Source organism: Mya arenaria, chromosome 15, assembly GCF_026914265.1.
Source record: "Mya arenaria isolate MELC-2E11 chromosome 15, ASM2691426v1".
Classification (NCBI taxonomy): Eukaryota; Metazoa; Mollusca; class Bivalvia; order Myida; family Myidae; genus Mya; species Mya arenaria.
The window spans coordinates 22,833,889-22,974,759 of NC_069136.1; the positions used below are offsets into that span (position 1 = coordinate 22,833,889).

General features: G+C 40.3%; 3 protein-coding genes across 4 annotated transcripts; 2 read left to right on the forward strand and 1 right to left on the reverse strand.

The window, feature by feature from the left end:
• Nucleotides 1-1,198: 1,198 nt before the first annotated feature.
• On the reverse strand, nucleotides 1,199-32,699 carry LOC128219203 (von Willebrand factor D and EGF domain-containing protein-like). The gene is made up of 25 exons (XM_052927015.1): nucleotides 32,606-32,699; nucleotides 27,357-27,523; nucleotides 26,822-26,894; nucleotides 24,711-24,773; nucleotides 24,143-24,381; nucleotides 21,514-21,615; nucleotides 20,965-21,106; nucleotides 20,174-20,262; nucleotides 16,659-16,778; nucleotides 16,229-16,320; nucleotides 15,237-15,300; nucleotides 14,009-14,200; nucleotides 12,052-12,269; nucleotides 11,406-11,553; nucleotides 10,721-10,856; nucleotides 8,734-8,906; nucleotides 7,837-8,096; nucleotides 5,725-5,848; nucleotides 5,339-5,447; nucleotides 4,870-5,000; nucleotides 4,535-4,640; nucleotides 3,624-3,723; nucleotides 2,200-2,336; nucleotides 1,659-1,763; nucleotides 1,199-1,327 (listed from the first exon to the last, which is right to left on the reverse strand). The coding sequence occupies exons 1-25, from the start codon at nucleotides 32,697-32,699 to the stop codon at nucleotides 1,218-1,220; spliced, it is 3,294 nt and encodes a 1,097-aa protein (XP_052782975.1). The 3' UTR covers nucleotides 1,199-1,217.
• Nucleotides 32,700-34,922: 2,223 nt separating this feature from the next.
• On the forward strand, nucleotides 34,923-112,262 carry LOC128219204 (von Willebrand factor D and EGF domain-containing protein-like). Its single transcript, XM_052927016.1, has 26 exons — nucleotides 34,923-34,959; nucleotides 37,306-37,446; nucleotides 38,837-39,003; nucleotides 39,515-39,587; nucleotides 42,024-42,086; nucleotides 44,671-44,909; nucleotides 45,338-45,439; nucleotides 45,745-45,886; nucleotides 47,065-47,153; nucleotides 48,662-48,781; nucleotides 49,938-50,029; nucleotides 51,916-51,979; nucleotides 55,513-55,713; nucleotides 56,369-56,589; nucleotides 58,781-58,928; nucleotides 59,543-59,681; nucleotides 60,233-60,405; nucleotides 60,732-60,991; nucleotides 62,439-62,562; nucleotides 63,216-63,324; nucleotides 64,439-64,569; nucleotides 65,083-65,188; nucleotides 67,143-67,242; nucleotides 68,078-68,214; nucleotides 68,394-68,498; nucleotides 112,153-112,262. Exons 1-26 carry the CDS (start codon nucleotides 34,923-34,925, stop codon nucleotides 112,260-112,262), a joined length of 3,393 nt encoding a protein of 1,130 aa, XP_052782976.1.
• Nucleotides 112,263-133,094: 20,832 nt separating this feature from the next.
• On the forward strand, nucleotides 133,095-137,379 carry LOC128218950 (uncharacterized). Of its 2 annotated transcripts, XM_052926725.1 has the most exons (7): nucleotides 133,096-133,272; nucleotides 134,246-134,355; nucleotides 134,532-134,579; nucleotides 134,715-135,288; nucleotides 135,909-135,954; nucleotides 136,097-136,213; nucleotides 136,698-137,379. In XM_052926725.1, the coding sequence occupies exons 4-7, from the start codon at nucleotides 135,145-135,147 to the stop codon at nucleotides 137,093-137,095; spliced, it is 705 nt and encodes a 234-aa protein (XP_052782685.1). In that variant the 5' UTR covers nucleotides 133,096-133,272; nucleotides 134,246-134,355; nucleotides 134,532-134,579; nucleotides 134,715-135,144; the 3' UTR covers nucleotides 137,096-137,379. The 2 variants fall into 2 exon arrangements, 1 of the variants encoding a protein (XP_052782685.1); XR_008258518.1 differs by lacking the exon at nucleotides 136,097-136,213 and having other exon boundaries at nucleotides 133,095-133,272.
• The last annotated feature ends 3,492 nt before the right edge of the window (nucleotides 137,380-140,871 follow it).

Consider the following 140,871-nt stretch of genomic DNA (forward strand, 5'->3'; position numbering starts at 1 on the left):
AAAACCGGGTTGGCGGATGTCGTTAACAACTCGGCGTTTAATATTTCATGTCCAAGATTAATAGCTTTTATCCAAATGTTATGAAACTTGGTCAGAATACTTGTTGAATAAAATGCTGTATTATAGTTTTTAGGTCTACAGACTTCAGTATCGCTAATCGGAATTGGGTATCGTCAGATCTACTTTTTTTTACATGACATTTTAAAAGAATTGTTTTCTTTGTGTATTTTGCAATTAAATAATGAATCCTTTTGTCAATCACCACCAAATTTGTAGGTATGTGTATTTGCAGAATATCTCGGTCAGGTCGCCTTAGTCACTACAGAGTTATGATCATGGCACAACAATAATAATAGTTTACGAGACGTTTCTGAAACGCCTTTATGATTATCGTTAAGTTGGTCGTTATAATGATCGTAAATTTACGATAATGGCAGATTGCAAAATATATCTGAAACGCACCCCTGTTGGTATTTATAGAACTTCTTAGGAATACAATGGAAGCATGCATTGAGAAGAAGCTTGGGGGAAAATGTTATAATGGAAACTTTCAACATGGCCATGGGCACGGGAGGCCGAAACTGGCGACATAAACATTCAAAGTATGTATTAGTGTCAGTGAAATAAATTCGTCTGCAGAAATAATGATTTTAGAGCAAAAATGTCATGTTAAATATGTATATCCATCGGTAACTGTCTGTCAGTTTTTGTCAAATTTGTCCAACTATTTCCTTGAACGTATTGAATCGTTGTATCTTTGATGACGTCAGTTTGTTAAGATATAAAACAAATATGACAGTTCGACTCAAGCGATGCATTCTGCAGCCGAGCCAGATTCACGGCACTAACCTGTTATTCTCTTCTTATACACGTAATCAATACCAGGATGTGAGGATATTTTGCACAATTTTATTCAGATAATTTAATAACGAAAATATCTTGTTGGCGGTGTACCGAAAGTCAGTCAATGAAACGCTTTTATGTCAAGGGCTTGCGAAGATAAGATAAAAATCGAAAGAAAAATAGTTTATTGATATGTCGATTATTCATAAAACAAGATCAATTAAAACTAACGCAAACAGAATGGAAATACAATAAATACTTTGTTGAAATTTTAATTGTTCATTGTTAACGCTGATCAACAGTTACATTGACAACACCTCATGTAGTGTGGCCCCGCCTCAAATGAGACGGGGTTTCAAATATCCAAGTTGGCCCTAGGCCATCGGCGGTCCGAATATCCATGGCTTGTTGCCGCACTGGTACATAAAGTCACAGGCGGCACATTGGTTCCGCTGGGTCCGTCCACATGGACACGCACCAATGCCTGCAACGGACGGAAATTCATTTTGATAATTTTAACTAAATATTATTTAATTTACTTTCGATTAAGAAAACTGTTGAAGACAAAAAATAATCACAATGAAGTGCGTTTTATGGGAATGTCTTATCCCTAGTCTGACTCTATTAATGGACGCGCACGTGTACAGCGCGTCTACCGACATATGAATCGTATTGAAAGTTTGCCTGAATATACCTATTATCCCTTGTCTTGTCTTGTCTGCACATTCCCCGACATATAATTATCTAATTTGAATTATCTCAAAATGTGTAACTTCACTAAGACCCTGAAATAAAACTCCTGTGGTAAACCTTACCTATCCTGCAGCATGCACAGTTTGACTGGCTAGGGTCAAATCTGCATTTGCAGCCGCTTATGGCGATCGTATAGCCGTCCACACCGTTGCTGGGGGCAGCCAGAGCTAGGGAAAGGCGAAATGGCGGTATTGGTGTCGCATATGTAGAACATGTATCAAGCGTTCAGGAAAAACCAAGACTTGAATTATTGAGACATCAATCAGAAACAGACATCTAATAAGTAAATGCGGACAAGTCAGTGCTTCTATTGATGATTGATTACTTAATTTCATGGTAATCACTTTTATTAGTCAAGTTTATTGAAAAAAAATGTTTTCATGAAAATAATGTTCGTATAGCCTAAATAATCATACATACATTATGATTATGTTGGTATCAACGTAATGTATATTAATTTCCTGAAACAAATCATACGTCTGAGCAAATATACCTGTCAAATATGTTAAACTACGAACAAAATATCACAGCTTTTAGATTAAAAGTTATCATGAATCCATCTATAAACTCTAAACTTGAAGCTATCCATTTGTTTTCACTCACGATGTCCGCATATATGTGTATCCTCACACTTCACACACTGGTTGGAATGTGGCGCTTGACACTGACATCCGCCTACGTCACAGCACGCGCACGTGTACAGCGCGTGATTATGAGCACACTGACATCCGCTCTGTGAGCTTAGAGGGCATTGAAATAAATATAACAATTTAATTTGCTATTCACGAAAGGAGGTATGCATGCAGAATTATTTGCAGTAATTGTAGTTAGATTTTTTCCGGTACAAGACAGTTTATATCAACGATACGCTCAAATGACCTTGAAATGCAACTATGTAAAGAACTAACAGTGTGTGGAAATAATTTTGTCGCTTAGAACTCAAATAGTATCGTACACACAGGAAGTAGGGCAAAAGAGCACAAATCAGGTAATTTTTTTCCCGCATTATTCGACCTTATTAATTCTCTCCTATTGACTAAGTTAATTCAACTAATATGAAGTTTGGTCTGACGAAGTTACTATAAAACTGACCCATACTTTTTCTTTCCAGGAGCTCGATTTCTTTGATTTCAACTTGCTTATGAATTTTGTGTAAAAATGAAGTTTCACATGATGCTCATTTTCGCAAGTGTTTCAGATTTTAAAAGGTTGTCAAAAATTATTTAAAAGGTTGTCAAAATTTATTAAAACCACATACTATGCAAAAAGGCTACTTAATTGTCTTTTACTTTGTTTGTTAGTTTTCATGAATGCATGTCCGCGCCCATTGGCTGCATTATGGTTTGAATTTTTAAAGATAATAAATAGTTTCTGGTTTCAAAACCTGTGTTTGGTTCTAACATTGAAATGCCTAAGACCAATAAACCAGACTTTATACCTTTTTATTTTTTTCTATCTACTTTCACTTTCAATACAGGTAATATAATTAAATGTTAATAGTTTGTAACAATCTATTACAATACACGATTTATTGAAAAGCTTTAGGTGGCAATATCGGCCAATGATGGTGATTTTGTTTTTAACTATATACATGAAAAGGTCGGATTAGATTATGAACACATTATAATTTAATATAATAAATCACCATTCCTTGCCAGTATTCGTAAAGCATCTTAAGTCATTTCCTTAAGTATCTGACTGATCATATGATATAATTATTAAAACATATTATCCGGAATACTTTATCGACATTGATTTTATTGAATAAAGATATTTAAAAAACCCCACTTATTCTTTCCTTTTAATTTGACTAAAGATGATTTATGAATACCGGCACAGGCAGATGCTTCCCCCCCCCCCTGTGGAAATGGGCCGTGTTTTAACCTTCCAGGTGCCCTCGCAGTGCCGGATGAATGCGGTGGTTTTGTCTTCGTGCCAAAACAGGTCACAATAATGAATTGACTGGTGCATAAATACTAACAGTATTGTCGCAGTTGTATTCCTATTCAAATAAGTCTATTACTTACAACGTCCAGATATCAAATCTCTTCAAATAGGTTCCACCTTGTGGAGCGGTGGGTGGGGTGGTGACGGTGTGGCTCTCCGCGGGGGTTACGGGCTGGGTATCTGAAGAGGTAAAAGGTCAATGTCAGAGTATGGTATGTTCATCGAGACTGACCAGCCGCCTGACCCCCCCCCCCCTTACTCTTTGCTCTCAAGTTAGTGGAACGTTTGCATATGCAAACATGTATCTCTGATATGAGAGTGACTGATACATTTAAAAAATAAACTTGGCAATATAAACATTTTGATCGTCTTCAAGATATTTTCTTGCAAACTTTTGTGTGTTTCCGGTCATGTGGCCAGTACTGGAAATCCCGTCTTATTAACCCTATGCAAGATGAGTCACGCGCAACAACGGATTTTTCTATCCAGATACTTATAATCTGCGGTTGAATCAACTCATTTTTGATTGTATGGTTTGTGAAAAGTACATATTGCAATTTTAATACAGCGCAATCGGATGTTTAAGTTTGCAATACTTTTTATTTGAAATGAAAGAAAATAATCGTCAAGAACGCGATTTTTAGAGGAACTATTTGACGTCAATAGTGATCTTATATTACTTATATTACTACGCTTCATGACGTCAGTAAAAACATCGCACGCACTTTTTGGTAAAATGTACAAAAATGCGGTTTCTACGTCAATTGTTCCACAAATCAATAATTTCATGTAAACAAGAAAAAATATAAAGCATTAATTTTCGGGCCGGATCGAAAAATTCGACTTCCGGACACGCTGCGAGGCCGGTAACTCGGCAAGCCTTCCGCATGCTCTCGGGTCGGATTTTTCTATTCGGACTGAAAAAACATGATTGATACTTATAATCTGCGGTTGAATTAACTCCCTATATAACAACGTGTACAAAACTTACTGGCCCATGCTGTCTGACTGTGTGTAGGGTCACATTGCTGGTTCTTGTTTTTAGCATTTACCTCCCCCGCCGTCCTACAGTTACCCTCAATCAGACAGGTGCCAGGCTGAAACACGTTCGGGCGTTAGCTTTTAATTATTTTAATCATGCTTGGATAGTTTTATTATGTACACATGGAAACCGTTTAAATCTACAAGTGTTCTCAGCTCCAATACTAAAGCGGCAAGCCAACTTTTCACTAAGTTTTTTTCTTATGTTTAGTAAATACAATACTGTTTATGTTTTTTAAGTTAATACGTGCTAAATAAGAAAAATGTTGATGGTGGATAGATTACCTTCACAGTACACGACGTCCCTGATTTTAGACAGTTGGCACATTGGCTGTCTGTCCGTACGGCAGTTATCTCATTACTGTATGTGTGGCCGTCGTTTGTCACGGAAATGTTGAAGCCAACAACAGTCTGACCTGTGCAAATAGGTTTGTTTTATGTTCCGTTATTTAAATGTTATAATTGGTAAACAATATTATTACCACCATTATCATCACAACGTAACGAAAAAGAATACGGGTACTGTCAGTTACATTTTTTTACACTAATGACCATAACTATGTTTCCAACTGCTCGTCAAAATTACATCCATGGATATCATGTATTCTGTGACTAAAGAAAATTGTCACATATCCCCAATTTGACCAATGCTGCCACAACACAATAGAAAACAATGTTGAACATATCCCCCACGTTTATTTTGCACTCGAAAAATTGATTTGCACCCGCCCCCCCCCCCTCCCCCTCAACTAACCCCCAATGGAAGCCTTAGTCGGTAAGCGACATCCGACGTCATACATGCTCCTGTAGACCACGCCAGTAGTGAATGTGTGGCCCTTGTAAACGAATCCATGGCCGTCAAACTGAAAACAAACAAGACAGTGTACGACTTTCGCGCTTTTTATCCGCCGTATATGACCATTAAGAAACTTACTAATCGCCAAGCATCAATTAATGTGTAGTATATTCCACGATGCATTTTATCTGAGACCTACCTACCAGGCATTAGCCCCAAAATGAATCAGATCATGCATCTGTGTCAAATGTTATGATTACGAAAGAAATATAATCCTACCATTGGCAACTAAATAATTGTGATAATTGATACCTGGGAAGTGGCCATTTAGCAGCGAAACTCACCTGCATGACGCGGACTCTACATGAGAGACGAGAGTTGTCGTAAATATTGTCCCCATGTACGTATGACGTCACGCATTCGCGGTCTGTGACGTCACACAGTACCGACTTCCCGATATATGACGTGCTGATGAAACATAAGATGTATATGTTAAAGAACTAAGATATCTGGTCAATGCATTGATATTATACAGACTCAATAAGAGTTATTTGCAAACCTACAATTGTATTCAATTGTCATGGCTTGCATTGTAGCTTTTTAAAAGTACAGCAGGGGCGTAGCTAGCCCTCTATTTATGTGGATTCATAATTGTGCTTGGGGGGTTCGGGAGCATGCCCCCTCAGAAAATTTAAAAACCATGGTGTAATCTGGTGCATTCTGGGCGTTCGGAGGTGCTTTATTTAGTTCTGGAAAATGTGCAGTTTTAGGATCATGTAGTCAAGTACGCATACTGCAACTTTGGCTGATTATTTTGTTTAATATTTTTTTTTGTCAGAATCATGTAGATTCCAGCCGCGTATTCGCGTATAGGCAGCTACGCGCCCGTACGGTTTACGGCTTAATGACTTTTCAAATCATACCCAATTAAAATGGGATTTTTTTTGGCGACCGTACTCACATAAGATTGTTTTATACGATACAGTATACCTCTTTTAATACGCTTATACAATGAAACATGAACATCACCCCAATTTCAGTGCTTTATGAAATTACTTAAAATTCTTATTGATAGGAATATTAGTGTTCTTTTACTGTCTCATGCTCTACATATTTCGTCTGTATTTGAACGTGAATGTAATGTATTTTAAAAGCAACTATGGAATGTATTTTTGTCATTTCATTATGGTACTCTTCTGTGCATTGATAATTTTAATATTCACCGTTGATCAGCTTTTAGTATTAATTTTTGGAAGAATTTAAATGAAAACGAGTTTCGGATATTCTTTCAAGTTTTTCACGCAGAAAACATTTCTGATTTGAAATCGAACCCAGAAGACTTATCAATGAAGTGGAATTTAATACAATGGGTAAACACCAACATTCAAATAAAAAAAAACCCATACTACTTTATACATACAAAATATTAATACTAACTTGTAGTTCAGTACGAATAAGTTTGAATGGCAATTGATGCGATTTGTGGAGTTCAACGTATTTTTTTTAAAAACTTTTATGAACACTATAAAATTATTGAAGTTAAAAGGATTTTTATTTTAATGTCAAATTATTATTGTTCTGTGACATTCTTTAATTGTTCCGAGCCTGGAACTAATTAAGCCCCAAAATTACGGACTGTTTAGACATTAATTACTACGAGCATGAGTGCAAGGTAACAAAAGAATTCATGAACCAGCAAAAACGTTAAATGCTTCGTTTGTCAGGATAAGCAACTACCATGAGCCTTCGTGGAAGATGGATGTTTCTCTCACCTCAGATAAGTAGATCCAAACATTTAACCATTCTAGAAATTCTTATCTTGCCCACGGGCAAAGATAAAACGCCCGTATGGAACTCCTTTTTAATGGTCATCACATTGTAATAACCTCCCTTGTTAAAGACTGTCGTCTGTAGCATCATAGAAACCTTGTTTTGTTGCAATATTTAGATTGCTAATTAATTATTTCTCGCTTCAAATATCTCCATAAAAAGGTTTTCACGCACCTTTCAAGAAATAATGATTCACTCTCCTCAGAACTATTTAAAGGCCGATTTGACTATTAACATAAACTGAATCAATGCGCGCATATCCATGACAACCACGTATTATCACATATCCATACGCATTTATTTTCACTACGCACAAAATAGTTACAGCAAAAAAATACATTTTTACTTAATTTTGTTGAACTGAGGTGGGAGAAAAGGCATCTACCATAGTCACTCGTGTAAGATAGATTCATCCCGACCCTCGCGCAGGGTGTTTTGCGGAAACTCGGTAAACCTCGTTTCCGCAAAACACCCTACGCTCGGGTCGGAATGAACCTATCTTACACTCTCGGCCATGGAAGATACTTATAATCACAACCGTCGTTTCGGATAGTTTACGGAAAAGAGGTTTACCGAAATGTGTCGGTTCGGAATACATATGTAATCACATTGATAGAAGCACATACCTTATAACTCCATAAAGCATTGGTGCCTTCTGTGAGTTTATCTCACACGAATCACCTACGAAACCATGGTTACAGATACAAGTTCCGTTCACACATGCGCCATTATCATTACAATCGTAATCCGGACAGAGCTCGCTGGTGGCATATGCAGGTGGATTACCGCTGGTGTCATGGAGCGAGACGTTACGTAGCACGTGGTCGGTGCATTTGTATATGGCTGTATGCAGGGCGCTTCGGACTAGCTCTCCGTTGTCAAAATACTGGGGAAAAACCCCATTGAAAATGAATGAAATGTCTTATAGATAAAACAAGTACAGAACGAATGATGGCCATGACATTGATAATATTAAAAAAACGCCTTAGACATCAAGAGCGTTTCATTTCACATACGTTTTACTATGACACTATAAAGAAACGGCCGATTGGTCAATTCTACAATTGTTAAAGCTGCGCTCTCACAGATTGAACGTTTTGACAACTTCTTATTTTTTGTCTTGGAACGAGCCAATTTTTACGAAAATCCATGAAAACCAGTTTTATAAGACTGCTGACAAAAAATCAGATCGCAGATTTGTATATGTAACGTCAAAAATTGATGTTTTATGTATTTTTCTTAAACCGTTAGTAAGCCATAAAACATTAATTTTCGAACGGAAATATGAAAATCTACGATCTGATTTTTTTGTCAGCAATGTTATATCATTAGTTTGCAGATATTTACGCAAAAATATGCTCTTTCCAAGACAAAAAAGAAAAAAAAGTTGTTTAAATGGTTAATCTGTGAGAGTGCAGCTTTAAGTGGTATTTATGCTTATTTGACGGTCGTATCACTAAACCTTTCATTTAAGCCATTCCCTAGTTTTTAATCCATCCTTTGTCATATTATCAGTTTATTACCTTAAAGTCTTCTATACAAATATCCTTTTCGTTGGAGAAATCTAGCCCCGCCTTGGCAATGCACTGTTGTAAAGTCGGGTTATTATCGATCGCAGAGTTACAGGCTTTTTCCGCTTCCGCTCGGGATTTTCCGTTAACACTCGGAAAGTTCGCTAGCAGTTGAGGCTGAAACGCTGCAAAATATATTCATATATTTATTTATTTGGAAGTAATACAAGTAAAGATGTTTTTTCCAAAGGTAGGTAATGTTTGCAATGTTAGGAACAACGACATGCAATTGTTGGTCTTGTAGGGACTTTTTATAATGTTAATGCTGCACTCTCACAGATAAACCGTTTTTACAACTTTTTTTATCTTTTGTCTTCGAATGAGCAAATTTTTGCGTAAATATCGGCAAACCAGTGATAAAAGACTGCTGAGAAAATATTAGATCGCAGATTTTAATATTTCCGTTCGAAAACTAATGTTTTATGGTTTAAAGCTTTACTAACGGTTTAAGAAAAAACCCATAAAACATCAATTTTTAAACTTAAATAGAAAAATATGTGACTATTCTTTGTTAGCAGTCTTATATGAATATTTAACATGCATTTTGAATAAATTGGCTCGTTCCAAGACAAAAAAAATGTCAAAACGTTCAATATGTGATAGTGCATCTTTTAAGCTTTTATTGTAAAGCACAATGTCGTTTTTACATGTTGCGATTCGATTTTATTCTATTGTTATTTTTAAAATTTGATGATCGTATTATTAAGAGACTCGCGAATGGTTTGTCAAATGCACATTTTTTATCACGAAATAAAGCAAATGTTGATAATTGCTCAAATATCGTCTTTAAAGACCACAATTTTCAATTGCATTACTAACGGCTTTGAGCGATACTTTGTTGTGTGATTGGTTGATTGACGTTATCACGTGATGTTATCAATGTATTGTTCTAAGGTCCAAACAACCATCTCTGTTGTATACGTCCTTGTGGCTTACTGGTAAACAGTAAACGAAGCCACATCTGAACTGTGTATATATAGTATATATAGGCTATGAAAACATAGAACATACTTTGCTCTGTCCCTTGTGAACAAAGTGGCAAAATTGTATTTATTTCCTCAAACTTAGCACTCTTTAAATACATGCATATGTCGACATCAAGAATACGAGGTATTTGTTTATTTTTGAAACAGAATGTTGTTCTACTTGTGCACCAGTCAATTGTTATCACCCCCCCCCCTCCCCCAGGTCCGGGGTAAACCGGAAATAGCGGGGAAATGGGCCGTGTTTTTACCTTTCAGGTGGCCCTGCAGTGCCGAGTAAATGCGGTGGTTTTGTTTTCGCTCTGAAAATAGCGGGAATGGACCTCACCTAGGTATCCCGGGGTGCGGGGGCATTTGGCGGGGATTTTACTGCAGTTTATCCCCACAGGACGGGGATTTTACCCGGGATTGGCTGCTCCGTGAGTCAAGCTATTCCCGACATTGAGGGGGGGGGGGGGGTTGCGTGGTTAAAATTGACGCCTTCATTGCTACGAGTTCTTTTTTGTTTGTGAAATTAAATAACGAAATTCGAGACACTAAAACACGAAAAGTAGGAGTGGTTGTGATTATTACAGAACAAATTCGGGTAGACTTGTTGTGGACTTTTTAAGCTCACTGTTATAGCGTTATTCTCCCAATACAGTAAGTATTTTTTAGGTACTTAGTAAATCGCAGATTTTATCCAGCATGTAAGTATACTTTGAATCTAAAGAATTCCAAGGTAACGTTATATTGAATACAAATCAGCGTAACGCGTGTGTACGTCAACAAAAGCGAAGTCCTTAAACCATGTGACTGTCGTATCGAATGCATTGATGAATAATAATGTATCTTGTCAACAGGCAAACGTGTTTTGTCCATTAGCACACAAGGTGTACGTGCGTGTTTATGCGTGTTCGAGCAGGTGTGTATCAACATTATAATGTTTTATCCTTGATTTTTCCCGTGTTACTTACATAGACCGTAGTTGAAGTAGTAGTCTGAGGGGTAATCATCTGGGAGTATGGTACTGGCGGCACGCCGACGACGACCATTTCCGGTGTTCAGTTGTCCGTTATTAACAACGTTAACTGTGCATGTAGGGCAGCGGGTCTGATATCGAACATAAGCTAGCAATTGACTTATCAATTTGTTAAAAATATATTACATAACTATTTATAAACAAAAATAATATATAATATAATATTAAAGTGTATACGAGAGTAGGGTTTCTAGACAGATTTAAAATCCTGACTTTTTAACTAAGAAATTATATAATATCGTCAACATGGCTATTGATCACATTAATTCCAGTTTTGTACATATGATAATGTAATGCACCAGTCAATTGTAGCCACAGCCCCAATAGCAGGGACTTTGACTTTCGGTCCAGCAAAGCCCGGGTAAAATCCCCGCCCTGCGGGGACGAACTGCTGGTAACATCCTCGACAAATGCCCACGCACCCTAGAGACCCAAGGTAAGGCCCTTTCCCGCTATTTTTGGCGCGAAGACAAAAACCAACGCATTCACCCCGCACTGCAGGGCCACCTGGAAGGTAAAACACGGCCCATTTCCCCGGCTATGCCCGGTATACCCCCGGACCTATGGGGTCGTGGTTACAATTGACTGGTGCATTACCATATAGTTCTATATACGCTTACATGGACGGCGGGAACTGCCGTGTTGCCATCGATACTGCACGTTACTTGACCCTTTATCTTCTGGTCACACTTACAGTAATACATGTCTCTATTTAGTTTTGGGTCAATGGCCGGGGTCTTATCGAAAAACGAGTCGCCAACTGGAATCCTGTTAATATCGGGGCCATCATATCAATGCGCGTACGGCAAGTGTACGATAACATAAATACTTTTTTGTTAATTATTAAGTCAACATCATCATGATAATATGCTAAAGGGGATGATGGAGAGGACTGAAGTAGGTGCGTGAGAGGTGGAATACTGCCGTACACCTGTCGTATATATGTTGCACAACGTACGTGAAAGGGGCTTAATTAAAACTTTGTCTAAACCGACATTCCGAATACTAATTAAGAAAGCGACCGCACGATACGTGTTTTGGTGGCATGGTACTTTCGATGGTTTATATTATAAATATTAATTAACAGTAACGAATACCTTTAAATGATACCAACATTTAACATGAGGGCTAATGGATCAGAAAACTAACTTATTTTTAGGGTCGGATTCCTTAAACATACCTTTCCGATGGTCGAAAGTCTAACATAATTAGATTAAATCAGAACTAAATATGTTTACTACTTATTTTTAAGTTCAACTAATTAACCTCCAGCTATTGACGAAGTTGTTATTCTGTGAACGAGCGGTCGGGAAGATGTCAGTCTTTCCTGTCGAATATTTCATATCGTTGGCCCTGTTTCCGTCAAAAAAGCCGCACAGACCCTCCGTGCCGGTGAAGTCGTCTTCAGGGGCAGTAATGAACACGTCCAATGATGCGCTACCGTATTTTGTTACTTTAACCAGTGTGCCTGAGGGAAAACTCACCTGTTTTCAACAAAAATATTGCGATATTATTGTGCGAACCAAACAAACATCAACAGATCCTTTCAGAGAAAAGCATGCTCGACCCTGAAGGGGTGCACTGGTCTTTATATACACTTACTTCTCTATTCTCACAGATACCGGGTTTTGCTAATTTGCATATTATCAACCAAGTTTACATACGTATTACGAACGTACTTCCGTTTTATACGGAATATTATTATGAACGCACATCCGCCGCCTACAGCGGACCGTTACACTATGAACGCACATCCGCCGCTTACAGCCGACCGTTACACTATGAACGCACATCCGCCGCTTACAGCGGACCGTTACACTATCAACGTACATCCGCCGCTTACAGCCGACCGTTACAGTATGAACGCACATCCGCCGCTTACAGCGGACCGTTACACTATGAACGCACATCCGACGCTTACAGCCGACCGTTACACTATGAACGCACATCCGCCGCTTACAGCCGACCGTTACACTATGAACGCACATCCGCCGCTTACAGCGGACCGTTACACTATGAACGCACATCCGCCGCTTACAGCGGACCGTTACACTATGAACGCACATCCGCCGCTTACAGCGGACCGTTACACTATGAACGCACATCCGCCGCTTACAGCGGACCGTTACACTATGAACGCACATCCGCCGCTTACAGCCGACCGTTACAGTATGAACGCACATCCGCCGCTTACAGCCGACCGTTACAGTATGAACGCACATCCGCCGCTTACAGCCGACCGTTACAGTATGAACGCACATCCGCCGCTTACAGCGGACCGTTACAGTATGAACGCACATCCGCCGCTTACAGCGGACCGTTACACTATGAACGCACATCCGCCGCTTACAGCCGACCGTTACACTATGAACGCACATCCGCCGCTTACAGCCGACCGTTACACTATGAACGCACATCCGCCGCTTACAGCCGACCGTTACACTATGAACGCACATCCGCCGCTTACAGCCGACCGTTACACTATGAACGCACATCCGCCGCTTACAGCCGACCGTTACACTATGAACGCACATCCGCCGCTTACAGCCGACCGTTACATTATTAACGTTTAATACATATGTTACTAAATATAGTAACACATTTGTGCAGGGATTCCGCGATTATTTGCATAACTCGGCGATTATCAGTCTTGCGAGCGGGGCTGATTAACGAAAGCCCCGTTAAATGTTCGCACGTGAATTCAATTTTCGTCTTAAAATGAAATTAGGCGACTGCAAAATAATGTCTTAACTAAATAATCACAATTTATTGATCTGCCTGGACAGATTAATTATGAAAATCGTAAAGGTAGGCAAACGCGAAAGCAGTTTATGAAAATATGCTAGTATTCGATAACTGATTATCGCTGAGTCATGCAAATGATCCTGCTCAAATTTGCTACTATATAATAGTAACATATGTTGTAACTATAAATACACTCTTTCGGACCGCTCAGTCATGTTCTCGAATGTTAATACGTTTTCGATTCTTCGGGACCGATCGTGTCAGTGACTCTTGTTGGCGTTAAGCATAGACATGATGCGGTTCCTTTACTGAATACAATTATCAATTATTTCGTTACATTTAAAGGCAATTATGCATTTGTGTTGGTCGTAAATTGATTTTACTTAAACAATTAACAATGGGTCCATATACAATGTTGGCATGAAATAAAATTAGTACTGCTAAAATTGGGACATTTCAATAAGAGATAGCTGCCTACAATCCAACTGTTGCCCGGACCGTTTCTGTTGACCACCATTCCATGAGAGATCGCGCCCTTGTTCGGAATCGTTATACGTGGAGATGACGCCCCGTGGCACATGTCGAGAATTATGACGTCATTTCCCTCTTTCATTGCGACTGCGCAGTTACATGACACGCTGCCACCACATGTCCATGTCCTTACTTGTACCTGAAAATGCATGGAAGGTGCGGATTTATTAAAGTGGGACTCTTATTCAATATCAGTACATACACATGTATACCAAACATAACTTTTGAGTGATACAATATCAATTACTTACTAAAAAATAAAATATTAATTACTGATATCAAGATTGTAACCGTGTATTTAATAGCTGAAAGCGCACACATATTAAATGATTGATGGGTGCTAAAATATTTACTGTGATCTACTATAGTCTCATAAGATAGAAATACTATGTTTCCTGCACCTTTCTTTCAAATTAAACTCGGTATCCTTCATAAGAACCATTGTTTTCGGCATTTATTTATTCTTTTTAGTATATCAAAACAATTGTATTAACTGTGGTGACTGTTATTAGTAAGAGTGCATCTTTAATTAACATCCAAGCTTGTATTTGCATTTGATCCACTATGTTATGAAGAGCATTTTAAAGCAAAACAGTTGAAAACATGTGCAGTTTAATACCTTTATCCGTTTAAAAAGGCTGACCACTAACATTTAACGATATATTTGTTCTAAGGCCAATGACGTTATTACCAATACCTTTTTTATTAATTATGTAATAAAAACGTTAGAGCTAAGTATAATTCGGATAAAATTATATCCGATATTTGATAATAGATGACAGCGCTACTCACCCATGCAGCAGACAATCTGCTATGAGGAAATAACAGATTTTGAACGAACACGAATAAAAGCGTTGACAGTTTTTAAAGCTGAAAGTCTAACTTTGGCCTCAAGATGGACGTTATCCAAAATACGCGTACCCACTTACCTGGAAGTCTCTGGTGGTGCTTTTATACATGGTAAACCCCAACATACGCGTACCCACTCACCTGTAAGTCTGTGGTTGTGCTCTATTATACATGGTAAACTCCAAAATACGCCTACCCACTCACCTGGAAGTCTCTTGTGGTGCTTTTATACATGGTAAACTCCAAAATACGCATACCCACCTACCTGTAAGTCTCTGGTGGTGCTTTTATACGTGGTAAACTCCAAAATACGCCTACCCACTCACCTGAAAGTCTCTTGTGGTGCTTTTATACATGGTAAACTCCCCGACCAAGAAGTTGTCAAAATAGCTAAAATACACAACGTCAGAATATCTTTATTATCCCTAACTGGATGTGGAACAATACATTTCATTTAAAGCCTAATTGAATATAAACATACTGATGATTTATTTTGACTTTGGAACACTGAACTTCCATTGGCACAATTTGTAAAGTAATGAAAGAAGCATGTTTAAGGTTATGCAGCAGTCAATCGTACACCCCACCCCGGTGTTATGGCTCCATTCCCTGACGTGTTTTGTTTCGTAAACATGTTGGAATAATGAAGTGGGCTCTGGATTAGCTATCTATAGAATAAAACCCTGCGAGAGACGATCGAGGCATGATGACAAATTGGTATTGTGCAGTTTAAATTCAGTTCACATACAAATAAATGATCCTTTGAGTGTGTGCATGCTTTTTTTACTTTGAGGACCTCAAGACAATTAGTCACCTGTGCAACTCAGGCCAGATGTCAAATATATAAAATATTTCACTTCTGATTTCAGATAAGGCATTTGTAAAGCCTTCTACTATATGACTCCATATATAAAATCTGTCGCTTTGGAACAAGTTGGGCAGAAGGCCTTTGGCTTGGACTTCATTTCCGAGGCATGCAATTTTGAACAAGATTCTTAAGAAGGTGCTTTATTGTTTAGCTCCGGGTTAATTGTTAATTGGTCATTGTACCCAAATCATTTGAAAAGGAATAACATTGAGGCAAGATTATGCAAAAAATGTCTAGGTGATTCATAGAAAACAGCACGCGATGGATGAGTCAGACAGATTATGGGATGTCAGAAACGTTCACTATCACGTTCAGGTGCTAAGATAAACAAAACAAGATACATAATTATTTACCAAAATAGAATGATACACAATTATTTACCAAAACAGAATGTATATATAGGAGCGAGTCAAAATGGATTAAACGGTATGCCATACTGTAAATACTTACGAGCCCTTCTTCGTAAGGGCTGTATCCAGGGTAGTACAGTGAGGGTCGGCCGTACACCAACAGGTAGACGTGTATTTATCTTTAGCTAAAATCTAAAATGAGAAATACATCCGTACATCTAACAAGATATAGGTGATTGTAAATTTAATTTATATTTTGCTTTATGAATAAAGGTCGTCTAAACAGTAACCGATGACAGTGTTTCTTTAATTATTTGATATATACTTAAAAATGATAACCTATTTCTGTATGAAGTTCCTGAGAGTAGACACAAACACTCAATCAATCCTAAGAATAACGATTAACGGTATTCATGTTGATACCATTCATTTCAGACATCGCTATGGTGTAATGTATTTCAAACATGAAAACAATGCATATTACCATTTCAGAAATTCTGATTAGGTTAAATCTCACTTGCGCGTCTTACCTGCATAAACGGAACTTGGTAGAAGTTGAAGATTGGCGGGGCATCAGCGGTAAAAATGGGATTAAAATGAAGGAAAATATCCTTATCCTTGTCCGTTACACCGTCCCTGGTGGCTGACACCTGCATGGTCAAGAATACATAAACATTCACTCAATATTAAAATTTCGACCCGCCCCCATATAGATTATGCCTGAGTTGGCACTCAATGATAGAATTTGCCTTAGATTGACACCCAATGTTAGTGTTTATACCAGATTTTCAACCAATGTTAAGGCATTCATCGATTTTCAATGAACGTTTATATTTGCCGTAGAGTTTTATTTAATGAACTAGTGTTTTCCATAAATCTCCGAACAGTGTTAATGTCTGCCCTATATTTTCAGTAAATGCTAGTTTTGTCCGTGATTTAAGTTTGCTCTCGACTTTCACCCAGTGTTTGTGCCCTGAAATTTCAAATAGCGTTAGTGTGTGTCCTAGATTCCGACCGAATGTTAGTGTTAATCCTAGATTTTTAACCATTGTTGGTATTTGTCCTAGATTTCCAACCAATGTAAGCGTTTCCCCAGTTTTGAAACCAATGTTAGCGTTTGCCCTAGATTTCGAACCAATCTTAGTTGTTTGCCCTAGATTTTCACCAAAAGTCAGTGTCTATGCTAGATAAGTAAATAATATTAGTGTTTGGCAGTGTTATTGTTAGCTAGGTAACCAATTAAGGTGTATCTCGTACATTTCAACCAGTGTTAGTTTTTGCCCTAGATTTTCTCCAAATTTAAGTGTTTGCCCTAGATTTTCAACCAATGTTTGTGCCGGACATAGATATGAAATCAATGTAAGCGGTTGTCGTAGATTTGCCCAAAATGTAAATGTAAATTTGCAATCCATGTGAGTTTTTGCCATAGATTTTCAGCTTAAGTTAGTGATCACCCTAAATTTGCTATCAATGTTATTTTTAACCTTCATTCTCATTTAGCGTTCGTGTTCTCCTAGATTTTCAACCTATGACAGATAAATACACTTTTTGAAAACCATTTGACATTGTAGTTTCTACCAGATATGTCTAATTATATATTATAAGAAAACCTTTGATAGTATTTAAAGAAATGGGTTATGGCTCATATTGTTCACTTTAGGTATTCGTAGATTTTTTTTGCACATAAGTATGTACAAGAAGGTCAAAGTTCGTGTTAGATGCTGCAGTACTTACTCAGACTTTTTTTGAATGTTTTGGTTATATTAGTTTGAAACAAGGCGAAGTTATGTCGCCTTTACTTGTCCCCATGTATTTGTAAGATTTCGAATTTGCTTTGATATATAGTATTAATCGCGGTATATAAATAACAATAGATGATATATCCTCTATATCAATGTTCTTCGCTGATTACATGGTTATTTTTTAAAAATGCCAACAACTTGCAAAACAGTCTTGATCTTTTGTATGAATATTGCCAAAAAATGGATATTAGAAGTTTACCCTGATAAGAGTAAAGTGATTGTTTTTAGAAAAAGAGGTCTTGTCAAACATAATGGTTTTATGGTTATAAAACCCTAAAAGTTGTTGATGATTATAATAACTTAGGAACTGTATTTCATTACACTGGAAATTTTGCACTTGATCAAAGCACTCTAGCTAAACGCATTGCTAGTAAATGTAAAATCTTTTTGTTTTTAAGCCAAGTACGTTGTTTCAGTTGTTTGATGCCCTTATTGTTTCAATATTAGATTGCGGATGTGAGATATGGGATTTAGTAAAAATACGGAAATAAAACGTATACATATACAATTCTGTCAAGCATTGTTGCATGTCAAAACGTCAAAATCTACACCAGCTATGTATGGTGAGCTTGGAAGATACCCATTGTGTATTAAAGTGATACTCTTATTCAAAAATTCGAAACATACACCTTTATAACGAACATACATTGTGAATGATTAACCTTTAACTACATACTAAATGATGCATTTATGGAAAATATCAACTACTGATAACAAGGTTGTAGCCATGTATGTTATAGTTGAAACGCAAAAATATTAAATGATTAGTGAGTGCTTAAATATTTTTTGCGATCTTCTATCTTCTCATAAGGCAGAAAAACTGTGTTTTCTGCACCTTTCTGTCAAAATTTGACTCAGGATCCTTCATAAGAACCATTGTTGTTGTTTTTTACATTTATTCATCCGTTTTGGTATATATCAAAATTATTGTATTAATTGTGGAAAATCTTTTTGGGAGTAAGAGTGCATCTTTAATGAATATGTTAGGATTATTAAATTTTGGTGTAAAGTTATAAAATCTAATCATATTTCTGTAAAAAAAAACTTTATAAAAATATTTAAGTTTATATTGCCCGATGAAAAAATAATAGGGCATCTAATGTTAAGAATTTATTAGACAATGCAGGTTTCTCACATATCTGGTATAACCCAATTAATATAAACTTGAAACATGTTCTATTCAAGCAAAGGTTGTTAGTTCAGTTCAAGCAAGAATGGTTTAACTCATAACATATTAGCCCTGTTTTGTATTTGTACAAACAGAGTAAAATGGATTTGTGATTTCATTATATTTGGATAAAGTTCCGAAAACTAACCGCATTACATTTACAAAACTAAGGCTATCCTCTCACTCCTTACACGTCGAAACTGGTAGATATTGCAATGATATATTATATCATAATTAATGATACTGTCTAATTTGTGATTTTGGAGATCTAGAAGATGAGTATCAATTTGTATGTATTTGTAATAGCTACGAAATGATTAGGATAAAATATCTAGTGAAAACCTACTATCTTAGACCAATTGTTATCAAATTCATAGAACTATTGCAAACAACGAACACTCATGTACTTGTAAGGTTATGTAAATATAAACATGAAGCTTTTATTATACGTTCGAATACTGTTACTAATTTCAACCTCACATGACTTGCGCTAACACTTTACTAACATAAAATAATTGTGCATCTTTTTGTATGATAAAACTACTATTAAACCTTGCTTTCATTATCACTTATATACTTAATCTAGATACTATCTGTACGGTTAAATACGCCGTGTTCATTACGAAAAAGAACATAAACGTAACAGTGCAGCGATCATTTAATATTTCTAGAGTACTTGCATCGTTTGCAACAATGGTCGGTGGCGTGGAGTTGAAATGTGTTTTTATCACGTGGTCAAGACTTTGTGTCGTGGCCACGTCTAAATATCTCGTTACCATGACTTAGGATGTCGTGGCTACACTTACTTTTACATTCCCACGACGTAGTAATATCGCAAAGACTAAGTTACGTCTTGGCCACGTCTTAGAGATAAGAAATTAGTGGGAACGAGAATGTTAGTCGGGGCCACGACATACTAAGACGTGTGAATGAGTAAATAGATGTGACAACAAGATCAAAAACAACTAACGCATGCGAAACTCATAAGCCATAACAAGTTTTCAATTTATACTTAAATTTACTCTTTTAAATGATATAAACCAACATTAAAGCAATGTTTAATATTCGAAATTACCTGGAAAGTAGTGGTTGCTCTATTTGTTTTCGGATCCCACATTGCCGGGGTGAAGTGCACACTGCAGTCTTTCACAAGGTTCAGCTGACCTGTATAGGGAAACATGTTTAGGTATATTATTTCCTAGTTGTAAGGATATTTGATACAGACATTTCTGATATTAAACCCTACGTCTTAAACACAAAAAGGCGTCTTAAGGAATCCGGCCGACAAATAAACTTGTTATAAGATTGTAGGATGTCACGATGAATCAATACAATTTTGGTATGATTTGAGGTATGGGTATATACATTACTAATATGTAGATAAACGATTTAAGATGATAAATAAAGCTTTTTCAGTTTGTACATAGTCTTTTTTCAAATAAAATCGGCTTAAATAACATAATTTGCAATCTTTCCATTCATCCATCCTTAACCCCCCCTCCCTCCCTCTCTCTCTCTCTCTCTCTCTCTCTCCATCCGTCCATCCATCCATCCATCCTTCTATCCATCCATCCACCCAAAACACACACCCATCCACTCACTTCCATCCATTTAATGTAATCTGTTATTCAATATGGTTGGCCCATTTTTGAATTATATTAGATACAAAAGTTGTTTAAGTTAAACACGTACTAATATGTGTTATTTTCATTTCAATAATTCGTATGGAAATACACTTTTCATTATTTTCGATTCGATGATCGATTAGGATTGTCTATTTTGATTCAATGATCGATTATGATTCCCGATATATCCACCACTAAAAATGCTACTGCTGTTTGCCAATATGGTTAACGAAACAGATACCGTTATTGTTTATGGGGTCGAGTTCAATCTCAAGGTTGCATGTTTTGTCGTGTGGGGGAGGACAGCGGATTGGGACTGTGGAGTAGATGGATACAGTCTTTGGCTTCTCATTTTCTCCGACTACAAGGCGGTCTGTGTCTATCTAAAGAGTGCAATCAGTAAAAGGTACTAACATGCAAACCACAATCTTGGTGCTGTCCTCGCTAATGTTGATGACATCGATGTATAAGGCTTTTTATTTGTCTAAAGGTTTACTATCTAAATTTTGTTTATTGAACTATGTAAAATGTATCGTTATCTACTGTCATATTTGGACTTTTAATACTTGTCATACGAACATAAAGAATTCGTTCTGTGCTAGAAATACATGTCCCATATAAAACAAATTTTACTTAATTGCTTGAGAATTCATGGAAAAATAATGCTGAAATATGGAATCCAATTTGGGCCATCGCGTATTTTTTCTTGGACATTTTCAAAGGCGGGATCGCGATGTCCCTAATAGGATTCCGTAGAAATCACTTAAAGGCGAATTACAAAATGGCCGACCTTAATGCCGACCCAGTAGCTGTTACTCGGAATATAGGGCCCGTTGAAATGTGTGCCGGGCTTTGGAGGAGTCAGAAAGAATGTCCGCACGGCGCAGCTCACCTAAAATATTCAGACTACGTCAATTTATATGTGTAATGTATTGTTAAATATGTATACCAATACAGTTTAGCTATACAATTGAGAGAGATGAATAAGTGTTGTGAATTACACTTGAGTTACCAAAACATATATATAAAGCGTTATATGACCAATTGGAAAACACCACGATTTCCTATGTTTTAAGTATTTAGAAGATGATGTCGTAAAACTGAAACATTTTTTAACAATTTCAACGCCATCCTGCTTTGTGAAACCGTGACGTCATTTATAGTCAAAACCAGCAAATAAATAGAGGATATTTGTTTATTTCAGTGTAAGATCGTATCTTATTTCACGGGTGTCATAGAAAAACATATTTTCAAGAGTGGCGAATTTATTTTCTAAATAACCCCCTTTTTGAAAAGGGTGTTATTTACGCCGCAAGCCATGAGGCGCCCCTCATGCAAAAATTATAGCTGTCAATTTTCTATTTCCGGTTTGTTGAGAAAGAGTTCCATGATATTCATTTTTATAGTTTATAGTTCGCTTGTTTTTAGTGCAAAGATTTTTATGCACGGTTTTCAAAGAAGTTTTATAAGAGCATCCATGTTCCAAAAAATAACTGAAACTCTTTTATTTTAAGCGTGGTATGAATACATAACCAATTTACTACGCCGCCATTTATTGAATGAAAATTTGAAAGGTCGAATGGGATGTCAAAACATTTGCGGATAATCATTGGATATAAAATATTTTTCTTACTTAAAGAGTGTGTTTCATGATACATGGATATTCAGTCATCTAACTGTCAGAGACCAGTATGTTTCGCTTGAAAACAGGTTGTTTTTTTCAGGTAATGATGAGGACCACGCTAGTTTGTTGACAAATTTGACGCGTGGGTTGGGCAAACAAATCAGTTAATCTGTAAATTGCTGTGTGAATTTTCCGGGAAATTCGTATTACAAAGACAAACAGTTGAAAAAACATTTGAACGATGATTTAACATTCTATTTATGTTCGAACAGTTGTTTTCATCTGTATTTGTTTGGTATGACAGCAAATGTTCAAACATTCAGCTTTAATATAATGACTAGTTTGAAAAAAAAAACGGGATAACCATTTTCTAATAAACGGTAAGTTGTAAATTTCCAAACATATTTGTTTAAACCTACGTAAAATTTCTGTAGATTTTAAAAGTTTTTTGCCAATATTTTATGGTTGAGTGTTCTGTTTTGATCAAGGGTAACTGCAATTGATTTTAAAAGTAGTTTTGAAAGTTGATATTATTTAACTCCTTATTTTGCAGTGAAAATATCAATTTCATTGTTGTTATTTCACTGATAAAAGTCCATATTTCATCGAAAAGCATGAAAGAAATAAGGAATATAATGATAGGACGTTTTTCTGCTGACATGTATGACGTCGAGTTCGGTGTGTAAACACGTATCCATCGAGACCGCAGGTCCTACTTCCTTTCGTACTATTCCATTTATTGAATACCTGACGATTTAATTATTCCTTTTTATTTTTCGATTTCAATTTGAATTTAATTTACCGCTATATATGTCAAATGTCCAAATATGGATTGGCTTGCGCGTATGAATATGTTACGTACGTTTGTGTATTGAAGACAAGGGAGGCTACTACCGCGAAACGAATTCAGAAGTTAGAGAATTCACTTTATTGAGCAAAATAAGAAGAAAAGCAAAATAAACAAATTGCTAATACGAAAGCAATTGTTAAATGTCACAGCACAAAAATAACAAACATAAACGGTACTTAATTTACGAGTATACACTAATCATCATTTCCTGAAGAACTAATGCGGCCATTCTAACAAAGTGAATGTTCAAGGTATTTTTTGGCGATCAGTTTTTTTCAGAATTGAGGGAAGTTTGTGAGTCAATCGCTATTACTATCAATGACGCGAATTTGCATTCTTCTTTGTATTGGCGAGCTGATCATGTATATGATAACGTTCAATTCATGAACTTCGAATTAAAAAAAAACCCAACTAGTTAACTAGATACATGTATGTGTTCTATGCTTCGTCATTATCGTCACGTTTCTTTGAAGAACCATGTTCCTAAATATTAACATGCTTGTAGTGGCGTGAGTAAAATTTGGTAATTTTAAGTATATATAATATGACAGGTTTTAGCAGTTATTTTTGTCACGCTATTTTTAGCGGTGCGAAAATTATTCCCGATCTACACACGGTACTAGCATGATACTGAATCAGAAAACAACAGTTTTTCAATCCGGCGTGCTGTATTTTCACTGTTGGATATGGGAAAGAAAATTGATAGGCATATAATAATATAAAATATCAACGAACACACTGTTTGGCAACATCTTTACATTCACTTTTTCATTTGCATTTAAAAAGCGGAAGATGCAGTAAATGTGAGAAGTAGTGAGCGGTGAATGATCCCAATTCAAATATAAATAGCTCCCATACCTGCAGTACTTTCAGCGCTTTGATAAATATATTAAAAATTGTTCATAATACAAGTTATATTTATAACAGTTGATTGAGGTGACTCACGTTTTGCCCCATATGACCCTTCAGAAGATTTTGATCTAGGTCAGCGTGCCTAGTGACGCCGTCAGTAATATTCACAGACGGGACGTTACTGTCGGGCTTGCCGTCAAAAAGGAACTTTACGTCAAAACCGACGTCACGTCGTGCGTTGTCAAAATTAATATCGCACTGAAATTTGAAAGACCCGGGCGTCAAAATTGGGTCCGATAAGTGTGGTGAAGTCAGCATCTGTGGAAACTTGTCTGAAACAGAAACAAAAAAGTTCAATAGCTCGAATTTTTATGGAAGTTTACTTCAATGAATTCTGATAATACACAGTTGAAATGTATTTAAAAAAGACTAGTAAAATGTCAACGTAGGTTATATATATAGTAATTCATTCATCGTTTCAGCGATCAATTTACAAAGACGTACAATAAAAGATATAAACATTTCCTTTACCGGATAGTTCAAAGAAATCACGTAATTGTATCTCCCTAATCTCACCTGGTAATATTATAGGTTTTACGTATATTAATAGTGCAAAATTGAACGTGTATTACGTATGTTAGTGACGTGAACGTGAACGTACCGTACCATCCCGGAGTGAGGCCGGTAGCTGACGTCTGGTTTTGAAGACATGGGGTACCACTTCCTGTAAAATACTGATCCATGTTAAAGTTAAGATGACGCTATTTCAAAAAGTAAAATTATGAATTTTCATTGCATTCAAGTACTCAATAGTATCTTTAAGTATTTGCTTGTGCTCATTCCAACATATTTAAGCGAAGTAATGACATTGCCAACAATTAAAAAATACTCATTAAGGTCCACTACAAACAAAAAACAGCTCACTTTGGTAAAATACCAACTATGGTAAGAAATCGTTTTCTTACTTATACAAAAATGTATGGAACACTATTCCGTTTATTATTCGACAAGCCTCTACATGAAATACCTTTTAAAATACTTTTTGTGTATGTGTAATGATTAATAATTGTTTTGATATAGTTGTTAAATCTTGTATTTGTATGACCTCTGTTTAGTCATATTTGAAGATCACTCGCTAAGTGAAAGAAGATTCTTGTCATATTTCGAAACATTTGAACCTTGGGAATTTTTATATCATATCATCCTCATGTCTTAATTCAGACCCAGACTTAGAAAAGCATGCTTTTTTATGACAAAAATAGCTTATATGTTATATTCGTTTAACACAACTTGTGTAAATATTTGTACATTATTCATAAGAATCTCGGCTTGAATGACCCTAGCCATTTCGCTGGAATAATTAACATTTCTCAGCGAATAAGGTAAACAAAACGTTTCAACAAAAAAATTCCTTGTCTCACTGCTTTATGACCTTCACCGAATGTAAACATCCGGTACGGTTTCGGGTAGTACTCGTTACTAAAACACGGAAGGTGTCATTTTTGGTAAAACTAATTTCACTATTATTGCACCGATAGTTCCATTTTAATCCCTTTAAAGCTTTTAATGTTGTATTCTTTGCCTACCAAGTGTACGACGGCCAGTTTTATTTTCGTGAAAATGACGTCAGTGTGCACGTTTTTGTCTTCATCAGGCAATTATGCCATAATCGCCCTGACGTGCCGTGATAATCTCACGGTCGGAGACGATAATCATTATTGCGCGAACGAATTTCTATAGTAAAATGTTACTATTTATAGTAACATGTGTATTATTTATACTCAACGGAGATTATGTGCGCAACACTGGTATATGCACCGCATATACTAATTTTCTCCCTTACCTGCAGAACGCAGAACAGTTTACTAAAGTAAATAATAAGCGTGGTATGGTATGTTTAAATAATTATATCCCTTACCTGCTCATTATAGGCGCACAATAGTTAACGGAGGGAAGTTATCATTGTGGTTCGGTTTATAGTAATAGTTATATCCCTTACCTGCACAGTATGGGCGCAGAATAGTTAACTAAGGGAAGTAATCAGTAAGGTACGGTTTATATTAATAGTTATGTCTCTAACCTGCATACTATGGGCGTAGAGCAGTTTACTTAGGGAAGTAATCAGTGTGGTTTGGTTTATATTAATATTTATATCCCTTACCTGCACATTATGGGAGCAGAACAGTTAACTAAGGGAAGTAATCAGTAAGGTACGGTTTATATTAATAGTTATATCTCTTACCTGTACACTATGGGCGCAGAATTGTTAACTAAGGGAAGTAATCAGTAAGGTACGGTTTATATTAATAGTTATATCTCTTACCTGTACACTATGGGCGCAGAATAGTTAGCTAAGGGAAGTAATCAGTGTGGTATGGTATATATTGAACAGGTTTGACCCTTACCCACACATTACGAGTATGTTGTGTGCAACCTTGAACAATTTACTAAGGCCGAAACAAAATAATGTGTATTTTCTTAGGCACCGGGGCATTCGTTTTAAGAGCATGCTTTATTCTTTTAAGTATTATAATATTCTATTTTTGATAGTAAACTCCCTTTAATACACACACACACACACGCACACACGCACACACGCACACAGTATCTGCCACTAAAGAGTGCTCTAAGGGAAACAATTAATATGATGTGGTTTATTTGAATAGTAATCTCTCGTGCCCCCACAATAGGTCAGGTAACACTTAGGCGGAGAACAGTGCACTATTAAAACATTAAGTATGGAATTGTTTATATAAATGTTTTCTCCCTTACCTGCACAGTAGGCCATGTCGCAACCGGGCGCGGGTTTCAGTTCGTAGGCGAAAAATGTACCGCAGTTCGTTACCTGAAGATTGAAATGGAAATAGTTGTAAGATGTATCCGTATCAAATGGTTTGCATAATGCATTGGTCGAGAGGTATTTGCGTGACCAAAATATACACACTAGTCAAAGTTATAATTTGAAATGTCATCCATTAGTCAATTGCTCTTTCGGTAAAAAATCTGGCTAAATTAAACAAAAAACAAACAATGGTGACTTTGGTTATATTTTACTCAAATTATTGATAATATATGTATTCTATAAATTAATTCATGATGATGTGTCGACATATGTGTTGAAATGGGTATGAGAAACAAATAAAAATCAACGCATATGATATGCACACCGAGGGACAGTTTTGGGTTATCAGTCTGGATAAAGAGACGCCAACTAAACGACTTAACTTGACACGATTGCAATCTGGGGTAAAGCGTCCAAAGACTTACATGGTCCTCCTTGCATACAATATACACAAAGTGGTCTTACCCTGATGGTGCTTTGTAGGGAGCAGCAATCCAGGCCCGTCATATCGATGGCGCAAACGTTGTTGGTGACGATGGCCCCCAGAGCTGCAGGATGCGTGCCGTTCATCCACAATGGGAGATGGGTGTTACAGTGGTACTCCGCCTGACACGTGGTCGCCAGCTTTAATCCTTAATGTAGTGATATGGAATAGAATGTAGGTTGATCTTACTTATGGTTTGCATTGTTCAAAGCATATTCAGTTGCACGGTGATGCTTGTCGAAGAAAAATGTGTGTAAAGCTTATGAAATCTTAAGTTATTACATTTGACGACGGGGATGATGGATGGCTTTGTAGGAAATAACAAGACAGTTCTGCTATGGGAACGAGGATAGGAATGAGTACGTTTAAAGGTTGGAATATTATTTAATTGCATATGAAACAACTGATGCGGAACAGAAAAATGCGATTATATTAATTTGATTTTGCCAATCAAATCAGGCGACTAATTTGCTGAATTAAAATAACATGTGCTAAAACGTCATCATCATAAACCATCAGAAATATTCAGACAATTAAACATAACTGTCGTGCTCGAAAACATGTATCAAACTATGTGACGGAATTACTTAACTTGTTAGGAATTGCGAATTTGAAGAGACACTAGAAATGATGCTTCGCGATCGACTCGTAAGTGGCCTTAGTGAGGACAGGATGCAATGAAGATTACTTTGTTGACCAAAGTTGGACTTTTAAAAAGCCTTGGAGAAAGTGACAAGGTTGGAACTTGCGTCAAACAGTGCTGCCACAACTGTGCCATTTGAGTTGGACACGGGAGCTTCAGCAACGATAGTTAATTCAAAGATCTGTCAAAGATTAAAATTATCTTCATCTGGTGAAAAATCTTCATCTCTTGAGCTTATTTAACAATCCTTGGGATCTACAACGTGGAATACAAGAACGTCGTATTGTCAATCATTGTGATGAATAATAATGGGACAAATCTCCTACCAAGAAAGTGGCTTAAAAATCAAGATTAACTTGGGGAAAATATGTTCTGTGAAAGTCACTGGGGCAACAGATGCGATTTGGAACAAATACGGTAGCTTGATTAGGGAAAATAACTGGCGTGAAGGCAAAAATCTACAGTGTCGTGATGCCAAACCAAAGTACAACCAGTTTCGTATGATTTGTAAGAATGCATTGGGAAATACCTTGAACGTTTACAAAACGAAGTGAGAATAACTCCTGTAGAGTATTGGAATGGGTAGCGCCAATTGTACCGATTGTCAAAGGTGATTTATCAATCAGGATATGTGGTGATTATAAAGTGACAAAAAACAGTTTTTAAGTCGGATAACAATCTAATTCCATAAAGTTACACATTTGTATGCAATTTAAATGGCCGGAAAAAGCTTTCAGACTAGGACATGTTACAAGTGTACTTGTAATGGGAACTTGAAGACTAATCAAAGGCATATGTCACCATTAATACACAGAAAGGTTTATTTGTGTACAATCAAATGCCTTATGGTGTAAATTCTTGTCCAGAAATGTATCATGGAAAATATGCTATATGTTACTGTCGACGACATTTTATCACAGAATTGTTGTGTTTCAATGTAGGTATGTAATAAAGACACTTAAGTTTTTATACATTTATTCTACAAGTGTATTACATGTGAGTACATCAATAGTCTGAATCATACTGCCTCTCTGATACTTCTAGGGGTTCCACCTTGGTGCCTTAGCAGGGCAAATACCGATTTGCATATAGAGGGCGGAGCTTGTACGCTCACAACATTACAAGAAAAAAAAAAACGTTTGCAAAATCTGGAGAATGTGTTAGAACGGTAAGCATAGTGTTAGGCTGAACCGAAACAAGTGTTTCTTCCTATATTGGACACATGTTGCACCACGTACAGAACGGGTAATGAATATACAAGAAATACAAGCACCCATCAACATTAAACAGCTATAAAGTTATCTGTTAATGATGACTTTTATCATATATTATTTAAGGACATATTTAGCGATTTCTGACGCCGTTACATGCGTTACTTGTATAAGGGGCATCGTGACATTGGATCAAGAACGAAAACAAGGCATTTCTGTAACCAAAGTACCACTTGGCCTCTTCAGATTTGTTAGTTCTTTTTGACCCTGAAAAACAGCTACTGTTGGCCTGTGACGCATCGCCGTTTGGAGATGCAGCGGTTTTGTCCAAAATTGAGGACGGTTCCGAGAGACCGATAGCAGATGCTTCTGGAACTGTATTAAGTGCAGTGAAAAACTTGTTCTAGAAAAGTAGAAAATGGTATTTGGAGTGAAAGAAATCACCAATATTTGCATTGAAATACATTTGCGTTGCTTTCGAAACATAAACCTTCTTTAAGGTTTACTGATGGGAAACCAAACCAACTCTGACAACCGGCAGCCGCTAGAATACAGCGGGCATTGACTTTGGCAGGTTATGAGTACGTGTGCAGTACAAGGTGACAAGGCATTTGCAATGTCTAACTCTACGACCATTGCCGAACAATACAGAGGTTTCCAAATCGCATATTAGAACTGACATATTTTTTGTGTTAGCCATTGAACATTGGATAAAACGCCACAACAGGTCTGGCAAAAGATACCAGACAAACAGGGAAATAACCACTAAAGCTAAATTGCATCCGTGGGAATGGCCAAAACGACCTTGTCTGTGACTGCATGTCGACTATGCAGGTTCATTCTAGGGAAAATGTTTTTGGTTATTATCGATGTTCATTCGAAGTAGATTTAAGCATTCAATACAAACAAAGCGACTTCAGCAGTGACAATTGAACTATTACAAAGGACATTTGCTAGGTATGGACTATACCAGTTACTAGTCACAGACAATGGCAGTGCATTCACTAGTTAAGAACTTGGCGAGTTCATGAAAAAATGCCCTAAAGTACATTCGAGTTGAGAGTAATCACAAAGCGAGCGATGGCCAAGGAGAGCGAGCTGTAAGTCTAATCAAAAGTGGTTTCAAGAAGCAACGTCACAGGACTAGTTTCGGTGTTACTAATATATTGCCATACATGGCGTTAGGCCGAGTGAATTACTTTATGGAAGAAAGTTAAGGTCAAAGTTAGATTAAGTGATGCCAAATTTCACTGAAATTATTCAAGATATATAAAGCATATATAAAAACCTGTCACGATGCACATGCAAGAAACAGCAGCTTTCAAACTTGAAAAACAGTTTATATGTAGGAAAGGATTAAAAAGTCATGGGCACAGTCATTTAAAAAACAGCAATTTTCAAAATTGATAAACTGTTTCTGTGTGGAAAAGGGTTAAACAGTCATGGACACGTCAGAGCACAGTCATCAGTTAAACAGGCCCTTTTATATGAAAATGAAGCAAATGTTGGTCGATTGTCAAGAAACAACAACGTGTGGATCATTTGCGTGCCTGACACATTGTTGTTACAACAGACGAGTCTGAATTGCAGGAAATTATACCCCTAATTTCAAATCCTGTTACGCTTTTCAGCACCACCAGGCTACACCGAGATCTCTGTCAGAAATGCAGCATCCTTCAACCGCCGCCAATACATCAACGACGGAGGAAAACCCACAGCAACCAACAAATAAACATCTACAACATCAGCAGTATCAACAAGCACAACGGGAGCGCAAACATCCGAATCGTTACAAGGATTATATGTGTGTTAAAATAGTATTACAGAATCATCATTTCTTTGTATAACTACTGTGAATAACATTGGAATGTTGGAACACTATCTTTTACAAAAAGCGAATCTAGGACAGTGTTTGCATGTACAAAAGAGTGTTTGACACTTAATCATTCAACAGCCGACACATACGTTATCACGTTTTGTTATATGAGTTCACTTGCCAAAACTTAGGTTTCAAGTTACAAATCTTATCATATGTTATCAAATATGTCATGGGAGTTCATTGGATTCAAATATAAACTGTGGAGGGGTGGGGGTGGGGGTGTAGTAATGTGAAATAGACTATAAGCGGATCCTACTTATGGTGCATTGTTCTAAATACATGCCATGACGCTTGTTTAGAATAAATGTTTGAAAAACTTTTAAAATCTTAACTTGTGTGTTAAGATTAAGATACATCGGTGATCGTAAATCCATCCATCCTTTGCATCCCAGCGTATCATAACCCATATGATACCCTGGGCAAATCAGCTGTAAAAATCTCGTACTCATGAATAATTAATAAGGTGAAATACAGCCGCTTGATTGGTCGCATGAGACACACCTCATGCGGTGCGGAAATGGCCGAGAAGTTATGGATGTAATCTCGGTTCGAAATAATCCAATGAGATAACGGCTTACAAATCGTTTTAGGAAGGATATTGTTAAATATGCCGATAGTCCTTCACAAAGGAGATTCTTTCCTTTTTTGTTATCGGCTATTTCATTGGCCGGAAAATGCTTATGCATATTCAAGATTTACGAAGTTTCCATAGCCAATTTGTCCAGGGTATCATATTGGTTATGATATGCTGGGGTGCCGAGGATGAAATCCATCCTCAAGCTAGTATTACACATACCACCTCTTTTTATCTCTCTTTCTCCTTATGCTCTTTTCATTTTTCAGCTGTATCTTCGTTTATTCATTGATATTTATATATATTCACTGCGTAGCGGACTGGGGGCCCCAAGAAGAGCAATGATGTGAAATATGTATATACAACCGCCTACGCATTGATCTCCCTAGACGAAAAATAGCTCGAAATTCAGGTGTATGAGTTTGAAGTGATTAAAAACAGCTTTTTAATCAATTAAAAGATTATTTTGACTTTTGAATGCCGTCACGTGAATTAGATCATTTCTACGTGATTTGATTTAACCAGTATTTATTGCAAATAAAATTAGCAATAAACCCATTAGCAATAATAAGCCAAAGCGCATAAAATTGGATGAAAACAATGCATATGGATAATATGAATTTCACAGAATTGAAATTAATCTCCCTTCTGTCACGTGATTTGCTGTTGGTACTTCAAGGGAAGTAACCGCTGTCCTTAGTCAGCTCGGGCCCTCTCTTCATGTCCTATACTCGTATAAGAGATATTAAATGCAAATTTCTCGAAAAGAAGGATTTAACATTTTTAGCACTTTTTATTTGAAGCATGTTTCGTGGATCGTTACACAACACACTTAAACAATAGAGGTTTTATGTCTGCATGTTCATATATAATTAAATTGATACTATTTAAAATGAGCTAAAACTAAAACCAACACTATTTACCTCCTTTGAACTTGTACCATCCAAAGGGCAGTTCCCTGTCACAAAAGAGCTGATCGACGCTCGGGTTCTGCGCGGTATACCCAGTACTGCGCATCGGCTGGTCAATCAATTGAGCGCTCGTGCATGGGTTTTGGCCATGTGCTGCACGAAAAGGCGGGAAAATAGGAATTAGCGGATAGTGCACTTCGATAAAGCAAGCAGAATCGTTTTGATAGTGGGTCGCACTATCCAAAACACAAGGCAGTATAAGCAAGATGGTGGAAATTTACTATTAAATTAAAGTAGCAGTAGCAAGCATTATATTTCGGATTGAAATATGTTTTTGTAATGTTAAAGCCGTAGATCAGCAACTTAAAGATATACGACGCCTCATTGGCCTAGTGGTAAATACCTCGTCGTATTATTAAATGTCACTTTTGTGTAAAACAGCGCTGCTGAGTTGACAAATACGTCAAAATACATTTGAATATTGTATTTCAATTCAATGTTCAATTCAAAAAATAAGACCGAGAAAGGAACACATTTTTTTATAAAAATAAACTTAAAATTTGATACCAGTTAAATATGCATTACTTCATTAAAATATTCTCACCAATGTGAATTAATCCAAAAAACGCCATGAAATATATTCCGGCCATATTTCAAGCGAGCTAGATATGCCCAAAATAAATTGGGACAAACTGACTTGAAAAGTAGAGTAATCTATATGAAAATAGATATACGCTCTACAATCATTCCGGTACTGTCAGAATTGCAAAATGATAACGAATGTGCAACAATGCAGTGCAGCAAGAACATGTTTTAGTGCATGTTTACCGAAAGGAGAAAGTGGCTTCCTGTTCTTCAGCTTAACAGATAACAATTTCATAAAATAATCCACATGATACTTACCCAATCCACATATGACCCCCCCCCCCCCGCCCCCAAGATCATGCCAGCTTGTGGACATCACAGTTTTGTCCGCAAAATGACCAAGCATTTGGCTGATCGTAGATGAAGTAATTGTGATCTACGTCATCGCGACGACTGACACCAACTTCAAACACAAAGTTTATTTTGTCCTACGGGCGCGTGATATTAAATTTCATGATGCGCACTTCGAAATTAAACTTCCCTGGTCTCAGACCAGAATTGAAATCATAGTAAGTGAAACTGTGGATCTTTTTTTTTGGCTACGCGTGACGTCACACACTGTCAATTGACGTCGGTCAGAGTCCAACAAGAATCCAAACTTTCTGTCAATCAGTGCCTGCTGTGTTCAAGGAGAGTGGCATGTGCGCCGGGTTCTAACCATGGTGACGACACCACGCGCATACCTGCCTGTGGTCATCACAGTGTTATCCTCAAAATTACCAAGCATTTGGCTGATCGTATATGTAGTATGATCAACGTCACCGCAACGACGGACACCAACTTCAAACACAAAGTTTATGATGTACAACGGGCGCGCGATATTTTACATGCTGCACACTTCAAGCAGCCCTATGTCTGCTGTGTGCCTCGGCAAATGATCTGTTAGGTCCAACTTTTGCTGGCCTCTCACTCGGACAAAACCCCTTAAAAAAGAACATACAATGTAATTATAGACAGGTGAAGTATTGTAATTCGTTTAACATTATTGTGGTATATTTTTCGATCGTTTATTAGCAATAGAAAACAAATGATAGTACATTTACACGAACATCGCGATCACCCCTCGTATGTTTGATGTACAGTGTACAACACATCCAGGTAAGATTTTTATGAACTTACGTATAATCTAATAACGCATCGTAAGAAACAAAATTGATTGGTTATGTTTCAATAATGATAATAATGTGGGATTAATGAATAGGATATCAGTTACTAACAGGTTTAAAGTAATAACTAAGAGTAATAACTGCGACCTAGGACATTACTTAGATGAATACGCAGCACTTTGTAAATGGGCAATAGCGTGCCTGTCTCATCTCCTGCCGACATCATAGAATTTGTTTAATTTCCAAACAGCCCCAGATTTGCACGAGGGGAAGTCTGCTGGGCTGCTGACTTCACGCTGCTAGGCTATCAGTCGCTAGGCTGCTGACTTCACGCTGCTAGGCTGCCAGTCTGTCAGGCTGCTGACTTCACGCTGCCAGGCTGCCAGGCTGCCAGGCTGCCAGTATGCCAACTTCACGAACATAAACATTACTTGGTGATTTTCCTCAGAAATGTCAAGCGTTTCGAGTGCCTTACTTTTTTTATCAAAGCTATTGTTATTTGTTGAAAAGATAATTCACTACCCATTCCCAAATTATGAATAAATGGGAAACATTGACGCAGGAATCGACATATTAGAATGACGGCTAGGAGAAATGGCAAGGGTTCTGTAGGCTGTAATTACGAGCGTCTATAGATGCAGTTTATTAGTAACATTATTTGAAAATTGAGTACTATATTAACGGTTGCACTGAAAACGAAACTGCTCACAAAGCACCCATCTTCGTTTTTGGTTTTGCCCATTTGTTTTCTAGGTAAAGCGTTAGGGAATTCACTTCCTCTATTTGCAAGCCTTTATGCATTAAAATTTTGTTACACGACACCGACACATATAGATTTAACTGTATTGCTATTTTTGAATTTTACGAAGGTATATATACGATATCTTATTGCAATTCAAACAAATCATAATGCCACCATCTTAAAGCGGTTTCCTACAAAGGCATGGCGAACTATGAGCTTATATAGATTTCGTAATGGTATTCAGGTGTTCAGGCGTCCGTCCGTCCGACATAGATTCCGCTCAAATAAGTTCATTATATAAAGAACTGTGGTCAATGAAAAATGCAAAATGTCTCCTGCGGCATGCATACAAACACATCAAATACCCTTTCTAAGGAAATGCCTTGAGTTATGATAAATTAAATATTATATCATGGGAATCAAAACAAAATTGTACTTTCACCACTTATTGAAATATCAATATATATCTAACGGTCACTGGACAAAATTATAAGTTTCGCGGTCAGAAGTTGACCCGATATGGACAATTACAAATAAAAATACAGCTTTTTGGGTAGAGAATTTGCACTGCAAAGTTTAAGACAAGGTGATTACAACATTTTGTCTTCAAATTGTCTACCATAATATCTCTGATAATGTGCAGTTCAAGTTATGGTTAAAAAATAAGGCAATCGTAAAATAATAAACGGTGTGTAAGTACATACTAACAGCCTTTAACCTTATAGTGGTCTACATTTTATTGTGTAAACTACCCACAAAGTGTGTAAGTATGGCTGAAGAAATAAATGTATTGGCAAATTTCAAGTATACTGCCTTCTCCTTGGAGAACAAAAATGTTGATCACTTATTTATTTTAGAGTGTAAAATAACGAACAATTAAATAGTTTCAACTTTAAAACCTATATGTTTCATGCATACATACTATTTTTAGAAGGAAACCATTTTTCGCTCATTATGCTATTGTTTTAAAAAGCTGTTAATATGTAACAATCTGACCGACTATTTGAGTAATAAAACATATTTATATGGTCATGAAACTCATTTTTAAAATTATAAAAAAATGAGCACGTTCTATGATTGTGTATGATTTATTTTTACTCATTTTAACTGTAGAGAATAATAAAAATATACCATGTGTCTTGCATATTAGTGTATGTATGACGAGGGTTCAAAAGTATAATACATTTTCTCTAACGTGAAATTCGTAAATATCGTGTGAAAACATCATTTAATAAAATTGTTATCTCCTGAAATTTAGAACACGAAGTCACTTCCTCCTCTGGGTAAACATGTACTTAAAACATGTTCTTACTGAACTGTATTTAAGACCACCCGTTATCAACTTTCACCCCTAACAGTGCTGGAATGCTAACAGTGAGTATATCTTTTTTTATATAGGTCACATTTACTTTTCAAGTCAGTTTGTCCCAATTTGGGGAACAACTAGCTCGCTTGAAATATGGCCGGAATATATTTCATGGCGTTTTGGGGATTTATTCACTTTGGTGAGAATATTTTTAAAGCAGTAATGCATAATAAAATGATTCTTTTCGACATTAGATTTGAAAGTCGCATTTTATTGCATAGTCATTTTTTTTATTGTATGGTGCTTTCTCTTTTCCTTATTTCATATGTTTTACATTAAAATGGTATGCAAAATTCGAATGTGTTCTGAAGTATTCGTCAAATGTAGCAGCGCTTTGTTATAAAACAGCATCTTAGTAATAATTTTCAACTTTGTGAAACGTCGCCTTTTTCTAATTTGATATTTAAGAAAACGTACAATGTTTGTACACAAAAAATATGAAAATAAGCAAAAAATGGTCTTAACAATATATATGCATATGATTAAATATGTTGAAAAGTAGAGGGTATTTAAGACAATCGTTGTCAAAAATTACGAATTTTCAATATGTTGAAAGTATTCACTAAGATGCTAATTGAATACCGCCCCTCAATAATATCATTATTTATAACATGTATCTTAGTGAATACTAGACGAGGTCTTCACCGCTGCACCACTGAGGCGTCGTATATCTTTTAAGTTTCTGTTCTTCGGCTATTGCATTGACTACTATTATAATCCAAAATATAATGTCTACTATTACATTTATAATTCAATAGCCCTAGTAGCTTTCTGAAACAAAAAATATTTGACCGTTCTGGTATTGAGTTGCACTATACGCTAATTCCTGTTGTTTTTTCGCCTTGGCGTGCAGCACGTGGCGCCGACCCATGCACGAGCGCTCAGCTGATTGACGAGCCGATGCGCAGTACGGGGTACACCGCACAGAACCCGAAAGTCGATCAACTGTTTTGTGACAGGGAACTGCCCTTTGGGTGGTACAAGTTCAATGGAGGTAAATTAAGTTGTCTGGTCATGAGTAGTATCAATTTAATAATACATGTCACTAGCGGCTCCGGGAGGGGGGGGGCGCATCCGGCGCGCGCCCCATTAAAATCGTGCATGTTTGCTTTTTATTTCAATGAAGGAGAAAAAAGGTAATCAAGTACGTCCAAAATGCACCATATCAGGGATTACCCCCAAACCCCCTGTCAACTATTGTGTTCCAAAAAAAATCGGTTCTTACGGAGGGGCACATGACAAAAGATTACGCCCGTTAGTAACGACACCTCTAAATTCAAATCCGGGATACGCCCCTGCATGTATACATTTTGTAATCAACAAAACTTGTTTAGCTAGGCATGTTGAATTCTTCTGTTTGTTATGTTTTTTTAAAATATTTTTTTCACACACCAAACCACGCAAGATCCTTAATCATTAATCTTTAAAATCATTCAGTCAAGGGCTAGTGTCAGATTGAAGGGAAAAGAAAGAAGGAGTGAAAGTGAGTGCAAAAAGCGGGGTAGATGATAATCAGATAGGTTCAATCATGACGTCAGAGCATAGTTAGGTAACAGGAAAAGGAAGAGTGAATGTGTTGAAGGAAATTAATGAAGTGAGTAAGTAAAGAAGCAAAATCGGACAGGGCTCGTGCAGACTCCACACGGCGGTTACTTCCCTTTAAGTACAATCAGATGATCACATGGCAGAGGGGAGATTTATCATCATTTCATAAACATTGTTTTTTATCCTTGTTGTAAACATTTCACGTTCTTGGGCTTATTCAATGCTCATGTTTGTTCTCATTAGCATCACACACCGGTTCATCATATCACGTGACGGCATTCAAATAGTAAAACAAATATCATATTAACTTTAATTTAAATACGCATAAATACGTGTCAAGTCAAAGAGCTATTTTAACAAAACCACAACAAACTTATTAAGCTAAAATCTATCTTTTTTTGTTAATGGTAGGTTTTCAAGGGAGATCACTGCGTAGCGGATTGGTGCCCGAAATGTAATGGTATGAAGTGTGTGTGTTGGGCGGGGTAGGGGGGGGGGAGGGTAGGGGAGGGGGTGTAGGTAGCGGATTGGTGCCCGAGAAGTGTTATGGTATGAAGTGTGTGTGTGTTGGGCGGGGGATGGTGGTAGCAGAGGGGGGGGGGGAATTAGGTAGATGACACCAGGTCAAAGTTGGTCATGGAGATGCTCAATGTTGGTCATTGACATGGGAGAGTATGAGCGTTTGAAATGGAGGTAATTGCCAAGAAAGATGGTGAAAGAGTATTTCATGAAAGGGGGACTGAGCGGGGAAAAGAAGGGAAATGGATGGGATTAACAGAAATTTAACTTCAGCCGTTGGCAGTAGGAATGATAGATGCATCTTAATTTTAACACTTCAGGATTAAAACTGGCGACAGCGTGTCAGACGGAGTACCACTGTAACACCCATCTACCGATGTGGATGGACGGCACGCATCCTGCTGCTCCAGGGGCCGTCGTCACCAACAAGGTTTGCGCGATCGATATGACGGGCCAGGATTGCTGCTCCTACCAAAGCACAGTCAGGGTAAGACCACTTTGTGTATATCTTATGCAAGGAGGACCATGCAAGTCTTTGGAAGATTTACCACAGAATTATGTCGTTTCAAGTCAAGACGTTTAGTTGGCGTAGCTTTATCTGGTAGGATAACCCAATACTTTCCAATGAGGTGCATGCCATTTGCAATGATTAATATTTGTTTCTTATACACATTCCGACACATCATTACGATTTTTTTTTAGAATACAACAAACATTATTAAAGATTAAGCGAAATATTATCGAAGTTATTATTGTTTTTGTCTAATTTAACCAGATTTATGCCAAAGAGCAATTGATAATTAGCGTATATTTGTATCCCATTTTATGTGCCTTAAGAAGGAAGTGCTACTCATATGGAAGACGTTTCAAAAATATTACCTTGACCAGTGTATATTTTTTAAGAGTGCTTTGTCACGTGACTACCTTTCGACCAATGGAGCATGCACACCATTTGATAATGGTATATTTTATTTTACTATTTCCATTTCAATCCTCAGGTGATGAACTGCGGTACTTTTTTCGCCTATGAACTCAAACCCGCGCCCGGGTGCCACATGGCCTACTGTGCTGGTAAGGGAGATGACTATTAACATAAACTGTTCCACACTTAATGTTTTCCATAGTGCAATGTTCTGTGTCTGGTTGGTACATGACTTACTGTGTGGGCAAGAGAGATGATTGTTCAAAAACTGCTGTACTACACCCCACTGATTCTTTTTCTTAGAGCGCTGTTCTTTTACTGATACTGTGCGTGTAAGAAAAGACAACTTTTCAAATATAGCAAGCCACTCTGATAGTTTCTCTTATTTAAATGTTCTGTTGCTGGGTATCACATGCCATATTGTCCGAGTAAGGGAAACAACTATTTAAATCTACCATACAACAATGCCTTTTTCCCTGAGTGAATTGTTCTGTGGTTGGGTTACAAATGTCATCTTGTGCGGGTAAGGGAGATTACTCTTCAAGTATACCTTATCACACTGATTGTTTCCCTTAGTGAACTGTTCTTGCTGGGTAACAGGCAATATTGCCTGGGTAAGGGAAGTAACATTTTACAAATATACCATACGACACTTATGATTTCCCTTAGTGAACTGTTCTGAGGTTTGGGTAAACATGTCCTACTGTGCGGGTAAGGGAGATAACTTTTCAAATATACCATACGACACTGATTGTGTCCCTTAATGAACTGTTATTAGGCTGTGTAACACATGCCATGCTATGTGGTTTCAAATACCACTGTTACGCGCATCAAAACGGTTTGGGATTTGTGTCCGTGTTTGCAGTTTTATTTGAATACTATAGTTACGGTATACATAAACTTCTCCATGATAAGATAAGGCGTTTTAGGGTTTTATATTTTGGATACAGAGCCATTTGTACATTAATTTTGGTATATTTTTGACGTTACTTGACTCGTACAGCAGGCTTTTTCATATCCCAATTACATGAAGAATACACACACACAAAAGCAACATAAATATTTTCGACTTCGTTCTATTAGGTTAAATGGTTTCTGTTTTCAAGGTGATCATACAGTAACAAAATGTTTAATTGAATAACAATACTGAATTAATATAACCAAATCGAAACATTTCGCATTCCAAAATCATACCGTCACGTATAAGAAATGTACACCATGGCCCATATATTTCGAATTATCTTATATATCTAAGTATCCTATTTCATTTCGCTTATTTCCTGGTTTTAAAGCTGAACTCTCACAGATTGAACGTTTTGACATTTTTTTATTTTTTTTTTGTCTTGTAACGAGCCAATTTTTGCGAAAATCAATGGAAACCAGTTATATAAGACTGCTGACAAAAACTTAGATCGCAGATTTTTATATATAAGTTAAAAACAATATGATGTTTTATGCATTTTTCTTAAACCGTTATTAACGGTTTAAACCATAAAACCTCAATTTTCGAACGGAAATATGAAAATCTACGATCTGATTTTTTGTCAGCAATCTTATATCTTGTTTTGCAGATATTTACGCAAAAAATGCTCTTTCCAAGACAAAAAAAAAGTTGTAACAATGGTATATTACACCAAAGTTTATCATGATTATCTTTAAAAAATTGGCGATTTAAAATTTCAAAACTCTGTAAATGAGAATATTACACATATTAACTCAAAGAGCGCGTTTAGCTGGACCCTGTTATAAGGGACTTCTACGACTGTTCGACAAATAAGGGTCTGGTGGAATGTTCTTAGAGGTTGGAACGTTTGCCTGATCTTCTGTCAACTGAGTTGGATGGGCATACTTCTATAATCAATTTGTAAACAATATACCATTCATGGAGTAATGCATGTGGTTGTGGATAATTAATTGTCATTGCACTCGCTACCCGAGTAATTGGAATTATACACGAGCATAGTTGTTTAGTTTCAACACGTGGGTAACCCGTGCAAAAACTGTTTCGTACACTGTTGCCAAGGACAACGTTCAATAACGATCGTGCGTTTGAATAACAATCGCTGTTATGTATCCATACTCTAGTTATTGCACGAACAACTTACATGTTACCGTTTTGAGATAGGAAATAAGTGTTGAGGAAAACAAAGAAAAAAATACTTAATACTACAGCAGAACCAGTTACAGTCGAACCCCGTTGGCTCGAAATCGCTTGGCTCGAATTCCTCGTTGCCTCGAACTGGATGTAAAAAAGACCGATTTCTATATACTGAAGGTAAGCATTCTCGCTTGGCTCGAATTTTCGTGACTCGAGGTATTTTCGCTGGTCCCTAGGAGTTCAAGCCAACTAGATTCGACTGGTAACTTCAGTGTCTGTGGTTACTGTCCTGTCAATGTTCAGGTCTAAATTGAACATAGACGGCGCCGCAAATCATTAAAAAGGCATGCCCTTCCCATTCCGGAGAGTGGCGGGGCGGTGCTGCAAATTGTTTAACGCCATTTGATTCTTGAAGTCAATGAACATCCATAATTTTACTTTCTGAAATAGCGTCATCTAGACTAAAACATGGATCGATATTTTACAGGAAGTGGAACCCCCTGTCTTCCACATCAGACGTCAGCAACCGGCTTCACACCGGGATGTTACGGTACGTTCACGTTAACGTCACTATCATAGGTAGCCAACATTCAATTTAGCACTATAATTACGCGTAAAACTCGATGAGATGGGGAGGGGGCGGAATGGATATAGCATTGCATCTTATTTTCGAACGATCCGATAAAGGAAAAGTTGACGTATATTATTGTACGTCTTTATAATATCGATATATAAAATCAAAAATTTATGTTAAACACTTTACTTATGTTTATAAAGTAACAATACTTGAATGGCATGGAGAATCCTCCATTTAAGTCAGATTGTGTTATATCCGAACACATTCAAGTACACTGCCTTAAATAGTCGAAGCTATTAAAGTGACACTGTTATTCGTAATCATTAGGCCACTCCTTTTTTATTTTTTGGTTTACAAGAATTTTTGGGAAAAATGTCCACCGGGCGGTCGAAAAAAAAAAAAAAAGGAAAAAAGTCACAAAACATACTCTTAAAGGGTAAAAATCAGAGAACAACATAAAAACATTGAAAATTTATATCATTTACATGACATTTTAAATTTTTAAACTGCTATTAATGCATGTTTTAATACACTCAAAGTTTCAAAGTTCTAATTAAACACACAGTTTAAATCTTACATACTGTGCATATAAAACATCAATGAAATTGACTATAAAACATGTTTACATGTATAAACTACACTTTTTATCAAAGATACATTGAATATCACTCAGCAAGACATTTGTTAAGCTTCAAGGGTATGATAAAGCAAAAGTGAATGCAGAACACTAAACTGAACAATATTAAATTGAAAAAAGAGAAGGCAATTTTACGCATTAAAATACAAAAAATGCACTGTATTAAAACAATACATACTATTTTCTAAACATGGTTTCAGTTATTTCAATATTGGAAAATGCCAATAAAGTGAAATAATTACCAATTTTGTAAATAAGGAAGTAACATTTTATGAAGACATTTGAGCTTTAACTTTGTGAAAGCAATTCCTGAAAAACTAAAAACCAAACTAGACCTAGATTTGAGTTTTAATAACCTTTACCATGGTGGGTCCTAGTTGTGTGTAGCTCGATCCATGCTAAGTTCGGATATTTTCGGACCGGGATATTTACCATGGGATGTTCACCAAATCCATTTCAAATTCAAATCTTGAAGCAAATTACCACATCAGTACATAAAAATCACATAACAAAATAATAAATCTAGCATGTGACTTAACTTTATGTACCAATGATAGTAACAGAGAAATCCATAATTATGTATCGGATATTTTCATCTTCTTCCAACTCCGCCATTTTGTGTATACACGAGTTCACAGGGCATCTATACTTCATGCTTGTTTATTTTTCATTTTAAAGAGTATTCTTTGGTTACAACAACAAATCTCATTTATAGTGAAATATCAAGTTCATTACAAATTGAAATGGACTTATTCAAAATAGTTTTCCGTGTTATTTTATCTAAATGTTTTGCACACAACTCATGGCATTAGTATTAAAATGTCATTGCTCAAGACATGTGTTCAACTCTTTCATTGTTTTTACTCTACTATTAACCCAAACATGAATAAACATGTAATCTAGAATAAACACTTTACATTGACTCAATAACAAGTATTTCCAAACCATTTTGTGATTTCAAATCCATAAACACCATCGACCGAACTTGTGAAACTAGGTCACCGGTGTCAACTTAGAAATTTTACTTTCGATTTCACCACTCACACTTAGTGCACTGTTATTTGATATTTAACCATAAAATGTTATAAAATGTTTTTCTCACACATAATTTTCAGATATTTGTGACTACTAATTCGGTGGCAGCCGCTGACAATTTTATTTTTTATCTATAAACAACAATATTTTCATGACCTAAATTGGCGGGGAATAACAACAATCACGTGAAAGTTATTGTTTTTGTCGGCTGTCAAATTTGCCAATGTTTATTGCTATTGTTATTTTAACAACTCCTGCATATTTTAATTAATTATTTTATACAAAGAATGACTGCTATCGTCAATTCCGCCATTGCCATCGGCGCTGCCATAACAGTTGACTGGCTCACATGCTATCACTATAAATTGGCAAATACGGCCACGGAACAACAAAACAGTCGAGATCTACTGCATTCGTACTCCTATCTGTGCGTTTTTCTTTCGTTTCGCACCAAAATCAATACGGTCAGGAAAATAATTTTGAAAAAATAGTGAAATTCATTTTTTTTATTTTTTTTGTACTTTTCGGAAAATTAGACCCGCCGGTTTTGTAAACCAATTTATATAAAAGTAGTGGCCTTATATACACATGTATAAAAAACATATATTTTGAGTGATAAACCTTTAACTACTTACTAAATAATGCATTTATGGAACATAATAATTACTGATTACAAGTTTGCTACCGTGAATTTAATAGCTGAAATCGAAAACATACAAAATGATTGGTGAGTGCTAAAAGATTTACTGTGATCAACTATTGTCTCATGAATTAAAAATACCGTGTTTTCTGCACATTTTGGTATATAAACACAATTGCATCAATTGTGGTAAATCTTATTTGGGAGTAAGAGTCCATCTTTAAACTTTTTTGTTTCTGTTTCAGACAAGTTTCCCCTGATGCTGACTTCACCACACTTATCGGACCCAATTTTGACGCCCGGGTCTTTCAAATTCCAGTGCGATATTAATTTTGACCACGCACGACGTGATGTCGGTTTTGACGTAAAGTTTCTTTTTGACGGCAAGCCCGACCGTAACGTCCCGCCCGTGCACATTACTGACGGCGTCACCAGGCACGCTGACCTAGATCAAAATCTTCTGAAGGGTCATATGGGGCAAAATGTGAGTCACCTCAAATGACTGTTATGAATATGACTTGCATCATATACAGATTTTAAAAAGCATCAAAGCGCTGAAAGTACTGCAAGTAAGGGAGCTACTTTAGAAAAGAGATGGTTTCGTTTGACCATAAATGACGTCGGGGTTTTACTTACTCTTGTATAGGATAACGTAGAAATCGTTAAATATTTTTTAAGACGCCATCTGCTTAAGATTTCCAATATAGAACATTGTGTTGTTTTAATATTTATATTTTATATATATATATATATAGTTTAAATATATGGTTTTTCTTAACCCACTGCAGAAAACGTACTCAAATGTTACTCACAACATTTATTCATCTCTCTTAATAGCATAGCTGAACTGTACCAGTATACATATTTAAATATACCTAACACATATACAATGATGCAATCTAAATATTTTAGGTGAGCTGCGCCGTACGGACATTCTTTCTAACTCCCCCGAAGCCCGGCACCCATTTCAACAGCCCCTATATTCCTAGTAACGGCTACTGGGTCGGCATTAAGGTTAATCATTCTGTAATCTGCCTTTCGGTGATTTCAGCATTATTTATACAATTTAGTAAAACTTGTAAAATATGTGACACGTATTTTCTATCTCAGAACAAATTGTCGATTTTCGTATGACCAATTTTAAAAGTTCAAATATGACAAAAGCTTATAATAAATTTTACATATTTCAATAAACAATACTTAGAATTTATCCTTTAGATTGATTAAAACAGCCTTGGCAATTCTTGTCATTATTAGCAATTAGAGTCCCAATTTTATTATTTTGCATGTTAGTACCTATTACTGATTACACCTTTTAGATAGACACAAACCGCCTTATAGTCGGAGAAAATGAGAAGCCGAAGACTGTTTCCATCTACTCCACAGTCCCTATCCGCTGTCCTCCCCCACACGACAAAACATGCAACCTTGAGATTGAACTTGATCCCGTAAACAATAACGGTATCTGTTTTGTTAACCATATTAGCAAACAGCAGTAACATTTTTTAGTGTTTGATATATCAAGAAAAAATAATGATCGATCACTGAATCGCAATAGATTATCATAATCGATAATCGAATCAATTGGATTGATTTCTTATGATTGGAATGGAAATAGCATCTCTTTATACTAAATGGACAACTATTGTACCTTATGTTTTTCAAAAAAAGAAAGCCCATAGTGAACCTGACATATATACTTAGATCCAGTAGCATTTTAACAGTACGTTTACAATATCGGGCTGATAAGAATTAAGCGGAAAAACAATCATAGTATATTTGCAACATCAATTTGAGTAAATACTGGAGGTTATCATTAAAGGCCTAGTTTAAGGAATGTTTGGCATGATAATCCCATGCTGTACATCTCCTGCTAATTGCACTTGTGTCACGGAAGGGGCCAATTTCCTGTGTATTCGTTTATTGGCCCAGGGCCATTAAGGGTCAATTTCTATAATAAAAATATCCAAAACTGCACAGCAGGTACTCAGATCGGAGACCTGATAAGACAATTAGGCACATGATTAAGATCAAATAACAGAGGTTGTGTACAAATACACGTTTTTGTTGTTTTTTTTTTGTTTTTTTTTTTTTGGGGGGGGGGTCACTTAAAGAAGGCTCAAACTAGGCCTTTGACAATAACTGAAGGTATGTTGACATTTGTGGCGCGGAATATGCCACTATTGTTAGGTACCAGACCCACTAATATGTGATATTTAGATGCCTGGTGATCATTGTTCTATCACTTGAAGGGGTTTTGTGTGCAGAAATAGAAAATGTATATTTTTAACCGTGAATATTGTAACAAATAATGACCTTATATTCCGAAATATGTAGCTTATGTCCGATTGTAGTTGAAATGAAGATAAAATGTACGAACTTTTATAACTGTATGTATGACATACATTTTATTTCAATTATTCTACATATTTGAAATAAGTAAGCAAATATCTATCAGAATATATCAAAGCTGTATTGGATCACATTGACTTCCTAAAATTTTAAACTAACTAATTTGTGGGTTGGATTCCTTAAACGCCATTTTTCATGTATAAGACTGAGGCTTCATTTTGTGAAATATCTGTTACAAATAATTTTACTACCAGGGAGTAATATTCTTAATTGTGTATCCTAAACAGGACAGTTGACCCTTGTGAAAGATTGTAACGTACACTTCACACCAGCAATGTGGGACCCGAAGACAAATAGGGCAACCACCACTTTCCAGGTAATTTCGATGTTTTTATCGTTTTTGTTTTTGCATTGTTTAAATAAATATTTTAACGAATACCAAACAAAGTTTTTGTCACTAAATAAGTGAATGCTTGAGGCATTTCTATAAATATACGAATGGATCACTCTTCATGTAATACATTTGACATTTAAAACTTTGTATGGTTAATGGTTTTTGCCAAAAAGTAAAATGACCAAGAAAGCATTTCTGCGATGGCACCGAGGAGATATGTGATTTTTTTATCTAGTGGCCATAGCTTACTAACCCATTCGCACGACTTATTTTATGTAAGTCGAGACCAAGACATTACTACCGTCCTGGCAACGAAATGTATTCGTGCGCACGAGATATTAAGTCGTGCCAATGGCATACTAAGTCATAGCCAACAACATCGAGGGCAAACACTAACATTGGTTAAACATTTAGGGCTAAAACTAATATTTGTTCAAATCTAGGGCAAAAACTAACATTGGTTGAAATTGAAGGACATATACTAACATCAAAATTTGGAGGAAATTTTGGGCAAACACAAACATTTATTTTAAATCTATCATTTGGCGATTATCTAGGGTAAACACAAACATTGGTTGAACTTCTAAGGCAAACATTAACAATGAGTGAAATTACTAACACTAACATTGGTTGGAAATCTAGGGCAAACACTAACAATGGTTAAAATTATAGGGCAAACACTGACATTGGTTGGAAATCTAGGGCAAACACTAATAATGGTTGAAATTATAGGGCAAACACTGACATTGGTTGGAAATCTAGGGCAAACACTAACAATGGTTGAAATTCTAGGGCAAACACTAACATTCGTTGGAAATCTAGGGCAAACACTAACAATGATTTTAATCTAGGGCAAGCACTAATATTGGATGGAAATCTAGGACAGACAATAATAATGGGTGGAAAATTAGGGCAAACACTATCAATGGTTTGAAATGAAGGGCAAACACTAACGTTGGTTGGATATCTATGGCAAACACTATCATTAGTTGGATATCTAGGGCAAACACTAACGTTGGTTGGAAATCAAGGGCAAACACTACCAATGGTTGAAATCTAGGACAAACATAAACAATGGTTTGAAATCTAGGGCAAACACTAACATTGGTTGGAAATCTAGTTCAAACACTAACAATGGTTTAAAATATAGGGCAAACACTAACATCAGTTGAAAATCTAAGGCAAACACTAAGTAAAACTATATGGTTCATTTAACCAATTTCCCTAATGTTGGTTGAAAATCAGGTTTAAACACTAACATTGGGTGTACATCTTAGGCAAATTCTAACGTAAGATGTAAATTTATGGCAATTTTTAACATTTGATGTAAATCGTAGGCAAATTCTATGAGTTGTTGAAAATCTAAGGACAAAATTCAACATGTAAATTTAAGGTAAATTATATCATTGGCTAAAAACTTTTGGCAATTTTTAATTATGAGTGAAAGTCTAGGGTTTTGTTTAACATTGATTGTGCTTTTGACCATACAGGTGTCTGCCACCAGGGACGGTAAGGCGGACAAGGATAAGGACATCTTCCTACATTTTAATCCCATTTTTACCGCTGATGCCTCGCCCATCTTCAACAACTACCAAGTTCCGTTCATGCAGGTAAGACGACGCGCAAGTTCAATTGAGTTTTTGCCATTTCAGATTTTCTTTTATTGAACGTTTTTGCATTTTTTTAAATAATCAAAACATTATCAAAAAACATTACACCAAAAGCGATGTTCAAAACACAGTTTATGTAATGAATGCTATTATGAATTATTGTTATTTATATTTTTAGCTTCACTCAGTGTACTTGAAATTTGATCGTTTTAGGCACCGATTATATTCTTTTAAGGGACTCGTTCATGGTTGGTAATATTCATTTTTCATTACGAAACAAAGTGTGTCAAACACTAACAAGGACACGCGCAGTGTTAAACCTAAGCTACAGACAGCTGGAACCCTTCAGCAAATGTTCAAATATGCTCAAATATAATAAATAATATAATGTCCACATTTTTTAATCGAGTTACTCAATAAAAAGCTGTAGCGTGATTGGTTAATTCACATGATCACGTGGTGCTACCAAGGTTTAAATATCCATCAGCTTAGTATGAGTCCACAATTAGGTAACAGTTTTCTTTTTCTTGGATGTACTGGCGTTGATAAACTTTCTTCTACAACCAGGTTCGCAATGCAAGTATGCATAAGAAAACTAATAAGTGTTTTTAGATGAATTGAGCTTTAGTCCCTTTCAAGCTGCACTCTCACAGATATACCGTTTTTACAACTTTTTTATTTTTTGTCTTGGAAAGAGCAAATGTTTGCGTAAATATTTGCAAAACAATGACATAAAATTGCTGATAAAAATCAGATCGTAGATTTTCATATTTCCGTTCGAAAATTACTGTTTTATGGCTTAAACAATGGTTTACGAAAAAATGCATAAAACATCAATTTTTGGACTTAAATATAAAATTCTGCATTCTGTTTTTTGTCAGCAGTCTTATATAACTTTCCATGCATTTTCGCAAAAATCGGCTCATTCCAAGACAAAAAATAAAAAAAAGTTGTCAAAACGGTATATCTGTGAGAGTGCAGCTTGGAGAATACACCCGAGAACAATTAAACAAAACCAACAACACAGTCCTGGGTTTCTTTGTAGACGACCCACAATATCAATGCAGATCTCAACTTTTACGAATAAAGTAAAAACATTTTTTTACCATCAACTGTTCTATATTTCATGACGTATTGTAATCTTTTCTCATTTAAGATTTTAGCAAAAGATAAAAACACGTCTTCCTGTTGGTGTACTGGCGACCCTCACTGTAATACCCTGGACACAACCCTCACGAAGAAGGGCTCGTAAGTATTTACATTTTGGCGTTTGACCCATTTTGATTCGAATCTAATCTACTTTGTTGTTAATTGTTTGTTTTTTCAAATAGCACCTGAACGTGATGTACTCATGGTGAACATTTATAAACAACTAAAATCTACCCGACTCGTCGGTTGTGTGTCGCCTTTCTCAATACTTCTTTCTTTGAACCATCTGGACCTTTCGGGCATTATTCTGTTCCAATGTAATATTCTGAATTCAAGTGGTTTAGGTATTATGATCAATTAATACTTAATCCGGACCTAAAAAACATAAAACATCACCTTAAGAGCCTTGTTCAACACTGTTTGCCTTAGAATTGAGTTCATATAGTTGGCATCTAGCAAAGGAACGATGTCCCACACGGCCAAATGTTTTGAAAACCCCTATTAAGTGTATTGAAATAATACCCCTCGTGTGCGCCACCCACACTTATATGTTTATATGTTACCTGAATTTAAACTGCAGAGTTGGAGGGTGGGTGGGGCATTGTTAAGTCCATTATTTCACAGATAACCCATCATTATCCAAACATGATTACGAAACATAACAAAAGTTGTGTTTTGTCTTAAAAACAATTTTATGGTATGTGAGTGGTTCAAGAAGTAAGTATTGTTAAATATTATGAAATAACTTAAATGGTTTATTTAAGATTTGCTTGTATTTTAATGATGCAATCGTTGGCCATAGTTTTAGGGTTGCATCGTTCTTCAAAATTCCGTCAAGTTGAAACTTTGGCCAAGGATTGCATCATTATAATGCAACCAAATCTAAAATAGTTCACACGTGTAGAAGCAGAAAATACCATAGTCTTTTAAAAGCTAAAAAAATTTCATAGCTTTTCTGTCAAAAAAAGTTATTTAGAATTTTACGTCCTTTACTGGTTTGTTTACATCAGTTGTTGACCCGTGTGAGAGCCCGTTTTAGTCAAGTGATTCTTAACCTGCATGGAGACGACAATCATTATACATCGTAATTGCTGTATACCGTGTACACCTAAAAGGAAAGTTAAACACAAAGAGAGTTAACGGATGAAGTCGAGTCAATTTTTTTATGTATGTAAAGCCGATACCTTTTATAAAAAGTAATGAAAAACAACTCAAGCAAGGATTTTTAATCGTTATTATTGCTATGATGAATCTAAGGTCCATGAAAGAAATGTGAGCTGAACGTACAACATTTCTCAACCTACTGCAAGACTTTAGGTCGGCTACATCATTGCTTCGTTGAATTTTGTGTCCATTGCCATCCTGAAAAAATCCCATTTCTAAGCGCAGCCTTCACTGTCTGTCTCCTTTACATACACGAGCCCTTTCTATGGTGTTAAAAATGTTCTCTATAATATTAAGTATAACATATACATTTTATTGCTTTCCACTTCAGTGACACATGTAGTTACATTTATAAAGAATAAATTTAATGACTTTCTGGCTGTCATTCGGGTGAGGCGGGGATACGTTTTATTTTATCTTTGACATGTTTATGACAACATGGCGCTCTCTTGACGTAATATGTTTTACTGGAGTATATCAATTCATATCATCTCTGATTATTTCCATCACTTAGTAGAAACGTTTAAACTATCTTTACCTTTACTCGAATTATGATAATGAATATATGTTTACGCTTGAACCTACTCAACTGCGTCTTTGATGTCTTGCATCAAAATTAGTCTTGTCTTCATTTACCTCAGGCTATTGAAAACCTCATTTTTCTATACCGATGGAAGGTCAGTGTTCCAAAATAAAGTCATGAGTATGTTTAAATTCAATAAGGTTGGTAATGGAATGAATTGTTCTTCATCCAGTTAAATATAATACAAACAATATTGATAAAAATATGAAACTGCGTTTTCTTTCTTTGTACATTTCAGCTATTTTGACTACTACTTGATCGGAGAATTTACCATGTATAAAAGCACCACCAGAGACTTCCAGGTAAGTGGGTAGGCGTATGTTGGAGTTTGCCATGTATAAAAGCACAACCAGAGACTTCCAGGTAAGTGGGTAGGCGTATTTTGGAGTTTACCATGTATAAAAGCACCACCAGAGACTTCCATGTGAATGGTCCGCCCGGTTAGCTCAGTCGGTAGAACGTTGGACTGTTAATCGGACAACCCGGGTTCGATTCCCGGGCGGACCAGGTCACTTCTGTTGTGATTGGCTATGAAATCCTTTCTACGACCATTCGCACTGTACCACTGCCCCTGGCATGTACAGAAGTTGTCAGTTCCTTGTAGAAGTGAAGGCACCTAGTACTGGTTCACCGCCCAGGAAACGTGTGCGGTGGTTGAACTGTCACTCTGGGACCCTTCAATGTGCTCGCGCCGGGACCCGGAGTATTAACTACTTACACCACCACTCCATGTGAATGGGTACGCGTATTTTGGAAAAAGCGTAGCTCAGTGTTTACTGCGGCCAAACAAAATCGGCCTTGAAAACTGTCTATGTTTTTTAACCAGGTTTTCAACGAAAACCGGGTTATTAGAATGAGGTTGTCGTTGGGCGGGCGGACGGACGGGCGGACGGGCGGACGGGCGTCAAACATTGGTTTCTGTTCAATAACTTTAGTTAGCATTGATAGATATTGATGAAACTTGGTGTGTAGGTAACTTATGGGAAGAGCTAGCTTGGGATTGCTTTTGAGGGGGGATGGGGCTAAGGTCAAGGTCACTGTTACTAAAAATAGAAAAATGGTTTCTGCCCAGTAACATTTGTTAGCATTAATAGATATTGACGAGACTTGGTGTGTAATTTGCTTATGTGAAGAGCTACCTTGGGATTGCTTTTGAGTAGGGAGGGGCTAAGGTCAAGGTCACTAATTACTTAAAATAGAAAAATGGTCATGGTCACTGTTACTTAAAATAGAAAAATGGTTTCTGCCAAATAACTTTAGTTAGCATTGACAGATATTGATGAAACTTGTTGTGTAGGTAGCTTATGTAAAGAGCTAGCTTGGGATTGCTTTTGAGGGGGGTGGGGCTAAGGTCAAGGTCGCCTATTACTAAAAATAGAAAAATGGTTTCTGCCCAATAACTCTAGTTAGGATTGATAGATATTGACAAAAGTTGGTGTGTAGGTAGCTTATGTGAAGAGCTAGCTTGGGATTGCTATAGAGGTGGGGAGGGGCTAAGGTCAAGGTCACTGTTACTTAAAATAGAAAAATGGTTTCTGCCCAATAACTTTAGTTAGCATTGACCGATATTGATGAAACTTAGTGTGTAAGTTGCTTATGTGAAGAGCTAGCTTGGGATTGCTTTTGAATGGGAAGGGGCTAAGGTCAAGGTCACTATTACTTAAAATAGAAAAATGGTTAAGGTCACTGTTACTTAAAATAGAAAAATGGTTTCTGCCCAATAACTTTAGTTAGCATTTATCGGTCAATGCTAACTAATGTACAGAGCTAGCTTGGGATTGCCTTTGAGGGGGGTGGGGCTAAGGTCGCCTGTTACTAAAAATAGAAAAATGGTTTCCGCCCAATAACATAAGTTAGCATTGATAGATATTGATGAAACTTAGTGTGTAGGTAGCTTATGTGAAGAGCTAGCTTGGAAATGCTTTTAATTAGGGAGGGGCTAAGGTCAAGGTCACTATTACTTAAAATAGAAAAATGGTTTCCGCCCAATAAATTTAGTTAGGATTGACAGACATTGATGAAACTTGGTTTGTAGGTAGCATGTGGAGAGCTAGCTTGGGATTGCTTTTGAGTGGGGAGGGGCTACGGTCAATGTCACTGTTACTTGAAATAGAAAAATGTTTTTTGCCAAATAACTTTTGATAGCATTGATAGATATCGATTAAACTTGGTGTGTGGGTAGCTTATGTAAAGAGCTAGCTTGGGATTGCTTTTGAGGGGATGGGGCTAAGGTCAATGTCACTGTTACTAAAAATTTAAAAATGTTGTTCGCCCAATAAATTTAGCTAGCATTGATAGATATTGAAAAAACTTGGTGTGTAGGTAGCTTATGTACAGAGCTAGCTTGGGATTGCTTTTGAGGGGGGTGGAGCTAACGTCAAGGTCACTGTTACTAAAAATAACAAAAAAAGGTTTCTGCCCAATAACTTTAGTTAGCATTGATAGATATTGACGAAATTTTTTGTGTCGGTACTAGTAGCTTATGTGAAGAGCAAGCTTGGAATTTCTTTTGAGGGGGTGGGGTCAAGGTCACTGGTACTAAAATAGAAAACTGGTTTCTGCCCAATAACTTTAGTTAGCATTGATATATATTGATGAAACTTAGAGCGAAGGTAGCTTATGTGAAGAGCTAGCTTGGGAGGTGGGGTCAAGGTCACTGTTCCTTAAAAATAGAAAAATGTTTTTCTGCCCAACAACTTAGTTAGAATTGATGGATAGTGATGAATCTTAGTGTGAATATAGCTTATATGAAGCTGCAGATTGAACTTGCTCATACAACAAATTGATTGGCTATAATTTCTGATTGCCCATAACAAAAACCTGGTTTCGTCGCATTGCGGCTCTTCTAGTTCGTTTTTGTAATCGTTTGTTTAAAGTTTCTGAAATTCATAAGTATAAAAGATAGTGCCTTTTTGCAGATGCTGATAAGTATCGCTGTCATATTTTGGCTTACATCGGATATAAAATTACCCGAATTATATTCATTTTTTTGCGTTTGAATAACAATTAATATTAACGAATGGTCTTTCGACAATTGCGAATATTTTCCGATGAACGCAACATCTTCGGATATGTTCGGTTTGCGATTCATCGCGTTTTAAAATAAATTGAAAATTGTTTATCTTGTTTTTGTTTGTATTTTGTCGGCAGGCAACAAAAAGCATTAGTCAACATGCTGAAAAGTGTTATTGTATGGTTTGTTAAATGTATTGTTGTCCTTAGCGTTTCTTTTTTACCTAAAAAATCATTTAACGTATCAACTCTGAAGTGATTTTCTCGCGTTATAACGGCGATATATGATAATCTGTTTCCGTTTACGGTAGGGTCGGCCAATTAACAGAATGGATGAGAATGCATGACTGTAAGCTTTTCTTAAATACAATCTAGTATTTTCTAAACAGTTTTGTGAAGAAATAACGCACTGTTAGTTTATATATAAGTAATGAATTGCGTGATTGATGACATTATCGGGGATATGAACGCAGCTGGGCTGGTTAGAGTACGCGTGGATTCCTTCGGACTCAACAACCTTTAACCAGCCCAACTGCGTTTACACCTCGATAATGACACCGATCACACAATACACTCCTTCATTAATTTTTTAAAGACAACACTAGAATAAAATTGCAACAGTTGTTCTTTTAAACAAATCTTTGGTAAGTTGTCAGAGGTCATGGAAATTCATCCTCGGCACCCCAGCGTATCATAACCTATATCATATAGGTTATGATACGCTGGGGTGCCGAGGATGTGGAAACTGCACATCGTAACATTGTGGGTCAAATGCAAATACCAGCTTGAATGTAATGAATCTGAGCCTTCTGTGCTTTTTCAGGTACAAGTTAGGACGTGGACATGTAATGGGAAAGTGTCATGTAACTGCGCAGTCGCAATGAAAGAGGGAAATGACGTCGTAATTCTCGACATGTGCCACACACAGTATGGGACTTCTTTTCCGCGTATAACTTTTCCCAACAAGGGCGCAATCTCTCATGGAATGGTGGTTAACAGGGATGCAGCAGGGAACAGTTGGACTGTAGGCAGTTATGACTTCCTAATGCACCAGTCAGGTGTAACCACGCCCCCCCCCCCCTGGTCCGGGAAATAGCGGGGACTTGACTTTCCGTCCAGACAATCCCGGGTAAAATCCCCGTCCTGCCGGGACAAACTGCTGGTAAAATCCCAGCAAAATGCCCCCGCACCCCGGGGACATCTTAGGTAAGGCCCATTCCCCGCTTTTTTGGCGCGAAAACAAAACCCTTCACCGGATATACCCGGCACTGCGGGGCCACTTCGAAGGTAAAAACACGGCTCATTTTCACCCGCTATCCCAGGTATACTCCCGGACCTTCGGGTCGTGGTTACAATTGACTAGGGCATACAATCTTCTTTATGGTAATGCCAACATCTCATGTCGACTCATTGTTCATTTTAAGATTATATTCATTATACGACCAACACAAATGCATAATTTCCTTTAAATGTCACGACATAATTCAGTAATCGAACAACAACATGTCTATTATTAACTCCAAAAAAAACCCCAACAAGAATTGTTCCGAACGAATCAAAAACGTATTTATCAACTTTCCGAACAGAATGTAACGAGCAGTCCGAACGAATAAACACGTAAATGATCAGGCAATATGTTTTAATGAAAATAAATCGTTCTGATTTTGTAATTAAAACAGGTGAGTTTTCCATCAGGCGCCCAGATTAAAGTTACAAACAACCGTGGCATAGCATTGGATGTGTACATAACTGCCCCTGAAGACGACTTCTCCGGTACGCAGGGTCTGTGCGGTTTTTTTGACGGGAACAGGGACAACGATATGAAGTATCCGACAGGAAAGACTGACAATTTCCCGACCACCCGTCGTACACAGAATAACAACTTCGTCAATAGCTGGAGGTTAATAAGTTGAACTTTTAAAGTAGCACTCTTATTCAAAATCAATATATACACATGTATAACAAACATACATTTTGACTGATATATCTTTAACTGCTTGCTAAATAATGCATTTATAGAAAATATTAATTACTGATAACAAGATTGTAACCGTGTATTTAATAGCAGAAAGCGCAAAAATATTAAATGATTGGTGCATGCTAAAAGATTACTGTGATTTACTACAGTTTCTTAAGGAAGAAATACCGTGTTTTATGCTCATTTCGTTCAAATTAATCTCTGTATCCTTCATAAGAACCATTGTTTTCGAATTTATTCATCTTTTTTGGAATATTAAAACAATATTATTAATTGTGTTAAATCTTATTTGGGAGTAAGAGTGCATCTTTAAGCAACTTTTAAATATATAATAATTTCTAATTTAATCTTATGTAGCATTAACTTAAAGGCCTAGTTTAAGGAATGTTTGGCATGATAATCCCCTGCTGTGCATCTCCTGTTTATTGCACTCGTGTCACAGTACCTGTACATGTATTTGTTTATTGGAAATAAATTATAAACAAATACCATTGATAAGTTTTTAAAATATATATCTAAATCCATTTTAAATATATGGTAACAATTGTTATATTCAAATTGTGAAGCATCCTGGTTAAATAATATTAATAGGCCATTATTTAAAACATAACTCTTATTCTTATTCAAAGGCATTGTAATAATAATATTATTATCATTTAAAAACAACAACAGAAACGAAAAGACAAGATGAATCGTCCATTTCTATAATAAAACCTATAAGACTGCACAGCAGGATACTCAGATCGGAGATCTGATAAGCAGCACGAGGCAATTAAGATAAAGATCCATAAACAGAAGTTGTGTAGTGTACACGGATTTTTTTTGGATTTTTTTTGGAGGGGGGAGGGGGGGGGGGGTCACGTATAGAAGGCTCAAACTAGGCCTTTAAGAGTTGTTAAGACCATCGGAAATGCTATATTAAGGAACCCGACCTAAAATGAGTTAGTTCTCTGATAGTTCCATTAACCCGTATGTTAATTGTTGGTATCATTTAAAATGTATTAGTTAACTGATAACTAATATTTAAAATAAATGACGGAAAGTACATTATACATAAAGATATAACAGTTTGAATATTTGCTCTTTACTGAAATCGAACTAAAATGACATACATGTACATGCATTTTGCAATCTTTGAAGGAGCAATAACAGCGTGACGTCGTATTTTACTCTTCCCTATTCTGCACAATGCTAATACCACTCCTCACTCCAATTGACATTACTCCTGCAAATATTTATACTTACGGCCGAAAATGGTACCAAAATAATCATGAATAATTGATCTATCCACTGTAGTACGAGTTTTATTTAATTCTGTGAAAAAAACGAGCAAAATGTTTCACAAGCATTTTTGTAATCTGTCGTTTTTCTGCCGGTCTTGGGACGATTTGACTGACATTTTAAACTTCCGTTTTCAAAATGAATGCTAAAAAACTTACATTTTTTTCTGTACAAATTGTACCTTTTTCTGCACACAAAACCCTTTCAAATGAGATCAGAATGGTACGGGGTCACCAGGCATTTAACATTTCAATATTGTGGGTCGGATACCTTAAATGTCTAGTTTAAGCCTTCTATATGCCCCCACCCCCTCAACCACACACACACACAAAACAACAACAAAAAAACCCGTTTATTTGTACACAACCTCTGTTAATTGATCTTAATCTTATTGCCTAATTGTCTTATCAGATCTCCAATCTGAGTATCCTGCTGTGCAGTTTTGGATGTTTTATTATAAAAATGGACCCTTAATTGCCCTGAGCCAGTAAACGAATACACAGGAAATTGGCCCCTACTGTGATACCAGTAGCAGGAGATGCACAGCAGGAGATTATCATGCCAAACATTCCTTAAACTAGGCCTTTTTAATTGAATCGCAATATATTTCACCTCGTAAACACAAGCAATAAATATTTCACGCGGTGCTACGCCATTCGTGAACTAAAGCGAGGATATCGTATGACATCGCAAAAAGCCACTCGTAAAATATAGCATTAATGGCTCACTGGGTGAAATATATAACGATGTTCACCGACTCAAACAATTCTACTCTGTATCTTGTCGGCATATCGCCGTAGGCTTATTGATTGGAGGACTCCGATATTCGCAGGATTCCAACTGGCGACTCGTTTTTCGACAAGACCCCGGCCATTGACCCAAAACTGAACAGGAACATGTATTACTGCAAGTGTGACCAGAAAGTAAAGGGTCAAGTTACATGCAGCATCGATGGCAACACGGCAGTTCCCGCCGTCCAGGTAAGCAAACCAAATTTACACAATTTCAATTCTATAAAACTGTAATAAACGTGATCAATACTTTTGTTGACGTTACTTCGTCAATTCGTGTCCTTTGATAAAACATACGATCATAATTTTCTCAATTTCTCAATTGTGACAACCTATTCCGTCAAACAATATCTGCAGCATTTTGTAGGTTTGTTTGACGCAGCCGAAAGCTGGCGTGTGAATGTCCATTGAGTTGCATTGAGTACAAATTTGAAAGAAAGAAATTTGGTAGTAATTAAAAAGGTCTCGAATGAAAATAGGTTATTAAATGAGTTTTAACTTTAGAAACACAATTTCGATATACACTTGAATACTAGTAGATTATATTTGTTTTAATCAGTAATGGAATACAGTCGAACCCCGTTGGCTCGAACTCGCTTGGTTCAATTTCCTCGTCGGCTCGAACTGGATATAAAAGAACCATTTCTTTATACTAAAGGTAAGATTTCCTGCTTGGCTCGATATTCCCCTGGCTCGAGGTTATTTCGCCGGTCCCTGGGATCTCGAGCCAACGAGCTTCGACTGTATATATTTCGAAACAAATTGATTAGTCAAGGTAATTACTAGCATATGTTCGATATCAGCGGTGCTGTGCAGTTAACGTTGCCAAAAACGGGCATCTAAACATGTCGGCGATTACGGGCAATGGTCGCCGTCGGCGTGCCGCCAATACCATACTTCCAGACGATTACCCTGCAGACTACTACTTCAATTATGGACTTTGTGAGTAACACGTGAAAAATAGATGTTGAAAACATTAAACGGTTGAAACACACAGGGCCATTAACAAGCATGCACGCACACACTCACACTCCCTCTCTCACACACACACGCGTGTGCACGGACGCACGCACGCACGTCTGCATGCACGCACACACTCAAACTCACACTCACACTCCCTCTCTCACACACACACGCGTGTGCACGGACGCACGCACGCACGTCTGCATGCACGCACACACTCAAACTCACTCTCACACACACACACACACACACACACACGCGTGTGCACGGACGCACGCACGCACGTCTGCATGCACGCACGCACTCAAACTCACTCTCTCTCTCACACACACACGCGTGTGCACCGACGCACGCACGCATGTCTGCATGCACGCCTGCCCGCACAAAATGTAATAATTATGGAACAAATCACCGCCCAACAGTACTTTCAGTACTTTGATTGTTTATTATTTCAATAGTTTTTTTTGAAAATACTGTAATCGAACTTATTCGCGCTATTTAATAAAAAATGTATAAATGATATTTTGCAGTGTTCCAGCCACAACTGTTAGCGAACTTTCCGAGTGTAAACGGAAAATCCCGAGCGGAAGCGGAAAAAGCCTGTAACTCTGCGATCGATAATAACCCGACTTTACAACAGTGCATTGCCAAGGCGGGGCTAGATTTCTCCAACGAAAAAGATATTTGTGTCGAAGACTTTAAGGTAATAAAATGATAATAATTTTGACTAAGAATCGAACTAAATGAATTGGGAATGGCATACAACTGCTGTATAAAGATACAACTGTCATACCAGCATTAGCATCATTTTCAGCTGTAGAATTTACCAGCGGTCTGTTTCGTTATAATCTATATATATATATATATATATATATATATATCATTGTAAAAAGTATATACATTTAAACGCTTTTACTTAAGCGTTTTTTAAAATATATTTTCCATGTCATGCAATTATGCGTTCTGTTCTTGACTCTGTTTTATTCTTTCCCCCAAACAGTACATTCATTTTCAATGTTTTCCCCCCAGTATTTTGACAACGGAGAGCTAGTCCGAAGCGCCCTGCATACTGCCATATTCAAGTGCACCGACCACGTGCTACGTAACGTCTCGCTCTATGACGTCAACGGTAATCCACCTGCATACGTCACCAGCGAGCTCTGTCCGGATTACGATTGTAATGATAATGGCGCATGTGTGAACGGAACTTGTATCTGCAACCATGGCTTCGTAGGTGACACGTGTGAGATAAACTCACAAAAGGCACCACTGCTTTATGGAGTTTTAAGGTGTGTGCTTCTATCAAGGTGATTAGATATGTATCCCGAACCGACACATTTCGGTAAACCTCTTTTCCTTAAACTATCCGATCCGACGGTTGTGATACATATATCCTCCCACCCCAGAGTAGAGATACAGCTATCCTCCCGCCCTAGATAAGTAGAGATACAGCTATACTCCCAACCCAAGATAAGTAGAGATACAGCTATCCTCCCGCCCTAGATAAGTAGAGATACAGCTATACTCCCACCACAGATAAGTAGGGATACATCTATCCTCCCGCCCCGGATAAGTAGGGATACATCTATCCTCACACCCCGGATAAATAGGGATACATATATTCTCCCACCCCAGGTAAGTAGGGATACATTTATCCTCCCACACCAGATAAGTAGGGATACATCTATCCTCCCAACCAGGATAAGTAGGGATACATATATCCTCCCACCCCGGATAAGTAGGGATACATCTATCCTCCTACCCCAGATAAGTAGGGATACATCTAGCTTCCCTACCCCGGATAAGAAGGGATACATCTATCCTCCCACCCAAGATAAGTAGGGATACATCTATCCTCCCAACCCGGATAAGTAGGGATACATATATCCTCCCACCCCAGATAAGTAGGGATACATCTATCCTCCCAACCCGGATAAGTAGGGATACATACATACTCCCACCCCGGATAAGTAGGGATACATCTATCCTCCTATCCCAGATAAGTAGGGATAAATCTAGCCTCCCTACCCCGGATAAGTAGGGATACATCTATCCTCTCACCCCAGATAAGAAGATCAAAATATTTGACCATGATGGAAATCTTATCTTGCCCACGGGAAAAGATAAAAAAATACCGGTATGGAACTACTTTTTATTGTTATGAAGTCATTACCTTCCTTGTTGAAGACCGTCGTCTGTAGCGCCATTGAAATCTGTCTAGCGGCAAAATCCAAATGAATCATTTCTTGTTTGAAATGGCACCATACAAGTTTGAACGCTGCATTCAAGAAATAATGCTGCATTCACCTCTGAACTATTGAAAGAACGATTTGACCAGTTACATATTTTGAATCCCTGCACGCATATTTATGACAACTGCAAATTATCACGAATTATTTATACTACGCACGAAAGAGCTCCAGCGAAAACGTACATTCTGACCAAATTTTGTTTATCTGAGGATGGAGAAACTCATCTTCCATGACAGCTCGTGTTTACCTCGTTTCCGCCAAACACCATTAGCCCCGGTTGGGATGAACCGATCTTACACTAGCGGCCATGGAACATACTTATACCCCTGTGTGTTATGGAAAGTCATTTTATATAAGCCGTAAGCGGTAAAGCATAGGAGAAACAAACACATGTTGATCATAATGCAATTTTGAAAAAAACTCCTATTGCGTCTCAAAGTTATCAATGTAATGGGCTGACAATTTTTTTCTTATGTTTTCTCAGCACGGCATATATCGGGAAGTCGGTATTGTGTGACGTCAGAGAGCGCGAGTGCGTGACGTCATATGTGCACGGGGACAATATTTACGACAACTCTCGTCTCTCATGTAGAGTCCGCGTCATGGAGGTGAGTACTGCTGCTAATTCAGTGTCTGTGTGTGTGTGTGTGTGTGTGTGTGTGTGTGTGTGTGTGTGCATATATACCACGTGATAAATAACGTCATATATGCTACATCGGAAGGCAACATTTTGCTTAAAACGAAGACTTTAAACAAAGATAACTGTTTCCTTTACCACACCATTTTAAATGAAACAAAGGGCAGTCAATGCCGCTTAAAGAGCCCCACCTTCGTTTTATTACCGGAGTTTGATAAGGTGAGCGTAGCGGCGTAGACTGCCCTTTGTTTCATTTAAAATGGTGAAAAAATAGTGAAGTTATCTTTGTTTAAAGTCTTCATTCGAAGCAAAATGTTGCCCTCCAACGTAACATTTATGACGCAATTTATCACGTGGTATACACTCACTGTAAATGAGGCGTTCATTTTTCCAATTATTTAGGCTAGCCAATGGGAGGATGATATTTCTTTCGTTATCATAACATTTGGCACAGATGCATGTCAGATCTGATTCATTTTTACGGCTAATGCCTGGTTGGCAGGTCTCAGATAAAACGCTTATAGAATATACTTCACATTTACTGATGCTTGGCGATTAGTTAATTTCCTTATGGTCATAATACGGCACATAAAAGAGCGCAAAAGTCGTCTTGTTTGTTTTCAGTTTGACGGTCATGGTTTCGTTTACAAAGACCACACATTCACTACCGGTGTGGTCTACAGGAGCATGTTTGACGTCGGATGTCGCCTACCAACTAAGGCTTCCATTGGGGGTCAGTTTGGAGGGGGAGGGGGGGGGGGGTCGTGTCAAAATAGTTTTGAGTGCATAAACAGTGTTTGTATTCCACGTGATAAATTGCGTCATATATGCTTCGTCGGAAGGCAACAGTTTGCTTAAAATGAAGACTTTAATCAAAGAAAACTTTTCTTTTACTACACCATTTTAAATAAAACAAAGGACAGTCTATCCCGCCTTCGTTTTATTACCGAAGGTGATTAGTTTCTATCAAACACTTCGACAAACCCGTTTCTAAAATATTGTTTTGACAGTGCTCCATCAGAAGGCCGTATTGTGAAAAGGTTTGTCGATTTGTTTTAAGAAACTAAACTCTCAATCAAACTCTGGTTAAAGACCGAAGATGGGGCTCCGTAAGCGGCGTAGACTGCGCCAAGTTTCATTTAAAATGGTGAAGAAATAGTGAAGTTATCTTTGTTAAAAGTCTTCATTCGAAGCAAAATATTACCTTCCGACGTAGCATTTATGACACAATTTATCACGTGGTATACACACCCAGTAAATGAGGAGTTAATTTTTCCAATTATTTAGCCTAGCCAATGGTATACACACACTGAAAAAAGCTTAGGAAATATAATCAACACTGTTTCCATTGTGTTGTGACAGCATTAATCAAATTGTAGATATAAGGCAAGTTTCTTTCGTCATTGACAGCACGATGCCCATGTAATTTTGATGAGTAGTTGGATACATTAGCACGGCCATTACACATACACATACTTTACTTTAAACTTATTTATTTTACAACGATTGTGAAACAAGTTATGACACCATTATATTATTCATTCTCGCATGCTGTTACGCGAGAGTGTGGTCTAGTGTTGTGGGGGGGGGGGGACTGGAGTACCCGGAGGAAGCTCACTTGTCCGGCTTGGTGACCACAAACCAAACTCACATGCGCCAAGGCCGGGAATCGAACCCGGGTCGCCTATGTGAGAAGCGAGTCTGCTAACCATTGCGTTAAACGAACAACCGAAACATTTGTAACTGCCAATAGTCATTACGTTATAATGAATATGGTCATAATATTTCTTTTTTACCAATTATATTTTTTAAATAATGAAACATAAAACAAACCTAATTCGTCACAGGTCAGACTGTTGTTGGCTTCAACATTTCCGTGACAAACGACGATCACACATACAGTAATGAGATAACTGCCGTACGGACAGACAGCCAATGTGCCAACTGTCTAAAATCAGGGATGTCGTGTACTGTGAAGGTAATCTATCCACCAGTTTCTTTTAATTATGTATCGCTTCTTATCATAAAAGCAGAAAACAGTATTGCTTTTTTCTAAATAAGATTTTTTTATTCATTTGTTAGTGAATAGTTGGCATATACATATACAGAAGTGATAGTTGCGATTTACTGAATTTAAGTTTTATTTTATTTAAATCCTGTGACACTACATTACCATCGCTAGTGGAGTACATCAATATATAATATTAAACATAAAACGTTACAATCTGATGTTTGATATATATGTTGAACATATACATGTATAAACTAGTGAAGTATCAACTTTTGATTACATTGCATCAAGGGTTTACTTATATATAGAAAAGGAGTACGTTCTATACAAGAGAAAATTATATGTTAATGGAGCACGATGGCGGAAATCGTTTAGTGAATAAACTGGTTCCGCTCGTACATAATATAACTATCCCAGCATAAATGTAAAAAACACCACCATAAATAGCAAATTTATTTTTTTACGTTTGACGTGTTTCAGTCTGGCACCTGTCTGATTGAGGGTAACTGCAGGACGGCGGGGGAGGTGAACGCTAACAACAGAAACCAGCGATGTGACCCCACACATAGTCAGATGGCATGGACCAGTAAGTGTTCTCAGAAACGCGTTTGGCACATTGTAATATATTAAGTGGATTCTACCGCAGATTATAAACCTTGACTACGATCCAAATGTCGATATTGCCAAGTTCGTTTTATGAAGTTATATCGAAAATTGAAATAGAACGTTCTAGTTTTAGAATATTACTGTTACAACAATGTATAACACTGCTTACCTTCATTGTATAACACTGCTTACCTTCATTGTAAGACACTGCTTACCTTTATTGTAAGACACTGCTTACCTTCATTGTAGGACACTGCTTACCTTCATTGTAAGACACTGCTTACATTCATTGTAAGACACTGCTTACCTTCATTGTAAGACATTGCTTACCTTCATTGTAAGACACTGCTTACCTTCATTGTAAGACACTGCTTATCTTCATTGTAAGACACTGCTTACCTTCATTGTAAGACACTGCTTACCTTCATTGTAAGACACTGCTTACCTTCATTGTAAGACATTGCTTACCTTCATTGTAAGACACTTATATTAGAGTGCCGTTGTAACTTTACGAATAATAACGATATAACAACTGTCAACGTTTTGGTGTCCCGATATACGGTGATATACATTTCCGCGGACCGTGTGTGTATGTATGAAGATATCCCTTATACCCCTGTCGCATAGTCTAAACTTTGCTACGAGATATCGCGGGCTGAAAACTCTTATTAGGCCTAAAAAAATGTCTGTTTCGGGTAACCCGACCCTACCTATAAAAATGCGCCGACCCTAACTATTTTTTTTTCCGTTTCTGAGCAAAAAATATTCGTTAGCGAATAGAGAGTTACGAATGGCAGATAAATGCGAATTGGACGATCAGAATTATTGTTTATATGATAAAACAAAGTCAGGCAATGACAGTAATGTAGGAAAGACTGCCATGTGCAAGAAAACACTCTGAACTTACGACAGATTTTGAAAAAAAAAAATCCCTACCTACCCTACCTAAAATTTTGGGAAGGTTTTTGGCCTTATGTCAAGAACTCATTACGTCATTTCTCGATCATTGTCAAGAGGATGTTACGAGATTCCGCGGGTTGAAAACTCCAATTGTATGTAGAATACATGGCGTCAGTTTTTGAACATTTTCATGAATTTGTAACGAGATTCCGAGAGCTGAAAATTCCCATTATGTCAAGAACACAAGCTGCAATTTCTCTAATATTGTTACGCCTCTGCTACGAGATTCCGCGGTCTGAAAACTTAGTACATCAGTACGAACATTCGGACCAAAAATATTTCCCGGTTACACAGTCCTGATACACTCACCCACACATTGAAACAAAATCGAACATCAAGGCGTTCAACCACAGCGGACTGTCATGTACATGTACATGAATTTTGAAGAAAAACTTACACAGTGTCTACGAGTTGTCAAAAACGCTCAAAATTAAATCCGTCCAGTACCTGGTGCACTACATGACACAAGTTGCATCTTGCCCGTCAGATGTCTTACATTGGAGTATTGAACGACTTTTGTACAACATGGACAAGGAAAGCAGACGACAAAAGACAACAATGTAAGCAACGTTTTACAACTCTTCACAGTTGAGTTCGTTAGACATATGAGAGTAATGACGACATCAGTAAGACTTAAAACAACATGAAAGGTTACGTCTCTTGAACTTTACCTGTTCATGGAGAAACGAATGACGTACGAAATTCGTGTGACGGTGTGACGGGGAATTGTTCCCCTGGATCAGGGTTTCGACATAACTTGTGAGCTGCATCACTAAGATACGAGTAATCCATGCGCCGAGGATTCCCAATAATCGTACAATTTTTCCCATGAGTGTACTCGACGTAGTTACGAAAAGCTTTTCATTTGGAAACGTTCCACTACATTGAGAGGAAAAATGAAAGGGTCAGTCGTCCTGTTGGCCTCTATGAACGTTCCATGTCTTAAAACTGATATTGCCTCTTTACCTCTCCAGATATCCAGCCCGGAACCCCCGGAGAGAGCCACCCCGTCACCACCCCACCCACCGCACCCCAAGGGGGTACCTATTTCAAGAGATTTGATATCTGGACATTGTAAGTAGTAGAATTATTGGAATAGGAATTTCCTTGCTTAAAAAATGTAACACAAAAATTGAAGTTTCGGTCAGAAATGGTCAATTATTTTACACAATTATAATGCATACATAATATAAACTGATCTTTTTATGCATATAATTGATAAAACATCACCAACGCTGGCCGATATTGCCACCAAGAACTTTTACTATTACGCGAGTCTTGTATTGTAAGAGCTTTCGAGTTCTATTGATTCAAGGTTAAGCTAAACAGATACAATGATTTTACCTGTATTGAAAGTGAAAGTAGATTACTTTTTTTTTATTTAAACACGATAATATTTGTTCAATTTTGGTTATGGATGGTAGGCATTTTAATAAACGGAGATCAAAACAAAGGGTTTGAAGCTAGAAGCTATTTATTATCTTTTTGAAAAAGCCATTATGTAGCGAATCAGCGCCGACAGACCTTCGTATTTTCTAAGAAACAAATGAAAGGAGTCGCTCAGTATGTGGTTTTACTAAATCTTGACATACTTTGAAGACTGAAAAACTTGCATAAATAAGCATCAGAGCGTTTGGGTTAAAGTCTTCATTTTTGACCCAAAATCATAAACAAAGGCCAAATAACGAAACTCGATTTCCTGCCAAAAGTATTCGCCTTTTTGTTGTGTTTTCGTAGGACAAAAGTTCATATGAGTTGAAAAAACTGTGTTTTTACATAGCTTAATTGTATAGTCAATTATTTAGCGTATCGTTAATATAAATTGTCTCACATCAGAACGAGTTGGGGTTTAAATAATTGTGCATGCATAGAAAATAACGTTGGTATATTTCCTTCAATTCCTTCTAAGCTCACAGAGCGGATGTCAGTGTGCTCATAATCACGCGCTGTACACGTGCGCGTGCTGTGACGTTGGCGGATGTCAGTGTCAAGCGCCAAATTCCAACCAGTGTGTGAAGTGTGGGGATACCAAGAGCTGTGGACATCGTGAGTAAATACAAATAAAAGTCTTTAAGTTTAGTGTTTATAAATGGACTCATGATAATTTGTTTTAATGTAATTGGCTCCATTTACATTTTGGATTAAAAGCAGAAGTTGACTTCTTATGTTCTTTACTATACAAAGTTTGATTTGCAACACCAATTCTACCATTTTCCTTTCCATAGCTCTGGCTGCCCCCGACAACGGTGTGGACGGCTATACGACCGCCATAAACGACTGTGAATGCAAGTTTGACCCTAGCCAGTCAAACTGTGGATGCTGCAGGGAGGGTAAGGTTTACTGCAGAAGACTTATTTCCAGGTCTTTGAAAAGTTACACGCATTGACGTAATTCACGTTATTTGAAGGGTACGTTACACATTAGTAAAATGCCCTGTGTAATACTGTTCCATGTGTATTTCAAACCATTGGCTGACTAAGTATAAGTGATATATGTTAATAGACGTGCATCAATAGAGGCAGTCTATGGAAAGGAGATATATTATTATGTCATTCAACTTGCATTTAAAGAGACTGACTAGAAATAAGAGATATATGTAGGTAGACGTGTATTAATAGAGGCAGACTAGGGAGAAACATAAGATAAGAGGTATATGTAGGAAACGCACTCCAGTGTTATTAGTATCTTTCTTTAATGTGCGTGAAGTTAGCACCGTAGCACCGTATCACCATATCACCGCGGGGATGCGGTGCTAGCACCGTATCACCATCAAAATCAATACAATAAGAGCATTAATCTCGAAGAAACATGTAAGGCTCGTTCTCGCAGAAACGAGCAAGGGGACCATAGGGACCTATGTCACTGTGTAGCCGAGACCTGGCCCTAGGTGATGGCACATGTGAATACCCTAGGATTTTAGGCAGGCTATGCGGGATAGGGACATGAACTCGACCCCCCGTGCCAATTTGGCCCATATTCAGACACTGTTATGGTGCGGATGCCTTAAAAACGAGCAAGGGGACCAATGGCACTGTATCCAAGGGTTACCTGGCGGTGTGATACATTCGGGGAAACTGTTAATACTACGAGGATTTTAGTCTGGCCCCGTCCTTAGCCCAACATTGTGCGTATATGGGCAATATCAGCCCTACTGACCCCTACCATACATGTAAGGCTCGTTCTCGCAGAAACGAGCAAGGGGACCATAGGGACCTATGTCACTGTGTAGCCGAGACCTGGCCCTAGGTGATGGCACATGTGAATACCCTAGGATTTTAGGCAGGCTATGCGGGATAGGGACATGAACTCGACCCCCCGTGCCAATTTGGCCCATATTCAGACACTGTTATGGTGCGGATGCCTTAAAAACGAGCAAGGGGACCAATGGCACTGTATCCAAGGGTTACCTGGCGGTGTGATACATTCGGGGAAACTGTTAATACTACGAGGATTTTAGTCTGGCCCCGTCCTTAGCCCAACATTGTGCGTATATGGGCAATATCAGCCCTACTGACCCCTACCATACATGTAAGGCTCGTTCTCGCAGAAACGAGCAAGGGGACCATAGGGACCTATGTCACTGTGTAGCCGAGACCTGGCCCTAGGTGATGGCACATGTGAATACCCTAGGATTTTAGGCAGGCTATGCGGGATAGGGACATGAACTCGACCCCCCGTGCCAATTTGGCCCATATTCAGACACTGTTATGGTGCGGATGCCTTAAAAACGAGCAAGGGGACCAATGGCACTGTATCCAAGGGTTACCTGGCGGTGTGATACATTCGGGGAAACTGTTAATACTACGAGGATTTTAGTCTGGCCCCGTCCTTAGCCCAACATTGTGCGTATATGGGCAATATCAGCCCTACTGACCCCTACCATACATGTAAGGCTCGTTCTCGCAGAAACGAGCAAGGGGACCATAGGGACCTATGTCACTGTGTAGCCGAGACCTGGCCCTAGGTGATGGCACATGTGAATACCCTAGGATTTTAGGCAGGCTATGCGGGATAGGGACATGAACTCGACCCCCCGTGCCAATTTGGCCCATATTCAGACACTGTTATGGTGCGGATGCCTTAAAAACGAGCAAGGGGACCAATGGCACTGTATCCAAGGGTTACCTGGCGGTGTGATACATTCGGGGAAACTGTTAATACTACGAGGATTTTAGTCTGGCCCCGTCCTTAGCCCAACATTGTGCGTATATGGGCAATATCAGCCCTACTGACCCCTACCATACATGTAAGGCTCGTTCTCGCAGAAACGAGCAAGGGGACCATAGGGACCTATGTCACTGTGTAGCCGAGACCTGGCCCTAGGTGATGGCACATGTGAATACCCTAGGATTTTAGGCAGGCTATGCGGGATAGGGACATGAACTCGACCCCCCGTGCCAATTTGGCCCATATTCAGACACTGTTATGGTGCGGATGCCTTAAAAACGAGCAAGGGGACCAATGGCACTGTATCCAAGGGTTACCTGGCGGTGTGATACATTCGGGGAAACTGTTAATACTACGAGGATTTTAGTCTGGCCCCGTCCTTAGCCCAACATTGTGCGTATATGGGCAATATCAGCCCTACTGACCCCTACCATACATGTAAGGCTCGTTCTCGCAGAAACGAGCAAGGGGACCATAGGGACCTATGTCACTGTGTAGCCGAGACCTGGCCCTAGGTGATGGCACATGTGAATACCCTAGGATTTTAGGCAGGCTATGCGGGATAGGGACATGAACTCGACCCCCCGTGCCAATTTGGCCCATATTCAGACACTGTTATGGTGCGGATGCCTTAAAAACGAGCAAGGGGACCAATGGCACTGTATCCAAGGGTTACCTGGCGGTGTGATACATTCGGGGAAACTGTTAATACTACGAGGATTTTAGTCTGGCCCCGTCCTTAGCCCAACATTGTGCGTATATGGGCAATATCAGCCCTACTGACCCCTACCATACATGTAAGGCTCGTTCTCGCAGAAACGAGCAAGGGGACCATAGGGACCTATGTCACTGTGTAGCCGAGACCTGGCCCTAGGTGATGGCACATGTGAATACCCTAGGATTTTAGGCAGGCTATGCGGGATAGGGACATGAACTCGACCCCCCGTGCCAATTTGGCCCATATTCAGACACTGTTATGGTGCGGATGCCTTAAAAACGAGCAAGGGGACCAATGGCACTGTATCCAAGGGTTACCTGGCGGTGTGATACATTCGGGGAAACTGTTAATACTACGAGGATTTTAGTCTGGCCCCGTCCTTAGCCCAACATTGTGCGTATATGGGCAATATCAGCCCTACTGACCCCTACCATACATGTAAGGCTCGTTCTCGCAGAAACGAGCAAGGGGACCATAGGGACCTATGTCACTGTGTAGCCGAGACCTGGCCCTAGGTGATGGCACATGTGAATACCCTAGGATTTTAGGCAGGCTATGCGGGATAGGGACATGAACTCGACCCCCCGTGCCAATTTGGCCCATATTCAGACACTGTTATGGTGCGGATGCCTTAAAAACGAGCAAGGGGACCAATGGCACTGTATCCAAGGGTTACCTGGCGGTGTGATACATTCGGGGAAACTGTTAATACTACGAGGATTTTAGTCTGGCCCCGTCCTTAGCCCAACATTGTGCGTATATGGGCAATATCAGCCCTACTGACCCCTACCATACATGTAAGGCTCGTTCTCGCAGAAACGAGCAAGGGGACCATAGGGACCTATGTCACTGTGTAGCCGAGACCTGGCCCTAGGTGATGGCACATGTGAATACCCTAGGATTTTAGGCAGGCTATGCGGGATAGGGACATGAACTCGACCCCCCGTGCCAATTTGGCCCATATTCAGACACTGTTATGGTGCGGATGCCTTAAAAACGAGCAAGGGGACCAATGGCACTGTATCCAAGGGTTACCTGGCGGTGTGATACATTCGGGGAAACTGTTAATACTACGAGGATTTTAGTCTGGCCCCGTCCTTAGCCCAACATTGTGCGTATATGGGCAATATCAGCCCTACTGACCCCTACCATACATGTAAGGCTCGTTCTCGCAGAAACGAGCAAGGGGACCATAGGGACCTATGTCACTGTGTAGCCGAGACCTGGCCCTAGGTGATGGCACATGTGAATACCCTAGGATTTTAGGCAGGCTATGCGGGATAGGGACATGAACTCGACCCCCCGTGCCAATTTGGCCCATATTCAGACACTGTTATGGTGCGGATGCCTTAAAAACGAGCAAGGGGACCAATGGCACTGTATCCAAGGGTTACCTGGCGGTGTGATACATTCGGGGAAACTGTTAATACTACGAGGATTTTAGTCTGGCCCCGTCCTTAGCCCAACATTGTGCGTATATGGGCAATATCAGCCCTACTGACCCCTACCATACATGTAAGGCTCGTTCTCGCAGAAACGAGCAAGGGGACCATAGGGACCTATGTCACTGTGTAGCCGAGACCTGGCCCTAGGTGATGGCACATGTGAATACCCTAGGATTTTAGGCAGGCTATGCGGGATAGGGACATGAACTCGACCCCCCGTGCCAATTTGGCCCATATTCAGACACTGTTATGGTGCGGATGCCTTAAAAACGAGCAAGGGGACCAATGGCACTGTATCCAAGGGTTACCTGGCGGTGTGATACATTCGGGGAAACTGTTAATACTACGAGGATTTTAGTCTGGCCCCGTCCTTAGCCCAACATTGTGCGTATATGGGCAATATCAGCCCTACTGACCCCTACCATACATGTAAGGCTCGTTCTCGCAGAAACGAGCAAGGGGACCATAGGGACCTATGTCACTGTGTAGCCGAGACCTGGCCCTAGGTGATGGCACATGTGAATACCCTAGGATTTTAGGCAGGCTATGCGGGATAGGGACATGAACTCGACCCCCCGTGCCAATTTGGCCCATATTCAGACACTGTTATGGTGCGGATGCCTTAAAAACGAGCAAGGGGACCAATGGCACTGTATCCAAGGGTTACCTGGCGGTGTGATACATTCGGGGAAACTGTTAATACTACGAGGATTTTAGTCTGGCCCCGTCCTTAGCCCAACATTGTGCGTATATGGGCAATATCAGCCCTACTGACCCCTACCATACATGTAAGGCTCGTTCTCGCAGAAACGAGCAAGGGGACCATAGGGACCTATGTCACTGTGTAGCCGAGACCTGGCCCTAGGTGATGGCACATGTGAATACCCTAGGATTTTAGGCAGGCTATGCGGGATAGGGACATGAACTCGACCCCCCGTGCCAATTTGGCCCATATTCAGACACTGTTATGGTGCGGATGCCTTAAAAACGAGCAAGGGGACCAATGGCACTGTATCCAAGGGTTACCTGGCGGTGTGATACATTCGGGGAAACTGTTAATACTACGAGGATTTTAGTCTGGCCCCGTCCTTAGCCCAACATTGTGCGTATATGGGCAATATCAGCCCTACTGACCCCTACCATACATGTAAGGCTCGTTCTCGCAGAAACGAGCAAGGGGACCATAGGGACCTATGTCACTGTGTAGCCGAGACCTGGCCCTAGGTGATGGCACATGTGAATACCCTAGGATTTTAGGCAGGCTATGCGGGATAGGGACATGAACTCGACCCCCCGTGCCAATTTGGCCCATATTCAGACACTGTTATGGTGCGGATGCCTTAAAAACGAGCAAGGGGACCAATGGCACTGTATCCAAGGGTTACCTGGCGGTGTGATACATTCGGGGAAACTGTTAATACTACGAGGATTTTAGTCTGGCCCCGTCCTTAGCCCAACATTGTGCGTATATGGGCAATATCAGCCCTACTGACCCCTACCATACATGTAAGGCTCGTTCTCGCAGAAACGAGCAAGGGGACCATAGGGACCTATGTCACTGTGTAGCCGAGACCTGGCCCTAGGTGATGGCACATGTGAATACCCTAGGATTTTAGGCAGGCTATGCGGGATAGGGACATGAACTCGACCCCCCGTGCCAATTTGGCCCATATTCAGACACTGTTATGGTGCGGATGCCTTAAAAACGAGCAAGGGGACCAATGGCACTGTATCCAAGGGTTACCTGGCGGTGTGATACATTCGGGGAAACTGTTAATACTACGAGGATTTTAGTCTGGCCCCGTCCTTAGCCCAACATTGTGCGTATATGGGCAATATCAGCCCTACTGACCCCTACCATACATGTAAGGCTCGTTCTCGCAGAAACGAGCAAGGGGACCATAGGGACCTATGTCACTGTGTAGCCGAGACCTGGCCCTAGGTGATGGCACATGTGAATACCCTAGGATTTTAGGCAGGCTATGCGGGATAGGGACATGAACTCGACCCCCCGTGCCAATTTGGCCCATATTCAGACACTGTTATGGTGCGGATGCCTTAAAAACGAGCAAGGGGACCAATGGCACTGTATCCAAGGGTTACCTGGCGGTGTGATACATTCGGGGAAACTGTTAATACTACGAGGATTTTAGTCTGGCCCCGTCCTTAGCCCAACATTGTGCGTATATGGGCAATATCAGCCCTACTGACCCCTACCATACATGTAAGGCTCGTTCTCGCAGAAACGAGCAAGGGGACCATAGGGACCTATGTCACTGTGTAGCCGAGACCTGGCCCTAGGTGATGGCACATGTGAATACCCTAGGATTTTAGGCAGGCTATGCGGGATAGGGACATGAACTCGACCCCCCGTGCCAATTTGGCCCATATTCAGACACTGTTATGGTGCGGATGCCTTAAAAAACGAGCAAGGGGACCAATGGCACTGTATCCAAGGGTTACCTGGCGGTGTGATACATTCGGGGAAACTGTTAATACTACGAGGATTTTAGTCTGGCCCCGTCCTTAGCCCAACATTGTGCGTATATGGGCAATATCAGCCCTACTGACCCCTACCATACATGTAAGGCTCGTTCTCGCAGAAACGAGCAAGGGGACCATAGGGACCTATGTCACTGTGTAGCCGAGACCTGGCCCTAGGTGATGGCACATGTGAATACCCTAGGATTTTAGGCAGGCTATGCGGGATAGGGACATGAACTCGACCCCCCGTGCCAATTTGGCCCATATTCAGACACTGTTATGGTGCGGATGCCTTAAAAACGAGCAAGGGGACCAATGGCACTGTATCCAAGGGTTACCTGGCGGTGTGATACATTCGGGGAAACTGTTAATACTACGAGGATTTTAGTCTGGCCCCGTCCTTAGCCCAACATTGTGCGTATATGGGCAATATCAGCCCTACTGACCCCTACCATACATGTAAGGCTCGTTCTCGCAGAAACGAGCAAGGGGACCATAGGGACCTATGTCACTGTGTAGCCGAGACCTGGCCCTAGGTGATGGCACATGTGAATACCCTAGGATTTTAGGCAGGCTATGCGGGATAGGGACATGAACTCGACCCCCCGTGCCAATTTGGCCCATATTCAGACACTGTTATGGTGCGGATGCCTTAAAAAACGAGCAAGGGGACCAATGGCACTGTATCCAAGGGTTACCTGGCGGTGTGATACATTCGGGGAAACTGTTAATACTACGAGGATTTTAGTCTGGCCCCGTCCTTAGCCCAACATTGTGCGTATATGGGCAATATCAGCCCTACTGACCCCTACCATACATGTAAGGCTCGTTCTCGCAGAAACGAGCAAGGGGACCATAGGGACCTATGTCACTGTGTAGCCGAGACCTGGCCCTAGGTGATGGCACATGTGAATACCCTAGGATTTTAGGCAGGCTATGCGGGATAGGGACATGAACTCGACCCCCCGTGCCAATTTGGCCCATATTCAGACACTGTTATGGTGCGGATGCCTTAAAAACGAGCAAGGGGACCAATGGCACTGTATCCAAGGGTTACCTGGCGGTGTGATACATTCGGGGAAACTGTTAATACTACGAGGATTTTAGTCTGGCCCCGTCCTTAGCCCAACATTGTGCGTATATGGGCAATATCAGCCCTACTGACCCCTACCATACATGTAAGGCTCGTTCTCGCAGAAACGAGCAAGGGGACCATAGGGACCTATGTCACTGTGTAGCCGAGACCTGGCCCTAGGTGATGGCACATGTGAATACCCTAGGATTTTAGGCAGGCTATGCGGGATAGGGACATGAACTCGACCCCCCGTGCCAATTTGGCCCATATTCAGACACTGTTATGGTGCGGATGCCTTAAAAACGAGCAAGGGGACCAATGGCACTGTATCCAAGGGTTACCTGGCGGTGTGATACATTCGGGGAAACTGTTAATACTACGAGGATTTTAGTCTGGCCCCGTCCTTAGCCCAACATTGTGCGTATATGGGCAATATCAGCCCTACTGACCCCTACCATACATGTAAGGCTCGTTCTCGCAGAAACGAGCAAGGGGACCATAGGGACCTATGTCACTGTGTAGCCGAGACCTGGCCCTAGGTGATGGCACATGTGAATACCCTAGGATTTTAGGCAGGCTATGCGGGATAGGGACATGAACTCGACCCCCCGTGCCAATTTGGCCCATATTCAGACACTGTTATGGTGCGGATGCCTTAAAAACGAGCAAGGGGACCAATGGCACTGTATCCAAGGGTTACCTGGCGGTGTGATACATTCGGGGAAACTGTTAATACTACGAGGATTTTAGTCTGGCCCCGTCCTTAGCCCAACATTGTGCGTATATGGGCAATATCAGCCCTACTGACCCCTACCATACATGTAAGGCTCGTTCTCGCAGAAACGAGCAAGGGGACCATAGGGACCTATGTCACTGTGTAGCCGAGACCTGGCCCTAGGTGATGGCACATGTGAATACCCTAGGATTTTAGGCAGGCTATGCGGGATAGGGACATGAACTCGACCCCCCGTGCCAATTTGGCCCATATTCAGACACTGTTATGGTGCGGATGCCTTAAAAAACGAGCAAGGGGACCAATGGCACTGTATCCAAGGGTTACCTGGCGGTGTGATACATTCGGGGAAACTGTTAATACTACGAGGATTTTAGTCTGGCCCCGTCCTTAGCCCAACATTGTGCGTATATGGGCAATATCAGCCCTACTGACCCCTACCATACATGTAAGGCTCGTTCTCGCAGAAACGAGCAAGGGGACCATAGGGACCTATGTCACTGTGTAGCCGAGACCTGGCCCTAGGTGATGGCACATGTGAATACCCTAGGATTTTAGGCAGGCTATGCGGGATAGGGACATGAACTCGACCCCCGTGCCAATTTGGCCCATATTCAGACACTGTTATGGTGCGGATGCCTTAAAAACGAGCAAGGGGACCAATGGCACTGTATCCAAGGGTTACCTGGCGGTGTGATACATTCGGGGAAACTGTTAATACTACGAGGATTTTAGTCTGGCCCCGTCCTTAGCCCAACATTGTGCGTATATGGGCAATATCAGCCCTACTGACCCCTACCATACATGTAAGGCTCGTTCTCGCAGAAACGAGCAAGGGGACCATAGGGACCTATGTCACTGTGTAGCCGAGACCTGGCCCTAGGTGATGGCACATGTGAATACCCTAGGATTTTAGGCAGGCTATGCGGGATAGGGACATGAACTCGACCCCCCGTGCCAATTTGGCCCATATTCAGACACTGTTATGGTGCGGATGCCTTAAAAACGAGCAAGGGGACCAATGGCACTGTATCCAAGGGTTACCTGGCGGTGTGATACATTCGGGGAAACTGTTAATACTACGAGGATTTTAGTCTGGCCCCGTCCTTAGCCCAACATTGTGCGTATATGGGCAATATCAGCCCTACTGACCCCTACCATACATGTAAGGCTCGTTCTCGCAGAAACGAGCAAGGGGACCATAGGGACCTATGTCACTGTGTAGCCGAGACCTGGCCCTAGGTGATGGCACATGTGAATACCCTAGGATTTTAGGCAGGCTATGCGGGATAGGGACATGAACTCGACCCCCCGTGCCAATTTGGCCCATATTCAGACACTGTTATGGTGCGGATGCCTTAAAAACGAGCAAGGGGACCAATGGCACTGTATCCAAGGGTTACCTGGCGGTGTGATACATTCGGGGAAACTGTTAATACTACGAGGATTTTAGTCTGGCCCCGTCCTTAGCCCAACATTGTGCGTATATGGGCAATATCAGCCCTACTGACCCCTACCATACATGTAAGGCTCGTTCTCGCAGAAACGAGCAAGGGGACCATAGGGACCTATGTCACTGTGTAGCCGAGACCTGGCCCTAGGTGATGGCACATGTGAATACCCTAGGATTTTAGGCAGGCTATGCGGGATAGGGACATGAACTCGACCCCCCGTGCCAATTTGGCCCATATTCAGACACTGTTATGGTGCGGATGCCTTAAAAACGAGCAAGGGGACCAATGGCACTGTATCCAAGGGTTACCTGGCGGTGTGATACATTCGGGGAAACTGTTAATACTACGAGGATTTTAGTCTGGCCCCGTCCTTAGCCCAACATTGTGCGTATATGGGCAATATCAGCCCTACTGACCCCTACCATACATGTAAGGCTCGTTCTCGCAGAAACGAGCAAGGGGACCATAGGGACCTATGTCACTGTGTAGCCGAGACCTGGCCCTAGGTGATGGCACATGTGAATACCCTAGGATTTTAGGCAGGCTATGCGGGATAGGGACATGAACTCGACCCCCCGTGCCAATTTGGCCCATATTCAGACACTGTTATGGTGCGGATGCCTTAAAAACGAGCAAGGGGACCAATGGCACTGTATCCAAGGGTTACCTGGCGGTGTGATACATTCGGGGAAACTGTTAATACTACGAGGATTTTAGTCTGGCCCCGTCCTTAGCCCAACATTGTGCGTATATGGGCAATATCAGCCCTACTGACCCCTACCATACATGTAAGGCTCGTTCTCGCAGAAACGAGCAAGGGGACCATAGGGACCTATGTCACTGTGTAGCCGAGACCTGGCCCTAGGTGATGGCACATGTGAATACCCTAGGATTTTAGGCAGGCTATGCGGGATAGGGACATGAACTCGACCCCCCGTGCCAATTTGGCCCATATTCAGACACTGTTATGGTGCGGATGCCTTAAAAACGAGCAAGGGGACCAATGGCACTGTATCCAAGGGTTACCTGGCGGTGTGATACATTCGGGGAAACTGTTAATACTACGAGGATTTTAGTCTGGCCCCGTCCTTAGCCCAACATTGTGCGTATATGGGCAATATCAGCCCTACTGACCCCTACCATACATGTAAGGCTCGTTCTCGCAGAAACGAGCAAGGGGACCATAGGGACCTATGTCACTGTGTAGCCGAGACCTGGCCCTAGGTGATGGCACATGTGAATACCCTAGGATTTTAGGCAGGCTATGCGGGATAGGGACATGAACTCGACCCCCCGTGCCAATTTGGCCCATATTCAGACACTGTTATGGTGCGGATGCCTTAAAAACGAGCAAGGGGACCAATGGCACTGTATCCAAGGGTTACCTGGCGGTGTGATACATTCGGGGAAACTGTTAATACTACGAGGATTTTAGTCTGGCCCCGTCCTTAGCCCAACATTGTGCGTATATGGGCAATATCAGCCCTACTGACCCCTACCATACATGTAAGGCTCGTTCTCGCAGAAACGAGCAAGGGGACCATAGGGACCTATGTCACTGTGTAGCCGAGACCTGGCCCTAGGTGATGGCACATGTGAATACCCTAGGATTTTAGGCAGGCTATGCGGGATAGGGACATGAACTCGACCCCCCGTGCCAATTTGGCCCATATTCAGACACTGTTATGGTGCGGATGCCTTAAAAACGAGCAAGGGGACCAATGGCACTGTATCCAAGGGTTACCTGGCGGTGTGATACATTCGGGGAAACTGTTAATACTACGAGGATTTTAGTCTGGCCCCGTCCTTAGCCCAACATTGTGCGTATATGGGCAATATCAGCCCTACTGACCCCTACCATACATGTAAGGCTCGTTCTCGCAGAAACGAGCAAGGGGACCATAGGGACCTATGTCACTGTGTAGCCGAGACCTGGCCCTAGGTGATGGCACATGTGAATACCCTAGGATTTTAGGCAGGCTATGCGGGATAGGGACATGAACTCGACCCCCCGTGCCAATTTGGCCCATATTCAGACACTGTTATGGTGCGGATGCCTTAAAAACGAGCAAGGGGACCAATGGCACTGTATCCAAGGGTTACCTGGCGGTGTGATACATTCGGGGAAACTGTTAATACTACGAGGATTTTAGTCTGGCCCCGTCCTTAGCCCAACATTGTGCGTATATGGGCAATATCAGCCCTACTGACCCCTACCATACATGTAAGGCTCGTTCTCGCAGAAACGAGCAAGGGGACCATAGGGACCTATGTCACTGTGTAGCCGAGACCTGGCCCTAGGTGATGGCACATGTGAATACCCTAGGATTTTAGGCAGGCTATGCGGGATAGGGACATGAACTCGACCCCCCGTGCCAATTTGGCCCATATTCAGACACTGTTATGGTGCGGATGCCTTAAAAACGAGCAAGGGGACCAATGGCACTGTATCCAAGGGTTACCTGGCGGTGTGATACATTCGGGGAAACTGTTAATACTACGAGGATTTTAGTCTGGCCCCGTCCTTAGCCCAACATTGTGCGTATATGGGCAATATCAGCCCTACTGACCCCTACCATACATGTAAGGCTCGTTCTCGCAGAAACGAGCAAGGGGACCATAGGGACCTATGTCACTGTGTAGCCGAGACCTGGCCCTAGGTGATGGCACATGTGAATACCCTAGGATTTTAGGCAGGCTATGCGGGATAGGGACATGAACTCGACCCCCCGTGCCAATTTGGCCCATATTCAGACACTGTTATGGTGCGGATGCCTTAAAAACGAGCAAGGGGACCAATGGCACTGTATCCAAGGGTTACCTGGCGGTGTGATACATTCGGGGAAACTGTTAATACTACGAGGATTTTAGTCTGGCCCCGTCCTTAGCCCAACATTGTGCGTATATGGGCAATATCAGCCCTACTGACCCCTACCATACATGTAAGGCTCGTTCTCGCAGAAACGAGCAAGGGGACCATAGGGACCTATGTCACTGTGTAGCCGAGACCTGGCCCTAGGTGATGGCACATGTGAATACCCTAGGATTTTAGGCAGGCTATGCGGGATAGGGACATGAACTCGACCCCCCGTGCCAATTTGGCCCATATTCAGACACTGTTATGGTGCGGATGCCTTAAAAACGAGCAAGGGGACCAATGGCACTGTATCCAAGGGTTACCTGGCGGTGTGATACATTCGGGGAAACTGTTAATACTACGAGGATTTTAGTCTGGCCCCGTCCTTAGCCCAACATTGTGCGTATATGGGCAATATCAGCCCTACTGACCCCTACCATACATGTAAGGCTCGTTCTCGCAGAAACGAGCAAGGGGACCATAGGGACCTATGTCACTGTGTAGCCGAGACCTGGCCCTAGGTGATGGCACATGTGAATACCCTAGGATTTTAGGCAGGCTATGCGGGATAGGGACATGAACTCGACCCCCCGTGCCAATTTGGCCCATATTCAGACACTGTTATGGTGCGGATGCCTTAAAAACGAGCAAGGGGACCAATGGCACTGTATCCAAGGGTTACCTGGCGGTGTGATACATTCGGGGAAACTGTTAATACTACGAGGATTTTAGTCTGGCCCCGTCCTTAGCCCAACATTGTGCGTATATGGGCAATATCAGCCCTACTGACCCCTACCATACATGTAAGGCTCGTTCTCGCAGAAACGAGCAAGGGGACCATAGGGACCTATGTCACTGTGTAGCCGAGACCTGGCCCTAGGTGATGGCACATGTGAATACCCTAGGATTTTAGGCAGGCTATGCGGGATAGGGACATGAACTCGACCCCCCGTGCCAATTTGGCCCATATTCAGACACTGTTATGGTGCGGATGCCTTAAAAACGAGCAAGGGGACCAATGGCACTGTATCCAAGGGTTACCTGGCGGTGTGATACATTCGGGGAAACTGTTAATACTACGAGGATTTTAGTCTGGCCCCGTCCTTAGCCCAACATTGTGCGTATATGGGCAATATCAGCCCTACTGACCCCTACCATACATGTAAGGCTCGTTCTCGCAGAAACGAGCAAGGGGACCATAGGGACCTATGTCACTGTGTAGCCGAGACCTGGCCCTAGGTGATGGCACATGTGAATACCCTAGGATTTTAGGCAGGCTATGCGGGATAGGGACATGAACTCGACCCCCCGTGCCAATTTGGCCCATATTCAGACACTGTTATGGTGCGGATGCCTTAAAAACGAGCAAGGGGACCAATGGCACTGTATCCAAGGGTTACCTGGCGGTGTGATACATTCGGGGAAACTGTTAATACTACGAGGATTTTAGTCTGGCCCCGTCCTTAGCCCAACATTGTGCGTATATGGGCAATATCAGCCCTACTGACCCCTACCATACATGTAAGGCTCGTTCTCGCAGAAACGAGCAAGGGGACCATAGGGACCTATGTCACTGTGTAGCCGAGACCTGGCCCTAGGTGATGGCACATGTGAATACCCTAGGATTTTAGGCAGGCTATGCGGGATAGGGACATGAACTCGACCCCCCGTGCCAATTTGGCCCATATTCAGACACTGTTATGGTGCGGATGCCTTAAAAACGAGCAAGGGGACCAATGGCACTGTATCCAAGGGTTACCTGGCGGTGTGATACATTCGGGGAAACTGTTAATACTACGAGGATTTTAGTCTGGCCCCGTCCTTAGCCCAACATTGTGCGTATATGGGCAATATCAGCCCTACTGACCCCTACCATACATGTAAGGCTCGTTCTCGCAGAAACGAGCAAGGGGACCATAGGGACCTATGTCACTGTGTAGCCGAGACCTGGCCCTAGGTGATGGCACATGTGAATACCCTAGGATTTTAGGCAGGCTATGCGGGATAGGGACATGAACTCGACCCCCCGTGCCAATTTGGCCCATATTCAGACACTGTTATGGTGCGGATGCCTTAAAAACGAGCAAGGGGACCAATGGCACTGTATCCAAGGGTTACCTGGCGGTGTGATACATTCGGGGAAACTGTTAATACTACGAGGATTTTAGTCTGGCCCGTCCTTAGCCCAACATTGTGCGTATATGGGCAATATCAGCCCTACTGACCCCTACCATACATGTAAGGCTCGTTCTCGCAGAAACGAGCAAGGGGACCATAGGGACCTATGTCACTGTGTAGCCGAGACCTGGCCCTAGGTGATGGCACATGTGAATACCCTAGGATTTTAGGCAGGCTATGCGGGATAGGGACATGAACTCGACCCCCCGTGCCAATTTGGCCCATATTCAGACACTGTTATGGTGCGGATGCCTTAAAAACGAGCAAGGGGACCAATGGCACTGTATCCAAGGGTTACCTGGCGGTGTGATACATTCGGGGAAACTGTTAATACTACGAGGATTTTAGTCTGGCCCCGTCCTTAGCCCAACATTGTGCGTATATGGGCAATATCAGCCCTACTGACCCCTACCATACATGTAAGGCTCGTTCTCGCAGAAACGAGCAAGGGGACCATAGGGACCTATGTCACTGTGTAGCCGAGACCTGGCCCTAGGTGATGGCACATGTGAATACCCTAGGATTTTAGGCAGGCTATGCGGGATAGGGACATGAACTCGACCCCCCGTGCCAATTTGGCCCATATTCAGACACTGTTATGGTGCGGATGCCTTAAAAACGAGCAAGGGGACCAATGGCACTGTATCCAAGGGTTACCTGGCGGTGTGATACATTCGGGGAAACTGTTAATACTACGAGGATTTTAGTCTGGCCCCGTCCTTAGCCCAACATTGTGCGTATATGGGCAATATCAGCCCTACTGACCCCTACCATACATGTAAGGCTCGTTCTCGCAGAAACGAGCAAGGGGACCATAGGGACCTATGTCACTGTGTAGCCGAGACCTGGCCCTAGGTGATGGCACATGTGAATACCCTAGGATTTTAGGCAGGCTATGCGGGATAGGGACATGAACTCGACCCCCCGTGCCAATTTGGCCCATATTCAGACACTGTTATGGTGCGGATGCCTTAAAAACGAGCAAGGGGACCAATGGCACTGTATCCAAGGGTTACCTGGCGGTGTGATACATTCGGGGAAACTGTTAATACTACGAGGATTTTAGTCTGGCCCCGTCCTTAGCCCAACATTGTGCGTATATGGGCAATATCAGCCCTACTGACCCCTACCATACATGTAAGGCTCGTTCTCGCAGAAACGAGCAAGGGGACCATAGGGACCTATGTCACTGTGTAGCCGAGACCTGGCCCTAGGTGATGGCACATGTGAATACCCTAGGATTTTAGGCAGGCTATGCGGGATAGGGACATGAACTCGACCCCCCGTGCCAATTTGGCCCATATTCAGACACTGTTATGGTGCGGATGCCTTAAAAACGAGCAAGGGGACCAATGGCACTGTATCCAAGGGTTACCTGGCGGTGTGATACATTCGGGGAAACTGTTAATACTACGAGGATTTTAGTCTGGCCCCGTCCTTAGCCCAACATTGTGCGTGTATGGGCAATATCAGCCCTACTGACCCCTACCATACATGTAAGGCTCGTTCTCGCAGAAACGAGCAAGGGGACCATAGGGACCTATGTCACTGTGTAGCCGAGACCTGGCCCTAGGTGATGGCACATGTGAATACCCTAGGATTTTAGGCAGGCTATGCGGGATAGGGACATGAACTCGACCCCCCCGTGCCAATTTGGCCCATATTCAGACACTGTTATGGTGCGGATGCCTTAAAAACGAGCAAGGGGACCAATGGCACTGTATCCAAGGGTTACCTGGCGGTGTGATACATTCGGGGAAACTGTTAATACTACGAGGATTTTAGTCTGGCCCCGTCCTTAGCCCAACATTGTGCGTATATGGGCAATATAAGCCCTACTGACCCCTACCATACATGTAAGGCTCGTTCTCGCAGAAACGAGCAAGGGGACCATAGGGACCTATGTCACTGTGTAGCCGAGACCTGGCCCTAGGTGATGGCACATGTGAATACCCTAGGATTTTAGGCAGGCTATGCGGGATAGGGACATGAACTCGATCCCCCATGCCAATTTGGCCCATATTCAGACACTGTTATGGTGCGGATGCCTTAAAAACGAGCAAGGGGACCAATGGCACTGTATCCAAGGGTTACCTGGCGGTGTGATACATTCGGGGAAACTGTTAATACTACGAGGATTTTAGTCTGGCCCCGTCCTTAGCCCAACATTGTGCGTATATGGGCAATATAAGCCCTACTGACCCCTACCATACATGTAAGGCTCGTTCTCGCAGAAACGAGCAAGGGGACCATAGGGACCTATGTCACTGTGTAGCCGAGACCTGGCCCTAGGTGATGGCACATGTGAATACCCTAGGATTTTAGGCAGGCTATGCGGGATAGGGACATGAACTCGATCCCCCATGCCAATTTGGCCCATATTCAGACACTGTTATGGTGCGGATGCCTTAAAAACGAGCAAGGGGACCAATGGCACTGTATCCAAGGGTTACCTGGCGGTGTGATACATTCGGGGAAACTGTTAATACTACGAGGATTTTAGTCTGGCCCCGTCCTTAGCCCAACATTGTGCGTATATGGGCAATATAAGCCCTACTGACCCCTACCATACATGTAAGGCTCGTTCTCGCAGAAACGAGCAAGGGGACCATAGGGACCTATGTCACTGTGTAGCCGAGACCTGGCCCTAGGTGATGGCACATGTGAATACCCTAGGATTTTAGGCAGGCTATGCGGGATAGGGACATGAACTCGATCCCCCGCCAATTTGGCCCATATTCAGACACTGTTATGGTGCGGATGCCTTAAAAACGAGCAAGGGGACCAATGGCACTGTATCCAAGGGTTACCTGGCGGTGTGATACATTCGGGGAAACTGTTAATACTACGAGGATTTTAGTCTGGCCCCGTCCTTAGCCCAACATTGTGCGTATATGGGCAATATAAGCCCTACTGACCCCTACCATACATGTAAGGCTCGTTCTCGCAGAAACGAGCAAGGGGACCATAGGGACCTATGTCACTGTGTAGCCGAGACCTGGCCCTAGGTGATGGCACATGTGAATACCCTAGGATTTTAGGCAGGCTATGCGGGATAGGGACATGAACTCGATCCCCATGCCAATTTGGCCCATATTCAGACACTGTTATGGTGCGGATGCCTTAAAAACGAGCAAGGGGACCAATGGCACTGTATCCAAGGGTTACCTGGCGGTGTGATACATTCGGGGAAACTGTTAATACTACGAGGATTTTAGTCTGGCCCCGTCCTTAGCCCAACATTGTGCGTATATGGGCAATATAAGCCCTACTGACCCCTACCATACATGTAAGGCTCGTTCTCGCAGAAACGAGCAAGGGGACCATAGGGACCTATGTCACTGTGTAGCCGAGACCTGGCCCTAGGTGATGGCACATGTGAATACCCTAGGATTTTAGGCAGGCTATGCGGGATAGGGACATGAACTCGATCCCCCATGCCAATTTGGCCCATATTCAGACACTGTTATGGTGCGGATGCCTTAAAAACGAGCAAGGGGACCAATGGCACTGTATCCAAGGGTTACCTGGCGGTGTGATACATTCGGGGAAACTGTTAATACTACGAGGATTTTAGTCTGGCCCCGTCCTTAGCCCAACATTGTGCGTATATGGGCAATATAAGCCCTACTGACCCCTACCATACATGTAAGGCTCGTTCTCGCAGAAACGAGCAAGGGGACCATAGGGACCTATGTCACTGTGTAGCCGAGACCTGGCCCTAGGTGATGGCACATGTGAATACCCTAGGATTTTAGGCAGGCTATGCGGGATAGGGACATGAACTCGATCCCCCATGCCAATTTGGCCCATATTCAGACACTGTTATGGTGCGGATGCCTTAAAAACGAGCAAGGGGACCAATGGCACTGTATCCAAGGGTTACCTGGCGGTGTGATACATTCGGGGAAACTGTTAATACTACGAGGATTTTAGTCTGGCCCCGTCCTTAGCCCAACATTGTGCGTATATGGGCAATATAAGCCCTACTGACCCCTACCATACATGTAAGGCTCGTTCTCGCAGAAACGAGCAAGGGGACCATAGGGACCTATGTCACTGTGTAGCCGAGACCTGGCCCTAGGTGATGGCACATGTGAATACCCTAGGATTTTAGGCAGGCTATGCGGGATAGGGACATGAACTCGATCCCCCTGCCAATTTGGCCCATATTCAGACACTGTTATGGTGCGGATGCCTTAAAAACGAGCAAGGGGACCAATGGCACTGTATCCAAGGGTTACCTGGCGGTGTGATACATTCGGGGAAACTGTTAATACTACGAGGATTTTAGTCTGGCCCCGTCCTTAGCCCAACATTGTGCGTATATGGGCAATATAAGCCCTACTGACCCCTACCATACATGTAAGGCTCGTTCTCGCAGAAACGAGCAAGGGGACCATAGGGACCTATGTCACTGTGTAGCCGAGACCTGGCCCTAGGTGATGGCACATGTGAATACCCTAGGATTTTAGGCAGGCTATGCGGGATAGGGACATGAACTCGATCCCCCATGCCAATTTGGCCCATATTCAGACACTGTTATGGTGCGGATGCCTTAAAAACGAGCAAGGGGACCAATGGCACTGTATCCAAGGGTTACCTGGCGGTGTGATACATTCGGGGAAACTGTTAATACTACGAGGATTTTAGTCTGGCCCCGTCCTTAGCCCAACATTGTGCGTATATGGGCAATATAAGCCCTACTGACCCCTACCATACATGTAAGGCTCGTTCTCGCAGAAACGAGCAAGGGGACCATAGGGACCTATGTCACTGTGTAGCCGAGACCTGGCCCTAGGTGATGGCACATGTGAATACCCTAGGATTTTAGGCAGGCTATGCGGGATAGGGACATGAACTCGATCCCCCATGCCAATTTGGCCCATATTCAGACACTGTTATGGTGCGGATGCCTTAAAAACGAGCAAGGGGACCAATGGCACTGTATCCAAGGGTTACCTGGCGGTGTGATACATTCGGGGAAACTGTTAATACTACGAGGATTTTAGTCTGGCCCCGTCCTTAGCCCAACATTGTGCGTATATGGGCAATATAAGCCCTACTGACCCCTACCATACATGTAAGGCTCGTTCTCGCAGAAACGAGCAAGGGGACCATAGGGACCTATGTCACTGTGTAGCCGAGACCTGGCCCTAGGTGATGGCACATGTGAATACCCTAGGATTTTAGGCAGGCTATGCGGGATAGGGACATGAACTCGATCCCCCATGCCAATTTGGCCCATATTCAGACACTGTTATGGTGCGGATGCCTTAAAAACGAGCAAGGGGACCAATGGCACTGTATCCAAGGGTTACCTGGCGGTGTGATACATTCGGGGAAACTGTTAATACTACGAGGATTTTAGTCTGGCCCCGTCCTTAGCCCAACATTGTGCGTATATGGGCAATATAAGCCCTACTGACCCCTACCATACATGTAAGGCTCGTTCTCGCAGAAACGAGCAAGGGGACCATAGGGACCTATGTCACTGTGTAGCCGAGACCTGGCCCTAGGTGATGGCACATGTGAATACCCTAGGATTTTAGGCAGGCTATGCGGGATAGGGACATGAACTCGATCCCCCATGCCAATTTGGCCCATATTCAGACACTGTTATGGTGCGGATGCCTTAAAAACGAGCAAGGGGACCAATGGCACTGTATCCAAGGGTTACCTGGCGGTGTGATACATTCGGGGAAACTGTTAATACTACGAGGATTTTAGTCTGGCCCCGTCCTTAGCCCAACATTGTGCGTATATGGGCAATATAAGCCCTACTGACCCCTACCATACATGTAAGGCTCGTTCTCGCAGAAACGAGCAAGGGGACCATAGGGACCTATGTCACTGTGTAGCCGAGACCTGGCCCTAGGTGATGGCACATGTGAATACCCTAGGATTTTAGGCAGGCTATGCGGGATAGGGACATGAACTCGATCCCCCATGCCAATTTGGCCCATATTCAGACACTGTTATGGTGCGGATGCCTTAAAAACGAGCAAGGGGACCAATGGCACTGTATCCAAGGGTTACCTGGCGGTGTGATACATTCGGGGAAACTGTTAATACTACGAGGATTTTAGTCTGGCCCCGTCCTTAGCCCAACATTGTGCGTATATGGGCAATATAGCCCTACTGACCCCTACCATACATGTAAGGCTCGTTCTCGCAGAAACGAGCAAGGGGACCATAGGGACCTATGTCACTGTGTAGCCGAGACCTGGCCCTAGGTGATGGCACATGTGAATACCCTAGGATTTTAGGCAGGCTATGCGGGATAGGGACATGAACTCGATCCCCCATGCCAATTTGGCCCATATTCAGACACTGTTATGGTGCGGATGCCTTAAAAACGAGCAAGGGGACCAATGGCACTGTATCCAAGGGTTACCTGGCGGTGTGATACATTCGGGGAAACTGTTAATACTACGAGGATTTTAGTCTGGCCCCGTCCTTAGCCCAACATTGTGCGTATATGGGCAATATAAGCCCTACTGACCCCTACCATACATGTAAGGCTCGTTCTCGCAGAAACGAGCAAGGGGACCATAGGGACCTATGTCACTGTGTAGCCGAGACCTGGCCCTAGGTGATGGCACATGTGAATACCCTAGGATTTTAGGCAGGCTATGCGGGATAGGGACATGAACTCGATCCCCCTGCCAATTTGGCCCATATTCAGACACTGTTATGGTGCGGATGCCTTAAAAACGAGCAAGGGGACCAATGGCACTGTATCCAAGGGTTACCTGGCGGTGTGATACATTCGGGGAAACTGTTAATACTACGAGGATTTTAGTCTGGCCCCGTCCTTAGCCCAACATTGTGCGTATATGGGCAATATAAGCCCTACTGACCCCTACCATACATGTAAGGCTCGTTCTCGCAGAAACGAGCAAGGGGACCATAGGGACCTATGTCACTGTGTAGCCGAGACCTGGCCCTAGGTGATGGCACATGTGAATACCCTAGGATTTTAGGCAGGCTATGCGGGATAGGGACATGAACTCGATCCCCCATGCCAATTTGGCCCATATTCAGACACTGTTATGGTGCGGATGCCTTAAAAACGAGCAAGGGGACCAATGGCACTGTATCCAAGGGTTACCTGGCGGTGTGATACATTCGGGGAAACTGTTAATACTACGAGGATTTTAGTCTGGCCCCGTCCTTAGCCCAACATTGTGCGTATATGGGCAATATAAGCCCTACTGACCCCTACCATACATGTAAGGCTCGTTCTCGCAGAAACGAGCAAGGGGACCATAGGGACCTATGTCACTGTGTAGCCGAGACCTGGCCCTAGGTGATGGCACATGTGAATACCCTAGGATTTTAGGCAGGCTATGCGGGATAGGGACATGAACTCGATCCCCCATGCCAATTTGGCCCATATTCAGACACTGTTATGGTGCGGATGCCTTAAAAACGAGCAAGGGGACCAATGGCACTGTATCCAAGGGTTACCTGGCGGTGTGATACATTCGGGGAAACTGTTAATACTACGAGGATTTTAGTCTGGCCCCGTCCTTAGCCCAACATTGTGCGTATATGGGCAATATAAGCCCTACTGACCCCTACCATACATGTAAGGCTCGTTCTCGCAGAAACGAGCAAGGGGACCATAGGGACCTATGTCACTGTGTAGCCGAGACCTGGCCCTAGGTGATGGCACATGTGAATACCCTAGGATTTTAGGCAGGCTATGCGGGATAGGGACATGAACTCGATCCCCCATGCCAATTTGGCCCATATTCAGACACTGTTATGGTGCGGATGCCTTAAAAACGAGCAAGGGGACCAATGGCACTGTATCCAAGGGTTACCTGGCGGTGTGATACATTCGGGGAAACTGTTAATACTACGAGGATTTTAGTCTGGCCCCGTCCTTAGCCCAACATTGTGCGTATATGGGCAATATAAGCCCTACTGACCCCTACCATACATGTAAGGCTCGTTCTCGCAGAAACGAGCAAGGGGACCATAGGGACCTATGTCACTGTGTAGCCGAGACCTGGCCCTAGGTGATGGCACATGTGAATACCCTAGGATTTTAGGCAGGCTATGCGGGATAGGGACATGAACTCGATCCCCCATGCCAATTTGGCCCATATTCAGACACTGTTATGGTGCGGATGCCTTAAAAACGAGCAAGGGGACCAATGGCACTGTATCCAAGGGTTACCTGGCGGTGTGATACATTCGGGGAAACTGTTAATACTACGAGGATTTTAGTCTGGCCCCGTCCTTAGCCCAACATTGTGCGTATATGGGCAATATAAGCCCTACTGACCCCTACCATACATGTAAGGCTCGTTCTCGCAGAAACGAGCAAGGGGACCATAGGGACCTATGTCACTGTGTAGCCGAGACCTGGCCCTAGGTGATGGCACATGTGAATACCCTAGGATTTTAGGCAGGCTATGCGGGATAGGGACATGAACTCGATCCCCATGCCAATTTGGCCCATATTCAGACACTGTTATGGTGCGGATGCCTTAAAAACGAGCAAGGGGACCAATGGCACTGTATCCAAGGGTTACCTGGCGGTGTGATACATTCGGGGAAACTGTTAATACTACGAGGATTTTAGTCTGGCCCCGTCCTTAGCCCAACATTGTGCGTATATGGGCAATATAAGCCCTACTGACCCCTACCATACATGTAAGGCTCGTTCTCGCAGAAACGAGCAAGGGGACCATAGGGACCTATGTCACTGTGTAGCCGAGACCTGGCCCTAGGTGATGGCACATGTGAATACCCTAGGATTTTAGGCAGGCTATGCGGGATAGGGACATGAACTCGATCCCCCTGCCAATTTGGCCCATATTCAGACACTGTTATGGTGCGGATGCCTTAAAAACGAGCAAGGGGACCAATGGCACTGTATCCAAGGGTTACCTGGCGGTGTGATACATTCGGGGAAACTGTTAATACTACGAGGATTTTAGTCTGGCCCCGTCCTTAGCCCAACATTGTGCGTATATGGGCAATATAAGCCCTACTGACCCCTACCATACATGTAAGGCTCGTTCTCGCAGAAACGAGCAAGGGGACCATAGGGACCTATGTCACTGTGTAGCCGAGACCTGGCCCTAGGTGATGGCACATGTGAATACCCTAGGATTTTAGGCAGGCTATGCGGGATAGGGACATGAACTCGATCCCCCATGCCAATTTGGCCCATATTCAGACACTGTTATGGTGCGGATGCCTTAAAAACGAGCAAGGGGACCAATGGCACTGTATCCAAGGGTTACCTGGCGGTGTGATACATTCGGGGAAACTGTTAATACTACGAGGATTTTAGTCTGGCCCCGTCCTTAGCCCAACATTGTGCGTATATGGGCAATATAAGCCCTACTGACCCCTACCATACATGTAAGGCTCGTTCTCGCAGAAACGAGCAAGGGGACCATAGGGACCTATGTCACTGTGTAGCCGAGACCTGGCCCTAGGTGATGGCACATGTGAATACCCTAGGATTTTAGGCAGGCTATGCGGGATAGGGACATGAACTCGATCCCCCGCCAATTTGGCCCATATTCAGACACTGTTATGGTGCGGATGCCTTAAAAACGAGCAAGGGGACCAATGGCACTGTATCCAAGGGTTACCTGGCGGTGTGATACATTCGGGGAAACTGTTAATACTACGAGGATTTTAGTCTGGCCCCGTCCTTAGCCCAACATTGTGCGTATATGGGCAATATAAGCCCTACTGACCCCTACCATACATGTAAGGCTCGTTCTCGCAGAAACGAGCAAGGGGACCATAGGGACCTATGTCACTGTGTAGCCGAGACCTGGCCCTAGGTGATGGCACATGTGAATACCCTAGGATTTTAGGCAGGCTATGCGGGATAGGGACATGAACTCGATCCCCCATGCCAATTTGGCCCATATTCAGACACTGTTATGGTGCGGATGCCTTAAAAACGAGCAAGGGGACCAATGGCACTGTATCCAAGGGTTACCTGGCGGTGTGATACATTCGGGGAAACTGTTAATACTACGAGGATTTTAGTCTGGCCCCGTCCTTAGCCCAACATTGTGCGTATATGGGCAATATAAGCCCTACTGACCCCTACCATACATGTAAGGCTCGTTCTCGCAGAAACGAGCAAGGGGACCATAGGGACCTATGTCACTGTGTAGCCGAGACCTGGCCCTAGGTGATGGCACATGTGAATACCCTAGGATTTTAGGCAGGCTATGCGGGATAGGGACATGAAGATCCCCCATGCCAATTTGGCCCATATTCAGACACTGTTATGGTGCGGATGCCTTAAAAACGAGCAAGGGGACCAATGGCACTGTATCCAAGGGTTACCTGGCGGTGTGATACATTCGGGGAAACTGTTAATACTACGAGGATTTTAGTCTGGCCCCGTCCTTAGCCCAACATTGTGCGTATATGGGCAATATAAGCCCTACTGACCCCTACCATACATGTAAGGCTCGTTCTCGCAGAAACGAGCAAGGGGACCATAGGGACCTATGTCACTGTGTAGCCGAGACCTGGCCCTAGGTGATGGCACATGTGAATACCCTAGGATTTTAGGCAGGCTATGCGGGATAGGGACATGAACTCGATCCCCCGTGCCAATTTGGCCCATATTCAGACACTGTTATGGTGCGGATGCCTTAAAAACGAGCAAGGGGACCAATGGCACTGTATCCAAGGGTTACCTGGCGGTGTGATACATTCGGGGAAACTGTTAATACTACGAGGATTTTAGTCTGGCCCCGTCCTTAGCCCAACATTGTGCGTATATGGGCAATATAGCCCTACTGACCCCTACCATACATGTAAGGCTCGTTCTCGCAGAAACGAGCAAGGGGACCATAGGGACCTATGTCACTGTGTAGCCGAGACCTGGCCCTAGGTGATGGCACATGTGAATACCCTAGGATTTTAGGCAGGCTATGCGGGATAGGGACATGAACTCGATCCCCCGCCAATTTGGCCCATATTCAGACACTGTTATGGTGCGGATGCCTTAAAAACGAGCAAGGGGACCAATGGCACTGTATCCAAGGGTTACCTGGCGGTGTGATACATTCGGGGAAACTGTTAATACTACGAGGATTTTAGTCTGGCCCCGTCCTTAGCCCAACATTGTGCGTATATGGGCAATATCCCTACTGACCCCTACCATACATGTAAGGCTCGTTCTCGCAGAAACGAGCAAGGGGACCATAGGGACCTATGTCACTGTGTAGCCGAGACCTGGCCCTAGGTGATGGCACATGTGAATACCCTAGGATTTTAGGCAGGCTATGCGGGATAGGGACATGAACTCGACCCCCCGTGCCAATTTGGCCCATATTCAGACACTGTTATGGTGCGGATGCCTTAAAAACGAGCAAGGGGACCAATGGCACTGTATCCAAGGGTTACCTGGCGGTGTGATACATTCGGGGAAACTGTTAATACTACGAGGATTTTAGTCTGGCCCCGTCCTTAGCCCAACATTGTGCGTATATGGGCAATATAAGCCCTACTGACCCCTACCATACATGTAAGGCTCGTTCTCGCAGAAACGAGCAAGGGGACCATAGGGACCTATGTCACTGTGTAGGAGACCTGGCCCTAGGTGATGGCACATGTGAATACCCTAGGATTTTAGGCAGGCTATGCGGGATAGGGACATGAACTCGACCCCCATGCCAATTTGGCCCATATTCAGACACTGTTATGGTGCGGATGCCTTAAAAACGAGCAAGGGGACCAATGGCACTGTATCCAAGGGTTACCTGGCGGTGTGATACATTCGGGGAAACTGTTAATACTACGAGGATTTTAGTCTGGCCCCGTCCTTAGCCCAACATTGTGCGTATATGGGCAATATAAGCCCTACTGACCCTACCATACATGTAAGGCTCGTTCTCGCAGAAACGAGCAAGGGGACCATAGGGACCTATGTCACTGTGTAGCCGAGACCTGGCCCTAGGTGATGGCACATGTGAATACCCTAGGATTTTAGGCAGGCTATGCGGGATAGGGACATGAACTCGATCCCCCTGCCAATGGCCCATATTCATATTCAGACACTGTTATGGTGCGGATGCCTTAAAAACGAGCAAGGGGACCAATGGCACTGTATCCAAGGGTTACCTGGCGGTGTGATACATTCGGGGAAACTGTTAATACTACGAGGATTTTAGTCTGGCCCCGTCCTTAGCCCAACATTGTGCGTATATGGGCAATATAAGCCCTACTGACCCCTACCATACATGTAAGGCTCGTTCTCGCAGAAACGAGCAAGGGGACCATAGGGACCTATGTCACTGTGTAGCCGAGACCTGGCCCTAGGTGATGGCACATGTGAATACCCTAGGATTTTAGGCAGGCTATGCGGGATAGGGACATGAACTCGATCCCCCATGCCAATTTGGCCCATATTCAGACACTGTTATGGTGCGGATGCCTTAAAAACGAGCAAGGGGACCAATGGCACTGTATCCAAGGGTTACCTGGCGGTGTGATACATTCGGGGAAACTGTTAATACTACGAGGATTTTAGTCTGGCCCCGTCCTTAGCCCAACATTGTGCGTATATGGGCAATATAAGCCCTACTGACCCCTACCATACATGTAAGGCTCGTTCTCGCAGAAACGAGCAAGGGGACCATAGGGACCTATGTCACTGTGTAGCCGAGACCTGGCCCTAGGTGATGGCACATGTGAATACCCTAGGATTTTAGGCAGGCTATGCGGGATAGGGACATGAACTCGATCCCCCATGCCAATTTGGCCCATATTCAGACACTGTTATGGTGCGGATGCCTTAAAAACGAGCAAGGGGACCAATGGCACTGTATCCAAGGGTTACCTGGCGGTGTGATACATTCGGGGAAACTGTTAATACTACGAGGATTTTAGTCTGGCCCCGTCCTTAGCCCAACATTGTGCGTATATGGGCAATATAAGCCCTACTGACCCCTACCATACATGTAAGGCTCGTTCTCGCAGAAACGAGCAAGGGGACCATAGGGACCTATGTCACTGTGTAGCCGAGACCTGGCCCTAGGTGATGGCACATGTGAATACCCTAGGATTTTAGGCAGGCTATGCGGGATAGGGACATGAACTCGATCCCCCTGCCAATTTGGCCCATATTCAGACACTGTTATGGTGCGGATGCCTTAAAAACGAGCAAGGGGACCAATGGCACTGTATCCAAGGGTTACCTGGCGGTGTGATACATTCGGGGAAACTGTTAATACTACGAGGATTTTAGTCTGGCCCCGTCCTTAGCCCAACATTGTGCGTATATGGGCAATATAAGCCCTACTGACCCCTACCATACATGTAAGGCTCGTTCTCGCAGAAACGAGCAAGGGGACCATAGGGACCTATGTCACTGTGTAGCCGAGACCTGGCCCTAGGTGATGGCACATGTGAATACCCTAGGATTTTAGGCAGGCTATGCGGGATAGGGACATGAACTCGATCCCCCATGCCAATTTGGCCCATATTCAGACACTGTTATGGTGCGGATGCCTTAAAAACGAGCAAGGGGACCAATGGCACTGTATCCAAGGGTTACCTGGCGGTGTGATACATTCGGGGAAACTGTTAATACTACGAGGATTTTAGTCTGGCCCCGTCCTTAGCCCAACATTGTGCGTATATGGGCAATATAAGCCCTACTGACCCCTACCATACATGTAAGGCTCGTTCTCGCAGAAACGAGCAAGGGGACCATAGGGACCTATGTCACTGTGTAGCCGAGACCTGGCCCTAGGTGATGGCACATGTGAATACCCTAGGATTTTAGGCAGGCTATGCGGGATAGGGACATGAACTCGATCCCCATGCCAATTTGGCCCATATTCAGACACTGTTATGGTGCGGATGCCTTAAAAACGAGCAAGGGGACCAATGGCACTGTATCCAAGGGTTACCTGGCGGTGTGATACATTCGGGGAAACTGTTAATACTACGAGGATTTTAGTCTGGCCCCGTCCTTAGCCCAACATTGTGCGTATATGGGCAATATAAGCCCTACTGACCCCTACCATACATGTAAGGCTCGTTCTCGCAGAAACGAGCAAGGGGACCATAGGGACCTATGTCACTGTGTAGCCGAGACCTGGCCCTAGGTGATGGCACATGTGAATACCCTAGGATTTTAGGCAGGCTATGCGGGATAGGGACAAACTGACCCAAAAATTTTACCTAGGGGACATAACGATAAGTTTAGGGATGAACTAGGCCACGAGGCCTACTTTATGATCAATTTATTTCGCTGGAGCTGTTGTACTGAATAGCCGATAATAGAGCTCGAAAATTGAACTTTGCTGCTGCAAAAGCCATATTTGGGACGGACTGACCCGATTATTCGACTAAGAGGTCCTTAGAAAAAGTGTAATGATAACTAGGTTCAGGGCCTATAATGTGAACTATAGATAATAATAATACTCTTTCATGGCTCATGTTCTAGGCATTGATACGTTTGCTTAAAATTATCATGGCTTTTGCCACTATGCTAGAGTGGTCGGCATTTGGAATCTCTTCAACCTCAAATATACCATTGTATTCGGAAAAGTCTGGTTTGAGCACATTAACATGTGAGCATTGCCATTTGCCTCAATATGCTGTGATGGCTCATGTTCGAGGCATTCACGAGTTTATGTTCAATTAACATGAATATTGCCAGAGTGGTAGGAATTTGGAATCACTTCAACCTCACATAGGCCATTGATCTGGGGAAACTCTGGTCTGAGCATAATGAACGAACACATGAATATACATCGCTAAGGTGTTTGAGCACACAACATGAAAATCCCGTGTCAATAGAAAAAAAACGTTATTTTGGTAAATGAAATGTAAATTATTGAGAACACTGCGTTGGAGATTGATTAACACCGGGTTGCAGACATCAGGTTTAAAGCTGCCCTCTCACAGATTTACCGTTTTTCCATTTTTAAAAAAAAAAAATTGTCTTGGAATTGGAAAATATTGCGTAAATATCTGCTTACCAGTGATTAAAGACTGCTGACAAAAAAATCAGATCGCAGATCTTCATATTTCCATTCCAAATTTAATGTTTTATGGCTTAAAACCGTTACTAACGGTTTAAGAAAAAGGCATAAAACATAAATTTTGGGACGGAAATATGTAAAGCTGCGATCTGATCTTTAGTCAGCAGTCTTTTACCATTGGTTTGCAGATATTTACGCAAAAATATTCTCGTTCCAAGACAAAAAAAAGTTGTCAAAACGTTCAATCTGTGAGAGTACAGCTTTAAAGCTTAGCTTCAGATTTGAAATGTAGGGTGTTTCTAGCACAGTTTCGAATTTAAATTGGCCCTATATAAGAAACAGTCGTAACATAGTACCTGTTTAACAAAAACAATAGCTTTATATTTTTTAGAGACAGATATTGCCGAAATTTACCTTCAATGCCTTATAGATAGAAATTTGGGATCCCCGATTCGCATCTTACGATGAACAATCGAATGATGACTAAACGATTGACTGCTACCGAACATCCGTATTAACGGAGGGTACACAGGGGTAACATTTTGGATGGTATAAGAGGTGCAGGAGAGAAAACGGTGATTACTTACAGGGGAAAAGAGGGCTTTTCGTTTAGCAGTGTTGTTGAGTATCCAATATGTTTACTTTTAGATAAAGATAAGTAGCATTATCTTTATGTTTAGGTCTATAAACGTATGCTACATATATACAATATATTTCTTGAATGAATTATATTTAAAAATATGGTAACATTTTGTAAACTTATGAATGTGTTAGTATCCTTTCCTGAATTTGGCCATTTGAAGCGGTAATTTATCAAAGCCTGTCATTAATAAGCATACATCAAGTATATAAATATGCATTTATCACAAATCAGCATTGCTCTCCGGGATACGACATTATGTAACGGCAAACATCTTCACGGTATTCCGGGATAGTTCCAAGCCTCTGTCATGTGTATGTATTACAAAATGCACACTTTTAGAATTATTTTAGCCGCGCATTTGTTTAGGTGTTAACATATTTTCGGCTAACATGGAAGACGTCACATTCCCAATGTGACGCCATAAAATTAATGTTTTATGTCCATATAAATAAACAAATATTACACCAAAGTGCACAGTTCAAGACTGAATTTAGACATAGCGATATTATAGCGTAAGAACCCTCAAATCTCCTTATTTATTTATGCCGCATATTCTATGCTTCAAGGGGTAGACGGATCAAGACTAAGTTGTGATCCCTAGGAAATATCAAATCGTGGACCGCCCCTTACTGCAATAGCAAATCTTATTAGGGTACCCTAGGCCTCAACCCCCTTTTGGCTTTATAAGTTTAACAACATACTTTGGGATTCCATGGAAGACGGTGCACACCCAAAGGTGTTATGTCAATGTTATGATCGATATGACAGTGTATTTATGTTAATTATACAGCAGAGTCCACAGTTTAGGGCTTCACACACTTTGACCAGCCCAATTGCGTTCATACCCCGATAATGACATCAACCCAGCAATTCATTCCTTAAGTAAATACTAAAGTCCACTGTTGTTTACGGCCATCACACAATAAGGTGTAGACATCGTAATAACCCTAAATACAAATAAAAGCTGGACCTATTTATTTATTTAATTGCCTATGACAGGCACACTTATATACACACATTAAACACGCATTAAGAACCAAATGTATGTCCCTATCTCGAATAGCCTTTCGAAAAAGTTATTCACATAAGGCCTCACCAAGAGCCAGGTCTCAGTTACACTGTGATATTGGTCGATATGGTACCCTTGGTCATTGTAAGGATTCCGCAACATAAAGGGTAAGTATGTGGGTCAGGTAGGTGTTGGAAGCTTATTTCATGTCCCTATCCCGCATTATCACCCTAAAATCCTAAGTGATTCACATACAGAATGTGTAAGGAAGCATTACTGAAAAGATTTCTTAAATGAAATGAAGTATTTTTTTTAACGATTCTTGAATGAAATAATGAACTATTGGTGTAAATATAAGGAATTAATTGCGAGCTTGATATCATTATCGGGGTATGAACGCAATTGGGCTTGTCAAAGTGTGTGGAGTTCGAACCCTGCAATTCATTTCTTAAGTAAATACTAAAGTGCACTGTCGTTTACGGCCATCACACAATTAGGTGTTAACACCGTAGTAACTCTAAATACAAATAAAAGCTGGACCTATTTATTTATTTAATTGCCTATGACAGGCACACTTATATACACACATTAAACACGCATTAAGAACCAAATGTATGTCCCTATCTCGAATAGTCTTTCGAAAATCCGAAGTTATTCACATAAGGCCTCACCAAGGGCCAGGTCTCAGTTACACTGTGATATTGGTCGATATGGTACCCTTGTTCGTTGTAAGGATTCCGCAACATAAAGGGTAAGTATGTGGGTCAGGTAGGTGTTGGAAGCTTATTTCATGTCCCTATCCCGCATTATCACCCTACAATCCTAAGTGATTCACATATGCCATAAACTTAATCCAGTCTCGGCTATACAGTGGCAATGGTCCCTATGGTTCGCTTGCTTGTTTTAAGGTTATCGCACCATAACAGTTGTATATTGGATATTAGGTATTGGGAGTCTTATCATGTCCTATCCTGCATAACTTGCCTAAAATCCTAGGTTATTCAAATATATGCCATCATTTGGTGCAAGGTCTCGGCTGATCAGTGACATATGTCCATATTGTCGCAGTGCACGTTTTAATGTTTCCACACAATAACAAACAATAACGCTGCAAGAATATCGGGTAAATTACTAATATGCATAATGGGCATATTTTATGTCCCTATCCCGCATAGCATAGGATATTTTCATGTTTCAACACCGAGTATGGCCAGGTCTCGGCTAAACGGTGACATAGGTCGCTATGGTCTCCTTTCTCGTTTAAAGGTTTCCGCACCATAACATGTTAGTAATGCCAGGTAGGCATTGGAAGTAGTTTTCATGTCCCTATCTAGCCTAGCATAAGTTGCCTAGGTTGATCCATATACCATCACTTCAAGCCAAATATTGGCTACAAAGTGTCATAGGTTACTACTCATTGTAATGTTATCGCACCATAAAAGTTGTATATTGGCTAAATAGTACTTGGGATTCTTTTAAATGCCCCTTTCCCGCAAAATCTGCCTTAAATCCTAACTAATTCACATATGGAATCATCTGGGGTAAAGTCTCGGCTACACAGTGACTAAGGTCGCTATGATCTCTTTGAGTGTTGTAAGGTTTCCGCACCATAACCTGCCAGAATATAAATACATAACTAAATATCCATTAGGAGCAAATTTCATGTCCCTATCCCGCATAGCCTGCATAAATTCCTATGATATTCATATGTTCACTCACCGTGTATGGCCAGGTCGCGATTTGGGACGCTATGGTATATGTGTTCGTGTTCATGTTTTCGCTGTTTGTTATTAATGCAATGAAGGCATTTGGAGCTTATTTCATGCCCCTTTCCCTCGAAGCCTGCCTAAAATTCTTGGTAATTCAGCGATGTTATCACTTAAAGCGAGGACTGGGCTACAAAGTGCCATAGGTCCCTTCGTGCGCTTGCTCGTGTTAAGGGTTTCGCACCGTTTTAGTTGTATATTGGGTAAATAGGAATTGAGAGTCATTTTCATTTCCCTATCCTGCATAACCTGCCTATATATTCACATAAACCATCATCTGGGAAAGGTCAAGTATACTTAGTAACGTAAGTCACTATGTCCCCTTACTCGTTTTAAGGTTTCCGCGCAATGCCAGATTATGAGGGAAATAGACATTGGTAGCCTTTCCATGTCCCTTTCCTGCATAGCCTGCCTAGGACTAGGTCTTAGCTACACGCTGACATAGGTCGTTATGGTCCACTTGCTCGTTGTAATGTTTCCGCACCATAACTTGTAATGAATATGTGGCAAATAGGCATTGGGAGCATTTCCCATGTCTCTATCTCGCATAGCATGCCTACAATACGAGGTTATTCATATGAAGTATCACATAGGACAAGATCTCGTCTATAAGGTGACATAGGTTGCTATGGTCCCGTTTGTCGTTTTAAGGTTTCTGAACCATAACATGTAACGAATATGTGTCAAATAGACATTGGGAGCCTTTTCCATGTCCCCATCACACATAGCCGGCCTAAAATCCTGTTATATCACCTAAGACTAGGTTTCGGCTAAACGATGACATAGGTCGCTTTGGTCCCGTTTCTCGTTTGTTTTAAGTTTTCTGCACCATAATATGTAATGAATATAGGTCAAAAGCCATTGGGAGCATTTTCCTAGTCCCCAACTCGCATAGCATGCCTAATATCCTAGGTTATTCATATGCACTATGTCCTAGGACTAGGTCTCGACTACATTATGGCACAGGTCGATATGGTACCCTTGATCGTTTTAATTTTTCCTCGCGATTACCAGTTAATAACTCTGCCGCAAATAGGAATATGGAGCCTTTTCCATGTCCCTATCACGCATAGTCTGCCTAAAATAATAGGTTACTCATATATTCTATCACCTACGACTAGGTCTCGTCTATAAGGTGAAATAGGTCGATATGGTCCCGTTTCTCGTTTTAAGGTTTCTGCACCATAGCATATAATGAATATGAGTCAAATTGACATTGGGAGCCTTTTCCGCGTCACCATCCCACATACCCTGCCTAAAATCCTAGGTTATTCATATCTAAGATTAGGTTTCTGCTAAACAATGACATAGGTCGCTTTGGTCCCGTTTCTTGTTTTAAGTTTTCTGCATCATAACATGTAATGAATATGAAGCAAATGAGCATTGGGACCCTTTTTCCATAACCCCATCTCGCATAGCCTGCCTAAAATCCTAGGTACATTTTAATTTAAATGCATTATCACATAGGACTAGGTCTAAGATACACGCTGACATAGGTCGCTATGGTCTCCTTGTCTGTTTCAAGGTTTCTGCACCATAATCTTTAATGAGTATGAGGTAAAATAGGCATTGTGAGCCTTTTCCATGTCCCAATCTCGCATAGCCTGCCTAAAATCCTTTGTAATTCATATGTACTAACATATTGGATTAGGTCTAAGCAACGAGCTGACATCCGTCGCTGTGGTCCCCTGGCTCGTTTTAAGGTTTCAGCACCATAACCTGTAATGAATATGAGGTAAAAATAGGCATTGGGAGCCTTTTCCATGTCTCTATCTCGCACAATCTGCCTAAAATCCTAGGTAATTCATAAATACTAGCACCTAGGACTAGGTCTAAGATACAAGCTGACATAGGTCGCTATGGTCTCCTTGTCTGTTTCAAGGTTTCTGCACCATAATCTTTAATGAGTATGAGGTAAAATAGGCATTGTGAGCCTTTTCCATGTCCCAATCTCGCATAGCCTGCCTAAAATCCTTTGTAATTCATATGTACTAACATATTGGATTAGGTCTAAGCAACGAGCTGACATCCGTCGCTGTGGTCCCCTGGCTCGTTTTAAGGTTTCAGCACCATAACCTGTAATGAATATGAGGTAAAAATAGGCATTGGGAGCCTTTTCCATGTCTCTATCTCGCACAATCTGCCTAAAATCCTAGGTAATTCATAAATACTAGCACCTAGGACTAGGTCTAAGATACAAGCTGACATAGGTCGCTATGGTCCCCTTGCTCGTTTTAAAGTTTCTGCACCATAACATGTAATGAATATTAGACAAATTGAAAATGGGAGCCTTTTCCATGTCCCTATCTTGCATAGCCTGCCTAAAATCCTAGGTAATTTATATATACTATCACCTAGGGCTAGGTCTACGCAACGAACTGTCATAGGGCGCTATGGTCCACTTGATCGTTTTAAGGTTTTTCACCATAACATTTAACAAATAGGCATAAGGGGCCATTTTCCATGTTCCCTATATCGCATAGCCTGCTTAAAATTATAGGTAATTCATATGTACTATCACCTAGGACTAGGTCTAATCAACAAGCTGACAAAGGTCGCTTTCGTTCCCTAGCTCGTTTTGAGGTTTTTGCACAATAACATTTAATGAATTTGGCATTGAGAGCATTGACCATGTCCCTATCACGCATAGCCTGCCGAAAATCTTACGTTATTCATATGTACTATCATCTAGGACTCGGTCTCTGCTACATGGTGACATAGGTCGCTATTGTCCCCTTGCTTGTTTTAAGGTTTCTGCACCAAAACATGTATAGAATATGAATCAAATATACATTGGGAGCCTTTTCCACGTTCCTATCTCGCATAGCATACCTAAAATCCTAGGTTATTCATATGTACTATCACCTAGGACTAGGTCTTGGCTACATGATGACAAAGGGCGATATGATCCCCATGCTCTTTTAAGGTTTCCGCACCATAACATGCAATGAATATGAGACAAATAGGCATTGGGAGCATTTTCCATATCCCTATCTCGCATAGTCTGCCTAAAATCTTAAATATTCATATGTACTATCACCTAGGACTAGGTTTAAGATACACGCTCACATAGGTCGGTATGGTTTCCTTGCTCGTTTGAAGGTTTTTGCACCATACCATTTAATGAATATGAGGTAAAAATAGGCATCGTGAGCCTTTATCATGTCCTTATCTCGCACACCCTGCCTAAAATCCTAGGTAGTTCATATGTACTTTCACCTAGGATAAGGTCTATACACGCTGATATAGGTCGCTGTGGTCCCCTTGCTGGTTTTAAGGTTTCTGCACCATAACATTTAATGAATATGAGGCAAATAGGGATTGGGACCCTTTTCCTTGTCCCTATCTCGTATAGCCTGCCTTAAATCCTAGATAATTCATGTGTACTATCACCTAGGACTAGGTCTCGGCTACACGCTGACATAGTTCGCTATGGCCCCCTTGCTTGTTTTAAGGTTAATGCATCATAACATGTAATAATATGAGGCAAATAGGGATTTGGAGCCTTTTCCATGTCCCTATCTCGCATAGCCTGCCGAAAATCCTGGTAATACATATATACTATCACATAGGACTAGGTTTAATCCACGAGCTGACATAGGTCGCTATTGTCCCTTTGCACGTTTTAAGGTTTCTGCACCGTAACATTTAATGAATATGAGTTAAAAATAAGCATTTGGGGCCTTTTCCATATCACTTTCTCGCACAATCTGACTTAAATCTTAGGTAATTCATATGTACTATCACCTAGGACTAGGTTTAAGCAACGACCTGCCATAGGTCACTATGGTCCCTTTGCTCGTTTTAAAGTTTTTGCACCATAACATGTAATGAATATGAGGGAAATAGGCATTGGGAGCCTTTTCCATGTCCCTATCACCCATAGTCTACCTAAAATCCTAGGTAATTAATATGTACTATCACCTAGGTCTTGGTCTAAGCTACACGCTGACATAGGGCGGTATGGTCCCCTTGCTCGTTTGAAGGTTTTTGCACAATAACATGTAATGAATATTAGGACAATGGACCTTGAGAGCATTATCCTTGTCCCTATCTCGCACAGACTGCCTAAAATCCTAGATAATTCATATGTACTATCATCTTGTACTAGGTCTGTCCTACATGGTGACATAGGTCGCTTTGGTCACCTTGCTCATTATAAGGTTTCCGCAACAAAACATGTATATAATATGAATCAAACATGCATTGCGAGCCTTTTCCATGTTCCTATCTCGCATAGCATGCCTAAAATCCTAGGTTATTCATATGTACTATTACCTAGGACTAGGTCTCGGCTGCATGATGACAAAGGTCGATATGGTCCCGATGCTCGTTTTAAGGTTTCCGCACCATAACATGTAATGAATATTAGACAATTATACATTGGGAGCCTTTTCCATGTCCCTATCTCGCGTAGCCTGCCAAAAATCTTAGGTTATTCGTATGTACTATCACCTAGGACTAGGTCTGAGAAACAAGCTGACATAGGTCGGTATGGTCTCCTTGCTCGTTTAAAGGTTTCTGCACCGTAACATTTAGTGAATATGAGGTAAAAATAGGCACCGCGAGCCTTTTCCATGTCCATATCTCGCATAGCCTGCCGAAAATCCTAGGTGATTCATATGTACTATCACATAGGACAAGATCTAAGCTACATCTTGACATAGGTCACTTTGGTCCCCTTAATTGTTTTAAGGTTTTTGCACAATAACATGTAATAAATGTGAGGCAAATTGGCATTGGCAGCATTTTTCATGTCCCTATCTCGCATAGCCTGCCTAAAATCCTAAGTAATTCATATGTACTATCATCTAGGACTAGGTTTAAGCAACGAGCTGACATAGGTCGCTATGGTCCCCTTGTTTTTTTATGGGTTCTACACCATAACATTTAATAAATATGAGGTAAAAATAGTCCTTTGGAGCCTTTTCCATGTCACTTTCTCGTACAACAATCTGCCTACAATCCTAGGTAATCCATATGTACTATCACCTAGAACTAGGTCTAAGCAACAAACTGTCATAGGTCTATATGGTCCCCTTGCTCGTTTTAAGTTTTCTTCACCATAACATGTAATGAAAATAAGGCAAATAGGCATAAGAGGCCATTTTCCATGTCCCTATATCGCATAGCCTGCCTACAATCCTAGGTAATTTATATGTACCATCACCTAGGGCTAGGTCTAAGCAACGAGTTGACATAGGTCGCTATGATCCCCTTAATTATTTGCGCCAGAACATGTAATAAATGTGAGGCAAATTGGCATTTGGAACATTTTTCATGTCCCTATCTCGCATAGCCTGCCTAATATACTAGGTAATTTGTATGTACTATGATCTAGGACTAGGTTCAAACAACAAACAGACATAGGTCGCAATGGTCCCCGTGCTCGTTTTAAGGTTTCTGTACCATAACATTTAATGAATAAGGGGTAATTATAGGCATTCAGAGTCTTTTCCATGTCCCTATCTCGCACAATCTGCCTAAAATCCTAGGTAATTTATACATACTATCACCTAGGACTAGGTCTAAGCTACACGCTGACATAGGCCGCTATGGTCCCCTTGCTCGTTTTAAGGTTTTTGAACCATAACATGTAATGAATATGAGGCAAATAGGTATAAGGGGCCTTTTTCGTGTCCCTATATCGCATAGCCTGCCTAAAATCCTAGATAATTCATATGTACTATCACCTAGGACTAGGTCTAAGCAACGAGCTGACATAGGTCGCTTTGGTCCCCTTGCTTGTTTAAGGTTTTTGCAACATAACATGTAATGAATATGAGGTAAAAATAGGCATTTTGAGTCTTTCCCATGTCCCTATCACGCACAATCTGCCTAAAATCCTAGATAATTCATATGTACTATCTCCTAGGACTAGGTCTAAGCGTCACGCTGACATAGGTCGCTGTGGTCCCCTTACTCGTTTTAAGGATTCTGAACTATAACGTGTAATGAATATTAGTCAAATAGGCATTGGGATCCTTTTCCATGTCCCTATCTCGTATAGCCTGCCTAAAATCGTAACTAATTCATATGTACTTTTACCTAGGACTAGGTCTAAGCCACACGCTGACATAGTTCGCTATGGTCCACATGCTCGTTTTAAGGTTAATGCACCATAACATGTAATAATATGAGGCTAATTGGCATTGGGAGCCTTTTCCATGTCCGTATATCGCATAGCCTGCCTAAAATCCTAGGTAATTCATATGTACTATCACTTAGGATTAGGTCTAAGCTACACGCTTACATAGGTTGCTATGGTCCCCTTGCTCGTTTTAAGGTTTCTGCACCATAACATTTATTGAATATGAGGTAAAAACAGTCATTTGGAGCCTTTTCCATGTCCCTTTCTCGCAAAGCCTTTCTTAATTCCTAGGTAATTCATATATTCTATCACCTAGGATTAGGTCTATGCTACACGCTAACATAGGTCGCTGCTCGTTTTAAGGTTTCTGCACCATAACATGTAATGAATATGAGACAAATAGGGATTGGGAGCCTTTTCCATGTTCCTATCTCGTATAGCCTGCCTATAATCCTAGGTAATTCATATGTACTATCACCTAGGACTAGATCTAAGTCACACACTGACATAGTTCGCTATGGTCCCGTTGCTCGTTTTAAGGTTAATGCACCATAACTTGTAATAAGAAGAGGCAAATAGGCATTAGGAGCCTTTTCCATGTCCCTATATCGCATAGCCTGCCTAAAATCCTAGGTAATTCATATGTACTATCACCTAGGACTAGGTCTAAGCAACGAGCTGACATAGGTCGCTATGGTCCCCTTCCTCTTAAATTTTTAATGGTTTCTGCACCATACCATGTAATAACATTAAATGAATATGAGGTAAAAATAGGCATTTGGAGCCTTTTCCATGTCACTTTATCGCACAATCTGCCTAAAATCCTATATAATTCATATGTACTATCACCTGGGAATAGGTCTAAGCAACGAACTGGCATAGGTCGGTTTGGTCCCCTTGCTCGTTTTAAGGTTTTTGCACAATAACATGCAATGAATATGAGGAAAATAGGCATTGGGAGCCTTTTCCATGCCCCTATCACTCATAGCCTACCTAAAATTCTAGGTAATTCTTTTGTTCTATCACCTAGAATTAGGTCTAAGCTACACACTAACATAGGTCGCTGTGGTCCCCTTGCTCTTTTAAGGTTTCTGCACCATAACATGTAATGAATATGAGGCAAAAAGGGATTGAAAGCCGTTTCCATGTCCCTATCTCGTATAGCCTGCCTAAAATCCTAGGTAATTCATATGAACTATCACCTAGGACTAGGTCTAAGCCACACGCTGACATAGTTCGCTATGGTCCCCTTGCTCGTTTTAAGGTTAATGCACCATAACATGTAATAATAAGAGGCAAATAGGTATTGGGAGCCTTTTCCATGTCCCTAAATCGCATAGCCTGCCTAAAACCCTAGGTAATTCATATGTACTATCACCTAGGACTTGGTCTAAGCAACGAGCTGACAAAGGTCGCTATGGTGACGTATGGTCCCCTTAATTATTTAAAGGTTTCTGCACCATACCATGTAATAAATGTGAGGCAAATTGGCATTGGGGGCATTTTTTATGTCCCTATCTCACATAGCCTGCCTAAAATCCTAGGTAATTCATATGTACTATCATCTAGGACTAGGTTCAAGCAACGAGCTGACATAGGTCGCTATGGTCCCCTTGCTCGTTCTTAGGTTTCTGCACCATAACATTTAATGAATATGAGGTAAAAATAGTAGGGATGCAAACGAATATTCGAATATTCGATCAAAAGAATGGTATTCGAATATTAAAATCGGTATTCGAATATTCGTTTATTTTTTACTTTTTTTCTAAATTTTGTTCCATCTTGAACATTTATTTAACATTTATATTTAAAGATTAAAACGCTCTAATTTACCCTCGTTTCGTCAATACACCCACGCATGTCACCAATTATCGAGGCGCGAGCATCTAGACAATACACAGTGGCGCGTCAAGTGTCAATTAAGGCCCATCATCATGGCGAAATAAACAAATAATTTTACGTGTGCCGTCCCCAGCCAATTAGCGGCAATGAAATAAATAAAGTTGAAAGGGGATTGGAACCTATTTTAAACGATGCCAATTAAGGGTTCGTCATGTCAGCAATAACACAAAATATTTCTTTTGTATGTCAATTAAACTGAGCAATGTAGCTAAAATCGCACTGAATATAATGCGCATAAAATTTGATGTCCATCATTCCTTGTGCATAAGCTCTCTCGAACTGTTCGGAAATAAATATAACAAATACACGTAAACAAAATAATCGACAAAATGCTTGCTTCATCTGAAGTTTGGAATAATTTCACGCGGTCTGTAGACAAGAAAACAGTGTCGTGCAAGTTGTGCAGTGTTAGTCTTACGTACTTGGGAACTACCACAAATCTATGGAATCATGTGAAAGGAAAACATCCGGTGAAGATGCCATGACCTTGACTTTTGATATATCGACGTAGTTTTTGTAACGAAACAATATGACATACTAGTATAATTCTAGATAACATATGCAAAGTTATTTTGAAATTGCACAATAAAGCCACTACACGTATTACAGACGACGTCATACAATCCGACATCAATAAAATTATTCGGCAAATGTCATACCGGAAGTCATTATTTGGAACGCAAATGATCGATGCAATATAGAAGTTTTTAGACAATCTTGCCTGTGATCGAATATTCGAATATTCGATCAAAAAAATTACCGAATATTCGAATATCAATTTTGCCATTCGTTTGCATCCCTAAAAAATAGGCATTTGGAGCCTTTTCCATGTCACTTTCTGTCACAATCTGCCTAAAATCCTAGGTAATTCATATGTACTATCACCTAGGAATAGGTCTAAGCAACGAACTGGCATAGGTCGCTATGGTCCCCTTGCTCGTTTTAAGGTTTCTTCACCATAACATGTAATGAATATGAGGCAAATAGGCATAAGGGGCCTTTCCCATGTCCCTATATTGCATAGCCTGCCTAAAATCCTAGATAATTCATATGTACTACCACCTAGAAAAAGATCTAAGTAACAAGCTGACATAGGTCGCTTTTGTCCCCTTGCTCGTTTTAAGGTGTTTGCACAATAACATGTAATGAATATGAGGGAAATAGCCATTGGGAGACTTTTCCATGCCCCTATCACTCATAGCCTACCTAAAATCCTAGGTAATTCATATGTACTATCACCTAGGACTAGGTCTAAGATTCACACTGATATAGGGCGCTATGGTCCCCTTGCTTGTTTGAAGGTTTTTGCACCATAACATGTAATGGATATGAGGAAAATATACATTGGGAGCCTTTTCTAAGTCCCTATCTCGCATAGCCTGCATAAAATCCTAGGTTAGTCATATGTACTATCACCTAGGACTAGGTCTCTGCTACATGGTGACATAGGTCGCTTTGGTCACGTTTCTCGTTTTATGGTTTTTGCACCATAACATGTCATTTATAAGAGGCAAATAGGCATTGGGAGCCTTTTCCATGTACGTATCTCGCATAGCCTGCTTAAAATCTTAGGTTATTCATATGTACTATCAACTAGAACTAGGTCTCGGCTACATGGTGACATATGTCGATATGGTCCCCTTGCTTGTTTTAAGTGTCCGTGTCATAACCAGTTAATGAATATGCGGCAAATAGACATTGGGGGTCTATTCTATGTTCCTCTACCGCAAAGCCTGTCTAAAATCCTAGGTTATTCACAAATACTATTACCTAGGCCTAGTCCTCGGCTACACGATGACATAGGTCGTTATGGTCTATATGCTCATTTTGAGGTTTCCGCACCATAGTTATACCATTTTATGCGATAAATAGTCATTTGGAACCTATGTCATCTCCTTATTCCGCTTATTCAGCCTGAATTCCTAGGAAATTAACATGTTCTATCACCCATGGCCATGTTTTGGCCACACGGTGACATTGATCGCTATGGTCCCATCGCTGATTTTAAGGTTTCCCCTGTATATGAGTTACTGACTATGTGGTTAATTGAGTAACACAAAAAATAACACGTATACTTTACTTTTAATTATAAACCAACGTTTCGGCGTGTTTTTTTACTGACTATGTGGCAAATAGCTATTATGTGCCTATATTCAAATACGGCATTGCCGGCCTAAAATCCTAGGTTATTCACATTCAACTTTTACCTATGGTAAGGTCTTGCCCCCACAGTGTTATATGTATCATATCCAGGAATAAGAGACTCTTAATACTACTAGTATACTGATCTGACAATATATGGAGATACGGTGCTAGCACCGCATCACCGCGGTGATATGGTGATACGGTGCTACGGTGCTAACTTCACGCACATCTTTCTTTAGCAGTTTTCTTAATCGAGCGTAAATTAAAATAAATTAGAGTTAAATTAAAATTACCTAAATGTGTTTCCGTCCTTTGCAGGTATGGGTGCATGTCAATGTGGACGTACCCACCGGAACCAATGTGTCGCCTGTGACCATATGGACCAATGCGGCAACAAGCCCTGGATCTTTGGACCGCCGATGGCCTAGGGACCACTTGTATATTTATATACCCCGTCGATGGCCTTCCCTGAGGCAGGGGCGCACTACATGAGGTGTAGTGAATGTAACCGTTTATAAGCGTCAACATGGACACTTAAAAGCATTAGAATAGCGTCAATTGTATTTCTCTATTTCTTCGTTTCTTATCATCGATCTTGTCACTTAAATTATCAACATACGGTATCAATAAAATATTTTTCGTCTGAGTTTTATCTTATATATCGTTACTTCGGAAGCCCTTTATAATAAGAAGTTTTGCAGTGTGACGTTGCGGTACACTTCCAGAATAAAAGGTGCGAAAATAATACACGGCTTTATATCAATTGCGACTAGAAACAAAGAACAACAACTAGATTTGAGCCCTTGATGGGAAAATTGTATCTGGCTTGGCTGCCGAATTTATAGCTTTAGCCGAGCTGACGTATTTGTTTTATAATATATATAATTCTGTGGCTTTACATAGTGTCCACTTTGTACTAAGGGATTTCAGGAGCACAAGGATATGTGTTCGGGCACGTCGTGCTGAAAAGTGTGGATAGTTATCATGAATTCCGGATGAGTATTCCGAAAGGCAAACAAAAAAAAGGTCGGGGAAAAATCTAAGTCAGGCCTAAACTATGGGTCACCAATAGAAATGCGGAACGATGTCCAAAATCGAACATCAAGGCGTTCAACCACAGCGGACTGTCATGTACATGTACATGAATTTTGAAGAAAAACTTACACAGTGTCTACGAGTTGTCAAAAACGCTCAAAATTAAATCCGTCCAGTACCTGGTGCACTACATGACACAAGTTGCATCTTGCCCGTCAGATGTCTTACATTGGAGTATTGAACGACTTTTGTACAACATGGACAAGGAAAGCAGACGACAAAAGACAACAATGTAAGCAACGTTTTACAACTCTTCACAGTTGAGTTCGTTAGACATATGAGAGTAATGACGACATCAGTAAGACTTAAAACAACATGAAAGGTTACGTCTCTTGAACTTTACCTGTTCATGGAGAAACGAATGACGTACGAAATTCGTGTGACGGTGTGACGGGGAATTGTTCCCCTGGATCAGGGTTTCGACATAACTTGTGAGCTGCATCACTAAGATACGAGTAATCCATGCGCCGAGGATTCCCAATAATCGTACAATTTTTCCCATGAGTGTACTCGACGTAGTTACGAAAAGCTTTTCATTTGGAAACGTTCCACTACATTGAGAGGAAAAATGAAAGGGTCAGTCGTCCTGTTGGCCTCTATGAACGTTCCATGTCTTAAAACTGATATTGCCTCTTTACCTCTCCAGATATCCAGCCCGGAACCCCCGGAGAGAGCCACCCCGTCACCACCCCACCCACCGCACCCCAAGGGGGTACCTATTTCAAGAGATTTGATATCTGGACATTGTAAGTAGTAGAATTATTGGAATAGGAATTTCCTTGCTTAAAAAATGTAACACAAAAATTGAAGTTTCGGTCAGAAATGGTCAATTATTTTACACAATTATAATGCATACATAATATAAACTGATCTTTTTATGCATATAATTGATAAAACATCACCAACGCTGGCCGATATTGCCACCAAGAACTTTTACTATTACGCGAGTCTTGTATTGTAAGAGCTTTCGAGTTCTATTGATTCAAGGTTAAGCTAAACAGATACAATGATTTTACCTGTATTGAAAGTGAAAGTAGATTACTTTTTTTTTATTTAAACACGATAATATTTGTTCAATTTTGGTTATGGATGGTAGGCATTTTAATAAACGGAGATCAAAACAAAGGGTTTGAAGCTAGAAGCTATTTATTATCTTTTTGAAAAAGCCATTATGTAGCGAATCAGCGCCGACAGACCTTCGTATTTTCTAAGAAACAAATGAAAGGAGTCGCTCAGTATGTGGTTTTACTAAATCTTGACATACTTTGAAGACTGAAAAACTTGCATAAATAAGCATCAGAGCGTTTGGGTTAAAGTCTTCATTTTTGACCCAAAATCATAAACAAAGGCCAAATAACGAAACTCGATTTCCTGCCAAAAGTATTCGCCTTTTTGTTGTGTTTTCGTAGGACAAAAGTTCATATGAGTTGAAAAAACTGTGTTTTTACATAGCTTAATTGTATTGTCAATTATTTAGCGTATCGTTAATATAAATTGTCTCACATCAGAACGAGTTGGGGTTTAAATAATTGTGCATGCATAGAAAATAACGTTGGTATATTTCCTTCAATTCCTTCTAAGCTCACAGAGCGGATGTCAGTGTGCTCATAATCACGCGCTGTACACGTGCGCGTGCTGTGACGTTGGCGGATGTCAGTGTCAAGCGCCAAATTCCAACCAGTGTGTGAAGTGTGGGGATACCAAGAGCTGTGGACATCGTGAGTAAATACAAATAAAAGTCTTTAAGTTTAGTGTTTATAAATGGACTCATGATAATTTGTTTTAATGTAATTGGCTCCATTTACATTTTGGATTAAAAGCAGAAGTTGACTTCTTATGTTCTTTACTATACAAAGTTTGATTTGCAACACCAATTCTACCATTTTCCTTTCCATAGCTCTGGCTGCCCCCGACAACGGTGTGGACGGCTATACGACCGCCATAAACGACTGTGAATGCAAGTTTGACCCTAGCCAGTCAAACTGTGGATGCTGCAGGGAGGGTAAGGTTTACTGCAGAAGACTTATTTCCAGGTCTTTGAAAAGTTACACGCATTGACGTAATTCACGTTATTTGAAGGGTACGTTACACATTAGTAAAATGCCCTGTGTAAATACTGTTCCATGTGTATTTCAAACCATTGGCTGACTAAGTATAAGTGATATATGTTAATAGACGTGCATCAATAGAGGCAGTCTATGGAAAGGAGATATATTATTATGTCATTCAACTTGCATTTAAAGAGACTGACTAGAAATAAGAGATATATGTAGGTAGACGTGTATTAATAGAGGCAGACTAGGGAGAAACATAAGATAAGAGGTATATGTAGGAAACGCACTCCAGTGTTATTAGTATCTTTCTTTAGCAGTTTTCTTAATCGAGCGTAAATTAAAATAAATTAGAGTTAAATTAAAATTACCTAAATGTGTTTCCGTCCTTTGCAGGTATGGGTGCATGTCAATGTGGACGTACCCACCGGAACCAATGTGTCGCCTGTGACCATATGGACCAATGCGGTAACAAGCCCTGGATCTTTGGACCGCCGATGGCCTAGGGACCACTTGTATATTTATATACCCCGTCGATGGCCTTCCCTGAGGCAGGGGCGCACTACATGAGGTGTAGTGAATGTAACCGTTTATAAGCGTCAACATGGACACTTAAAAGCATTAGAATAGCGTCAATTGTATTTCTCTATTTCTTCGTTTCTTATCATCGATCTTGTCACTTAAATTATCAACATACGGTATCAATAAAATATTTTTCGTCTGAGTTTTATCTTATATATCGTTACTTCGGAAGCCCTTTATAATAAGAAGTTTTGCAGTGTGACGTTGCGGTACACTTCCAGAATAAAAGGTGCGAAAATAATACACGGCTTTATATCAATTGCGACTAGAAACAAAGAACAACAACCAGATTTGAGCCCTTGATGGGAAAATTGTATCTGGCTTGGCTGCCGAATTTATAGCTTTAGCCGAGCTGACGTATTTGTTTTATAATATATATAATTCTGTGGCTTTACATAGTGTCCACTTTGTACTAAGGGATTTCAGGAGCACAAGGATATGTATTCGGGCACGTCGTGCTGAAAAGTGTGGAGAGTTATCATGAATTCCGGATGAGTATTACGAAAGGCAAACAAAAAAAGGTCGGGGAAAAATCTAAGTCAGGCCTAAACTATGGGTCACCAATAGAAATGCGGAACGATGTCCTGTGAAAGCGTTTTCAAAATATATGATGATAAACGGCCAGTGTGCTACTCTGATCAAGATTATCCATTACATTGCGGCAAAAAAAGTTATTCAGTACCAAGCGGTCTTCTAACAAACCGGATAGGCATTTCCTGTGAATTTAGCCGTGCTGGAAAATATCAATCTAGCACCCCCTATGTCAGATGAGTCACGCGATGTGACGTAATACTTTTTTTTTATTACACTCCTTATGTAATCATAATCATATGTTTTCAATAGATGAGTTCCATAAACAGACTAAATCTTCAAAACAAAAAACACTTAAAATACATGATATTGAAGGAACTTATTGACGTATGCAGTAAATAGAAATCACTGCGCGTCACGACGTCAGTAAACATCACCAGGCGCGCTTTTTTGGTGAAATGTTCGAAAATGCGTTTTTGAATGTATTTTTTCGCAAAGAAATGGAATTTAAAGTATGCTTGAAAATATATTAATCGCGTGTGTCCGTTCCGGATAGAAACAATCCGACCCTCGGGCACGCTACGTAGCCTCATTACCTGGCAACGCAGTTGCCCTGGGGGTCGGATTTTTCTTTCCGGAACGGACACACGTGACAGATATTATTAAACAAAATAACTATTAAAATACGTGATATTGAAGGAACTTATTTACGTATGCGGTGAATAGAGATCACTGCGCGTCATGACGTCAGTAAACATCATCGGGCGCGCTTTTTGGTGAAAAGTTCAAAAATGCGCCTTTGGATGTATTTTTTCGCAAAGAAATGGAATTTAAAGTATGCTTGGAAAAAAATTAATCGCATGTGTCCGTTCCGGATAGAAAAATCCGACCCTCGGGCACGTTACGTAGCCTCGTTACCTGGCAACGCAGTTGCCCACGGGCCGGATTTTTCTATCCGGAACGAACACACGTGACATATATTATTAATCTATCCGAGAAAACACACTCTTGATAAACAACGTGATCTAGTAATTAAAACGGGTATTATCGCATCTATAGATGAAATCACTTTACAGCTTATTTGAAGAACAATATCAAATGGCGTCTTTAGAAATGACAAAGCACATGGAACATATTATAAAGCGGGGCAATTATCTGCATTAGGCGTAGTTTTAAATCCACTAATTTGAAATAATGTTTGCATGTTGCATGTAGTATATATTTATCATGCGTCATTCAATCAGGGCAAATGATGGCGAAAACTTGCATCGTTCTCTTTAGACATGGCCCAAAAGTGACGCCGTACTCCTTCCTATTACAGACATCATATGAGTGAGTTTTTCTCAAAAATAATGAAATAAGGTTGAGTATGTGCAGGACTATCATTAACACATCGCCAGCGTGATGTTGTGTCACAATACTTTTCTGCTATTCACTTAATAAAGGTACAAACAAATCACAAAACACTGTTAAAATTTTACAAATTTAAAAAACCTTTAATAAAATAACAAAGTTGAGATACATATCCTCTTTATGAGATTTTTATTATGTTTACATGGGTATAAAATGTTTGTGTTAATTATTTTACCAAGGAAGTAATGCTAGGTTCGAACAGGTTTCCTGGTTCATTGTTTGGGATGAAAAACGTCCTCGATTACTGCCCTTAATTACTGAACGAGTAGTTCTACATTTTGTCTAAGTTGAGCCTGTGGGATTTTTGCATAACATAAATTAGTTAAATTAGTATATCTTGAGTAATTTCCTTTCTCACTCTGAACATTAATTTCTTCATTTACTGCCCGAACACTTGAAATATAACAAAAAATCTTTGCTTCTGCGACAGTTAAATCATTTAAGCCTTAGCAGGTTGTTATATGGTTTAATTTGTTGAGTGAGTTCTCGATTAATTACTGGATTCATTGTTGTGAAGCCCTCAAGGATTCGTAGTGTATGTTTTTTCGTTTGTCCATTTGTTTGTTTTGACGATTGGTGCAATAACAACAAGGTATGGATTGGGGACCGCGCTTTGTCCCAGTGTTTTCTTGTTCATTTTAAATCGTTTTGGAATCATCAAACATTAGACATACTCTCTCTCCCTCTTTGCATATGGAAGGGATGACAAATGTACCAACTATATATATTAACATGAGCACTTCATTCCTTAACGATGGTTTGTGTTAATCAATTTATTTGATATAATTTCTGTATAAAGTGCAATGGTGTTTCCCATCGAAATCGCGTGTTTTTTGTTCGAGACCCCTGTTCTATCATGGGGCACAACATTTCTACTGGGCAGGGCATATTTACTTCGGAACTTATTCTTTCAATGAAATTTTAGCAAATTTCTTGGCAACCAGTCAAAAAATGCAGACGACGAAAGCTGCCGTAAATCAGTTAAAACAAAATGTGCAACGATAATTTGATTGATTTTAATCTAGATTTTGATTTCATGATGGATGGCACATTTGAGGAACTGTTGAATGGCCATGTTGACGATTTATTTCGGAATTTTGAATTGACATTTGATGAGTTTAAAGCATCTAACAATTTAACTAAGTAATAAGGCAAGAACTGAAGAAAGAAGGGGACTTGAATGAAGTATAAGTGGATTTACATGTACTAGGTTTAAAAGGGATGGAGGAAGACGAAGAAGTCTCGCCAATCAATGAGAACAAGAGAAAACAGTGGGCAGTAAAGTTTTTTGTGTTATATCAGTGTAAAAATAATTTTTATTCTCCGACTTGTGTATAAATAATACCTATTAATTTGTACATAGAAATAAGAGTTCAAGCATAAAAATATATTAACACGGATGATGAACATATGTACAAAATTCATTTAACAGGGAAATGGTATGATGAACATCAATTATAATAATAATTTTCACAATAAATTTTAAAATGCACAAATTATTTCAGGCAAATGGGCTCAAAATGCATTTTTAACTCCAGATTGGCACACATCAATGTTCGCTTGGCCACTATACATGCCTTCTGTCTCAGAAGAGTAATATGGCCAGACTTTGAGCAAGCTCTACTGCAAAGTCGCCCCGCAGCCATCAGACAAATGTGCACCATTACAATAGTAGAAAGAACATGCGATCTAATCTGAACAGACCTTTCACCGACCTTGGCCGCAACTGAGACATTGTTTATGATACGTCATTTAAGGCTACATATCGCACCCTTGATGTGTTCATGGAAGAAAAGGGTAAGGCCGGGCTTTCCCGACCTATACATCACAAGCCTTTCATTGAGCAAAAAGGCCTTTCAACCATTTCTAGGTACTTCACCAATGTTCCATGTTCTCCAATAATTCCTCGATAGCGCGTATGGTCCTAACTTGGGTCTCACGCGGTCTTTAAATTCACCAAGTCTTAGTCTGCTCCTTAAAGATGGAATCGAGTATGTCACCCTGAAGCACGACACTCAGCAAAAGAAGTCCGAAGTGGGCTTTACAAGAATGAGGCTCCATCGGACCGCAGAATGTCCTCAACCGGTTGGCCCGTGAGAGCAGAGCCCAGGGCAGTAAAACCGACAAATCTGCACCGATGTTGTTCAATGGCTGCTTCAATGATGCTATCGCGAGACCTGATGCAAATGACATTTGGTTCATCATTGCGACTCTGTCAAGGCGGTCATAATGCAATTTCATGGCAGACATTTGTTAAGCAAGCAAAACATCAGGTTAGTACTCAGGTCCGCAGTCATCCAAGCTATAAACGACAGTGGTTTTGAAGCTCGTCACAAAGTGTTCATGACCTGGCAGAGAAGTGACGCGTCCTTAAAGTCAGATCCTAGAGCATCCTAGAGCACCCAGTGTCGTCCAGATGGAATAGCTCAGTTCCACAGGACGTCTTCTCGCGTTCCTTGGCTCTACTTCAGCGAAAGCTCCAATTTCTAAACACGTTACACCACCCACCACCACTATCGTTTCAAGTTAATTTCTAAAGAAATGACAATGCGCTTGCTGATTTGTCCAAAACCGTATTTCACCAAAGGCTCAGCCAAGACTAGAAATGTTTGGCTTCTGCCTCTGATATTTTGGTCAAACGCGTGACCCCTAAAATATTAATTAAACAAGTATATTTACATTTCGGTATATGTAAAATGTGATTTTTTTCGTCACATATTCCGCATTTGATTAATGATATCAAGGCATAATTCTTATGTTTTTTGGGAATTTCCATTTATTGATTAAAGTTTCTAACAAATATTTTCAAACGTATCTCGACTATTTAAGACAGTTTTAACATTTAACATTGTCTTCGCAACAATTTGATTCAGACTTTGTAGTTAAATAATGATATGTTTTGCAATGGGCTGTACACTTAAACAATTGCCATTTAAGCTGATTCTGCTTTGCAAACTAATTGATAATGCGTTTATTATGTGTCCCAAGGTTAAATAGACAACGTTTCAATTTAAGCAAATATTATCCATGCCATCAACACGTTTTATAAAGATGAACACGTTGGTATTTGTAAACGTCAGTAAAAGTTTGTATTAATTGATATAAAATTTAGTTTATATCATATTGGCGTTTATAACATTAATATTTCTTCAAAACTGTGTCGGATGCATATATATATATATTCATATATACATATATGTATACATATATACTTTTGCATAATTTGACGAAAACGAAATTCTAGATTTCTATTTGAATCGGAGTGAAGTAATGAATACACGCTGTATAGATATCATAGAAAGCGAAATAGTAATCTTAAAGAAGTACAATTATATTCAGCAAAGTCGCATAACTTTATATACGCTTTTATAGTTGTAGATTAAAGTTTGATCAAATAAGCAATCATGTTTAAGTCATTGGACTATAAATAACCTTGCAGTATAAAATTCAAAACATATTGCGAAATGGGTAAATTGTATTACCTGTTAACATAGCTAACCTAAATGAATCACCAATTTTCGTTTTAAGTAGAACTTGCTTTCATAGCGTGCAAACTATTCATACTTAAATCGGTTAATTATTTCTTTCAACAGCCTTGACACAAATACTCAAAATAAATACAAGTAATTATACAATGGCAGTCTATTCTCGCTGATAATCCCATGCATGCAATGAATGTATTAATAATATAATTGAAAAGATATACTAGTACCAGGTGGCGTTTGATAAAGTACAATATGTTCTTACCATTAGTTTGGACTGCATCGAACTCTATTATGCAAAATAATATACATTTCCTACAAATTTTTTTATGTAAAAGTCTGCAAATCTCAAAAGGTCAGAGTAAACAGGTATATATTTTATGAATCAAATGGCAGGCAATCTAACTCAGGGATTAGAGACAGATGTATGTATCACGGGTCAAATGCCCGGTGGTGTAGGTCCAGGGTGGGAGTCAGATGTATCCTTCAAGGGTCAAATGCCCGGTGGTGCAGGTCCAGGGTGGGAGTCAGATGTATCCTCCAAGGGTCAAATTCCCGGTGGTGCAGGTCCAGGGTGGGAGACAGATGTATGTATCAAGGGTCAAATGCCCGTTGGTGCATGTCAAGTGTGGGAGACAGATGTATGTATCACGGGTCAAATGCCCGGTGGTGCAGGTCCAGGGTGGGAGTCAGGTGTATCCTTCAAGGGTCAAATGCCTGTTGGTGCAGGTCCAGGATGGGAGACAGATGTATGTATCACGGGTCAAATGCCCGGTGGTGCAGGTCCAGGGTGGGAGTCAGGTGTATCCTTCAAGGGTTAAATTCCCGGTGGTGCAGGTCCAGGGTGGGAGACAGATGTATCCTTCAAGAGTCAAATGCCCGTTGGTGCAGGTCCAGGGTGGGAGACAGATGTATGTATCACGGGTCAAATGCCCGGTGGTGCAGGTCCAGGGTGGGAGTCAGGTGTATCCTTCAAGGGTCAAATGCCCGGTGGTGCAGGTCCAGGGTGGGAGACAGATGTATGTATCACGGGTCAAATGCCCGTTGGTGCAGGTTCAGGGTGGGAGTCAGATGTATCCTTCAAGGGTCAAATGCCCGGTGGTGCAGGTCCATGGTGGGAGACAGACGTATCCCTCAAGGGTCAAATGCCCGGTGATGCAGGTCCAAGGTGGGAGACAGATGTATGTATCACGGGTCAAATGCCCGGTGGTGCAGGTCCAGGGTGGGAGACAGATGTATGTATCACGGGTCAAATGCCCGGTGGTGCAGGTCCAGGGTGGGAGACAGATGTATCCTTCAAGGGTCAAATGCCCGGTGGTGCAGGTCCAGGGTGGGAGTCAGGTGTATCCTTCAAGGGTCAAATGCCCGTTGGTGCTGGTCCAGGGTGGCAGACAGGTGTTTCCTTCAAGGGTCAAATGCCCGGTGGTGCAGGTCCAAGGTGGGAGACAGATGTATGTATCACGGGTCAATTGCCCGGTGGTGTTGGTCCAGGGTGGGAGTCAGATGTATCCTTCAATGGTCAAATGCAAGGTGGTGCAGGTCCAGGGTGGGAGACAGATGTATGTATCACGGGTCAAATGCCCGTTGGTGCAGATCCAGGGTGGGAGTCAGATGTATCATTCAAGGGTCAAATGTCCGGTCGTGCAGGTCCAGGGTGGGAGTCAGGTGTATCCTTTAAGGGTCAAATGTCCGGTGGTGCAGGTCCAGGGTTGGAGTCAGATGTATCCTTCAAGGGTCAAATGCCCGGTGGTGCAGGTCCAGGGTGGGAGACAGGTGTATCTTTTAAGGATCAAATGCCCGGTTATCCAGGTCCAGGGTGGGAGACAGATGTATGTATCACGGGTCAAATGCCCGGTTGTGCAGGTTCAGGTTGGGAGTCAGATGTATCCTTCAAGGGTCAAATGCCCGGTGGTGCAGGTCCAGGGTGGGTGACAGATGTATGTATCACGGGTCAAATGCCCGGTGGTTGCAGATCCAGGGTGGGAGTCAGATGTATCCTTCAAGGGTCAAATGCCCGGTGGTGCAGGTCTAGGGTGGGAGACAGGTGTATCCTTCAAGGGTCAAATTCCCGATGGTGCAGGTCCAGGTTTGGAGTCAGGTGTATCCTTCAAGGGTCAAATGCCCGGTGGTGCAGGTCGAAGGTGGGAGACAGATGTATCCTTCAAGGGTCCAATGCCCGGTAGTACAGGTCCAGGGTGGGAGACAGGTTTATCCTTCAAGGGTCCAATGCCCGGTAGTGCAGGTCCAGGGTGGGAGGCAGGATTATCCTTCAAGGGTCAAATGCCTGGTGGTGCAGGTCCAGGTGGAGTCAGATGTATCCTTCAAGGGTCAAATGCCCGGTGGTGCAGGTTCAGGGTGGGAGACAGGTGTATCATTTAAGGGTCAAATGCCCGGTTATCCAAGTCCGGGATGAGAGATGAATGTATTTTAATGGGTCAAATGCCCGGTTATCCAGGTCCAGGGTGGGAGACAGCCAGACAGGTGTATCCTTAAGGGTAAAATGACCGGCTATCCAGGTTCGGAATGAGAGAAAGACGTATATTTCACGGGTCAAATGACCGGATATCCAGATCCGGGACTAGAGACGGGTGTATCTTTCGCGGGACAACTGACAGGCAATCCAGGTTCGGGATGAGAGACAGGTTTTTATATTTTTATACTAAAATAATGCACAAATTAATTTTGGAAAATGTATTAAAAAATGTTTTTTCTAACTCCAGATTGACACATCAAGGTATGTTGAGCCTCTTTAAATGTCTACTGTCTCAGAAGAGTAACTAGCCAAGACCTTGCGCAAGTTCCACTACGAAGTCGTCCCGCAGCCAACAGAAGGTACTAATATAGGCCTTTGGAGCTGGGTCACAGATATACCATAATAATAGTATAAAGAACATAGTTACGATCTGGTTTAAACAGTCATATGACCGACCTTGGCCACAACATGTTCATGGCGCATCATTTAAGGCTGAAAACGGCTAACTTGATGGGTGCAAGAAAGGCAAAGTTAAGGCCGAGTTTCTCGTCCCATACATTACAAACCTTTTATCGATCAAACGACTTGAAATTATTTCTAGTACTTTCCCAATGTCCCATGTTCATGTTCTCAAATAATTCTTCGATAGCGCGTATGATTCTAACTTGGGACTCAAACTCTATTTAAAATCACCACCAACTGAAACTCGACTCCTTTGAGATGGAATCGAGTATGCCACCTGAAGCCGAGACGCAGAAGAAGGAGGATTTTACAAGGATAAGGCCACATAGGGATCGCAGAATGTTCTAAGCAGGTTGCCTGTGTTGTCCATTAGCAGACATTAAGTAACTCATCAGTAAGACCGACAATCTGCACCGATATTGTTCAATGGCTGTTTTAAGGGTGTCATCGCCAGACCAGACGCAGCTGACATTTGATTCATCAATGTACCTCTATCGTGGAGTTCATACTACAATTTCCTGGCTGACATTTGAAAAACAAGCAAACCACAGGTTGGTACTCAAAACCACTGCTACCAAGCAATGAACGACAGTGGCTTTGTAGCTAGTCAAATTATGTTCATGTCCTGGCAGAGGAATGAGGCGTCCTTAAAGTCATATTGTACAGCACCCAGCAACGTCCAGATAAAGGAGCTCAGTCCAACACAATGTCTTCTCGCGTCCTCCAGCTCTACTTCCGTAAGATATTCCATTACCGAACACGTTACCCTACTCACCGCCACTGTCGATTCATCCGATGTTGATTTCCTAAGAAATGACAATGCATTAGCTGATTTGTCCAACACCATAATCCAACATGGTTCATACACCAACTGCTCCTTACATATATCGCTAAACAAGTTTGTAGGTGGCGACATTTTCTTATTATCGTCATTATTTTAACTCCAGTTCTATTTTTCTAGCAGTAATACAGTTATAAAACGTCGTTATAGTATACTTGTCATCGAAAGTATACGAACATATGAATAAGGAACTATTTATTTCTACGTATTCATTGTTTTATAGAGTTGGTTTACCATAGCTGTTCTTATTTATCCGTCGATGAGAACAACCAAAAAAGGAAAACAAGGGCAAATGCTATATATTTTCAGTTTTATTTTAGCAATGTTGAACATTTAAATACATGCAAATATAATTATTACAATTCGAGATTTTGCATTTTTGGGGCTATGGGGCAAATCAAAATTCGGGTGGAGTCCTTCAAAAAAGCCACATTGCATACCATACCCAATTAAATGCAAAGAGTCGATTTTAAACCTTAATTTGAATGGGCAGTTATTATAGTAAGTTAAAAGTTGGAAGTAATGAAAAACTATAACCACAAGGGAAGCATTTTTTCAATAAGATGATAGAGAGTGAGTATTAGATATATTATAAAGTCAAGTAAAGATATGTATTCACAATAAACAAGTGTTGTTAATAGTAGATGAACATGCATCTGAGTTTTCAAATAGTCAATATCAGAAAGTCGCAATACTAACTAGCAAAGCAATAACATAACTAAATGCATGTTAAGTCAGTACCGCAGGTGAGTCAAACTCTTCGAAGAATCCATACGGAGATGCCCCCTGACGGGCCGGCCTGGGCGCTTTGGAAGTCTCGACTATGGTTGGGACATGTTGGCTTCCGCTTCCGATATTTTGATCAAACGTATGCTCCTTCAAATAATTATGAAAAACACATGTACGTATATTAACAGAAAGATAAACCAGGGCAGTTTTTGTATGTTTCATGTCATTTACAATCATTGATTTAAAACTGAAGTAATAGCAGTCACACAATTCATAAACGTATATCGATAATCTAAGACATTCTTAACACTTAACACTGTCTTCGCAACAATTGAATGCAGACTTCGTATTTTAATGGCAAGTATGTCAATGCTTTCCAATGTTCCAATGCATCTTTCATTGGTCATTCATACGGTAATTTTATGATAGGTTTTTAATGTTAAGTTTAAAATTGGATCAATAAACGAACATGTTTATTAAATTATTGAATTATGAGAACCCTTACACTATAAATTGCAAAACATATTGCAAAATGGGTCAATTATATTTAAATCTGTTTACAAAGCTAACCTGAATGTTCACCAATCGGAGGATGTGCTTGTTTGTCTCTAAAAATAGAACATGCGTTTATGTCGTGCCTGTTTATACTTAAATCGGTCAATTAATTTTTTCAACAGCCTTGACAGAAACGCTTTAAATAGATACGAGTAACTTTTACATTGGTAGTCTATTTTACTTGATAAACCTCCGACATGTAATAAATGTGTTAAATGCAAAATATAATTAACCAATAAGTATACTAGTATCAGGTGGCGTTTGATAAAGTGCAATATGTATCTAGCATCATTATTGTTGTTCGCATCGAACTCTATTTATGCCAATTATAAACTTTTCCAAATATCAAAAAACATTTGTTAAAGTACACAAATCGCAAAGGGTCAGTGTAAATAGGTGTATCTTTTATGGGTCTAATTGCCGGCAATCTAAGTCCGGAATGAGAGACAGATGTATCTTAAATGAGTCAAATGACCGGCAATCCAGGTCCGGGATGAGTGACAGATGAATCTTAAATGAGTCAAATGACCGGTAATCCAAGTCCGGTATGAGAGACAGATGTATCTTAAATGAGTCATATGACCGGCAATCCAAGTCCGGGATGAGAGACAGATGTATCTTAAATGAGTCAAATGACCGGCAATCCAGGTCCGGGATGAGAGACAGATGTATCTTAAATGAGTCAAATGACCGGCAATCCAGGTCCGAGATGGGAGACAGATGTATCTTAAATGAGTCAAATGACCGACAATCTAGGTCCGGGATCAGAGACAAATGTATCTTGAATGAGTCAAATGACCGGCAATCCAGGTCCGGGATGAGAGACAGATGTATCTTAAATGAGTCAAATGACCGGCAATCCAAGTCCGGGATGAGGGACAGATGTATCTTAAATGAGTCAAATGACCGGCAATCCAGGTCCGGGATTGGAGACAGATGTATCTTAAATGAGTCAAATGACCGGCAATTCAGGTCCGGGATGAAAGACAGATGTATCATTCATGGGTCCAATGACCGACAATCCAAGTCCGGGATGAGAGACAGATGCATCTTAAATGAGTCAAATGACCGGCAATCCAGGTCCGGGATGAGAGACAGATGTATCTTAAATGAGTCAAATGACCGGCAATCCAGGTCCGGGATGAGAGACAGGTGTATCTTAAATGAGTCAAATGACCGGCAATCCAGTTCCGGGATGATAGACAAGTGTATCTTTTATGGGTCAAATTGCCGGCAATCCAGGTCCGAGATGAGAGACAGATGTATCTTAAATGAATCAAATGACCGATAATCCAGTTCCGGGATGATAGACAGTTGTAACTTAAATGAGTCAAATGACCGGCAATCCAGGTCCGGGATCAGAGACATGTGTGTCTTTCATGGGACCAATGGCCGGCAATCCAAGTCCGGAATGGTAGACAGGTGTATCTTTCATGGGTCCAATGACTGGCAATCCAGGTCCGGGATGAGAGACAGGTGTATCTTTCATGAGTCAAATTGCCGGCAATCAAGGCCCGGGATGAGAGACAGATGTATCTTAAATGAGTCAAATGACCGGCAATCCAGGCCCGGGATGATAGGCAGATATATCTTTCATGGGTCCAATGACCGGCAATCCAGGTCCGCGATGAGAGACAGATGTATCTTAAATGAATCAAATGACCGGCAATCCAGGTCCGTGTCACGTAACAGAATAGAATGTGACGTAATACGTTATATTTAAGATATAATTAAGATTTAATTAAATGGATATGTGTCTACATACTGTATGTTTAGTAATGTAGGGCATATTTGATTGACATTTGAATATGAAAATGGTTGACAGCCGACCTGGTACAAATGTACAAAATGGTCATGTTAATTACAAAAACGTGTATTCCTGTGGTTGTAAAGCTGTCATATGTAGACAACAAATTAGTATAAAAGAGATGACTTGGGATGTGAAAACAGAGTTGGCTTAGGAGAGTTTGTTAGGCACGGAAGGAGACCGGCCTTGGGTCCTTAATGGACGGCAGTTAGGATGCGGGATTACCTTAAATGCCATGCTGTATTATATACTGATTATTATACTTAGAAAGAACGTGGAACAATAAAGACTTAGAACACTTGAACAGTTGTTGGTTGGTTACTGAACGAACTATCACGAAAGTTAAGTGAGCGGTGGCGTTACTTGACACGTAAAAGTTTGGCGCCTGCTGACCGAAGATATTCAAGAACAGGGTTGACGTGGAACACAACGGCGAAGTACTTACAACAATTGGATCACATTTGAAACGTAAAAGAAAAAGGTACATGATGACAACTGCGGTTCGAGCGACTATGGACATTGCAGCGCGAACAGGCCACGGGACAAAAGTTAGTGACGTTTTATTACTTTGTATTTCTTGCCTAGATATGACATGTGTTGCTATAATTTTGGGATATTTAACGGGGCAAAATTTTAAAGTTTTGGATAATAAATGCAATCAGAGCAAAGCTGTTTTTTTGAAAGAACCCCTAAGTAATCTAATTTCTGACGTAACAACGTTCCACATTATTAAGTACAATAAAACCATTTGATTTAAATAAGAATAAACTAAAGAATGAGTATTTAAGGTAACAAAGATAAAAATATTGAGAAATTCGATAAAAAAAGTAAAACAGGTGTGAAAAAAACGTTGTTAAATGCAAACGAAGAATCATTTAAGTACATTATTGAATAACTAGATGAAAAAGAAAACTAAGTCATTTAAGGACATTAATTGAATAATTAACATGGAAAGAAATGTAATTAAAAGAATTTGAGTAAACTTATTTAGCAGGTCTAACATTAATGAAAGTTGCATAAATACAAAAAAAAATAATGACTTATACTCAGGGTTTAGTGCAAACACTGAAGATACTAAAATATGTGATGTTTTTATGTCAAAGAAGGAGAAAAATGGCAGGTTTTATTACTTCAGTTGTCATGTAACTGTAAATAATTGTCAAACACATCAGATAGGTAAATGAGTGCAATGTTACCTGTCATTAACTTGACATTAATGATATGAAATCATTAAAATTAAGTAAGTTTATAGTCTTGTAAATAATTGTAGTATTTTGTCAATATATCATTTTATATAATTTTGAGTAAGTTGGTGATGGTTTTAAAGTTGTAAAAATCATATAAATAAATCATTGTTTGGATCATAGTAAGGTCTGAGAGAGAAAGCGTGCAAAACGAAAAGTAATTTCTTAGATGTCATTATATAAGTGTATCGCCTGAATACGGCAAGTAATTTTCAATTTCGAAATCACTAATAAAATTGTTTGTTAGGTAGTAAGTAATCTAATTAAATTATTTAAGTAACTCACAGATTAGTTTGGTAAAACTAATGAATCAATTATAAAGTTGTAAGTTATCCGATGATAAGCATGATGGTAACATGTTAAGCTAGAGTTTAGCTTTCTTATAACTGTGAAGATGTACAAAGTTGTACAAAGATAAACAAAGATAGTGGTCAAGAAAGACCAGGTTTCTTAAAAGTGATTGGAGATGATACGTTCAAGATATTGAATTTCAACAAAATTGTTGGACTCCTGTGAAGTCACATTAGGGTGTGAGTTATTTAATAAATTAATTGAATCACTTATGTATTAGTTTTCTTAAAATAATGGACTACTTATGAGCTAACATATAAGCTTTGTAAAATATTGCATAAAAAGGTTCTTAATAAAATAAAATGCTGTTCATAAAAACAAAACGTTTCACAAAAAAAAAACTTAGGTCAAACATTCATTAAAATCAAACATACGAATACTTACGCACAGATACAGTAATTAATTATAAATGGGGCCACTTTCAAAATATAAGCCTGCTTGAAAATATCAACACAAAATTTCATGGTAATAGCAACACCTATGTCAATGAAAGGTAAAAGTACAGGTAATATGTCACGTGATACGAACAGTCAATATCAACATTATTCTTCAGCGGATATCGAGATAATATACCTAGTGGCGATATTGTGTTAAGTGGTCATCGGTGTTTCATAAAGGATCGAACTATATTCTGGTATTGCGTATGTGATGTGCTAACCAATTGGTTACACTTCGGAATATCCAGAGGAGCTAAGCACACATTCTCGTATGACCTGTGCTCGGCTTGACGTCACATGATCAAGTCTTTAGGACCGTGATGATTCCTGTGTGATGGACAACACCAACTTGAGATCGTTAGCATCTTCAATAACATGAACACTTGCACACATCTATCTAAGTACACTTCAAGAATTAGCAGTCGTATAATGGCAGAACATTTCGAGTCGGTGGGGACAGTCTACAATCAAACAACCCCTTGGCTATAAACTCTACAGCTACAACAACACGGCAGCAGCAACAACAACAACGATGATTCCCTGTCTTCAGAATGATAACATGAAAAGCAGCGCTACATAAAACATTGACTAAATACCAAATTTGACAACAGTACTGTCAGTGATAATTACTTGTACTCAATTTGCAGTGTTATTTTCTAATTGTTAACTATGTTTATTAATTACCTGAGGGCTAATTACCAATTAGTCTATATTATGTCAGACATTTTGACAAATAACGTGTCAGTTTACTTTCTATTGCTTACGAAAAGAAAATCTTGCATTAAAAAGGGACGGTATCTATACGTATCTATACAATTTGATATCATTGTTTGGGATTTAGGCACAGATTTTCTTTTGCGTATTTTTTGTCGGAAATACAACTTGATCATCATTGTTTGGGATTTAGGCACAGATTTTCTTTTGCGTATCTTTTTTTTGTCGGAATTACTTTTTTATTTTTATTTGGCGTATCTTTTTTTTGTCGGAATTACTTTTTTATTTTTCTATTATTTACCTGTTTGGGGTTGAGAAACATATTTACTTACGATTTTATTTATCTATTCAATTATAACCATTGTTTGGGGTTGACGCAAAGATTTTCTTAAAAATCTTGATAAAAAAAGGACGAATGTCACGTAACAGAATAGAATGTGACGTAATACGTTATATTTAAGATATAATTAAGATTTAATTAAATGGATATGTGTCTACATACTGTATGTTTAGTAATGTAGGGCATATTTGATTGACATTTGAATATGAAAATGGTTGACAGCCGACCTGGTACAAATGTACAAAATGGTCATGTTAATTACAAAAACGTGTATTCCTGTGGTTGTAAAGCTGTCATATGTAGACAACAAATTAGTATAAAAGAGATGACTTGGGATGTGAAAACAGAGTTGGCTTAGGAGAGTTTGTTAGGCACGGAAGGAGACCGGCCTTGGGTCCTTAATGGACGGCAGTTAGGATGCGGGATTACCTTAAATGCCATGCTGTATTATATACTGATTATTATACTTAGAAAGAACGTGGAACAATAAAGACTTAGAACACTTGAACAGTTGTTGGTTGGTTACTGAACGAACTATCACGAAAGTTAAGTGAGCGGTGGCGTTACGTGACATCCGGGATTGGAGACAGATGTATCTTTCATTGGTCCAATGACTTGCAATCTAGGTCCAGGATGGGAGACAGGTGTATCTTTTATGGGTCAATTGGCCGGCACTCGAGGTCCTAGATTTGAGACAGATGTATCGTTCATGGGTCAAATGGCCGGCAATCCAGGTCCGGGATGGGAGACAGATGTATTTTTCATGGGCACAATGACCGGCAATCCAGCTCCGGGATGAGAGACAGGTGCGTCTTTCATGGGTCAAATGGCCGGCAATCCAAGTCCGGGATGGGAGATAGGTGTACCTTTTATGGGTTCAATGACCGACAATCCAGGTCCGGATGGGAGACAGGTGTGTCTTTCATGGGGTCCAATGACCGGCAATCAAGGTCCGGGATGGGAGACAGGTGCATCTTTCATTGGTCAAATGACCGGCAATCTAGGTCCGGGATGAGAAACAGGTGTATATTTCATGGGTCCTTCGATCGGCAATCTAGGTCCGGGATGGGAGACAGGTGTATCTTTCATAGGTTCAATGACCGGCAATCCATGTCCGGGATGAGAGACAGATGTATCCTTCATGAGTCAAATGCCCGGCAATCAAGGTCGGGATGAGATACAGGTGTATCTCAAATGGGTCAAATTGCCGGCAATCCAGGTCCGGGATTGGAGACAGATGTATTTTTCATGGGATCGATGACAGGCAAACTAGTTCCGGGATGGGAGACAGATGTATACTTTATGGGTCAAATGCCCGGAAATCCAGGTCCAGGATTGGACACAGATGTATCTCTCATGGGTCAAATGACCGGCAATCTAGGTTCGGGATAGGAGACAGGTGTATCCTTCATGGGTCAAATGACCGGCAATCCAGGTCCGGGATGAGTAATAGGTGTATCCTTCATGGGCCAAATGACCGGCTATCCAGGTCTTGGATGAGGGTCAGGTGTATACCTAATGGGTCAAATGACTGGCAATTCTGGTGCGGGATGATGGACAGGTATACTTTACCTTGCATATAAGAAATGATTACCACACCTGACTTGTCAGCAAATTTTAACCACGTGCCACATTGGAGACAGCATTAACTTTAATTATAATATCATCATATGTAGAGAAATCATAATTTGTGTGTTATCGTAATAATATATGATTTTATATGTTATACTGTTTTAGTAATTATACTGACATTAATAAATCAATCGAGAGGAATGCACCACAGTACTTACTAAGAGCTTTTTATAAGTTGTTGATCTACATTCGCACGTAGATACTCAATTATGTCATTTTTCGTTTAGTCTCAGGCCGGTTTTAAACATGCGATTTTGTATATTTATTCGTAAATATGAACGCTCAGCAAGAAAATACTTTTTGTAAATTGCTGCTTTGACCCAATATCAACAACGCAACTTTCGTTGTCTTTCTTTATAAGTAAAAAATGAAAAGTAATTATCTCCATGCGTTCGCAATATATATAATGTACGTAATAGCTGGAAGCCTTGACCTAATAAAGCCACGATGTTTACAAATGATTGCGACATACGTGACTAGTACTGTTTATCAATCTGGGTAGACTTGGTAAACTTGTTAGTTTTAAACGTAAATGGGTCAAATGCCTGTTTTTTTCCAGTTTAAACCAGTTTAGTTCAGTATCAGCTATAAATAATACAACGTGTCGTATCATATACATTAAGAAGTTAGTTCAGTAAGGCAGTTGCTGGCAGAAAACACAGTATTTCGGCATATGATTAAGCAATTGTTGACATTCAAGTAAGTTATTTATATGTATGTTTTGATTGTGTAGTTATGGTTTATATCGCAACAGTTTTAGCTAACACTCTGTATCTATTTAAAAAAATCACAGACTGAACTTATATGAATATATTAAACTAAGGTGTATTATTTTCACAAACTTAACATTTGATATGACGTGAAATATCGTTTAATAATACAATAATTTGGCGAACACTTTGTTTCTTAAAAGAAGTTCACAAACTTCATATTTGATATGTCTAGAACTATGGTTATAACAAAACGTTCACACATCAAGGCTTTCGGCCATGTTTTCTGCAATTTTGGCCCAGAGGTCTGGATAATAGCAATAAAGCGCCTACCTGATGCGAACGAATTTAACGTTGACGGCTTGATTTTCAGCGTTATCGGGCAAAAACGGTCGAAAAAAAATATAAACGGGTTTTGAAATGTATTTCTTTTTCGAAAATGGTAAAAAATCGGGTTGGTGGGTCCGAGAACCGAAAATTATAAAAACTCTCGCCTCATCGCTTAATAATATCTGTTCGTAGCCGGGAAGATAATAAAATCAATCATTAAATGCGATTTCTTTTAATGGCATATTTATGGAAAGCCATAAGTCCCGATGGTATTTTCCTACATATTAGCTATGGTTTTGAAGTCCTTAAACACAAGAAAAAACATCAAACCTAGGAATTATCAATACGATTATAAATACAGTTGAGTATAAATAATATGTATGTAAAAGTAAAAAAACAACACACAAGCAAGTAATAAGTGTCACACGGAAGCAGGATGTTTATCTATATTCATTAGATGTAAATTAACATTTTCATAATCAAGGTGAAACATGTCATCACTTGAAGGAAATATATTGACCAACATTTGAATGCGTATTGCGGGAGCTATTGCAACATACTTTTTAACGATCATGTATGTCGGGTAGTATATATAGTAATAATTAATAAAAGTTAACTTATTTCAATTTCAGGGGCCCAGTTGTACATCACAACAGATAAAAACAGAGATGACTGTTGGTGATTTTGAAATGCTACGAGAAAGGGATAAATGTGTCGGAGCAGCCTGTATGTTGTCTTGCAGGTGACTTTACTTTGTGCTTTACAATTCATAATATTTAACAAATAAGTTGTATCTTAATACGATAATGTTTCTTTGTGTTGATAAAAAGCATGTAAATAAATATAAAATAATTACCATTTCTGTGAAATCACTGCAAATAATTGTTGAAATCTAACCTGTACATTTTTTTCTTCCAGATAAAAAACATCGTTGAAGGTGACAAGTCAAAAAGATTATCAACACAAGTAAGGAGTTCTCGTAAAATCATGTACATATAATGTGTTGTCATTTTTTTATGCTCGTTGTTTCATGACTCTTATATTTTGATTTGAAAACAAAATCAACAACAATAAATAATGATCACAATTTGGTTATTTCAGGTTCGAGAATCACCAGCAAGCTAGTTAAATCGGTTTCGTTTTTTGAAATTTCATTCTTGTTTTTTTTATGGCGTACATAACAATTCTTCACGGAAGCAAACTACTTTCATTATGAAAAAATACGAACATGTTTAAATACAAAATTATACCTGTTATTGTGAGAGGCCATGAGAAGGTACCCATGGTGGGAATCGAACAAACAGCCTCTTTGGTTAGAGGCAGGTAGATTTGATGAAATTATACACTGTTTTGCTTTGGGGAAAACCTTTATGAGAGTGTGCAATAATAATGGCACCGTCAATGATTTTAAAGGGTTTTGCATTTACTAGCATAATTATTATTCACTTTCATCCTTTGTATTTTATTTGTATCAATCATAAGCTCATACGCAAATAGATTAAGTCAGAGATCTATAAGGTATGCAGCTACCATGTGTGTGCAATGTGATGAAATGCAAAGTTTCCCCGGGTTCACCGCTGTTGCATCTGAAGACATCGACAGATTACGGTCTGCGAAAAACAAGTCTTCATGCTGTTCTTCAACTGACAAAATTCTGAGGATGCAAATTCGGAAGGTACATACATCCTGTTCTTTAAGTAATTAGAACTCGCTGACATCCCTTTTTAAGTTCGCTAGAGCCCGGAAATGGATCTTTCTTGAATTTTATACGCATATCCATGATTTTACACTCATATCATAAACCCATAACTCAACAAAAAACAAGGCCTTGATCATTAACTGTTAATATAAATGAATACTGGATACTCATGCTTGAGTTAAAAAAACTATAGGGTACAGTGAATTATGCACTATCAGGTTCCATATTCAATTTTGACTGATTGCTGAAAAATGCTGAAAAACAAACAGATACATATGTGTAAGTGCCATTTTATAGTTATACACAAATAACCTGCTTCAGCACGAGTTTAATTCCAATCATGAGGGTAGTGGGTGAAGTCGCTGTAATTTACCATGTTGTCAAGACATGTCATTTGAATAACGTTGTAATTTATCCGCTCGCTATTTACTGAATCGTTAAGCTCCGCCTACTTGGTTATCGTTCCGATATGGCAGTTAATGTACAGACAAAACAACAAAACACTCTCCAACATGGTACAATTGCTAATTCAAACCCATTCTTAGGTAAGCAACTGCCATTAGCTTAATAAGTTTTGTTTTATTTTGTTAATCTAGAAGATGGATGAGCAAGTTTACGAATACACCTCTGGTTTATCTGCAGGTATTGAACATTTAAACAATCCCTTCTGTATTGTGAATGAATTTAAGGACACATGCAAACCTGAACTCTCTGGTACTAGCTTATTTTGTCCAGGTATTTTGTTTCCACACTCGATAGCCTTAAGAGTGCTTTTGTTGTTCAGAAATGATAACACATATCTTGGGGAAAAACAACTGTGACTTAGTTCGCCTGGACGAAAACGTGCCTCGAGCAAAAGTTGTTGGCGTTGTTGACCACGTGAGGTCCTCTTTTCAAACTGGTATGGCTATTGCATGTATAATCGTACTCGAAACTTAATATATGACCAATATACAGTTTGTTTGGAAATGCACATGCATATGCATGCGGTATGCGTATATGTGTTTTACGAATTTGATGGCAATACAAATTTACCCACGTATTGTGAAGGAAAATTCACATCAGACAGCCGATTGGCATATCAGTCTGCTTGGGCTTTCAGAGAAAAGGGGTAAAATTAACACAAGTGCGTTATTAAACTATTGCCTATGAAACATAAATGGCATTACAAACAGATAAGTTCCAGCTTTGCATCAGCTCAAGTCAAAGGTAGTCCGGTTTCATATAATAAAAGTCGATGTCAAATAACGCGGGTATCATTACTTTTTTCCTCAATTTGTTGTAATTTTCTGCATTACGTACATGTACTGCTCTACAGATATGATACACCATTATGTACCTTATAGATAAATTTTAAGTGAATATTTTAATTGTTATTGTCACAGGCCTCCGAAAAGTTCGGTGGAAGAAGAACGTTGATTCAGCAACAAATGGGGATATAACACACTTGGAAGAAGAAGGGGAGATATTCACCAAACAGCCTGGTACATACATAGTACTTTCAAAGCTAAGGATACATCGGGATCCGTCTGCACCGTTTGCGGCCAACCTTTCCCACGTTTTGTACCGGTACTCACATAGGGATAGGTCGGAAACTGTTCTCATGCAGAAGAGCAGGACAATGTGCAACATAGGTGATGGTCTGTACGATAGTTTCATTTCAGCGATTTTTCGATTTCACAAGTACGATCGCATATCCGTTCACACGACACACGCGCAACATTTACAAATCAACGACACGGAAAACTTTTTTGGTGTGTTCTTTACGTATGACATGTACTAAAATTGCAAACACATTCTGTATCGTTATACACACGTTTTCGAGTAAAGATGTTTTGTACTCTGGTATATTTGAGCAAAGATATAATAATAAAGCTATTTTAATAACTGTTGTTTGGAGTTACACTGTCATACTTTGTTAACATTTATTAGAAATTGATCGAGTTATTCCATTCATTAGATTCATCTTTTACCAAGATTTTTCGGCTGTTGACTTTTGCAAATTTTCTTTTTTAACAAATTGCTTTCGTTATTTGTCACTAAACGTTGAATAAAACGTGTTCACATCTGCAACACTGTCAATCTTGTCATTTGACTGACACATTGTTTAACAGCTCACTAAATCTTTTCAAAGTGAAAACCGAACTGAAATTGGGTCATTTGGTATCAATTTTTATCAAAATTGCAATGGTCTAAGGGTGACATCAATCGTCACTTAGGATTTAAACGCTTAGCTGTATTATTGATACCCCAGCTGATTATAGAAACACTTGTATTATTACTCATACAGGGGAAAGTGTGTTTCACTTTAGGTCACAAATAGGTATTAATTTTGACACCGTAGCAGTCCGTAAGCTAGCGTCTGCGGTGACAGCAAAACGTTTCGCTTGTGCAGAAAATAACATAATTCGCGTACAATTTTTCATTACATGTTCAAGTTGGCTGGGATATTATCCTTCGGTATACTACTCTTAAACATTATAGGTCATCTACAGTCAAGTCTAAATTACCAGTTGAGTTCTAGATATATGGTTTTAGGTCACGCTGTTCTCGGGGAAGTATACGAAAATAGTTTCAAGACCCAATCCCGTCCCCTTATAATAAATATAATCATAATTAAAGGGTCCTAGTACTTGTCAACGGTAACCTACCATTGACGTGACATAGACCAAGGTTAAACTATGCATACGTTACTGTGCGGATAAAGTGTTCATAAGACCGAAAACCTTTATAACCCCAAAATACAGTGGCCATCTGTTAGTCAACGTCAACCTTTCAATGAAGTGTTATGTTCTACGAGAATGAGACCGGCCTTATTGCTCGTGCAGACAATGATTGAATTATTGATCAACAATTCATGAAGATACTTGTTCTGAACGCTCGTCGGATGATTTCCCCAGTTACACCAGAGTTATGCTCCTTTACATTTGACAAAGGTATGCGTTCCCGGTAAGGTGGCACATGCAATTCTGTGGAGTTCTAGTGATTGTAGAATTTAGAATCGTTGTAGGCAATAATTCAATTAATGTTAACAACATAAATCGAGCCTAGTATTTGAAAGTGTATATATTTTACCTTCTTTCATATATCAGTCCAATAATTCGTTGACGAGACTGTTTCGTACTTGCATTTGCATCGTTTAATGTATGTTTCTTTGATGTAAGGGCAAATGGTCTCCTTCTTCCAAATCAAACGTTGTGACCGTGATCTCTGATCTGTTGACCCAAATATATATTGTCTTTATTTTAATGTTTTATTTGAATCCATTTTAAGTTTGTTTCTTGAGTAGGAACTAGTAGTGTGTCCTTTTGGAAAGTCAGGTCAAGAGAACGATACCCGGTGGTGCTTTAAATCCGTGTCGACTTGGACGAGAGATGGCGTCAACCTGCCCTGGTTTCATTCTGATTGCTCATGAACCCATCAACAACTTAAGAAACTGAATGCATTACTGTTTTCTGTAGCCATGATATGACCGCCCATTCATAAAAGAGGGAGCAGACTTAATAATAGAGTTTAAAATTTAATAATGAAATCGTTTTTATCGTTTGCACCCTTTTAATTTTGGTCATGATGAAATTCGATTCGAATATCACGTTATGTCTTGCATATAAATGTTTCAATTAAAGTGACCGAGTATGTAGTGTAAGCACCCAGTGTGTTTTCTTGATGCCATATAGCTTTGACTTTGGCGGTGAACATCTTCTCTGTTTCTCTTCACTGTTTCAATATAACCCAATTCAACAGGTGTATTTTTAATGGTTCTAATGCCCGGCAATCAAGGTCCAGGTAGGGGTACAGGTGTTTCTTTGATTGGTCAAATGCCTGACAATTCATGTGTCGGAAGAGGGACAGGTGAATCTTCCATGTGTCACACGCCCGAATATTTAGGTCCGTGATGGGTGACAGGTGTATCTTCCATGGGTCAAATGCTTGGCACTCCAAATCCTGTAAAGGAGACAATAAGTATCTTCCATGGCCGAGAGTTTAAGATAGGTTCAGCCCAGCCCGAGCGTAGGGTGTTTTGCGGAAACGAGTTTCTGCAGAACACCTTGCGCGAGGGTTGGGATTAACCTATATAAATATATAATAAATGCCCATTTTCAATTAAAGTAGTGTTGTTGTTTTTCTACACACATTACTAGGTCATATGGCTTGTGGTCTTCTTTAAGACCTTATCAGTGCACAATATATAAAATTGCTGCATCCCCACTGATTTGCTGATAAGCCAAGGGTATGATTGACTCAGTGGAGAAGGAAAACTTATGCAAGATATACAGTTCCATCAGGTTTGTTATCTAAAATGCAAAATATTATAATTTAATCAACATATTACGTTAAATGGGTTTTTGTTCAGAAATCAAAACTGCATATCAAACAAAGGTCTAAAGGTTCATTATTGTGTTAAAAAATAAAGTAACAATTTATTTTTCAGAAAAATATGGCTTATTTCATTTAGTCTGGGGCCTGTTTAAACCTGCAGTTTTGTTTCTCTATTCGTAAAAAACAACAATTATACTAGCCAGAACATAAGTTTTATTATAGTGCTGCCTTGGCCCTATTTCAACAACGCAATTTCGCTCCATTTCCTTATCAAGCAAACACTGTACGATATTTATACCCATGAGTTCACAGTCGTTATACATCTTTATTTATAGCTTTAAGCCTTGACCTAAAAGCCGAGTTGTTTACAAAATATTGCGAAATAAATGACTGCTATTATACATACATTGTGCGTAAACGTGGATAACATTTTATTTTTCTGCTTACCAGGTAGATTATGGGATGACCTCTGTCATATAATATCTATAAAAAAGTTTAAAAGCAATAAGCATTCGGAACTCCCCGGCCATTTTTATCGAAAACAACCTCGGATGTATATGGACGCTTTACATTCTCAGACATCGGCGTGTTTAAATCCGCTGCAAGTAGATCACGTAGTAATTTTATTAAGCAGTTAAACCTTATGACATAACTCTTGGGAATCTGTTTGCAATAATACACGTCACAGGCAATCGATTTAAACTTAAATCAATAAATACAAGCTAAAACACTATATTTGATAAATGATATAATTAAAACAAATACTCATGACCCGGCATACATCCAAGGTTGTTTTCTACGGAATGCCGTTAGGGCCATCGCCTGTGAATGTGTTGATCTGAAACGCGATACTCGAAAGTACGATGATGAAAACGCGAAATCACGAAACTACGATGTGAAAACGCGACAGGACAATGATGAAAACGCGACATTACGATACGAAAACGCGATAATACGACAGTACGATGATGATAATGCGATAAACTATCATGTTTTCACCATCGTTCTGTCGAGTTTTCACCATCGTGGTTTCGTGATTTCGTGTTTTTAACATCGTACTGTCGTGTTTTTATCATCGTACTGTCGCTTTTTCATCATCGTACTATCGCGTTTTCATCATCGTAATGTCGTGTTTTCATCATCGTACTTTCGCGTTTTCATCATCGTACTATCGCGTTTTCATCATTGTATTGTCGTGTTTTCATCATCGTACTATCGCGTTTTCATCATCGTACTATC

What these genes read in the sequence shown, in the direction of transcription:
- LOC128219203 (XM_052927015.1), bottom strand. Translation starts at nt 32,699, where the DNA reads ATGCGCAGTACTGGGTATACCGCGCAGAACCCGAGCGTCGATCAGCTC. An exon ending in AGGGTCATATGGGGCAAAAC is followed by an intron (nt 21,616 to 24,142) that starts GTGAGTCACCTC and finishes TGAATATTTTAG; the next exon opens with GTGAGCTGCGCCGTGCGGAC. An exon ending in GAGCAACCACTACTTTCCAG is followed by an intron (nt 16,779 to 20,173) that starts GTAATTTCGAAT and finishes TTGACCATGCAG; the next exon opens with GTGTCAGCCACCAGGGACGG.
- LOC128219204 (XM_052927016.1), top strand. Translation starts at nt 34,923, where the DNA reads ATGACGGCTAGGAGAAATGGCAAGGGTTCTGTAGGCT. An exon ending in CAGCAGGGAACAGTTGGACT is followed by an intron (nt 55,714 to 56,368) that starts GTAGGCAGTTAT and finishes TAATTAAAACAG; the next exon opens with GTGAGTTTTCCATCAGGCGC. An exon ending in CTACTTCAATTATGGACTTT is followed by an intron (nt 59,682 to 60,232) that starts GTGAGTAACACG and finishes GATATTTTGCAG; the next exon opens with TGTTCCAGCCACAACTGTTA.
- LOC128218950 (XM_052926725.1), top strand. Translation starts at nt 135,145, where the DNA reads ATGTGTGTGCAATGTGATGAAATGCAAAGTTTCCCCGGGTTCACCGCT. An exon ending in CACCTCTGGTTTATCTGCAG is followed by an intron (nt 135,955 to 136,096) that starts GTATTGAACATT and finishes TTTGTTGTTCAG; the next exon opens with AAATGATAACACATATCTTG. An exon ending in GAGGTCCTCTTTTCAAACTG is followed by an intron (nt 136,214 to 136,697) that starts GTATGGCTATTG and finishes TTATTGTCACAG; the next exon opens with GCCTCCGAAAAGTTCGGTGG.